The following is a 144179-nucleotide window of genomic DNA, read 5'->3' as shown; positions in this document are numbered from 1 at the left end:
CATGCCAGTAAATTATGAAATAAGTCCAGGACCAGCCTATTGGCTCAGGGTGTCTGACCCTCCAAGGGAGGAGTTGTAAAGTTTGATGGCCACAGGCAAGAATGACTTCCTATGACGCTCTGTGTTGCATCTCGGTGGAATGAGTCTCTGGCTGAATGTACTCCTGTGCCCACCCAGTACATTATGTAGTGGATGGGAGACATTGACGAAGATGGCATGCAACTTAGACAGCATCCTCTTTTCAGACACCACCGTATCCTTCAGGAATAATATACCCTCGGCTCAGTTTGCTTAACCAAAGCAAACCTCCCCTCCCTGTTGTGCACTTAATATTTTAGTAATACTTGAGTAATATTGTAAATATATTTGATTAAGCGTACTTGTTTGTTTGAATAATTCATTAAGCGTTATACAGTGGAATGCAAAAGTTTGGGCATCCTGGTCAAAATTTCTGTTACTGTGAACAGCTAAGCGAGTAAAAGATGAACTGATTTCGAAAAGGCATAAAGTTAAAGATGACACATTTCTTTAATATTTTAAGCAAGAAAACGTTTTTATTTCCATCTTTTACAGTTTCAAACTAACAAAAAAATAAAAGGGCCTAAAGCAAAAGTTTGGGCACCCTGCATGGCAGTAGTTAGTAACACCCCCTTTGGCAAGTATCACAGCTTGTAAACGCTTTTTTGTAGAGTTCTGTTTTAACTTCATCAGTCTACACGACGTGTTTCCAAACTACATCAGGTTTGTTTAGATGTTCCTTTGAACCTTTTGATTAGAACTTCTTGTCTGCAATGAACAAAGGTATGTTTGGAGAAAAAAGGGTGCAGAATTTCATGAAAAGAACACCTCTCCAACTGTTAAGCACGGGGCTGGATCGATCATGCTTTGGGCTTGTGTTGCAGCCAGTGGCACGGGGAACATTTACTGGTAGAGGGAAGAACGAATTCAATTAAATACCAGCAAATTCTGGAAGCAAACATCACACCATCTGTAAAAAAAAGCCGAAGATGAAAAGAGGATGGCTTCTACAACAGGATAATGATTCTAAACACACTTCAAAATCCACAATGGACTACCTCAAGAGGCGCAAGCTGAAGGTTTTGCCATGGCCCTGACAGTCCCCTGACCTAAACATCATCGAGAATCTGTGGATAGACCTCAAGAGAGCAGTGCATGCAAGACGGCCCAAGAATCTCACAGAACTAGAAGCCTTTTGCAAGGAAGAATGGGCAAATCTCCCCCAAACAAGAATTGAAAGACTCTTAGCTGGGTACAAGAAGTGTTTACAAGCTGTGATACTTGCCAAAGGGGGTGTTACTAACTACTGCCATGCAGGGTGCCCAAACTTTTGCTTTAGGCCCTTTTATTTTTTTGTTAGTTTGAAACTGTAAAAGATGGAAATAAAAACGTTTTCTTGCTTAAAATATTAAAGAAATGTGTCATCTTTAACTTTATGCCTTTTGGAAATCAGGTCATCTTTTACTCGCTTAGTTATTCACAGTAACAGAAATTTTGACCGGGGTGCCCAAACTTTTGCATGCCACTGTATGTAAAAATACGTGAATTGCACACGTCATGACATGTGCGCGCCTCGCTAAAATGAAAAAAGCATTCTGGACTCTCCGCATTTTTCTTTTAAATTAGTTTTGAGTTTACAATTAAGTGAGGAAAAAAAATCAGAAGTTGTAAAGGTTAGGATGCTGGAGGCGTTTTTACGGGGTCTCAATTAAAGAAAATAGGGGAAACTGCAACTTCTAATAATGTACAATTGTTATAGAAGGAAGAGTTTCTGAGGCTATCACATCTCTTGGCACATCTCCTGGTTGTTACGGTGGTTATGGTTTTGTAAAGCACTTGGCAAGTATGTTAGCAGATAAAGAGTTGATTTTTTTGACAGTGCCTCTGGTTTGATTGTATACCCCGTCAGTGCCTAACCACAAGCCCGGTGCGTCTGCCAGGGAAACGGAGGAGGGCTTGGCGTGGGTGTTTGTGGAGGGGGGGGGGAGGAGGTGGAATAGTTTGAACTGTCTGCAACCCCACACCTCCCATGGCTTGTATGCAACCTTTGTGAGATATTAATGCCTCCATCCACACAGGAACAGAGGCCAACATCAGCATTTATAAGACATGCCGGCTTGTAAATGAAGAACTCTTCTTCACTGCCTCTTAGTCTAAAGCACATTTATGGAGGACAGAAATGGACCATTCAGCCTAATCCCAACCATGGAACAGTACAACACAGGAAGACCATGATATTGTGCCAAACTAATGAAGCGAATGATGCCTAACCTATTCTGCCTGGGTATAGTCCCTCCATTCCCTGCACAATCATGTGTCTGTGTAGGAGCCTCTTATATGCCTCTATTGTATTTGCCTCCACCACGACCCCAGGCGCACATTCCAGTCACCTGTCGACCTTCATGTAAAAAAAATCTCGCCTCGCACATCTTTGTTGAATTTTCATCCTCTCACCATTAATGCTCACCCTCTATTATTTGACATTTGATTGGAAAAGTACTATCTATTCCTCTCTCAATCTTAGAAACTTCTATCAGCTTCCCTTTCAGCCTCTGCTACAACAGAAATCAAACACGTTTGTCCAGTTTCTCCTTGTAGCACACGCCCTCTAATTCCAGCAGCATCCTGGTAAATCTCTTCTGTACCCTGTACAATGCCTTCATACTTTATACTTTATTGTCGCCAAACAATTGGTACTGGAACATACAATCATCACAGCGATATTTGATTCTGCGCATCACACTCCCTGGATTACAAATATTAAATATTAAAAATAGTTAAAATTAGTAAATATTAAACATTTAAATTATAAATCATAAATAGAAAATAGAAAAATGGGAAGTAAGGTAGTGCAAAGAAACCGAGAGGCAGGTCCAGATATTTGGAGGGTACGGCCCAGATCCGGGTCAGAATCCGTTCAGCAGTCTTATCACAGTTGGAAAGAAGCTGTTCCCAAATCTGGCCGTGCGAGTCTTTAAGCTCCTGAACTTTCTCCTGGAGGGAAGAGGGATGAAAAGTGTGTTGGCTGGGTGGGTTGTGTCCTTGATTATCCCAGCAGCACTGCTCCAACAGCATGCGGTGTAAAGTGAGTCCACGGACGGAAGATTGGTTTGTGTGATGTGCTGTGCCATGTTCACAATCTTCTGCAGCCTCTTCCGGTCTTGGACAGGACAACTTCCATACCAGGTTGTGATGCATCCTCCGCATCCTTCCTGTAATGGGGTGACCAGAAATGAATGCAAAACTGCAGCATTAAAGTAATTAAATCTTTAGAACATAGAACAGTACAGCACAAGAATAGGCCCTTCGGCCCTCAATGTTGTGCTGAACCAGCTAAAAAGTAAATGGAAGAAAAATACGAACACTAATATCTCCTATCTACACCATGTAGGTACACTATCCTTCCACCTTCCTCGTATTCCTGTGCCTATCTAAACATCTCTTAAAAGCTTCTAATGTGTTTGCTTCTACCACCATACAAGGCAACACATTCCAGGCATGCCACGCTCATGAGTAAAAAAACTTACCCCTCATTTCCCCTTTGAATCTACCCCCTCTCACCTTCAATGTATGCCCTCTGGTATAAGACATTTCTACCCTGGGATAAAGACGCTTCCTGACTACTCTATCTGTGCCTCTCATAATCTTATAAATCTCTCTCAGATTTCCCCTCAGCCTCCGCTGCTCCAGAGAAAACAACCCAAGTTAGCCCAGCCTCACGTGATAGCTCATGCCCTCGAAACCAGGCAGCATCCTAGTAAACCTCTTCTACACCCTCTCCGAAGCCTCAACATCATTCCTATAGTGGGGTGACCAGAACTGTTCGCAGTACTCCAGATGTGGCCTAACCAGAGTTTTATATAGTTGCAACATGACCTCCTGACTTTAATCTCATCCCATCGAAAACAGTACCACCCCCTTACTTGAAATGCATGTGCTCAAGTGTTAGACATTTGGACCCTGGGAAAAAGATATCACAAATTCTATTTACGCCTCTCATAATCTCACAAGCTTTTATCAGGTCTCCCCTCAGCCTCCATTGCTGCAGATAAAACAACAGAACTTTGTCCAACATCTCTACATCACGCCTCCTCTCTAATCCAGGCGGAATTCTTAAAAACCTCTTCCGCAGCCTCTCCAGAGCCTCCACATCCCTCCTGTAATGGGAAGACCGAGATGCCCAAATAGCCCGGAGCCATTTGCCTAGGAAACTTTGCAGTGTGACAACGTGAGCAGGAGAAAATCTGCAGATTCTGGAAATCAAAATGCCGGTGGGACACAGCAGGCCAGACAGCATCTTTGAAAAAGAGTAAACTGATGATGTTTTGGGTCGAGACCCTTCATCAGGACTGGGGAAAAAAGAGATGAGGAGTCAGAGTAAGAAGCTGAGTGGAGGGAAAGGTAGAAGGTAGTAGGTGGTAGGTGAAACCGGGAGAGGGGGAGGAAGTGAAGTAAAGACCTAAGAAGTCGATTGGTGAAAGAGATACAGGGCTGGAGAAGGGGGGAATCTGATAGGAGAGGACAGAAGGCCATGGAAGAAAGAGAAGAGGGAGGAGAACCAGAGGGAGATGATGGGCAGGTAAGGAGATAAGGTGAGAGAGAGAAATGGGAATGGGGAATGGTGAAAAGGAGGAGGGGGGCAATAACTGAAAGTTTGAGAAGTCAATGTTCATGCCATCAAGTTGTCGGCTATCCAGGCGAAATATAAGGTGTTCCTCCTCAAACCTGAATGTGGCCTCATCATGGCTGGAGAGAAGGCCATGTTGAAATGGGAAGTAGAATTGAAACAGGTGGCCACCAGAAGATTCCACTTTTTCTGGCAAAGTGGTCTCCCAATCTACGTTGGGTCTCACCGTTGTATAGGAGGCCACACCAGCAGGTCTGGATACAGTAGATGACCCCAACATACCCACAGGTGAAGTGTTGCCTCACCTGGAAGGACTGTTTGCGGTCTGTATGGTTAGTGAGGGAGGTGGTGTAGGGGCAAGTGTACCATTTATGCAGTGATCTTGTGTAGGGGTAACCAAACTTGTTGCTTACATTTTTCAGAATATTTTGTTGGATGTTACCATCTTCCATCATGATTAGGTTATATACTGGTAACTAGTGAACTTTCTCATCCATTCTCTGAAGTCAGTAAGTTCAAAGTAAACTTATTATCAAAGTACATATATGTCATCGTATACAACTCAGAGATTCGTTTTCTTGTGGGCATACCCAACAAATCTATAGAATAGTAACGGCAGCAGAATCAATGTACGACTTTCAAATAGGATGTTAAACCAGAGTGCAGAAGACAACAAACCGTGCAAATGAGAAAAGAAGCAGCAAAAATATAAATAAATAAGCAATAAATACCAGAACGTGAGATGAAGAGTCCTTCAAAGTTAGTCCACTGGTTGTGGGAGCATTTCAATGAAAGGGGCGAGTGAAGTTATCTCCTCTGGTTGAAGAGGCTGATGATTGAGGGGTAATAACTGTTCCTGAACCTGGCGGTGTGAGTCCTGAGACTCTTGTACTTTCTTCCTGATGGTAGCAGCGAGAAGTGAGCACCATCTGGGTGGTCAGGGTTATTGCCCTGGGCTGAACACCAAACCTGGAGGACTGATGGACCACTCTTATTCTGGCCCCTATCCATTGACCTGTTTGGCATGGGTGACCCTAACAAGAGCTAAAGCTTAAAACCCCGACTCCAGCCATCATAGCTCTCTGGGCCATTGTGGCACACAAGCCTCCAGACCCAACAACAAGGTTGTTGTTCTCTTGTTGGGGCCCTTGGAATGTCACTATTTAAATTTGTTCAGGACTTTGGGGAAGAGAGACAACCTTTGCCATTAGGAGAGTGCAGAAGAAAGGGGTAAACAGAATCAGGTTTATAATCACTGACGTGTATTGTGAAATTTATGTGGCAGTAGTACTGTGCAGGCCTTAAACTACTATCATCCGTTACAATAAATAAAAGAGAAATAATGAGGTAGTAACACACATAAAAGTTGCTGGTGAACGCAGCGGGCCAGGCAGCATCTCTAAGAAGAGGTACAGTCCACGTTTCGGGCCGAGACCCTTCGTCAGGACTAACTGAAAGAAGAGCTAGTAAGAGATTTGAAAGTGAGAGGGGGAGGGGGAGATCGGAAATGATAGGAGAAGACAGGAGGAGGAGGGGTGGAGCCAAGAGCTGGACAGGTGATTGGCAAAAAGGGATATGAGGCTGGAGAAGGGAGAGGATCATGAGATGAGAGGCCTAGGGAGAAAGAAAGGAGGATGGGCAAGGAGTTATAGTGAGAGGGATAGAGGGAGAAAAAAGAGAGAAAAAAAAGGGGAAAGAAAGAAAGGAAGAAAGAAAGAAAATAAATAACGGACGGGGTACGAGGTGGAGGTGGGGCATTAATGGAAGTTAGAGAAGTCAATGTTCATGCCATCAGGTTGGAGGCTACCCAGTCGCAATATAAAGTGTTGTTCCTCCAACCTGAGTGTGGCTTCATCTTGACAGTAGAGGAGGCTGTGGGTAGACATATCAGAAAGGGAATGGGACGTGGAATTAAAATGTGTGGCCACTGGGAGATCCTGCTTCCTCTGGTGGACAGAGTGTAGGTGTTCAGCGAAACAGTCTCCCAGCCTGCGTCAGGCCTCACCAATATATAGGAGGCTGCATCAGGAGCACCGGATGCAGTATATCACCCCAGCCGACTCACAGGTGAAGTGTTGCCTCACCTGGAAGGACTGTCTGGGGCCCTGAATGGTAGTGAGGTGCTGTAGAACTATAATATACGAAAACACGAGGAATTCTGCAGATACTGGAAATTCAAGCAACACACATCAAAGTTGCTGGTGAACGCAGCAGGCCAGGCAGCATCTCTAGGAAGAGGTACAGTCGACGTTTCAGGCCGAGACCCTTTGCCAGGACTAACTGAAGGAAAAGTTAGTAAGAGATTTGAAAGTGGGAGGGGGAGGGGGAGATCCAAAATGATAGGAGAAGACAGGAGGGGGAGGGATGGAGCCAAGAGCTGGACAGGTGATTGGCAAAAGGGATATGAGAGGATCATGGAATATGTGGGACCCATAGTAATGTGGAGCATATTAATGGACACTGGATACCCCCTAATTTTCTAATATTATGTTCATATTATTTTTATTGCTTTGGTTTGTTATTTTGTTCATTCCCAAATTGATTAATGTTCAGTTGCACTAGCAACGGTAATATTTTAGTGGGTTGGTTGATGGTTACAAGGGGCAAAGCTTATACAGGCACTTGGGGTAGCTAGGGGTCCTGGGGGCACAGGAGTGCGCACGTGGTGGAGTAGGCGGTGACGGCCCCACAACACGCATGGTAAGCCGATGTGCTTGTGCTCCTGTATTTCCAGAAAGGAAAATAAAGACGTTACTTTAAACTTCTGCACGCCTGGAAGTCCCTTTTGTGTCCAAGTGTGCAACAGATAGGAGGCCTAGGGAGAAAGGAAGGGGAAGGGGGTAAGTCCAGAGGATGGGCAAGGGGTATAGTGAGAGGGACAGAGGGAAAAAAAGGAGAGAGAGAGAAGGTAGTGTTGCACTCCACTGCTGTTCAAAGCACATTTATCATTAAAGTATGTATACATTATACAACCTTGAGATTCACCTCCTTACAGGCAGCCACAAAACAAGAAACCGAAAAGAATCCATTTACAAAAAAAAACGACACATACCCAGTGTACAGCGGGAGAGGGAGAGGATAAAAATAAAATCAATCGTGCGTACAGTAAAAATAACCAAACAGCAAATAGTTTTCTTCCCTTCCTTTCCAGTCCTGCTGAAGGGCCTCAGCCTGAAGCGTCGACTGTTTACTCATTTCCATAGATACTTCCTCCAGCGTTTTTATGTGTGGCTTTGGATTTCCAGCATGAGCAGATTTAACCGTGTTTGAAGTGCATCATTGCGCAGTTGATAGGTTCTTGATTCGTATGACTGTCAAAAGTTACGGGGAGAAGGAAGGAGAATGGGATGAGAGGGAAGATAAATCAGCCACGATCAAGTGATGGAACAGACTCGATGGGCCAACTTCCTAATTCTGTTCTTATGCGTTATGGTCTTATGATCTGCCAGAAGGGAATTAGTACTTGCTTCGTTGATCACATCAAACCTGCAGTTCACAGATTAATGGTGCTGCTTGCGGGTACTATTTTTAAATGTAGTCCTTATTTGGGCTGCGGATGTCACCAGCACAGCCAGCATTTCTGACCTATCTATCATCATCTTTGACGTTGCGTAACTGCTTGAGAGAATCGGCGGTCAGGAGAACAGGCAGGGTTAGATAATGAATCAACTGGGGGGTATTAAACGACAGAAGAGATTCAAGGGGCAGAATGGTCTCCATTTATGATCTAGGAGGCTTGACTTTTCCCCCTCTCGCTGAAGCTGACTAAGTTGGAGGAGGGATAAATATTAGCTTTATTTGTCACGTGTTCATGGAAACATGGAGTGAAGTGTGCTGTTTGCGTCAACGGACAACACAGTCCCAGGACTGCGCTGGGCAGCCTGTGAGTGTTACCATGCTTCTGGTGCCAATAGAGCGTGCCCATAACTCACCAACCCTCACCAGTGCATCCTTGGAATTTGGGAGAAAACCAGAGTACGCAGAGGAAACCCACACGAATACGGGGAGATGTACAAACTCTTACAGACAGCAGTAGGAATGCAGCCCTGACCTTCCACCTAGTGCGCTACCATGCTGCCCTGCGGTCTTTTAGGTCTTGACTGTAGGAAATCTTTCCAGCTGTTTATGTTTAGCACTCTGTCACTTATTAAAAAAAAATAGTGGGTAACTGAAGGAAAACAGGCCCAGGGCAGCCATCGACACGGGCGACGAGGGTTTTGTGTTTACTGGTTACATCAGATCAATCAGTACACAAAGTAGTGAACCCAGGGCGCAGACTATGGGCAGGCCCTGACCTCTCACTTGGCAAGCTCCATCTGGTGCCTGGCATGTGACTGGGTGCAGATCCACAAGCAGTTGAGTGTTTGGCCACACAGGGAGTGGCTTTCACCTTCTGCCCACGTTTTGCTGATCTGTGACATTCCCTGCGATGGCCGCGTGCAGAGATGTTCAGCGATGCTGAGCAGAACTCGCAAAACGCCAGTTCTGTGTGTGTGTGTGTGTGTGTGTGTGTAACTTGTCTGTGCAGATCTGTGTATGTGCGCACGTTTGTGCATCAATGCAGTGTGAGTGTGTGCACGTGTATGTGCGTGTCTGTGGGTGAGCTTGTGTGCCGCTTGCATTAATAATGTGTGGCTGTGTGTAGGTGTGTGTTCAAAGTTCAACTAATTTTATTATCAAGGCACGTATACATCACCATATACTACCCTGAGATTCCATTTCTTGCGGGCATTCACAATAGAGCAAAGAAATACAACAGAATCAATTTTTAAACTACATACAAAGACTGCCGAATAACCAATGTGCAAAAGAAGACAAACTATGGAAATACAAAAAATAAATAAATTATGCTGAGACCATCTGTTGTAGTATGTATGTGTATAATGTGACTGTACTGAAGTGGGTGCATGTCTGTGTGCGTGTGTGTGTGTGTGTGTGTGTGTGTGTGTGTGTGTGTGTGTGTGATTGTGTCCATATGCACTTCTACAAGTTTCATTGTGTGCGTGTATGTCCCTCTGCAAGAGTGTATGCATGCGCCTGTGGGAGATCAGTATGCGTGTGTTTCTGTGTGTGGGTGGGTGGAGACGGGGTCTGCGTGTGTTATGTTTCAAGTGACATCTCTTAAAGGTATAACATCCCTGCCCATGGACTTCTAAAAGGTTTTCTTGGAAGAAAGTGCTGATCTCTATCTGAGCACTCTGCATCTGCTCGACTTTTAGATTCTCATCTTGTAATGTTAACCCCTGAAGCGCAGTCTTTGGTTTATAGCCCTTCGATTTACTTTTAGCACAGTTTATTACTTCCTATTCAAACAGTTATATATACTGCTAGTTAGGCAGCAGGGATCAGGAGTTGCCAGGGTGTTTGCGACAGGCTGTTTGCCCTGGTTGCAGGTTTCAGAACGGGGGTTTTATCCCGGATAAACATTTCAAACAGAGGGCAGTCTCATTCCTTTGAAAGGGTACATCTTCAGCGTTTTCTACACCAGAAGGCTAGAGTCTTTCAGCAGATTTTTGGACTGAAGGAATCTGAGGATTTGAGGAGTGGGATGCCAAGATTTGGATGTAGGAAATGGCTATTGAGGAAGGCAAGTAACTCTTCCAATCTGCTTCATGAGTCTTCGGTTGTGTTACCTAGCTGGGCAGTCTCATAAAAACATAGCATCCAGTCATTACCTAATTGCTGTTCATGGGAGCTTCCTGTGCATCCAGGGATTGCCAGTTTTGTTCCCTGCACTACAGCGGTAACCAGAAGTTGGAAAAAACTCTCCAGGTGACCTGCGCCCCTCCTCCGTCCCTTTCTCTTTCCTCCACACACCCTCTCCCCACCACTACCCTCGCTCCAGCCCCGATCATCTTGTTTCTTCTCCTCCTCCACCTACTCCATCTGCCCTTCACCCACACGCTCCTTCCAATAGGTCCCCTCCCGGCACTGTTCCAATCTTCCTTCCCCACCTCTCTCAGTTGGTTTCAGGCTCCATCTTCCTGTCCTGTCAGATCCCACAATCTACCGCCCTTTGTTGCCTCCACCTATCACTTCCAGTCTCTGTCTCTATCTTCGTTCCTCCGTCTTCCTCTGCCTATCACCCTTCCTCATCTGGATCTATCTACCATTTGCCAGCTCTTTCCCTCACCCCTTCTGGAAGTCCTAAAGAAAGACTTTGGCACATTGAGTACAGGAGATGGTATGTTATTTTCAAGTTGTATAAGACATTGGTGAAGCCTAATTTGGAGTATTGTGCACCTACCTACAGGAAAGATGTAAATAAACTTGAAAGTGTATGATGAAAATTTATAAGGATGTTGCCAGGTCAGGAGTACCTGAGTTACAAGTAAACATAGAACATAGAATAGTACAGCACATTACAGGCCCTTCGGCCCATAATGTTGTGCCGACCCTCAAACCCTGCCTCCCATATAACCCCCCACCTTAAGTTCCTCCATATACCTGTCTAGTAGTCTCTAAACTTCATGAGTGTATCTGCCTCCACCACTGACTCAGGCAGTGCATTCCACGCACCAACCACTCTCTGAGTAAAAAACCTTCCTCTAATATCCCCCTTGAACTTCCCACCCCTTAAAGCCATGTCCTCTTGTATTGAGCAGTGGTGCCCTGGGGAAGAGGCGCTGGCTATCCACTCTATCTATTCCTCTTATTATCTTGTACACCTCTATCATGTCTCCTCTCATCCTCCTCCTCTCCAAAGAGTAAAGCCCTAGCTTCCTTAAAGACTGATTAGGTCAGGACTTTATTCCTTGGAATGTAGAAGATTGAGAGGAGATTTGATAGAGGTATACAAAATTATGAAGGGTATAGATGGGGTAAATGCAAGCAGGCTTTTTCCAAGGTTGGGTGGGACTGCAACCAGAGGCCATGGGTTGAGGGTGAAAGGTGAGAAGTTTAAGGGGAAACTTCTTCACTCAGATGGCTGTGAAAGTGTGGAATGAGCTGCCAGCAAAGTGGTGCACGCAAGCTCAATTTCAATGTTTAAGAGAAGGTTGAGTAGGTACTTGGATGGTAGGGGTATGGAGGGTTATGTTCCCAATGCAGGCCAATAGGAGTAGGGAGTTTAAATGTCTTGGCATGGACTAGATGGCTGAAGGGCCAGTTTCAGTGCTGTACTTTTCCATGACTCTACTCTGTTTCCAGTTAAAGGGCTTCAACCTAAAACTGTCCATTTTCTCTACAGATGGTGCCTAACCATCTGAGTTCCCCCAACGGTTTGTCTCAGCAACGTTTTGAACCTCCCTTTCCTTAGATGCTTAAACTATCCCAATCTTGCAATCATCTGGTTAACCAGGATGACTCAGAACTGGATTTATAACTCAGAATTAAAATCAGATTTACTTATCTAGTAACATAAGTTTCTATCGTGAAATGCTTGAGTATCTTCCAGTGACATATCACACCAGCACTCTGTCCACTCTCTGCACCAGACTTGGGGCAGCATGGTAGTGTGGTGGTTAGCACAACGCTTTACAGTACGGATGACCCAGGTTCAATTCCCGCTGCTGCCTATAAGGAGTTTGTAACCATGTGAGTTTCCTCCGGGTGCTCTGGTTTCCTCCCACAGTCCTGGGACGTACTGGGTGGTAGGTAAATTGGCCATTGTAAATTGTCCCATGATTAGGGTAGGATTAAATTGGGGGTTGCTGGGTGGCAGGCTTTACAGTGCCTATTCTGCACTGTATCTCAATAAATAATATATAGTGTTAAAAATACATGTGGACTAAGATGTTAACTGTCCTGTGCCATCACCAGTGGGATCATCAGTTGATCTGCCACCTGTCTTCAGGAGTTTCGGCCCGCTTATGATCAAGACTCCTTCGAGGTGATGGGCCAGCAGTGCTAAAGCACCACCTCCCACTGGTGAGCTTAAAAACTTGGCATCTGCCTCTATCAGAGTTGTTGGACACTTCCATCCAACAGATAGTCTGCTCTTCATGTGTCTATGCAACTACTGAAGGGTTTGCAAGATATGTATACACTGTCTGACTATCTGCCCCTCTGGACATACTTGGTCCACACCCATGCTGATCCTTTCTCTGCTGCCTCAGCTACAGGCCTGCTGGTTGACTTGATCTCTCTTCTAGTGAAGCCAAGGTCACGCAGCCACTTCTGGAAAGTGAACGCAATAAACCCACGGCAGCCTACTTCAAATGGATAGCATGAGACCTTCCACCCTCTGTCTCTGCACTCTGATTTTAATTCTGCATACTTGGTTAACTTGCACTCATGGGCTTCATCGATGTTGTCTTCCCAGGGGACTGTGAGTTCACCAAGAAAACTCATGTGGAACTTGCATTGGAGAGTTTCAGAGAAGTTATCCCCATTGTCCGGGTCAATATTCATTTTTCAAGTAACAGTTATTGATATGCTATTGATTCACACAGTTTAAATAGGCCCTTCAGCCCATTGAGTTCATTCTGACCAAAAACCACTCATTTTTATTAATCCAACATTAACCCCAGTTTTTATTTATTTTCACTTAACTTTCCCCCAGATTCTCGTACTCACCTACACACTGGGGCAATTAATGTAATGCTGAGGCTTTATAAAGCACTGGTCAGACGGCACCTGGAGTATCGTAATCAATTTTTGGCCACTTATCTAAGAAAGAATATGTTGTCATTGGAGAGGGTCCAGAGAAGATTAACAGGAATGTTCCCAGGAATGAAAAGGCTAACATATGAGGAGAGTTTGATAGCTCTGGGCCTGTGGACACTGGAGTTTAGAAGAATAAGGGGGGATCTCATTGAACTGTGTCAATTATTGAAAAGCCTAGACAGAGTGAATGAAGAGAGGAAGTTTCCTCTGTGGGACAGTCTAGGCTCTCAGGGCACAGGCTCAGAATAGCAGGAACAAAGATGAAAAGTTTGTTTAGCCAGAGTATGGTAAATCTGTGGAATTCATTGCCACAGATAGCTATGGAGGCCAAGTCATTGAATATACAGTGGATTCCAGTTAATTGGGACACATCAGCACCTGTACATTTTGGCCCAATTAAGCGGCTACGCTAACTAGCTGAAGTTTCATGGAAATTGTTAACTGAGTAATAAATGATGTACTTAAATGAAATATAGAACAAATTAAAACACCAACAATACTACCACACTACTATAAAACTGTATTAGTTCTGAATACTTATCAATGGAGGAATTCATCCAGTGTACACTGCTGTAGTCTTTTGATTGACTGAACATAGCAGTGCAAACACCTAGTGCAGACAATGAACTGCCGTCATACAATGCATTACGATTGTATATTCTAAATCTTTGTTTTCATTGTAACATTCAAGATGATTGTCAATATCGTCAAATTCTTCATATTCCCTAACTAGTTGAAGTAGTGAAATCATTCCATTTTCACTCCCAGCCACTTTTGCATCACCAAGCCTGAATGCTTGAAACCGCAGTGAGCAAAACAGTTCTGAATTGTCTTATTGCTTATTTCTTGCCAACTATCAGAGACAAAAATCCATTTTTTGAAAACAGATACACACAAACGAATCTATTTAAAACCTGTTTGTTCTAAGCAGAGTGTAGTGTCTAGCGGCCGCACAAGTGCACGCGACTGACACTAGTTGGAAACTTCAGCAAGTCTCCTGTCCCAATTAAGCGGCATAGTGTCCCAAATAAATTAAAGGAATCCTGACTATTTTGTCAATTAGTTATTGTTCTTTAAGAACGTCCCAAATAAGCGGTTGTCCCGACTAGCCAATGGCCCAATTAACTAGAATCCACTGTATTTAAAGCGGAGGTCAATAGGTTCTTGATTAGAAAGGGCATCAAACGTTACAGGGAGAAGGCAGGAGTATGGGGTTGAGAGAGATAATAAATCAGCCATGATAGAATGGCAGAACAGACTCGGTGGGCCGAATGGCCTATCTCTGCTCCTTTGTCTTAAGGTCTTATTAACCCCTTACAGTTATTGCATTGCTATGTGTGGGCACATAGCCACATGCTCTTCCCACATTACTGCAGACACCGCTGGGTAAAAGGCACTCAATGATCTTCTGAGATCATAAAAGAATCGCTAGATCTTACTTCCTTTTACCAAAGCTCAAGGCTGGGACTCTTGTACTGATAAGCTACCCAGATTCCCTCATGAACGAAACTACATTCTTTTATCTCTGGAACATTTCATTGATTTTTTTTATATATATCTCTCTTTATGTACGTGTGGGATTAGAGCCACACAGACCCTCTTTCTTCAATGCCATCAGCCTGCAGCTGGCAGCAGCCACCGGCCTGGGAGCTCTCCCCTACAGAGCTGGCAGGCAGTGTGGGAAGTCTGCGTGAAATATTACAGAAATGCCGGACTGCCACACTTGCGCTGCCTTGTCACAAGTGTCGAGGCACAGCGTGCTTGGAGCACCTGCCAGAGAAAGAGTGTGTCGGTGCTGTACTTTCACAGGGAAGTGGTCCATTTAAGGTGAAGTGACGATGGGGGAGTTGAGGGGTGTGAAACCACCAGAGAAGATGGTGCAGAAGAGATCGGGAGCACTATAGTTATAATGAGAGACTGGATAAAACCTTAAGATATTGCAGCAGAATTAGTGGCATTTGACCCATCAAGTCTGCTCTGCAATTCAGCTATGACTGATGTTTCTTTCAACCCCATTCTCCCATCATGTCACTACAACTCACGTTCACAATATTATTTATTAGCCATTTATTTATATAATTCTTTTTACATTTGCACAATTTGTTGTTTCTGCACTGTGGTTGATAGCCCTCGCTTGACAGCAGTTCATTGATTCTGTTTTAGTTACTATCCTAGAGATTTGTTGAGTATGCCCACAAAGAAAGGAATCTCAGGGTTGTATATGGTGACATATGTGTATTTAGATAATAACATTTTCTTTGAACTTTGATCTTCTCCCCATAATTCTGAACTCCTTTACCAATCAAGAGCCTATCAATCTCTACCTTAAATACACATTGAAACTTAGAAAATAGGTGCAGGAGTAGGCCATTCGGCCCTTCGAGCCTGCACCGCCATTCAGTATGATCATGGCTGATCATCCAACTCAGAACCGTGTACCTGCTTTCTCTCCATACCTCCTGATCTCTTTAGTCACAAGGGCCATATCTAACTCCCTCTTAAATATAGCCAATGAACTGGCCTCAACTGTTTCCTGTGGCAGAGAATTCCACAGATTCACCACTCTCTGAGTGAAGAAGTTTTTCCTCATCTCGGTCCTAAAAGGCTTCCCCTTTATCCTCAAACTGTGACCCCTCGTTCTGGACCTCCCCAACATCGGGAACAATCTTCCTGCATCTAGCCTGTCCAACCCCTTTAGAATTTTATACGTTTTATACGTTTTATACACCCAGCAACTCGGCCTACACTGCCCCCTCAGCAACATATCCCACAAATTTGCCATCCTATGGCTGAAGAGATCCCTTATTTCTGCTGAAGGGGACTTCCCTTTATTCTGAGGCTGTGCACTTGGATCCTAGACTTCCTGCTCACCATCCACTCTATTCAGGACTTTCAGTACTTGGTAGGTTTCACTGAGAAACCCCCCCTTATCCATCTGAACTCCATCAAGTACAGGCCCAGAGACATCAAATGTTCTTCATGCATTAGGCCTTTCATTTTCGGGATCGTTCTTGTGAACCTCCTCTGGACCCTCTCCTGGGCCACATCCTTCACTGAGGTGACCGAAGAGAGTGGAGGGGCCGAGGTGAATCCATGGCTGAGTGGACTTGTGGGCTCAAGTTTAGAAAGAAAGAAAGAAATATTAGCTTTATTTGTCATATGCATATCGAAGCATTGAAACATACAGAGGAATGTGTCGTTTGTGTCAAAACAGCGAGGATGGTGCTGGGCAAGTTGTGGCAAGTGGCACCACATTATTCGCGTCAACATAGCATACCCACAACTCACTAACCTTAACCATATGTCTTTGTAACGTGGGAAGAAACCGGAGCATCCAAAGAAAACCCACCCAGTCACAGGGAGAACGTACAAATTCCTTTCAAGTGTGAAACATAGAAAACCTACAGCACAATACAGGCCCTTTGGCCCACAAAGCTGTGCCAAACATGTCTTTACCTTAGAACTACCTAGGCTTACCCAGAGCCCTCTTTTTCTAGGCTCCATGTATCCATCCAGGGGTTTCTTAAGAGACCCTATCGTATCCGCTTCCACCACCGCCACCGGCAGCCCATTCCACGCATTCACCACTCTCTGTGTAAAAAAAACTTACCCCTGACATCTCCTCTCTACCTGCTTCCAAGCACCTTAAAACTATGCCCTCTCATGCTAGTCACTTCAGCCCTGGGGAAAAGCCTCTGACTATCCACACGATCAATGCCTCTCATTATCTCGTACACCTCTATCAGGTCACCTCTCATCCTCTGTCGCTCCAAGGAGAAAAGGCCGAGTTCACTCAATCTATTCTCATAGGCATGCTCCCCAATCCAGGCAACATCGTTGTAAATCTCCTCTGCACCCTCTCTATGGCAGGTATTGAACCCCAATCAGTGATTACTGGTGCTGTAAAGCGATGAGTTAACTACTATGCTACTGTATGGAGAGGGGTGTGAATATTTGACATAACAGATTCTGTAGCAAAGGCTTCAAATGAAAACCAGTGTAACCAAACCACTTTGATAAGGAGTGTGAGGGAGGGGTTATAACCCCCACATCCAACCAGCTGTTACTCCCTATGACTGTACTTTTTCCACAACGCTGATTACCGCTGCCCTCGTATCTATTCCTAGGAGGGAAATATATCAGTTTTTGAGAAAAAGTGTGTCAGCCATCCTCTGAAGAGGTAATGAAAGAGCTGGCATTTAGATTTTCCAGATCTTCCTCACCTGGTCTCCCACAGAAGCAGCCAGATCGAAAGAAGACCTGCATTTCTATATCATCCTACTAGAAACTCCCAGAAACTCTACAGGCAATAAGGTGGTTACTGTTGCTCTGAAGAAAAGACTGCAGTCAGTTAACACACGCAGGATCCATGGGCAGCAATGAATAACATGTAGGGAATCAACTTCAGTGATAAATTTTGGCACCATTATTTGCCAAGATAAAACATGTGGTCTTTGACATCATGTATTGGGAAAAGAGGTCCCGAATCCATGCCTCATCTGGAAGGCAGCACCTGAGACAAGGTAGTGCTCTCTCAGTAGGCTTTTGGGCAAGTTTTCCATTGTTAAAGTTCATAGGGCAGGCCTTGTCCCACTAGGCCTTCTCTTTGAAGGTCTTGTCTTATGAGACTGTTGAACCAAACTTGATTTGATGAGCCTCAGTGAGATGTCAAAACAGGAACAAGAAGTTTATCTGTTGTCTGAGGTCCAGCTTGAGGCAAAACTGTGATCAGGCCAAAAGGGGGACCTCTCCGTTCTCTGATTAGAACAGAAGGACTTGCAGGTGTCTCAGAAGGATGGCCAGCTAAGAGCTTAGCAAGTCAGCCACTGTGGTAAATAAAAACACACGAGATTCTGCAGATACGAGGAAATTTGCAGATGCTGGAAATTCAAGCAACACACACAAAATGCTGGTGGAATGCAGCAGGCCAGGCAGCATCCATAGGAAGAAGCACAGTCGACGTTTCAGTCCAAGATTATGCAGATGCTGGAAATCCTGAGTAACCTGTGGAGAATAAAGACACAGACTTGCAGTATCCCAAAAACTACTCGTCCACCCGGTATTCGACATACCACAGGCTCTCTCTCTGCCTAATAAGGGAAAAAGAAATGTCCCCATTTCACAGCGAAAGGGGAGATATAACAAAACAACTCACTGATTTATGGTGTTAAAAGTCTGTCACGTCGCTCCTTCCGAGCGCTGTGCCCAAAGAACCCGGGTCTCCGGGCACACAGCCAGCAGCCAGCTCACTGCTTCTGATCTTCTGTGTACTCCCACGACACATCGGTCGGCGGTGGGAACACCAGTCCTGGATCAGCCCATCTTCAGAGCCACGAAAATCCGGCACCCTGAAGGCGCGCTAGTCTACCAGGCCGCTTCCTTGGCATATTGAAAAGCGGCTGGTCGCGAGGCCCTGAGAGCAGGTCCCATTTCCGCAAAAAACTGAAGTCAGTGCGTGACTCCAGGTTAGGGTCTTCAAAAGAACCTTGAAAGGGGAAAAAAGGAGTTATTAAAGATAGAAGATGCAGGCAAAGGAGTTGTCGTTAGCCGCCATCGTCCTAAGCTCTGCCCCTCCAGTAATTAATGCAATATTTAATTGTTCCAGGACTTGCAATATTCAAAGGTTCATTTATTACCAAATTATACAACTCTGAAATGCTTCAATTCTCCAGGTAGCCATGAAACCAAGAAAGAAAAGAAAGGCAGCACAATCATCAACCCCGCCCCCCCCCCCAAATCCCACCTCCCTACAAAGAAAGAACAAAAATGGAACAGGCACATCAACCCCCAAATCCTTCCTCCTGCACAAAAACATCAAACAGATCAGACACATTGATCCCCAAATCCCTCTTTCCACATAAAAAATTGAACAAAATGGACCAGACACATTGACTCCCAAATCCCCTTCCCTGCACAAAGAATACAGAGAATATCAGGCAAAAAAGCACAGAATATAAAAACTATAAGACTGAAAAAAGAGTCTATAGTCCAAGTCCACGTCCAAAATGCAGAAAAAAAAACCTGGGCAGCACACCAGCAGGGTCTCCCTTTCCGGTACATAGCAAACAATGAAAAAGCGAGCAACCTGCACTGACCCTCTGCACTCGCCTCAATGCTTCAATCGCCCTCATCGTTTTTATCGGCAAACAATGGAAGCTATAGTCGGCAAAATGGAGCCAATCATCGGCTTGCGCCTTGTCCCTGTAGCCTGCCCGCTACGAGGTTCTGGCACGCTGCCTCTGTCTCCTAGAATCCTCTCAGAGACTAGAGTGCCAGACTCAGTTCCAGAGTCACACTCAAGACAAGAAACAAACATAAAAGACATAAAAGAAGTTAAAAAGGTGGTTTCATGATTTATCCAGAAGATGTTGACCAAAGGAGTGTCATACACAGGCACTGACCGGAATGTTAGAACTCCTTAATCTTAATGCAATATTCAATTAAGATTTGTATCTTGAGCAAGGAGGGTGAGGTTCTTTAACCAAAGTTCCAAGTACAGTTATTATTGAAGTATGTACACTATATACAACTTTGAGATTCATGTCCTTTACAGGCAGGCACAAAAAAAGAAACCAAATGGAACTAATTTTTTAAAAAAGACCGTCAAACACCAAATGTGCAGGAAAAAAAAACAAATCATGCAGACAATAGAAGGAAGCAAATGACATTCAGAACTGAAGTTTATGAAAGTGAGTCCACAGCCACAAAGACAATCATCGCTGCAGCCGATCCCGGAGACCATTGGCTGCAGGCCACGGCCTCAGCTCGGCGCAGAGATGAGTAAGCCTCACAGAGCAGCAAGTTGAACTGGCCTCTGGCCCCGACACCCTGACCTTTTCAATTTGGCCTGGCACTTAAGTTGTCCAAACCTTGGGTCATTCCTCCTCCTTAGACCCGGAGTCCAACTGCTTCGGTACATTCTCAGGCCCAGGCCTCACCACCTCGACTCTGCCCATACCCAACCTTTCCAATACATCCCAATGTCAGGATTGCAGAGGTATGGTGGTATAATAGTTCTGTCATTGGATTAGTAACCATGATTCTAGTCCATTGGTCCAGGACCAAAACTTCAAATCCCACCATTGCAGCTGCAGAATTTAAACCCGAGTATTTCTATCCATATTTAATTGCTCCTCTACCCCTGCTAAACTTGCATCTTCCAAGTAGTAACTGGGCTGTCCAATAAAAACCAGAGATGCTGGAAACACTCAACATGTGAAGCAGTGTCTGTGAAGGGAGAAGACTGGTTCCAGGTCATAGAAAATAGAATCATAGAAACAGTTCCTTCGGCCCATCTAATCCATACTAAAACCATTTAAACTGTTTCCTCCCATTAACCTGCACTGGGACCATAGCCCTCCATACCCCTACCCTCCATGTACCTACCCAAACTTCATTTAAACATTGAAATTGAGCTCGCATGTACCACTTGTGCTGGCAGCTCGTTCCACACTCTGATGACCCACTGAGTGAAAAAGTTTCCCCTCACGTTCCCCTTAAACTTTTCACCTTTCATCCTTAACCCATGACATCTAGCTGTAGTCTCGCCCAACCTTAATGGAAAAAGCAGGCTTGCAGTTACCCTATCTATACCCCTCCTAATTTTATATACCCCGATCAAATCTCCCCTCAATATTTTGTGTTCCAAGGAATAAACTAATATACTCAACCTTTCCTTTTAAAAGGACCTGAGTTATGTCCTCCAGACCCGGCAACATCCTTGTAAATTTTCTCTGTACTCTTTCAACCTTATTTACATATTTCCTGTGGATAGGTGACCAAAACTGCACACAACATTCCAAACTAGGCCTCACCAATGTCTTGTACAACTTCAACATAACGTCCCATCTCCCGTACTCGACACTTTGATTAATGAAGGCTAATATGGCAAAAGCTTTCTTTACAACTCTATCTACCTGTCAATGAATAATGGACCTGTGTTCCCAGATCCCTTTGTCCTACCGAACTCCTCTGGAATCCTACCCTGGTTGGTCCTACCGAAGTGCAAAACCTCGCACTTATCTGCATTAAATTCTATCTGCCATTTTTCAGCCCATTTTTCCATCTGGTCCAGATCCCACTGCAAGCCATGATAGCCTTCCTTGCTGTTCACTACACCCCCAATCTTGGCGTTATCCACAAATTTGCTGATCCAGTTAGCCACATTATCATCCAGATCATTAATCTAGATGACAGGCAATGGACACAGCACCAATCCCTACAGCACTCCATTTGTCACAGGCCTTCAGTCAGAGAGGCAACTACCTCCTACCACTCTGTGACTTCTCCCACAAAGCCAGTGGCGAATCTAGTTTACTACCTCATCCTGAATGCCAAGTGACTGAACTTTCTCGACCAACCTCCCATGTGGGTCCTTCTCAAAGTCCATGTAGACAACATCCACTGCCTTGCCTTCATCCACTTTTTATGACTCTATATTCATTGTATCTTTATTACAAAAAAAAATCATTTAAAGTGCCACACAGTTTTCAGGCATGTAAGTATTTCCTGCTCAGAGCAATGGTTGACCCACACAGCTGTAAAAAAAAATTACATGAGTACTATTGGGAGTTTCCTGACCAGCTGCATCGCCGTCTGGTACGTGAATTGCAAGGCATTTGACCACAAGACCCTACAAAGAATTGCAACCACTGCTGAGAGGATCATCAGGGACTCCCTTCCACCCACCTGAGATTAATTATCTGGAGCGTTGCATGTGCAGGGCCCTTAGTATTGTCAAGGATCCGTCCCATCTGTCCAACAATGTCTTTGACCCCTACCGTCAGGCAGGAGGTACCGTAGCATTAGGACAGGGACTGTTAGGTCGGGAAGCAGCTTCTTCCTGCAGGCCATAATGTATTAAACTACCTGTCAGCAACCAGGTCTCATCTCATATGAAGTGCCAGTAGCGTATTTGAAGTTGTGCCATAAATGCACTTTAAGCCTGATGTCAATCTTTTGGAATATATTTTATTGTTTGTTAATTTATTTGTGGTAATATTACTTTTAAGTGTTGTGTGTGAGTAATATGTACTGTGTTGTGCACCTTGGTCCGGAGGAATGTTGTTTTGTTTGGTGGTTTACATGTATACAGTTGAATGACAATAAACTTGAATTTTAACTTGAGACCGTGACAATAACACTATTGTCTTTGTACTTCTTAACCAGCAGGAGGAGCCTGGAGAGGGAGCAGAGGCACCATCAACTTCAGGAGGCAACTGAACACCTCATAGTAATATTCTACCTCATTGGCTGGGCAACTGTTGCCTAGCAAGCCATGAAGATTGCAACAACAAGAAAACATTTTTTCTTTAGTTTCTTTTTTTTTTCTTTTTTTTTCCATTTATAAACCTCCTTCTGCCACAACTGTGCCACTGCCACGTTGGGACAACAGACTCCAGAGACTGGCATGAAACCTTTTTCACAAGGAAAGGTCTTAATGGGTTCCTATTCTTAACAAGCATCAGTTTACAAATTCAGTCACTTGGGCACAGGTTTTTTTTTTAAAAATCTCTTGAAGAAATATATTTAAAAATGGTTACTGGACAACCTGACTTAGTTGTGTTGGCAGGTGTCATTGCGATGAATATTTCTTTGGTGGCTTTTTTTTCTCCCCATTAAGCAAAATATTGGAACTGTTCTCAAAAATTCTGTTCTCCCTTTTATATGGGAATAGGGAATGTCTTAATCAAGGAGGGAAGATGGCAAAACTCAATCACACGAGTAGTTATGTCTGCAGGTGGATTTGGCCCCCAGTTTTGGATCTACATCACTGTTCAATCTGGAATTCTCATCCCAATTAAGACTAATCCCTTCTTTCCCATTCAGGTGGAATTTTAGGTCTTATTCTTTGTCCCTTTGTGAAGTATCCCTGTTTTTAATCTGTTACGATATGCCAAGCAGAGGCAGGAAATGTAGTCACTAGGGTGACCTTCACTGTGAAGCTGACCAGCTAGTTCCCCAGTTCAACTGGAGTGTGATCCGGCACACTCCGATGCTGAGGTGGCGCCAGTGAAGGAGGCTATCCTCCACTGCAGGTGTGGCCCTCCAATCACTTCCAAACTCCACAAAATCCAAAGCTCAGTGTCTTCTGGTTCTTAATTCTTGGAATTTGCCTCCATCGCCTTTTCCTTATCCTGCTCAAAAGTCTTTTTTTTAAAAAAAAAACCCTCAAGGAAATAGCAACTCTCAATTGTAACCATAACCAAAAAGGCCTCCAATTGTAAACAACTTCCCTGTCGGTTGTGCAGTTAAAAAGATGGGAGGTAAGAGCAAACAATTCAACTCTAACCCAGGCAGGACAGAATGATGAGGGGATCTTCAGAGTCAAACTGTTGTTGGCTAGGAGCCTATAGTCATTCAATTAATTGAAGCCCAGGCTTTAAAATCACCAAGGCATCTTGGGCACCAAAATTTTGTAGTTCATCCCCTCAGACAACAAGTGAGATTTTCCAACTGCCATATGTGCCTTAAAGATTTCATTAATATGCACAATTGTACTAAATTCTTGCCATAGGCAAACACAAGTAAGATCACCCATTTGTACTGCTGACCTTTGTGCTCATCAAGATAATGGGCTGCGTCTGTCCCTAAGTAGGTACGCTGTCTAGTGTTCTTATCACTGGTAGGGGCACCTAATATGGAAAACCACTGAGATTATCTGGCATTCTCTATACTGTCTAGAAGACCAACGGGTCAAACTGGACAGAGATTTCATTCACAGAGGGATCTCCACCCTCTTTCCCTCCCAACCTCCATCTTTTTGTCTGTCAGGTCACTGTGTACGCATTGCATCTTCTCATCCTTACCTGTGACTGAGTACTGATGCCACGTCGGCTCATGATACAAACAGGGGAGGTGGGCAGGAGGGTGGAATATATCTGAGAATATCCAGTTAATAAAGATAAAGAAACAGTCGTTAAATTTGGAACCTAACTCAGAGAGAGATAACCTCTTTAAAAAGATTTACCCAAGATGTGTATACATCATTAAGTTACCAATATCTTACATGGGAATGACACCTGACAAGCCAACTGAGAGATATTGGGCTGTAACTAGGTAAGATTTTTTATTTTCGTTTCAATGCTTTTTAAGAGACTAACTAGCCCCTCCCCTCCTCATGTTTTGCTTTCGGGAAAGGGCATTCTGGTATATATAGTTTTTTTTTCTATTTTGTATCGTTTCGCTTTAACCAGTTGTGCGCGACGAAACGTTTGGCGGCCTTGCGTAAGCTGCAGTTTGAAATATGCGCTCAGTCCAGACCATATGTAGGTTCTTGACCATAACCTCTGTTGGGATTGTGCCTGGGTTTGGGATGAGGAAAGCCCCCAGTCAGCCAACACCATCCTTTCAGGTGACCTGCCTGTTGCCTAGATTCGAACCAAACAAAAACAGATAAAATAGTGGAAGAACTCAGCAAGTCGGGCAGCATCTGTGGAGGGAAATAAACAGTTGATACTTTGGGAAGGCTCTTGCCCCAAAGTGTTAGCTATTTATTTAACCCCAGCAATGCTGTCTGACTGGCTGAGTTGCTCCAGTGTTTTGTGTGCATTGTACAAATTTTTCAGCATCTGCAAAATCTCAAGTATCTGTAAACTGAACAAACTCTGTGTGATATTTGCAATCTCATTTACTTGAGGCTTAAAACTAAGGTCACCATTTATTAGGGGAAATATATTGCCTTCTCCACCCTAAATTTTTATGAAGGGAGGGAGCAACAAATATCTCTTTGTTTTGGTGGAGGGTGGGTGGGTGGCCATTTTTGTTACCATGACAACAAATCCTATATGCTATCATGATTGGGATAGCTCCAACTTATTAACATGCTGGCGTGGTCACCTGAAACCAGAGAGAGATGGCATTGCTGAATTGTCCTGTCTTTGCCTCTCTTTGGCAATCACTGAACCACTCGTTAGAGGTTATCGGCAAGATCTGGGGGCTTCCCAAAACTTAGGTGTGGCTTAGCGCATGTGCTAGGCCTGTGTTGTTTTCACTAGGGAGTCTGCTAGCCTTGTGCCCACTGCATATTTCTATCGTGCCACAGAATGCTTTAAAGCTGATGCATTTTGAAATAAGGTTTGTTGTTTTATGGGTGAGTGTCTCTGTGCTTGAGCGTAGGGTACCTTGCTAAAAAGTAGCTAGTGAATAGGCCTCCTCATTCTTTAAAGATATTATAGCTACTGTATACTCACAGCAATCCTAGATAAGTATGTTTGGAAAGCCAAAGATTGAGGTTGAGATGAGGAGGGTTGATAGATGTTTCATTAACTTTGTGTATTTAAATGGTCAACCAGAAGCGTGAATACCACAAATTACTGCATTTTACCACTTGAGGCCTTCAAACTTCAAAGAGAACTGAGATTCCGCAGTAGAAAGGGGATAATTGAACCATTTAAGAGCCACTGATAAATTGTGCAATGCTAAAATGGGTTTCAGAGTCCCTTCGGCCACAGCTGAACCTCATCCTGTTGCTGGTTGGTGTTCAGACCAAGGTGGGTGGTGGGAAGTGGGGTTCAGAGGTGGTGAGTAGGGAATGCTGAAAGCAGGTTCATTTCTGTACCGAGACAGGGCATGAGGTTTCCCTATCAGGAGGCTGTTTGCCAGAGTCTGTTAAGAGATGGTGTGGCTTGCTGAGGCCATTGGCTCTCCTCACAGCACTTTTTTGCCTGAGTGCTGATGACAACATTAGGGGGAAAATATCCTGGTCTCTCCAAACCAGCAGTGTACAAGGAAACCAAATTATAACCAGCATGGCTAACATGGCCTGTATCTTGGACCTCTCCTTCATCATGGTTCTGGCCAGTAAAGAGGCTCAACAGGTGAGGAGAACCAATGAGGTTGAGCTTTGCTCTCCTTGTGATGCCATCAGGAGGTACCACTGAAGCAGTAAACCCTTACATAAATTAAAAAGTCATTTGAAGGTAATTTGGGTTGTCCACAAGAAACAGTTTTATCAAAGCAGAGTCCTGATGGAGAAAGAAGGCCCGGGCCTCACACCACAGGCCCTACGCCAAGCCAGGCTGAGGGGAAAGTGTGACCGAAGGATCTGAGGCTTCGCTGTTCAGTGGGAGGCTGACTGATGCAGGGTAGGGGGGCCGATTCCCTCAAAAGGTGGTGCCAATTAGATAAGAGAGGCGGAGCAGTGAGAGGAGGGGTCAGGGCCCGTACACCTAAGCCTCTCTGCCCCTCACCAGCAGCACCCAGTGAGGGAAGCAGCCCCACCATAGGTGGATAGCAAAGCAGTGTTTAGAGATGGTGAGACGACTTTCTTTTTTTTTGTTTTCTCAGAGAGCTTTTTTCTTTGTTCAAGTAACTCAAGCAATTCAGGAATATCAAACTGTGTTTTATCCTTGGTCAGGTCTTACATACATCACTTTTGCACTTTTTGTTTAATTTTAATGATAGTTAAAATGCTTTTGGTCACAATCCATAACTACCTCAGAGTGTGCATTCAGCATCTGAGACACAAGGAACAAGAAAGTGAGACACACAACCTGTACTGTATTATCAGCATACAAATCTCATCATGGACTTCAGGGTCCCTCTCAGTCCATACTGTTGATATGTGTTTTTCAGTTCTCTCACATCAAATGATGATTTAGGCTCTTGCCTCTTTCCCCTGCTCCTGGTACTGCCCGTAAACCTTCTCTCCCTGCAAGGAAGCAACCCAGAAATCCATTCCTAGTCCGTGAGACAAAACCCACTTACACTATCACCTTGTCTTCTGCCTCCACTGCTCCTTGCACTGGCTACATTGTGATACGATGGCTTGGAAGTTTGCAGTGAATGGTGGCTACTTCTAGTGCCGCTGCCGGTAAAATTTGTCGGCCGTTTGGCTCCCCTGACATTCATTAATGCAACCAGAAAGGACTACTGCTCTTGAATGTTGGTCAGATCTTGGAATAGAGGAGGAAGAGGAATCAGTTAACACCCTCAGAACCATTCCCTCACCCGTTAGATTATTGCTAACCTATATCTCAATGCCTGATTTGTTCCCCTCATTCATGAATATCCTGGGATTCAAATCCCCCTCTGTGTGCCCTCCCAAGCTGTGCCATAGCCATGGCCCTGAGGCGGGTAGGTTAGAAATAGTGAGGTAGTGCTCATGACCTTCTTTAAACTCCCCACCCTCTCCACTTAAAGTTGTGTCCTCTAGAATGTGACTCTTCCGCCCTGGGAAAAATGACTACGATTACCTGTGCTGCGTGTGCCACCCCATTCAGCCTCTGCCCCTCGCTCTCCACCTCCTCTATCATAAACAAATCCTGTCGCTACAATGGCTGTCGGCATCATTGCTCCTCCTCCCTAAGCCACCTAACACAAGAGCAGCAAACGAGATCCTCCAGGAGCAACAAACCAGGCCATTGCCGTCCCTCCGAATGTCAGAGGAGCCCGACTCTCTTTTAGTGCGAGCAGTGGAGGCTGTTTCATGGCCAGAATTAGCCACAGATACATCCGAATTCCCACTCAGGGTCGACTAGCATGAAACCAAACACACCTCTAACCTCAGCCGTTGCATATCAGATATCAGGAAACGACACTTGTCAGTGATCCTCACTCACATGCACCTACCTCAAGAATACAATGGCAGAATATGGCATTTTACAATGGGTTCCACTTTTATACATGCTCATCTTAAGAGGTCCCTGGAATGCAATGTGGAATGTGGAAATGAATGTGGGTCTCATCCCACAAGATACTTGCTTGCAATGTTCTGACCATTCATTGATACTATAAATGCTCTTTGATCTTCAGTTGCCTTCTTCCATTGACCTTGTTGTTGAGGTGGACCTGTCAGATTGAGTTGTATCGCTCCCCTTATTATTCCTGCCAGATTTGGTGCTGTCCTAATCTACTATTCCACCAATGTTCCCTCTATTTTTTTATTTCACCATCCCCACCAACATTCTAATTTTTTTTTACAGCTGCACGCACCAACCTTGCTCTTGAGTAGGAAATTTTTACACAGCCTGAAAACTGCACAGCACTTTTAATTTTGCATGCTATGAATATTTAGAATATAAATTGAAAAAACACAAACCTTTGATTTTATTTTAATTGAAGGGTATAATGAAATACAGTGCAACAAAAATCTTCCTTGTTTTGTAAACTTCTTCTAGCTGTGTCCAATTCCATTTTGCGGCAACAAAGGCTGTGTGCATGGGGGCATTTCTGTTACTGTGTGGCCGCGCACCGTGCAGCATAGAGGGAACAGTGCTCACTATTCACCAATGGTTTGTGGACCCAACTAAAGTACGGTAGTGTAGCACTAGATAACACTATACAGCCAGTGAGCAGCACTCAGTTCCTGCCTCTGTCTGTAAAGATTTTTTTACGTTCTTCCCATGACCATGTGAGCTGTTACTAGGTGCTCTGATTTCCTCCCACATTCCAAGGACATACGGGTTAGTAAGGGTTATAAGTTGAGGGTTTGCTATGCTGGCTCCAGAAGCATGGCAGCAATTGCAGGCTGCCTCCAGCACATCCTCAAACTGTGTTGGTCATTTTTTGCAAACAAAGCATTTCACTGCATGTTTCCACGTTTTAATGTACATGTGACAAATAAAGCTAATCTTTAACAGCCCTGCTAAGAAATTCGAGATTCAAGATCTAAATTAATTTATCACATGTCCATTGAAACAGACAATGAAAAGCATCGTTTGCATTAACAACCAGCAAATGAAGCATGCAGATATTGCGGGGGGGGCGGTGGGTGACAATTTCTGGGAAGGTGTTCGTTTTGGGACAGTTACTTCCTTCATGGAATTAATGTTGTCTTCGTGTCAGGCTAAGTCAGGGGGCTAAATAAGGTTTTTTTTTGCTGTTTCTACGTCAGGAGTATGGAATGTCGGCAGATGGTCAACTGAACCTTTAGTTTTTGGGCATTAAAGACCACTGCAGCATCCGATTAAAGGACAGAAAATAGGCCTGTCAGATCTACTGTTTCCCCACTTGACTGCCTTTTGCCCATAACACAACCTAGGGCTAGTAACCTGGGAGATCCTTGGACACTTCCAGATACAGCACAGAACAGGTCCTCTGGCCTACTGGAAGGACTGCTTCTTTTACACCATCAAATCATACTTAGGTTTCTTAAATGATATTTGATACAGAATTAAACTGGAAGCTTCAAATTCATTAAAAAAAAGATAAGAATGAAGGTCCTTTCTTGCCGGGGAAACTTTGCTAGCTAAAAGACTCTGAAATCTTTCAGATTACAGGTTCCATCCTATCATGCACTGCATAGCAATGGGTCCTTGGAGGGTGGGTCCTTCATCCTGCATTGACCTAGAGTTCACTTTGAAGTCCAGGTAATTTTCACAAATGACATGAAGCTCATCTCGCAATACAGAACATTCCCGAGGTAAGCTGACAAGATTGTGCCCAAAACATCCCAGTCTAATCCAAGCTGAAAGTGGGTTCAAACATCAACTCAATAGCTTTGCTGTCTTCTCTGTCAAAATGGGCACAACTCGCTCAGTCACCCTGTTTATTATGTAGGACTCCTGTCAGGTGCCAAACCCTTCAAGGTCTTTGAAAGAAATCTGATTCTTAGAGCTGATATTACTTGACATATTTCCACGTGCATTCTCTCTGGTCCTTTTAAAGTTAGTTCTTTTTTTGTTTAGAATTTAATTCCTCCATCATCAATGTAACTATGTGAGAGCACACATTAAAAACTCTCTCATATCGAACTGGCTAAGATCAAGGCCGAGACAAACTTGAATCTATCTTTCTGTAGGGACAGTTGAATTAACAAGTTCCTTCTCGCCATTTTAAACTTTTTGTAAGGTTAGAAGTCTTCAGCTATAGTGAGGGTGGGTGTGTCGGGGTGGGTGGGATATGTGCTTGAGGGGCTGTATACCTCTGTTTATGGCTTGTAAAACCTTTTTTTTAATCTTTTGCTATATACTGGACAATTGTGACTGTACATTAACATTGTGAAAACCATGAAGGCCGATAACTCGGTATGATTCACACCCAGGAGAGCACTGCAGGCGTTTCGGGCAGTGGTCGCTGCTGGGTTGTTCATTTTATGCTTGAACGTGGAGATATTTGTAAAATCACGGTTGGACTTTCAGCTGGTGAACCCTCCTTCCTCCCAGCCTATCTTCCCTTCCCCTGCCGCATTTCCTCGTGGTTATATTTGTGTGTGCAGCTAAGATGTGGCTGCCTTTTCAAGGAACTGGGTGTTATAGAAATGGATTTTAGGAGTCGGGGGGGTGGGTTGGGGTGCGAGTGAAAATACACTCAGCGTTTATTGTGTTCAGAGTCCTGATTCCAGTCAACAGCCCCTAGGGGAACAGATTCCAAGTTCCAAGCAGATCTTTCCAAATGATAGAAGATAGAAGAATACAGCACAGTGCAGGCCCTTCAACCCATGATGTTGGTACCTACTCCAAGATCAGTTTAACCCTTCCCGTCTACCTAGCCCTCCGTTTTGTTTCCTTCATCCGCGTGCCTGTCTCTTAAGCACCCCTCATGTATCTGCCTCTACCACCAAAGTTGGCAGTGTGTTCCAGAAACCCACCACTCTCTGTTTAAAAAAAAATCCTCTGACATTCCCCCCACCCCCTCCCCTGTACTTTCCTCCAATCACCTTAGAATAACACAAACAAAATGCTGGAAGAACTCAGCAGGTCAGGCAACATCAATGGAAATCAATAAATAGTCGGTGTTTCAGGCCGAGACCCTTTTCCAAGACTGGAAAAGAAAGGGGGGAAAGATGCCAGAACGAAAAGGAGTTGGGAGGTAAAGCCAGGTGGGTGGGAAAGTTCAAGGGTTGGAGAGGAAGGAATCTGGTAGGAGAGGAGAGAGGATCATAGGAGGACGGGACCCAGTGAAGGTGAGAAGAGGTAAGAGGCCAGAGTGTGGAATAGAAGAAGAGGGAAGGGGGAGGAAATTTTTTTATACCAGAAGGAGAAATTTACATTCATGCTATCAGGTTGAAGGCCACCCAGCATATAATATACAGAATTTATCTTAAAATAACGCCCAGGGAAAAGGTCTCTGGCTATCCTTTCAATCTACACCTCTTATTATCTTGTACAACTCTATCAAGTCGCCTCTCATCTTCCTTTGCTCCTAAGAGAAGTAAGTACCCTAGCTGCTCTGCCAATCCTCATAAGACACGCTCTCTAATTCTGTGCAGTTTGTTCTGTGAAGGTTCTGTGCAGATTATTAATAACCAGCTGTAGGAAGATGAGCGAGTTTATCCCGGCACACAGACCAGGAAGGACAAACAAACTGTTGGTGGGTTGAGCGGTATTGGAGGGAATAATCCCCATTCCATGTCAAACAACATGATGTAAGTTCCTGACGTGGGTATGGACTACAGCACACCAAAAGGCTTTTTGTCCCATCTTTCTTTGTAGAAGGGCTGTTTTGTCCTACCTGACAGCCCCCTCCCATCCACCACTGTCCTCTCCCCATCCCCCTCATGGATTAAAACATTCTTCTGAACGGGTGGAACACACTGTCAGAGGTGGTGGTAGAGGCAGACGAATGAGGGACAATTCTCTCTCCGCTGAATGGGTGCTTAAAGGGAACATTACATTTGGAAGAGGGGATATCTGAACCACTGCCTCCCACCAGTTCCTCTCGCAAACTTAAAGAACGCTGTCAAATGCTGTCCTTGCATGCAGGACAATTTATCGGCCTCTGCAGTCCTTCGCCGTTATCAGTCTGCCTGTTGCACTGGGCCAGCTCATCAAGGGCGTTCCTCTTTGGGGGCGGGGGGGGGTGCGACAAAATCTCCTCACAAACAAATATAACTTATTACTTAATGGGAGGTGGCACACCAGCTTAAAGATTTCAGCTGTGGTTCGTGACTTCTTCTGTCTAACAGTTAAATTGTGTTTTTATTTGCTGGAAACTCTTATTTACCTGGCGCTTTTTATACCACAGAAACTTGAGTCAAACCAAAGCTTCATTGATGGGATACTTGCTTGTCCTTGTTATAACATTACATTTTTTGTTTTGCAGTGACTGTTTGATTTTTTTTATTTGATCAGAACCTAAAGTGGAAAGATCTAAGAAAGCACATTGAAGGCAAAATGCTTACAGGAAGATACCTCTGTACCACTGCTCTCATCTCGTCAGACTTCTGTGTTGGTGTAAATGATGTGAGGAATCCCAGGTACACGCACTATCTGGGCCCAACATTTGTCTGCATGCATGCCGTCAGCCCGTGTGGCGATTGTACTTACCACCACTGCCTTTTATCTACGCTGGGTCATGCTCCCAACTTTCTGTTCTTAGAGATACAGCATGGGTAACTGGCCCTTTCAGCTCAATGAACCTGCGCAGCCCTAAATACACCCATCTGACCAATTAACCTAATAAGCCGTGCATCTTTGGACTGTGGGAGGAAACCAGAGCACCAGGAGGAAACCCACACGGTCACGGGGAGAACGTACAAACTCCTTACAGACAGCAGCGGGAATTGAACCCGGGTCACTGGCATTGTAAACTATTGGGCTAACGGCTGCGGTACTGTGCTGCCCCATTCTCTTGCTGCTCCTCACTTCTGTTTTGATTGGCTCTCCCAAAACTCCAGCTTATTTTTGATGGGCTGAATAGCCACATCTCCTGCTGGTGTGAGGTGGGCTCAGCTAATTGGAAGGTAAACCCTTCCCCCTTGTAAAACATCTTGATTACAATTCGGATCAGAACCAAAGTACCCATCTTATGATTGCTTAGGGACGTTATCAAGTCATCCACTTGCATCCCAGAGCTCATCTTCAGGAACACGAGGAAATCTGCAAATGCTGGAAATCCAAACAATACACATAAAATGCTGGAAGAACTCAGCAGGGTGGACGGCATCTATGGAAAAGAGTACAGTCAAAGTTTTGGGCCAGGTCTCAGCCTGAAATGTCAACTGTACTCTTTTCCATAGATGTTGCCTGGCTTGCTGAGTTCCTCCAGCATTTTGTGTGCGGTGCTCATCTTCAGGAACAGTTTTCCCTTGAAAAGTGGACGAGACACGGCTGCTGACAGAAAACTGATGAGAACTACATTTCACCCTGATTCCTCCCAAAATGCTGGAGGATCCAGCAAGTCAGCCAGCAGGGGAATAAACAGTTGATGTTTTGGGCCAAGACCCTTCAACAGGACTGGAAAGGAGGAGAGCAGTCTCCCCCGTAGATGCAGCCTGACTTGCTGAGTTCCTCCAGCAGTTTGAAAGTTTTACTCAAGATTTCCAGCATCGGCAGAACTCCTTGTGTTCCCCTGATCCCTAAATTACCGAGGTGTTCATGACCCAGTCTCGATACAGCAGAGGTGGTAATTATACTCATTTGTACGTCAAGATGGCAAACTGTCGCATTTATACTAAAGGAAGGGGAAGAAGGACAATGGGCCCAAGGTTAGCTTGAACCCAGTAGAATCTTGTACCTATCAGTGGTCATCCCAACATGATCATTTCTTCCCTCAAACCGCAAGTGGTGGATCCTTGGCTGGGTCGTTCACCAACTGATGACTCCTGGTGATCTCCCTGGGTCGGCAAAGCAGAACAGTCAGTCTCGCTAGCCCCACTGGGGGCTGTGAGACGATGCTGTCTCTCCTGACCACCACCCAACCCAGCGGGCGATCGAGGACCTCCAACCCTCCCCACGCACTCTTGACAGTGCTGACGAGGAGCAGTTGTCAGTCACACACTCCCCCTGTTTTATGTGTGACTAATGGTGTGAAAAAATGGAAATAGCGGCTTGTCATTTTTTTTTAGCCTTCACTTCCTGGGGCTGAGTTTGAGCTTTGGTGCAGGTGCACTGTTCAGTGGTAACCACGGACGGTTAGCCGGTTAACAAAAAAAAATGCTAACTGCTTTCAGACTGTGGGTAGTGCAGAGGATGGGGACCCTACCACTGGTTACCCTAGCCTCTATTATTGTAACAAGTTGTATACTAACTCCATGATTTCATTTAAAAGGGCAATGCTCAACCAGGATGCCAGGATATTGCATTTGTTCTGTTTCACCTGATTGAAATGCACTGGGTACGTTTACCACTTGAAGAACTGTGCGGGGAGAAATTGATATTCACGTACAAAACTACAGGAAGAACTCAGCAGGTCAGGTAGCATCTATGGAGGTGAATGAACAGTCATCTTTTTGGGCCAAGCACAGTAGAGGCTCTCTCGTACTAACCGTTTCCACCCTGTGAAAGAGACTCTGGCACAACTATTTATTGCCCTCCATAAATACTGCCTGGCTTGCGGTATTCCTCCAGCATTTTGTATGTGTTACCCAAGATTTCCATCTTCTGCCAAAATTGGTCATCAATTGCCAGCACAAACCTTGTACACACTAGTGATGGTTAGAGTTGTACTCAGACCACTTTATATTAATGGGATCAAAGGTGACTGACAAATATTTTCTCCCCATGCTGTTTCCTCTCTGCCAGGTTTTCTGAAGGAATTTTCCCAATTTCCTCATGACACAGAAGGAGACCGTTTGGCCCATGGCATTCCCATTCTCCACTAAATTTCTCTCAGAATGTAATTCCCAAAATTTCACTCAAATTCTGCCCCTTGCTTACAGACCAGGGGTGATTTACAGTGGTCATCCTGCACGTCTTTGGGATGTGGTGGGTGGGTGGGAACAGAAACCAGAGCACCCATGGTAAACCCACGCAGTCGCTGGGAGAGCGTGCAAATACCACACAGACAACATTGGAGAGCAGGACTCAACCCAGGCCACTGAGGCTGTGAGGCAATGGTGCCACTTCCTAAGCAGCTTTTCTGCTGGCAACAGTGACCCTAGTTCCCTCCCAACCTCAGGTGCTATCTGTGTGGTGTTTCCATGTTCTTCCTGCCACTGCATGGTATGATGTATGTTATTGGCTGTGTGCAATGGAGATGTTTTACTCCCCCACCCTCCTTCCCATCCAGCACATCCATGTCTCCCTCCCCCCCCGCCATACACTCTTCCCTGGATTTCTCTGGGTCACACCCTAAGCTGGTTCCTGCCACCATGAGGGAGCGTGTCTTAACCTACAGTGATCTGATCTTTTAAACCAGGGAGACCTTTGGCTGGACTGTGTGTGGGTGTCTAGATTCTAGAGGCAGCAAATCAGTGCGGGGGTGGGGAAGACGTGTGTCTTTGAAGCTTCTCTGAGGTTAGAAGGTGGAGGAGAATTATTTAGAGGTTCCCTCCATGAGGACCAGTGTAGATAGAAAAGGAGGAAGCGTCTTACATTTAGAACACAGAACAGTACAGGCCATTTGTCCCAGTGTTGTGCCAACCTTTCTACTTACTCCAACATTAACCTAACCCTTCCCTGCTACATAGCCCTCCATTCTTCTATCATCCATGTGCCTATCTAAGAGTTTTTTTAAATGCCCCTAATGTATCTACCTCTGGTAGATCATTCCACACACCCACCACTCTCTGTGTGTTAAAAACTTACCCTTAAAACTTAAATTTATATGGCCATACATTTGATTCAGTCTGCCAGGTGCTGATATAAGACCATAAAACAAAGGAGCAGAATTAGGCCATTCACCCATCGAGTCTACTCCAAGCCATCATTTTCCTTCCCAACCCCATTTTCCTGCCTTCTCCCTGTAACTTTTAACATCTTTACTAATCAAGAATCTATCACCTTTAAATATACCCATGACTAGGCCTCCACAGCCATTTGTGGTAATGAGTATCACAGATTCACCACTCTCTGGCTAAAGAAATTCCTGGATGATTGGCATTTAGAGAGGGCAGTTTTAACCCAGGTAGCAGGGCGAGAGAACTAGGGGATCAGGTAGAAGGGTAGTTTAAACACCCCACCCAATAGTAGCCTTCCTCCTCTTGAGCCAAGTGTAAAATTGATGGAGTGGCAGCCCCAGCATTCCTTGACAGGGCTTAGCCTGGGCTAGATCTGGAGACCTTTCCACAGTTGTGGATATGTGGCTATCAAACTGTTAGAGGATGAGGTTAAAAGGAGTGGGGGCTTTTAGTCTTTTTAGCAACCCTACCCTGAGCAGGCAGTTTTCTGTACCCTGCTCTTTACTCTTTGAGGGAGGAGAGTGGGCATCAACTGTAGAGGAGCTGGGTTAAGTCACTCAGGAGAACAAGCCGGCAGCCTGCCTACTGAGGGACTCTTAAGCAGATGGATGGGTTGCCAAGTAAACAGCTGGCTCAAACCAAATGGCAACCCTTATGCAATTAACCAAAACGACTTGTAACTTTCTGACAACCGTTCACTTTAATGTCCCGAGTTTATACGATCTGGATGGATTCGTCCAAAAGGGCAGGGGGAACAGATTCATCAGTAACTTTAAATAAGGATTTGGAAAAGTACTTGAAAATAAAGGATTTACAGGCCCATGAGGAGGGAGGGTAGAGGTGCTGAGCTAACAGCTTTCAAAGCTGACGTGATAGACCAAATGGCCTTTTGTACTCCCTGATGCTAGATTTCTAAAGTTTAAAGAGAAAAAGATTAAGAGTAGCCTCATTTGTCACGTGTACATTGAACCATACAGTGAAATATGTCGTTTGCATCAACGACTAACAGTCCAAGGAGGTGCTGCGGGCAGCCTGCAAGTGTTTCCATGGTTCTGGCACCTGTATAGCATGCCCACAATTTACTAAACCTAACTACATTACCTATAAAATTTGATTTTTTTTTGCAAGAACAGTACAGTGCAATACATAAAATTACTCTAGTTTTGTGCAGAAGTAAGGCACCCTAGCTATATACAGTGCCTATAAAAGGTATTCACCCCACTTGGAAGATTTTGTGTTTTGTTGTTTTACGATGTTGAATTACAGTGGATTTAATTTGGCTTTTTGACACTGATCAACAGAAAAAGAATCTTCTTGGTCAAAGTGAAAACAAATTTCTATAAATTGGTCTGAATTTATTACAATTATTAAACACAAAGTAATAAACTGCATAAGTTATCACCCCCTTCAAGTCAGTATTTAGTAGAGGCACCTTTGGCAGCAATTACAGCCTTCAGTCTGTGCGGACAGGTGTCTGTCTGCTTTGTACATCTGGACACTGCAATTTTCCCCATTCTCCTTTACAATCAAGCTCTGTCAGATCACATGGGGATCATAAGCAAACAGCCCTTTTCAAATCCAGCCACAAATTCTCAATTGGATTGAGGTCTAGACTCTGGGACTTGTCCTCTCCAGGACATTAAGTTTGTGTTTTTAAGCTGTTCCTGTGTAGCTTTGGCTTTATGCTTGGGTCATTGTCTTGCTAGAAAACAAATCTTCTCCTGAGTCGCAGTTCTCTTGCAGACAGCATCAGGTTTTCTTCCAGTACTTCCTGGTATTTTGCTGCACTCATTTTACCCTCATCTTCACAAGCCTTCCAGGGCCTGCCTGCAGTGAAGCATCCCCACAGCATGATGCAGCCACCAGCATGCTTCACGTTAGGGATGGTGTGTTTTTAAATGATGTGCGATATTTGGCGTAAGCCAAACATAGCCTTTAGTCTGACAGCCAAAAAGCTCAATTTTAGTTTCATCAGACCATAGAACTTTCTCCCAGTTGACTTCAGAGTCTCCCACATGCCTTCTGGAAAACCCTAGCTGAGATTTCATGTATTTTTTTTCAACAATGGCTTTCTCTTTGCTACTGTCCCATAAAGCTGCAACTGGTGAAGTACCCGGGCAATAGTTGTATGCACAATCTCTCCCATCTCAGCCACTGAAGCTCGTAACTCCTCCAGAGCGGTCATAGATCTCTCGGTGGCTTCCCTCACTGGTCCCCTTCTTGCACAGTCACTCAGTTTTAGAGGACGGCCTGCTGTAGGCAGATTTACAGCTGCGCCATATTCTTTACATTTCTTGATGATTGACATAACTGTACTCCAAGGGATATCCAGCGACTTTGAAATTTTCTTGTATCCATCTCCTGACTTGTGCTTTTCAATAACCTTTTCACAGAGCTGCTTGGAGTGTTCTTTTGTCTTCATGGTGTAGTTTTTGCCAGGATACTGACTCACCAGCAGTTGGATCTGCCAGATACAGGTGTATTTTTACTACAGTCAATTGAAACACCTTGACTGCACACAGGTCTCCGAAAACAGATCTCTATTTAACTAATTATGTGACTTCCAAAACCAATTGGGGGCACCAGTGATGATTGGGTGTGTCGTATTAAATGAGGGGGGGTGAATACTTATGCAATCAATTATTTTGTGTTTTATATTTGTAATTCGTTTAGATTACTTTGTAGAGATCTGTTTTCAATTTGACACGAGTCTTTTTCTGTTAGTCAGTGTCAAAAAAGCCAAATTAAATCCACTATGATCCAATGTTGTAAAACAATAAAATGCAAAACCTCCGGGGGGGGGGGTGATTACTTTTTATAGACACTGTATGTATCTTTGGAATATGAGAGATAACTAACACAGTCACAGGGAGAATGTACAAACTCCTTACAGACAGTGGTAGGAATTGAACTCCAATTACTGGCACTCTAAAATGGTTCACTAGCCAAAATGTAAATGGCTGATTTCATACTGGAAGTCAATTAATGCCCTTTCATTCAAGAGGTACAGTTTTAATTTTGCTTGGACCCATCATTTGATGCATGGAGCAGTGGCTAGAGTTAGTTGTGTTATTTTCCAACACCACCTCTTGCTACTGTTATCAGATGTCTGAGGGTAAACCAGTCACCCAACCAATCATTTCACATAAGTGGGCATTGTCTAGGGAGAAACGACGAGGATGCTAGTGTGAGGCACATTGTAATTGCGGTTGAGGGGAGCAGTCTATCGATTATAGTGGGCTATACAGGTCAGTGTGGCACACCTGGAGTTGAAGTGCTCACAGGTATTGAAGTAAAGTAAGGATTTCAGCAGGTTGTGGTGGGCTCTAAGCCATTGATAATGGAGGAGTTTAGAGACAGAAACTGATGTTAGTGCATGCACGAGAGACTTGCAAATGGCCCAATTTTGTTCCTGCGTCATATGATCTTACCTGAAAAATTATTCATCTAAAAACTAATTTTACATTCCACAATACCAAACGGTTGAGGAAAACCTGGCAAGAGAAGGTTTTAATAAATTAAACGTGCCTCTTCAAAACTTGACATAAACACAATTTTCAGTCAGCCTCTCCAGAACAGGCTCGGACTTGAACTCCCGGCAACCCTGGATGGAGCAATGCCCTTCGCTCTCCTGTGAAAACGGCCTCGTTCACCTCCCTCACTCACGCCGCGTGCAGGATCTGTTTACTACCTCTGAGGTGATGCTGTTGTTATTTTTATATATAAAAAAATAAATGTTGCCAGTCCTCGAATTACCTCAGCAACCACAAAGTGTCGCAAGGAAATGATGAATTAATTACGAAATGCACTGAAAGAGATGGAACAACATTAGAATTGAGATATATATTTTGGGAGATAATTTTGTATGTCTGTTCCTCTACAGTGTATGATTCAGAAATGAAGTTTTTTAAGCCTTTTTTCTGGTTTTTGTCTTTATATCATCTTTAATAAAACTATATTCCTTTGTACTGCAGAGCATTCTCTGTTTTATTTTCACACATGTACTTCACCTTTATTAAAAATGTTAGTGAGTTTTACGAAAGTAGTAGTTCAGATAGTGTGAGAATCATTTCATTTTCCCATTGAATATGTATGTATCTTGCCTCAATGTTTTCATTTACTGTGTTGGTCACAATGCTCCTTCTTTGTTCCTACTGCCATTACACCACTGGCGTTTAGAGCAGCAATGAAGGTCTTCCATCTCTGGTGGTGTTCAGGGCTTCCTTCATCAGGGCAGTAGCCCGGCTTTCACTACTTGTCAGTCATGCAAGTCCTGGGGAAAACTCAGGAATACTGTTGCTCTCAGCTGTAGAAGGATCCTTCATTTCTCTTTCTGGTCCAGTTTTGTTTGACCACTCAGGGTTGTTAGCCCTGAGCTGAGCCCCCTGAACCTGGAGGACCAGTGGACAACTCATAGTCTGGCCTCTACCCTTTCAGCTGTTTGGCATGGGTGACCCTACCAAGAGCCAAAGCCCTGACTCCAGCTAACATAGCTCTCTGGGTCACCAAGGCATGCAAGCCCTCAAATCTTACGACAAGGTTGTGGTCCTCTTGGAGGTCCTTCACTGTTGAGGCATCTAAATCCAGCAACTCCCTACCCAACCGTATTAATTACTCAATCAATTAATTAATTAGTGGTAAAATGTGCAGCAGGCCCTTCCGGCCCAATGAGTCATACTGCCCACAAAACCACCTTTTGTTGGTTGAGGTCATCCATGGATGTTGCATCCTAGCTGTCAACATGACAGGGCAGTACGATATGGAGAGCAAACTGTTGTCCATGCAGCAGGCTCCCCCTCTCCCCAAAGGAACGGCAGAGACCGTAACAGATTGGGGCCGGTGGCATCACAGGAGTTGCCAGTCAAAGTTGAACTTGATTTAGGACTGTCTTAGGGACCCCATCTCCAGGTTTTTCCTCGGGGGTTTACTCCTGAAACCCCATGAGTGGGTATAACTGCAAGGTAGTGGAGGTTTGAGATCAGAGTTTTCTTTCAGGATGCAGCCAAACACAGCTGACAAGCCCCATCTGCCCAGAGCGACTGGGTTAAAGTGCTAGTAACCCACCTTTGTAACCTCACCTGTCAGTAGAAAGGGTTACACTGGGCTTAGTAGCTAAGCCACGTGTGAAAGCCAGGAGTTCGACTTGGTTGTCAGAGGCTAGTTGAAACACATGCCATTGGGAACATTTAATAGGTAGTGGAGCTTATTCCCACTATATCCCCCAGCTATGACAACCTTAAAGAATCAAACCACCTATTTAACCCTAGCCTAAAACAGGACAAATTACAATGTCCAATTAACCTACCAACCAGTACATCTTTGGACTGTGAGAGGAAACAGGAGCACTCAGAGTAAGCCCTTACACTCAGAGAGAGTACAAACTTCATGCAGATGGCGCCTGAAATGAACTCCAAACTCTGACGCCCTGAGTCTAAGAGCATTGCACTAACCACTATACTACCGTTTCACCAGTCTGGCAGCAGTTCTGTTGTGGGCATTAAAGGTTGTGTGGCAGTGCCACATCCACACCCATGATGAAAATGGGATTACCATTGAGACTTACAGCACAGAAACAGGCCCATCTGCCCATTGTGTCCATGCTGACTATTCATACTAACCCTGTATTAATCCTATTTTTCTTTCATCCATGTGCTTATCAGAATCAGGTTTAATGTCACTGGCATAGGTCATAAAATTTGTTTTGCGGCAGCAGTACAATGCAACGTATAATAAAATATAAATTACATTAAGTATATACATCACCATCATCAGGTGCCATACCCAGATTGAGCTTTGACTGCCATGACCCACACACTCATGTTTCGGGTCAAGTGGGTCAATTCATTGGTATTCATTTCCAATTCTCTGGCTGCTGTCTCCATCATCATTTGTCTTTGCCTTCCTCTTGCTTTCTTCCCTTCAATCTTTCCCATAATTACCGTGCATTCTAACTCCTCTTTCCTAATCACATGTCCAATGAAGTTACGTTGTCTTTTCATGATCTCATACATTATTTCTCTTTTTGTGCTTGCTCTATTCATGACATCCTGATTAGATATTCGTTTCATCCATATTCTTTGCATCCTCCTCAAAAACCACATCTCTGCTGCTTCAATTCATTTCCTCATGTTACGAGATATTGTCCAACATTCTGATCCATGTAACATAACTGGATAAATGTAACTTTTCAGTACTCTGAGGCGGGTTGTCATGCCTAGTTGAGTATTGGTCTTTATACTCTTCATTCTCGTAAAGGTGTCTTTTGCCATCCCTATTCTTCTTTTGATGTCCATGTCACACCTGCCATCTGATGTCACCCAGCTTCCTAAGTAGCAAAAATATATATATAAAAACTTTAAAAAGAGAGAAAAAATTATCGGGGTAGTGTTCATGGACACACTGTCCATTCATAAATCTGATGGTGGAGAGGAAGAAGCTGTTCCTGAAACATGTGTATGTGTCTTCAGGCTTCTGTACCTCCTCCTCGATGGTAGCGATGAGAAGACAGCATGTTCTGGTTGATGAGGGGCCTTAATCATGGAAGCCACCTTTTTGAGGCATCACCTTTTGAAGATGTCCTCAGTGTTGGGGTGGTTAGTGCCCATGATGGAGCTGGCTGAATTTACCACTTTCTGCATCTTTTTTCAATCCTGTACAGTGGACCTTCCATAGCAGACGGTGATGCAATCAGTTACACTACTCTCCGTTACATCTGTAGAAATCTGTGAGTGTCATTGGTGACATATCAAGTCTCCTAAAACTCCTCATGAAATATAGCCACTGTTGTGCCTTCTTTGTGATTCCATCAATATCTTGAGCCAGGATAGATCTTCAGAGATGTTGACACACCGAAACATGAAACTGCTCTCCCTTTCCCACTCAGTGAGGAGTGGTGTGTGTTCCCTCAACTTGTCCTTCCTGAAGTCCACAATCAATTCCTTGATCTTACTGTCGTTGAGTGCAAGACTGTTGTTGTGACAACACTCAACCAGCTGATCTATCTCACTCCTCTGTGCCTCCTTGTCATCATCTGAAATTTTGCCAGCAATGGTTGTGTTGTTGGCAAATTTACAGATGCTGTTGGAGCTATGCCCAACCACACAGTCATGGGTGTAAAGTAGAGCAGTGGGCTAAGCACACATCCTTGATGTGCCCTGGTGTTGATAGTCAGCGAGGAGTTTGTGTTGAATGCTGAGCTGAAATCAAGTAGCCTGATGTAGGTATTATTATCATCCAGGTGATTCAAGGCTGCAAGGAAAGCCATTGAGATCGCATCCGCTGTGTACCTATTGTGGTGATAGGCAAATTGCAGTGGGTCCAGGTCCCTACTTACGCAGGAGTTGATTCTAGCCACGACCAACCTCTCAACACACTTTATCACAGTAGATGTGTGTGCCACTGGTTGATAGTCACTGAGGCAGCTCAGCCTGCTCTTCTTGGGTACTAATAATAGTTGCCCTTTTGAAGCAGATGGGAACCTCCGACTGCAGAAGTGAGAGATTGCAAGTGTCCTTGAATATTTCTGCCAGCTGGTTGGCACAGGTTTTCAGAGCCCTACCAGGTGCACCATCAGGGCCTAATGCCTTGCAAGGGTTTACCCTCTTGAAAGATGTTCTGATGCCAGCTTCCAAGACAGAGATCACAGGGTCACCAGATGCTGCAGGGATTCACACAGGTATAGTTTTACTCGCCCTTTCATTTCAGCTGTAGTACTGAAGCCCTGTACTCCAGCACTCACTGCGCTTGCGGGACAAGCTCTTCTGGTAAGGTTGCAACACTGGCATCTCTGCAATAAAGAGGAAAGTGTCGAAGAGTGCCATGTCCTCAAAAGCGGGCATATTGAGTCCACCTAATTACAACCTAATTAGTTTATCCTCAGTCTTCAGTATATCATCAACATTGCTATTACGCAACACTTACCTAATACCTTACTAATCAATGGTCACCTTGGGCTTTGCTCAGAATCAGGTTTATCATCACTGACATCTGCCTTGAAATGTGTTGTTATCTAATAGGAGTACAGATTCAGATTCATTTACTTAACACATGTACATCGAAACATACAGTGAAATGTGTTGCTTACGTTAACAAAGAACACAACCCAAGGATGTACTGGGGGAAGCCCACAAGTGTCGGCACGCATCCCTGCGCCAACATAACATGCCCGCAATGCTCAGCAGAACAACACAGAACACAACAACAACAACAGCAAAGCAAGCCCATTTTCTCCCTCCCACCTACCCACGTACACAGACAGTCCTCCAACCCAACGGCAGACCTCCAGCCTCCAGGCATTGGCCACTGGACTTCAACTTTTAGACTTCTGGTTGACTTTCAGGCTTCAATGTTCAGTACTGATCCCAGACTAGCCAATGACAGAATCCCAGTCCTGTGACCTACTGACCTGAGACAGACCAACATCCACGAATGTCACTTGTCACCCATCCGCATCGCTGGCATTCAGAGGCCTAGACTCCGGCCTGACCTCTAACTCCTTCTTTCCTTGAACTTAACCCTAACCTGATCCCTAACTCCCCATGCTCTTCCAAAGACCATCCTTACGAACTTAGAAAACTACAGGACCTGAACGACAATCTCTATGGAGACCACAGCTTGGCAGCATCTTAACTGGTCACTATATGTTACAATAAAAATAAAAATAAATATAGTGTGAAAGAGGAACAGTGCAGTAGTGTTGAAGGGTTCATGGACCGTTTGGAGATCTGATGGCAGAGGGGAAGAAGCTATTACTAAATCATACATTTCACAATGGACTTCGCTGGAACTTAAGAACCCACTCAGCACATAATTATAACCACACAGTGGGCTGAAGGAGCAGCAACCAATCTGCTGAAGGAACTCAACAGGTTGTGCAGCATCTGCGGGAGAAAAGGAATTGTCAATGCTTCAGGAGCTGTCGATGATTCCTTTACCCCCACAGAAGCTGTTCGATCTGCTGAGCTCCTCCAGCAGATCGTTTGTTTCTCCAGCCTCCTGAAGAGCTAGTTTCATGCTGAATGACCATGAGTAAGGAAAGATTAATTCCTGATAAACCAGATACAGATGTTGCACGGTCCAAAGTACACCAATAACACACTTAAACAAGACAACGTCACAAGATTAACCTTAGATTTATTTAATACTGGAAGATACACTGACTTAAATGTACTGAAGGTAAATGAGTAAAGAGGATTTACAAGAACAAAGCTGAGATATGCAAGTCTAAACCATGTACCACTTTGTCTCTGTGGATACTTGGGCTGTGCTTTGCTGCAATAACACAGTGATTTCCCTCAGGGCTGTGACATAACATGGAGAAGTACAGACAGCCCAGTTTGTAAGGGGGGCATATATAGAGTGTTGCAGCATCTCCCCAGCATTGTCACACATTGGTCCTCTTGTCATCTGCTGCCTCCCCCACCTCTTCTGCTAGCCCACCCTCTGAAATACCCTCCACCCTGGCCAGCACAGGCTTTTCCTACAGGGCTTTGCATCTGGGAAGTGGAGACCAGAACATGGATGCAATTGTAGAGCCAAAAATAAGTTCTTGGCCATGGGTCTTCTGGTTGCTTCTGCTGATCATCAAAGGCTAGCACTAACTACCAGTGAAAGAGCGGCCCTTGAGGCTCAATGTCGATGTTTGTGGATCTCTCCTCTTTTTGGATCTTCAACCCTGGTTTGATGAGCTGCCAGTAACTTCCATCTGGAGATTGGGCCAGTGAGATACCAACAGAGGCCCTGAAGGAAGTGGGCTGATGGGTTTAGGGGCAACTGTGACAGTCAGCAGTCATCAAGGGTGTAAGTCTGATTGAATAAGCCACCAGCTCTCAGCCTTGGTCCTCATGGGAAAAACTGCAGCCAATTTGTATGCGGCAACTGCGTTAACTGCAACTAACAAAGTACAAGAGCTGCGGTGGGTGGAGAGGTGGCTCACCACCATCTTGCTAAGGGCATTTAGGGATGGAGAGTAAATCCTGCCCCTGCCAGCAACCTTAACATTCAACAAGAATAACAAATTTAAAAAGGCAGTGGTATAACAGTGCAAGATAGATCTTGGGAATTGATGTTGTTGTTAGATTGTCTAAAATTACTTCTCAATGTCTTGAATTGATTTCATCAAATGCTATCACATTATGCATTTATGTAGCACCTTTAAGATTTCAACATGTCCCAACTGATGTGCAGTCACTGTTGCAATTTGGGAAATGCATTCACCATGTTACACACACTGAGCTCCAACAAGCAGCAATGTGATAATGAGCAGACTATCTAGTTTAACAAATGAGGAATAAATGTAAATAAATATAGCCCAGGACTGGGGATAACTTGTCATGTGTGGATGGAATCTTGCTTTAAAGTCTCACGCAGCCTGACTGCTGTGCACTCCCTAGCACGTCAGCCTGGGTTTTAACACTCAAGATGCTACAGTCAGTCTTGAACCCATGAACCTCTGACCAGAGGCAGGAGTCCTATTGTAATGTGGCCACAATATATATGCAGCCAGTGAACTATGCACATCACCGATAATAAGCCCCAATAAAACTAGTTATTGGAAATAAAATGACAAATAAGGATTAAGCATTTTTCCCTAATAGAGGAAAGCAGTTTTAAGCTTATATTTTTTTTGATTATTATGAGAGATACAGCACGGTAACAGGCCCTCCCAGCCCAATGGGCCCACACTGTCCAACCACACCCATGTCACCAATTAATCTACAGCCCCATACATCTTTGGAATGTGGGAGGGAACTGGAGAACTAGGAGAATACCAACACGGTCGTGGGGAGAACATGCACACTCCTTACAGACAGAATCAAAACCACTGACGCTGTAATAGAATTATGCTACCATGCCGCCTGCTAAAAGAATTTGATGAAATCAGTTTGGGAAGGATTCTGGCTACATCCACAGAATTCTTGTGTATGGGCTGTTCAAACACCTTTGCTCAGAATTGAATTGGATGGGTCCTGGTGAAATGTGTGCCAATCGGTATGGTACTGTTCTCTCGACTTGGGTGTAGTTGTGTTGTAAATGGTAGCAGAGGGAGTGGTTCCAGATAGAAAGGACAGGGGCAATTGAAGGAAAGAGAGAAGGCAAATGAAACAGCAGCCTGCGCTGTTTTTGTGCTGGCTGGAAGATGCTGCTGTGTTTTTAATCAGCTGGTGTTAGGGAAAGAGGGATATCAGTCAGACCTGGGGAAGCGGGACTAGCTTAGATGGGCATCAGCATGGACAAGTTGGGCTGGAGGGCCTGATTTTGTGCTGTATCACACGATGGTTGGAGTAGTTATGCAGGCTTGCTTTTGCCATATTAGTGGTAGAGTGAATCAACCTTTCATTTCTTGAACCAATCTGCACAACCTTAATCACTGCCTCAGTATAGCAACACCATGACCACTCTGCACTACAATGTCCTAAGTGTGTTCTTTCTTGTATCACTTACATTTAATTTATATTTTTTTGTGAATGTTGTATCTCTAGTTCTGTATCTGTGATGCTGATGCAAGTAAGTTTCTCATTCCACCTGTGCATATACATGACAATAAACTTGACTTTTACTTTGATGGTTGTGCCAGAGTTGGACAGTTTGCTGCTCCTATCAACCACCTGCCGGTCAGGGTAGGTCAAGGGCAAAGGTTCCCAACCTTTTTTATACCAGAGAGCCTTACCATTAACTGAAGGATCCGTGGACCCCAGTTTGGGAACCCCTGGTTTAGGGATTGTCGCAACCGGAAAGCGGGGACGGAGGCGTGGTGGGAGGCGAGCATGCCAGGTAACAATCCAAGGTGGATGAAATGAGATACTAAGCGGAGGAGTGCAGCCCATCTCATCCTCGTTGGAACCAGTCCAATGTGCCCACTTGCCTTCAAAAAACCCTCTCTTGAAATTTAAGTGCACAAAATTAACTCCGAGTGGCCAGGTTTCGACATCCAGAAAAGGGGAGACAAAGCAGGCATCCATAGGAATGTACACATGACTGGAGGTGCACACGTGACCACTGGGGTGTTGTCCATCAGCACTGGAGCTTAAGTATTGTTCAGGCATTAATGGCATTAGCTACATCTGTGAACACCAGTCTGCTGGGCCTCTGCAACAATCCTTGACTTGGCATCAAGATCTGGAAAAAGAAACATAGAAGTGAGTAACCCCCTGGAATTCACCTGTCCTTCTGGATCTTCCAGTGTCAGAGTCACTCGCCAAGTTTCAACGTCTAAGACATAAGAAACCTTTTGCACTGACCTTAGCTTCTTTCAGTTCCTCTCTCACAATGGCAGCACATTTCAATGGAAGCTGCTGGCTCACTCTGTTGTGTCCTTTACTCACCCATTTCCCAAAAGATCCCAAGATATATTGTCAGAATCAGATTCAGTTTTAATATCACCAGCATATGCTATAAAATTTGTTGTTATGCAGTAGCAGTACATTGCAATAATAATAAGCTGTTAATAACAATAAGAGTACATAAAAGGTTAAATTAAATATGTAGTGCAAAAAATTACTGAGATAGTATTCATGGGTTCAATGTCCATTCAGAAATCTGATTACAGAGGGGAAGAAGCTGTTCCTGAATCGCTAAGTGTGTGCCTTCAGGCTCCTGTACCTCCTCCCTGATGGTAGCAATGAGAAGAGGACACATGTTGTATTATACTTGGAGTATTGTGTTCAGTTGTAGTTGCTTCGTTATAGGAAGGATGTGGGAGTTTTAGAGAGGGTGCAGAGGGAATTTACCAGGATGCTGCTTGGGGTAGAGAGAATGTCCTATTAGACCATTAGACCATAAGGCACAGGAGCAGAATTGGGCCATTCAGCCCATTGAGTCTGCTCTGCCATTTCATCATGGCTGATTCCGGATCCCACACAACTCCATACACCTGCCTACTCGCCACATCCTTTGATGCTCTGACCGATCAGGAAATTATCAACTTCCGCCTTATGTATATCCGTGGACTTGGCTTCCACCACAGCCCGTGGCAGAGCATAGGATAATTTGATCGTGCTTGGGCATTTTTCTTTGGAGCAAAGGAGGACGAGAGGTGACTTTATAGAAGTGTATAAGATGACAAGAGTCATAGATATAGTGGACAGTCAGAAACTTTCTCCCAGAACAGAAATTGCTAATACGAAGATGTATAATTTTAAGGTGAGGAAAGTATAGGAGGGATGTTAGTGGTACATGTTTTTTTTTTACACAAAGAGTGGTGGGTCACCTAGGTCATGCTCTCTTCTCGCTGCTGCCATTAGGAAGAAGGTAAAGGGTCCTCAGGACACACACCACCAGGTACAGGAGCAGTTACTACCCTCAACCGTCAGGCTCTTGAACCAAAGAGGATAAACTTCACTCAACTTTACTAGCCCCATCATTGAACTGTTCCTGCACAAACATGCTTTTGGAAATGGCGCTTTCCATAGAGATCTAAACACAGCCCTGATCACAGTTATACCTAAGCCCGGGAAGGACTCCTTGGAGTGTGCCAATTACGGTCCATCTCCTTGATAAATGCCGACCTCGATATTTTCCAAAGTCTTAGCCAGTAGACTTGAGACAGTAGTTGGGAAAATAATTAGCCCAGATCAAACGGGCTTTATCAGGGGGCATCTCACACCTGATAATATTCGCCGGCTCTTACACATACTGAGTGCAACACATAAAATCCCACCTGCCTGTGGATTGCTATTTCTAGATGCTGAAAAAGCGTTTGATCGCCTTGAATAGCCATATCTTTGGAGAGCTCTAAAAGAATTTAAGTTCGGCAATAAATTTATCAATATGATTCAAACACTGTATGCTAATCCTTCAGCCCAGGTATGTGTGGGAGGAAGTTTCTCAGAGTTATTTGACATAGGACGGGGCACACGACAAGGGGACCCTTTGTCTCCTTTAATTTTTACTATATTTATTGAACCACTTGCACATTTAGTTAGCAACCCTCCTCGGATCTTCCTATTCCAATAGGTACAACATCACACTCAATATCACTTTACGTAAACGACACGCTAGTTTATATGGTTAGTTCAACAAACCCTCCCCTATGTTTTAAAAACACTGGAGCAATTTGGGTTTCTTTCAGGATACAAAGTTAATTTGTCAAAATCAGCAATGATGCTGATTAATACGGATAAAAGTAAGGTGTCTCTCCCTCCCCAGATTAAGGTTACAAATGAGGTCCTCTACTTGGGTATTATAGTTAATACTTCCCTATCATCTGTGGGTAAAACAAATTACTCTTTAACTCTGAAAAAAATAGAAGAAGGTATTAATAGATAGAGACAGCTGCCAGCATCAGTCCCGGCCCGTATATCGGTCATTAAAACGAACATCTTACCCCGCATTAATCTGATCAGCTCAATGATCCCACTTGCACCTCCAGCAGGATATTGGCAAAACCTGGACTCCTTACTACGATGCTATGTTTGGAACGGTAAACAACCCAATATAAAACGGTCAGCTCTACAATTCAAAAAGTCGGATGGGGGATTGGCATGTCCAAATTTTAAATTGTATCACTGGGCATTTGTACTAAGAAGTCTCAGCTACTGGATGGAGGAGGATAAAGTTTCGTCCTGGAAAAATATAGAACAAGAGCTAATAGCACCAATAAGGTTGAAGGACTTTCTCCTTATACGTATGTCTACCAAAAAATCTGATTTGTATTATGGTCCAATTTTAACCCATATGCTACAAGTGTTTAGAGCAGCAGAAAAATTCCTAAAATTTAAAAGCGTATGGTGCAAATCATCGCCATTATGGAACAATAATCGTTTTCTGTCTGGCGGGAAACCATTCACTAACAGAATTTGGGAGGATAAAGGTATTACTACCCTTCAAGATATTAATGGGGCAAGTACTATGCTTAGCTTTCAAGAACTGATATCTCGATATAATATTGATAAACACTCTTTTCTTCCACTTTCGAGTAAGATCAGCTTGTAAAGCCTACAGCGTTCCCTGGGGGTCAGGTTTAAAGGACCATCCCATTTTAAGTTGGATACAGAGTGCTCCAGGACAGATAGTGTCATATATCTATGATAAATTAAACTCCCAGAATTATATGCCCACATCGGGAATGAAAGCCTGGGATAGGGACATATCTGAATTGGGCAAGACTTACACTGGGATGTGATTTGGGATAACACTGCCAGTGCTTCGAAAAACCCAAAATCATCGGTATATACACTTGAAATTTTGTCATAGAGCATATTTAACACCGAGAATTGGGCATCAAATGGGACTGGTTCCTGACCCTTATTGCTCATTTTGCCCCCACGGAACCGTAGGCTCTTTTATACATGTTGTATGGGAATATCCAGGGGTTTTTGATTTGTGGGGGAAGGTTATCAGTACTCTTACAGAACTAACAGGGGTACAATTACCAATGGACCCCGCTGTACATCTTCTAAATGATGACTCCCACCTTTCCCTTACGGAAAAAACACGCAAAATCTGGCAGGCCTGACTGCAGCTAAGAAGATTGCAGTCCAGCGTTGGAAACCTCCCCATGATATTTCAAATACTCACTGACTTCGGAGCTTTTTGGACATTTCTTACCTGGAACTTGCATCAGCAAGAGTAAATGATGCACGACCAAACACAATCTTAATGTGGACAAATTTGATACCTAACTTAAAAGATCTTTTGTTAAAATAGGAATGCTTTGTCTGTGTATGTACTACTATTCAGTTGGTTGGTGGAGGGGAGACGGATAGGGGGCAGAGATGAGTGGAGGGGGACAGTGATGAAGGTTGGGGGTGGCTGGGTTAAACAGTCAAAATGTAATTGGCAATTGGTTGTATTGAATGTAACTTGTTGGTGTTGCAATAAAAAATTAATAATAATAAAATAATGTTCCCACACCTTACTCACTTTCATCTCATGTTCTCAAGATTTATTGCTTATTTATTATTGTAATTTCTTCCTTTTTGTATTTTACAGTTTGTTGTCTTTTGCACAGTGGTTGTATACCCAGTTGTTGTAGTCGTTCACCGATTCTATTATGGATTTATTGAGTAAGCCCACAAGAAAATGAATCTCAGGGTTGTATATGGTGACATATGTACTTTGATGATAAATTTACTTTGAACTTTGGTGCATGTCACTCACTGCCAGGGGTCGTGGTAGAGGCAGATGCACTCCGGACATTTAAGAAAATCTTAGATAAGAATAAACATGAGAAATTCTGCGGATGCTGGAATCCAAAGCAACACACACAAAATGCTGGAGGAACTTAGCATGTCAATCAGCATCTATGGAAATTAATAAACAGTCAAAGTTTCAGGCTGAGACCCTTATTCAGGACTACATAGGCACCTGGATGACAGAAAAATGGAAAGCTATGTGGGAAGGAAGGTTTAGATTGATCTTAGCGTAGGTTAAAAGGTTGACAAAGCATCATTGGCTGAAGAGCTGTACTGTGCTAAAATATTCCATGTTCTATGAAATCTGAGTCCATCTTGGTAGAAGAACATTTAGGATGTTCCTAGGGCTGTATTTATGTGCCAATGGTTAACCAGTTATAGAGACACGTCTTTATTTTATGGAAATGAGAACATGGTTAGGCTATTCAGCCTTGTGTTATTGTTCCACCTGCACCTCTGAACCTCTGCACCACTTCTCCCACCTTAGAGATGGACAGCATTTATTTCCCCCACTTGCCTGACTGGTTAGCATAACATTTCCTTCGAGGTGATAGCATGGGATATTCTCTGGTACAGCCCTCTTAGTTTTATATTTCCAGCTGCATCAATCAACATCAGAAGTGTGAAATCAGTCATTAATCCTTTTATAATACTGTGAGAGAGTAAAGTCAACCTTGCTGTTCAAAACAAAGCAGTTGATTCAGATCATCCTATTCAGCTAAATATACCTGTATCCTGCTGCTAATTCACATCTCAACCACACCACATTGTCTCACTGCCGATCAACACCGCAAGCCTACATTAACATCACGCTGGAGGAACTCAGGTCGGGCAGCATCCGTGGAAAAGATCGGTCGACGTTTCCGGCCGGAACCCTTCGTCAGGACTAGGGGGAAGGGGCGGAGGCCCTATAAAGAAGGTGAGGGGAGGGTGGGAAGGAGAAGGCTGGTAGGTTCCAGGTGAAAAACCAGTAAGGGGAAAGATAAAGGGGTGGGGGAGGGGAGGCAGGGAGGGGATAGGCAGGAAAGGTGAAGAAGGAATAGGGGAAAACACAATGGGTAGTAGAAGGAGGCAGAACCATGAGGGAGGTGATAGGCAGCTGGGGGAGGGGGCAGAGTGACATAGGGATAGGGGAAGGGAGGGGGAGGGAATTACCGGAAGTTGGAGAATTCTATGTTCGTACCAAGGGGCTGGAGACTACCTAGATGGTATATGAGGTGTTGCTCCTCCAACCTGAGTTTAGCCTCATCATGGCAGTAGAGGAGGCCATGTATGGACATATCTGAATGGGAGTGGGAAGCAGAGTTGAAGTGGGCGGCTACTGGAAGATCCTGTCCGTTTTAGCGGACGGAGCAGAGGTGCTCGACGTTATCAGCCTACATTATCAGCCCAACTTATAGTGTCAATTACATTCCCAGCTTTCTCTGCAAACCCACACTTTCAATCCTCACTGTCAATCACTGCTTATCACTCTGGCAATTTTCTACATACAGTACCATGCAAAAGTCTCGGCACATATGTATAGCTAAGGTGCTTAAGGCTCTTGCACAGTATTGTATTTGTCAATGTGAAGCATACAGCGATTTGGTAAATCTGACGGGAGCAAGAGATGTTGGGAATGGTGAGGCTGGAGTGCATTGGGAGGGATGTGGAACAGTTGGCAGAGGAGGAGTGCTGGGGGGGTGGGGGGAGAGTTGGCGCAATGCAGACGTACCTGAGACACCAGGCAAGGTCATCTGATTCCAAACAGTTGGCTTATTGATCATTACAGAATGTCTCTATAGTTTTTCTTGCTCCCTCCTCTCTCCCTACCCCTTCCCACTCTCAGTCCACAATAGAGACTCATATCAGAATCAGGTTTATCATCACTCACACATGTCATGAAATTTGTTTTTTTTTGTGGCAGCAGTACATAAAATTACTGCAGTACCGCTTAAAAGTCTTAGGCACCCTAACCAGAGACTTTTGTACAGTGCTGTATGTACAGTGGAGAGCATTCTGACTGGTTGCATTACCACCTCCAATGAACAGGATGAGAAGAGGCTGCAGATGGTTATATACTCAGCTAGTTCCATCCCTCTCCACCATCCAGGACATCTCTAAAAGGCAGCATTCATCATTAAGGACCCTCCCCATGCGAGGTCTGCCTGCTTTTTATTACTACCATAAGGGGCCTGAAGACCCATGCTCAACATTTCTTCCCCTCCACCATCACAATTTTTGAATGCTCCATGAATCTCTTCTGCAATATTTATTTTAGTGACTTATGGCAATTTTTATGTATTGCACTGTACTGCTAGCACAAAACAACTAATTTCACAACTTATGTCAGTGATAATAAACGTGATTCTGATCCCTACTGCCAACTTACATAAATAAATGCACTCACACTGTCCCACCCACACAATGAACCATTACAGTTAATCCTCACTGCCAATTACATTAGCCCTCCACAAAACTTCAGCCAAACCTCAGGGTGCTGATCCTCACTGACAGCTCACACTTTCACATTGTTGATCTTCAAGTCAAAGTCAAAGTTTATTATCAAAGCTCATATATGTCACCATGTACTACCTTAAGATTCATTTTCCTACAGGGATTTACAGGAACTAAAGAAATACAATAGAATTGGTGGGTGTACGGAATGCTCTGCCGGGGTGATGGTAGAGGCAAAGACATTAGGGACATTTAAAAAACTCTTAGACGGCCACAGGGATGATAGAAAAATGGACGGCTATGTAGGAGGGAAGGATTATATTGATGTTAGAATAAGTTAAAAGGCCAGCACAACATTGTGGGCCAAAGGGCCTGTACTGTGCTGTAATGTTTTATGTTCTCTGTTCTAAATATAAGATGCTCACTCCTTTATTATCTACCCATGCTGGACCTCATGGAGGGAATCCCTGGACAAGTCTCTCTCCACCCTCCAACCAAGGGGGAAGTTTAAAGACACAAGCCTACTTCGCCCTCTTCCCCCCCCCCACCCTCGACCTTCACACGGACTTACTGCCTCTAGAAGGCATCCATCTACAGTCCAGCCAAAGGGCTTGTTGGTTGAAAAGATCAGATCATTGTGCATTAAGACACACTCCCTTGCGATTGCATGGACCAGCATAGGGTGTGACCCAGGAAGACCCAAAAGTCCTGTACTATGCTGAACTGTTCTATGTTCTAATTTATGAAAAACTGTACATAAATTAAGCCTGACAAGCAACTAATGTGTATATACCACCATGAGATCCATTTTCTCACAGGCATTCATAGTAGAAAAGTAGAAAAATAATAGAATCAGAACCTGGTTTATTATCACCAGCTTATGTCGTGGAATTTGTTAAATTTGCAGCAGCAGTATATGATAAACATAGGAAAAAACTGAATTACGGTAAGTATATACATGTATATTAAATAGTTGAATTAAAATAAGCAGTGCAAAAACAGAAATAAAGTAAGTAGTGAGGTGGTGTTTATGGGATTCAATGTCCATTTCAAAATTGGATGGCAGAGGGGAAGAAGATATTCCAGAATCTCTTAGTCTGCACCTCCTTCCTGATGATAACAATGAGAAGAGGGCATGTCCTAAGTGGTGGGGCTCCTTAACGATGGACGCTGTCTTTCTGAGACACTGCTCCTTGATCATACCTTGGATACTACGGAGGCTAGTACCCATGATGGAGCTGACTAATTTTACAACTTTCTGCAGTTTACTTCGATTCTGAGCAGTAGCCCCACCCCCAACATCCCCCCATACCAGACAATGATGCAGTCAGTCAGAATGCTCTCCATAGTACATCTGTAGAAGTTTTCGTGCGTTTTAGGTGACAAACCAAATCTCCTCAAACTCCCAATGAAATATAGTCACTGTCTTGCCTTCTTTATAGCTGCATCAATATATTGGGACCAGATTAGATCCTCAGAGATAGATGCCCTGGAACTTGAAGTGGCTCACTCTCTCCACTTGTGATCCCTCTATGAGAATTGGTTTGTGTTCCCTCATCTTATCCTTTCAGAAGTCCACAATCAGCTCTTTGGACTTACTATTGTTGAGTGCAAGGTTGTTGCTATGACACCACTGAACTGATTGATATATTTCGCTCCTGTGTGCTTTCTCATCGCCATCCGGAATTCTGCCAACAATAGTTGTATTGTCAGCAAATTTGTAGATGGCATTTGAGCTATACCTAGCCACACAGTCATGGGTGTAGAGACAGTAGAATATTTGGCTAAGGACACATCCCTGAGGTGTGCCAATGTTAATTGCCAGTGAGGTGGAGGTGTTATTACCAATCCACACTGATTGTGGTCTTCTGGTTAGGAATTCCAGGATCAATGAAAAACTACACACAGAAAAGACCAACAAACAACCAATGAGCAAAAGAATAGAAAGTGTGCAAAAACAAAAAAAAAATGAAGTAAATAAATAATACTGAGAACATGAGTTGTGGAGGTCTTGAACGTGAGACTTTAGGTTGTGAAGTCAGTTTGAAGTTGAGGTGAGTGAAGTTATCCACACTGGTTCAGAAGCCTGATGGAGGATGGGTAACCTCTCTATGAATCCACCCAGCAAGCTGTCACTGTTAGTTCCCCTTTGCCAACTCTTACTGTCAATGCTTACTGTGTTTACCCTCAACGTTAACACACGCATTGCCAGCTCCCTCCAGCAAACTTTACAGACAGTCCTCACACGAGGAACTCTCACTGCTTGAGTGAGCATGCCCTCACAAAAGGCGCCATCTTCAGGTGATGGCTGAAGAGAAGCAAGGACAGTAAAGCCTGGGTTCGACCTCAGATCAAGTAGGTGTTTGAGATGACGTGTCCACTGACCACCGCCTCACCTTGCTCTGTAATCCCTGTGCCGCTGCGTCTCGACCGTGGTCAAGTAGCTCCTGTTCCAGCTCGTCCTGCTCCTCGGCAGGGTCAAAGTTGTACATGGGCATCAGTTGGTGACGTAGCTTCTCAAGCCTAGTGGATGGCAAAATACAACAGAGATTAGCTGCTTTATGACAGCTTTCAGAAATCAGACATTTCCCCCCCGTCCTTCACAGTCCTGATGCAGGATCGTGGCCTGGAACGCTGACTGCTTATTCTTTTCCATAAACAACAGGAATTCTGCAGATGCTGGAAATTCAAGCAACACACATAAAAGTTGCTGGTGAACGCAGCAGACCAGCCAGCATCTCTAGGAAGAGGTACAGTTGACGTTTCGGGCCGAGACCCTTTGTCAGGACTAACTGAAAGAGGAGATAGTAAGAGATTTGAAAGTGGGAGGGGGAGGGGGAGATCCGAAATGATAGGAGAAGACAGGAGGGGGAGGGATGGAGCCAAGAGCTGGACAGTTGATTGGTGAAAGGGATACGAGAGAATCATGGGACGGGAGGCCTAGGAATAAAGAAAGGAGGGGGGGAAGCCCAGAGGATGGGCAAAGAGTCCCAGAGAGAGAGAAAGGAAAGAGAGAAAAAGAATATATATATATGTATGTATTAAATAAATAAATAAGGGATGGAGTACAGGGGGAGGTGGGGCATTAGCGGAAGTTTGAGAAGTCAATGTTCATGCCATCAGGTTGGAGGTTACCCAGACGGAATATAAGGTGTTGTTCCTCCAACCTGAGTGTGGCTTCATCTTTACAGTAGAGGAGGCCGTGGATAGACATATCAGAATGGGAATGGGACGTGGAATAAAAAGGTGTGGCCACTGGGAGATCCTGCTTTCTCTGGCGGACAGAGTGTAGGTATATCTCACGTTCTGATGGCCTTATGAAATGTAAAATGCTCTCTCATAAGAGGCAGCCAATGGGAAAGCAAGAAAGAAATATTCAGTCTCTCCCCACGCCCCCATCACTCCAAATCCACCTCCCTCGCACTCTCTCTCTCGATCTCTCTCATTCACTATCAGTAACTTCATCTCCCTCTCCTCTCTGACCATCCTCCTTCTTCCTCTACCTCTCTCTCCCTTCCGTCTATCCTCACTCTCTCAATCCATCTCTCCTTCCCTCTCCCTTACCATCATTCTCTTATTCCATCCCTCTATCTCATTCCATTTCCCCCTCACTCCATCTCTCTCCCCCTCTCATTCAGTCTTGTTAGATCAAAGGCAGAAGGTTCATAAGTGCTGAGAACAGCAGACAGAAGTTCTTGCCTGCCATTTTAACAAAAGAGTATTTTAATGACCAGCCTATTATTTGGTACTTTATCAGATATCTCTTGGAGGTACAAATATACAACTTCAGTTACTTTTACTGTTATGTTTTGCAATTCCAAAACATAAAGCCAATTGCAAGCAAAAAGACTGAGTTGGGAATGCATATCTTAGTTTTGTTTTCACTTTAAGCAAGCACGCACTTATGACATGCTGGCACGACAAAGAATGCAAAGGTTACATATAACCCACAATGAATTATTTAAAGGAACAAGAATGTTTAATCAAACAATATATTTACAATATTGCTCAAATATTATTGAAATATTAAATACACAACATTTCCATCGTTAATCCTCTACATTACATTATCAAAAGATTCCACCGAGTTAATTGGATGCAGCTTGCCTTTAACAAACCCAAGCTTGTTTCCCCTGAATAATACACACTTCTCCGAGTGATTGGATTGACACCAGGAGGCTGAAAATCAGAGAGAAAAGGGATCATCACAGAGTCTGAACTCCCAGGCTTGGTTGTCCTAGATTGTACACCTTTCCTGGAGAGGGATTTGAACCCACAACCCTCAAGGGAGAAAAACACGTCATATTCCATCAGGGTAGCCACCAACCTGATGGCATGAACATTGATTTCTCTAACTTCCAGTAAATTCTTTCCTCCCTCCTTTCACTCTTTTTCCATTGCCCATTCTGGTTACCCTCCCATCCCTTCTCCTCCCTTCCCCTCACAAACTCCCTATGGAGCCCCTCCTCCTTCCCTTTATTCCATGGTCCACTGTCCACTATTGGATTCCTTCTTCTTCAGCCCTTTATCTCTTCCACCTACCCCCACCCAGCTTTTCCATCACCCCTACTACCACTCCCACCCATCCACCATCCCCTCACCTGGTCTCACTTATCCCCTTCCAGCTTAGTTCATCAACCTCCCTCTTTCCAACTTTTTATTTCCGTGTCTACTCCTTTCAGTTCCAAAACCGATAAAGGGTTTCAGCACAAAATGTCGACTGCTCGTTACCCTCCAAAGATGCTATACGACCTGCTGAGTTCCTCCAGCATTCTGTGCGTGTTGGTCAATGACAAATACTATTCTCTTTTAGGGTAAAAGGAAGACACAGGACCAGTCATGTTCAGATCTGATTTCTTATGGTTTTAACATTTACCATGTCAACACTTAAAGAACATGGAACATAACTTCATAGAGAAAGTGACCAGGGCAGCATTTCTACATTCAAGAAAAATTGCAAAGATATGTTCTTTTCTGTCATGTAATGATGCTGAAAAACTAATTCATGCCTTTATATCAAATAGACTAGATTACTGCAATGCACTTTTTACTGGCCTCCCAAAGCAATTTATTGACAAACTTCAACTCATTCAGAATGTCGCTGCTAGACTATTAACTAAAACCAGGATGACGGAGCAGGTACTTTATACTTTACTTTATACTTGATCATTCCCATCTTAACTACTCTGTATCTTTTAAAATTGATTTTGAAATCTTCTTACTTGTTTTTAAAGCTCTCAGTGGGCTGGGACCAGAGTACGTCATAGAATCACTTTTCTTCTGTAATCTTGCTCAAACTCTCAGTTTTTCCTCCTGCTGGTCTCTTAAACTTAAACAATCTCCCTCAAAAGAAGAATGGCACATCAATTTTTTGAACTAAACTATGGAACTCAATATCTAAAACTATAAGGGATTCAGACTCAGTTGGTACTATTAAATGCCAACTCAAAACTTGCTTATTTAATTTTGCTTCTAACTAACATAATTTTTTCTTTCCTTTTCATATTTGCACTTTATCCCATTATAAAGCACTTTGAACTGTATCATTTGTATAAGTAATTATAGAGCATATTTCATAAATGAAACATCTGAGGCTCAGGCAGAGGCAAGCACACTCATTTATTCTTATCATTAGTACTAGTATTATTATTAGAGAACAGTACAGCCCTTCAGCCAAAGACATTGTGCCAACTTTTTAACCTATCTCTCCTAGATAGCTCTCCATCATTTTTTTCTATCATCCATATGCCTATCTAAAAGATTCTTAAATGCCCCTAATATATCTGCCTCTACCACCACCCTCGAAAGGGTTTTACACACACCCTCCACTCTCTGTGTAAAGAACTTACGTCTGACATCACCCCTGTATTTTCCTCCAATCACCTTAAAAAGATACCAACTTGTACTAGCCATTTCTGCCCTGGGAGAAAAGCTCTGACCATCCTCTCTTGTCACCTTGTACAGGTCTTAACCTCTTTCTCTCCAAAGAGAAAAACCTTAGTCGGCTCAACCTATACTCACCTCTACCACAAGACCATAAAACAAAGGAGCAGAAGCCAGCCATTCGGCCCATCGAGTCTGCTCCGCCATTCTATCATGAGCTGATCCATTCTCCCATTTAGTCCCACTCCCCCGCCTTCTCACCATAACCTTTGATGCCCTGGCTACTCAGATACCTATCAATCTCTGCCTTAAATACACCCAATGACTTGGCCTCCACTGCTGCCTGTGGCAACAAATTCCATAGATCTACCACCCTCTGACTAAAAAAATTTCTTCATATCTCTGTTCTGAATGGGCGCCCTTCAATCCTTAAGTCATGCCCTCTGGTACTAGACTCCACCATCATGGGAAACAACTTTGCCACATCCACTCTGTCTATACCTTTCAACATTCAAAATGTTTCTATGAGGTCCCCCCTCATTCTTCTAAACTCCAAGGTATACAGTCCAAGAGCTGTCAAACGTTCCTCATATGTTAACCCTCTCATTCCCAGAATCACACTAGCTAATCTTCTCTGAACCCTCTAAAACGTCAGCACATCCTTTCTTAAATAAGGATCCTAAATCCTTCCGCCCATAATGGAACCATCCGCCCTGCTCTGCTGGGAGAGAAGCTGACAGCGACGCAGGTGGATGCTTTCCTGGTGTCATGGATTCTTGATTACCTGACTGGTAGACCACAGTGCGTGTGCTTGCAACACTGTGTGTCCAACAGAGTAATCAGCAGCACTGGGGCTCCACAGGGGACTGTCTTGTCTCCCCTTCTCTTCACCATTTACACCTCGGACTTCAGCTACTGCACAGAGTCTTGTCATCTTCGGAAGTTTTCTGATGACTCTGCCATAGTTGGATGCATCAGCAAAGGAGATGAGGCTGAGTACAGGGCTACGGTAGGAAACTTTGTCACATGGTGTGAGCAGAATTGTCTGCAGCTTAATGTGAAAAAGACTAAGGAGCTGGTGGTAGACCTGAGGAGAGCTAAGGTACCGGTGACCCCTGTTTCCATCCAGGGGATCAGTGTGAACATGGTGGAGGATTACAAATACCTGGGGTTACGAATTGACAATAAACTGGACTGGTCAAAGAACACTGAAGCTGTCTACAAGAAGGGTCAGAGCCGTCTCTATTTCCTGAGGAGACTGAGGTCCTTTAACATCTGCTGGACGATGCTGAGGATGTTCTACGCGTCTGTGGTGGCCAGTGCTATCATGTTTGCTACTGTGTGCTGGGGCAGCAGGCTGAGGGTAGCAGACACCAACAGAATCAACAAACTCATTTGTAAGGCCAGTGATGTTGTGGGGATGGAACTAGACTCTCTGACGGTGGTGTCTGAAAAGAGGATGCTGTCCAAGTTGCATGCCATCTTGGACAATGTCTCCCATCCACTACATAATGGACTGGTTGGGCACAGGAGTACATTCAGCCAGGGACTCATTCCACCGAGATGCAACACTGAGCATCACAGGAAGTCATTCCTGCCTGTGGCCATCAAACTTTAGAACTCCTCCCTTGGAGGGTCAGACACCCTGAGCCAATAGGCTGGTCCTGGACTTATTTCCTGGCATAATTTACATATTACTATTTAACTATTTATGGTTTTATTACTATTTAATTATTTATGGTGCAACCGTAACGAAAACCAATTTCCCCCGGGATCAATAAAGTATGACTATGACTAAAACTGCACACAGTACTCTAAGTGAGGTCTTACCAGTGCCTTATAGAGCCTCAACATCACACCCCTGCTCCTATACTCTATTCCTCTAGAAATGAATGCCAGCATGGCATTCGCCTTCTTCACCACCGACTCAACATAGAGGTTAATCTTAAGGGTATCCTGCACGAGGACTCCCAAGTCCTGTTGCATCTCAGAACTTTGAATTCTCTCCCCATTTAAATAATAGTCTGCCCATTTATTTCTTCTACCAAAGTGCAAAACCATACACTTTCCAACATTGTATTTCATTTGCCACTTCTTTGCCCATTCTCCCAATCTATCCAAGTCTCTCTGCAGATTCTCTGTTTCCTCAGCACTACCGGCCCCTCCACCTATCTTTGTATCATCAGCAAACTTAGCCACAAAGCCATCTATTCCATAAAGGTTAATTCCCTGGATGGCGGGACTGTCATATGTCAAAAGATTGGAGCGACTGGGCTTGTATACTCTGGTTTCTGAGAGGGGATCTTATTGAAACATATAAGATTATTAAGGGATTGGACACGCTGGAGGCAAAAAGCATGTGTCCGCTGAGGGGAGAGTCCAGAACCAGAGGCCACAGTTTAAGAATAAGGGGTAGGCCATTTAGAACGGAGTTGAGGAAAAACTTTTTCACCCAGAGGGTAGTGGATATATAGAATGCTCTGCCCCAGAAGGCTGTGGAGGCCAAGTCTCTGGATGCTTTCAAGAAAGAGATGGATAGAGCTCGTAAAGATAGCGGAATCAAAGGTCATGGGGATAAGGCAGGAGCTGGATACTGATTGTGGATGATCAGCCATGATCACAGTGAATGGCGGTGCTGGCTCAAAGGGCCGAATGGCCTACTTCTGCACCTATTGTCTATTGTCTATAATCCAAATCGTTGATGTACAAAGTAAAAAGAAGCGGCCCCAACACGGACCCCTGTGGAACACCATTGGTAACCGGCAGCCAACCAGAATGGGATCCCTTTATTCCCACTCTGTTTCCTGCCAATCAGCCAACGCTTTATCCACGTATGTAATTTTCCCGTAATTCCATGGGGTCCTATCTTGTTTAGCAGCCTCATGTACGGCACCTTGTCAAAGGCCTTCTGAAAATCCAAATATACAACATCCACTGTATCTTCTTTGTCTAGCCTATTTGTAATTTCCTCAAAAAATTGCAATAGGTTTGTCAGGCAGGATTTTCCTTTGAGGAAACCATGCTGAGTTCTGCCTATCTTGTCATATGCCTCCAGGTACTCCGTAACCTCATCCTTGACAATCGACTCCAACAACTTCCCAACCACCGATATCAAGCTAACAGGTCTATAATTTCCTTTTTGCTTCCTTGCCCCCTTCTTAAATAGCGGAGTGACATTTGCAATCTTCCAGTCCTCCAGAACCATGCCAGAATCTATTGACTTTTGAAAGATCATTGCTAATGCCTCTGCAATCTCCACAGCTACTTCCTTCAGAACACGAGGGTGCATTCCATCTGGTCTGGGAGATTTATCTACCCTTAGACTGTTCAGCTTCCTGAATACTTTCTCTGTCGTAATTGTGATTGTGCACACTTCTCTTCCCTTACACCCTTGGGTGTTCGGTATACTGCTGATGTCTTCCTCAGTGAAGACTGACGCAAAATACTCGTTCAGTTCCTCCGTCATCTCCTTATCCCCCATTACAATTTCTCCAGCATCATTTTCTATTGGTCCTATATCTACTCTCACCTGTCCTTTTACTCTTTATATATTTGAAAAAGCTTTTAGTATCCTCTTTGATATTATTTGCTAGCTTCCTTTCATAGTTCATCTTTTCCCTCTTAATGACCTTCTTAGTTTCCTTTTGCAAGCTTTTAAAAACTTCGCAATCATTTTTGCCTCCTCGTACTTTGGCTTTGACTTCTCTTGTCAGCCATGGTTGCATCCTTTTTCCATTAGAAAATTTCTTCTTTTTTGGAATATATCTGTCTTGCACCTTCTTTCTTGTCAAGTAGAGATTCCACTTAACTGGCTTGACATTTTCTCTCTTACTGGTTAATTCCTATTATAATTCTTTCTCCTCCTTCACCCTTCCCTTCTTCTTTTCTGCTTCCTGGTAGTAATCCAGTTACTTGGAGAAGTAGGGACTGGTTAGAGAAAGATTTTTTAAAAACTGGCATGGATTAGAGAAAGCTGGCGTGGATTAGAGAAAACTGGTATGGATTAGAGAAAATTGAAATAGATTAGAGAAAGGTGGCAGGGATTAGAATGGCATAGATCAGAGAAACCTGACGTGTATTACAGAAAGGTGGCATTGATTAGAGAAAGCCAACATGGATTCATTAAAGGCAAACTACATCTAAATGACTTGATAGAATGGTTTGATTAAGTAACAGAGAAGATCTAGGAGAGGAACACAGAGATGGCAGATGCTGGAATTTGGAACTTAAAACAAGCTGATGGCAGAACCCAGAGAGTCAAGCAGCAGCTATAGAGCAAAATGGATAATCAGTGCTTTGGGTCAAGGCCTTTCATCCAGACAGACAGAGGAGGGAGAGATAGTTAGTACAAAGAGGAAAGTGAAGAGCCGGCAAGTGACAGGTGGATCCAAATTGAGAAAGATTGAATGGCAGATGGAGTGAGGTGGGGAGGGGAGGGTGGGGTGCAGATAATGTCAGAAACTAAGAGATGATTGATGGAGGCAACATTCAGCTGATGTTGTCCAAATGAAGTTCCAAAAGACAAAATGCATAGAAATAGGCAAAGTAACAAATAACAAAGAGTAATATTGAAGGATTATTGCTCTGAATGGAAAGCGTTCAGTGATAGTCAATACTGTTTGCCCGCTTTTCCTAATATTAAATAATGATTTGAACGTGGTGTACAGGGCACCATTTTCATATCTGCAGATGATTCAAGATCCAAGTGTATTTATCATATGTACTTTCAAACATACAGAGAAGTGCGTCATTTGTGTTATCAACTAACACACCTGAGGGTGTGCTGGGGGCAGCCCACAAGTATCGGCTTTTGCGCAGTACTGACATAAGAAAGCATTAACAAACAGAAGTGGCTTCAGGCAAATATTTAGACCATAAGACATAACAGCAGAAATAGGCCTTTCGGCCCATTGAGTCTGTTCTGCCATTCCACCATGGCTGATTTATTTAGCCCCTCAACCTCATTCTCCTGCCCCTACCCCATAACTTTTGGCACCCTTACTACTCAAGAACCGATCAAGCTGCACTTCAAATGTGGAGTATAAAAAAAGAGAAATCACCATTTAACTAGTTGCAGGAGGCAAGTAGCTGGGTGAGTGTCAGGAGAAATAGAAATAGGTAGTTAGAGCAGAGCACTCCCGTGAGCCCTCAAAAACAAGTATACCGCTTTGGATACTTTTGTGGGGGATGACCTCCCAGGAGAATGCCACAGCGACCGGGTTACAGGCACTGAGCATGGGTCTATGGTGCAGAAGGGAAAGAGAGAGAAGAAGGGAGGGGTAGTGATAGGGGACTCAATAATGAGGGGAACAGACAGGAGATTCTGTGAACATGAACAGGACACCCGGATGGTATGTTGCCTCCCAGGTGCCAGGGTCAGGGATGTCTCAGATTGCGTCCACAACATTTTGGACATGGTGGAGTAGCAGCCAGATGTCTTGGTACGTAATGGTACAAATGACATAGGAAATAAAAGCAATGAGGTCCTGAAAAGGCAACTGAGAACTAGGTAAAATGAGAAGCAGGACCTCCCGGGTAGTAATTTCTGAATTGCTCCTGTGCCACAGGATGATTTGGCAGACAAATGCGTGGCTGAGAAGCTGGTGCAGAGGGCAGGGCTTCAGGTTCTTGGATCACTGGGATCTCTTCTGGGGGAGGTATGTCCTGTTCAAAAGTGACGGGTTGCACCTGAACCCGAGGGGGACCAATATTCTCGTGGGCAGGTTTGATAGAGCTGCTGGGGAGGGTTTAAACTAATTTGGCAGGGATAGGACAGGTGGTAAAAAAAGTAAAGATAGCATGCAGTCAGACTGTCAGGAAGGGCAGGCAGATGATGGGACATAGTTGCAGCCAACAGGCTAAGTATCAAAACATTAGGGATGCAGAATCAGGAAGAATTGGAAATATGGTACTCAAGGTGTTGTATCTAAATGCATATAGTATAAGAAATAAGGTGGATGATCTCGTTGCACTATTACAGATTGCCAGGTATGATGTGGTGGCCATCACTAAATCGTGGCTGAAGGATAGTTGTACACTTTGTAGTTGGGAGACAAATATCACACGTTATATCGGAGGGATAGGAAGGTAGGCAAAGGGGATGGTGTGGCTCTACTGGTAAAGAATGGCATCAAATCAGCAGAAAGATGTGACATAGGAACAGAAGGTGTTGAATCCTTGTGGGTTGAGTTAAGAAACTGCAAGGGTAAAAGGGTGTTGATGGCAGTTATATACAGACCTCCCAACAGTGGTTGGGAGGTGGAACACAGATTACAACAGGAAATAGAAAAGGGGCAATGGTGTGATAGTCATGGGAGATTTTAACATGCCGGTCAATTGGGAAAATCAGGTTGGTAATGGATCTCAAGAGAGTGAATTTGTTGAATGCCTAAGAGATGGTTTTTTAGAGCAGTTTGTTGTTGAGCCTACAAGGGGATCAGCTATACTGGATTGGGTGTTATGTAATGAACCGGAGGCGATTAGGGAGCTTAAGGTAAAAGAACCCTTAGGAACCAGAGATCACAATATGATTGAATTCAACTTGAGAATTGATAGGGAGAAAGTAAAGTCTGATGTAGCAGTATTTCAGTGGAGTAAGGGAAATTACAGTGGTATGAGAGAGGAGTTGGCCAAAGTAAATCTTCTGAGGTGTATATACTTCAATGCTAGGAGTATTGCGGGGAAGGCGGATGAGTTGACGGCGTGGATTGACACGTGGAATTATGACGTTATAGCAATTAGTGAAACTTGGCTACAGGAGGGGCAGGACTGGCAGCTTAATATTTCAGGGTTCCGATGTTTCAGATGTGATCGAGGCAGAGGAGTGAAAGGTGGGGGAGTAGCATTGCTTGTTAGGGAAAATATTACAGCAGTGCTCAGGCAGGACAGATTAGAGGGCTTGTCTACTGAGTCCTTATGGGTGGAGCTGAGAAACAGGAAAGATATGGCCACATTAGTGGGATTGTATTACAGAGCAAATCTGCAGAGAGATAGCAGGCAACTGCAGGAAACATAAAGTTGTGGTGGTAGGGGATTTTAATTTTCCATACATTGATTGGGAATCCCATACTGTTAGGGGACTAGATGGTTTAGAGTTTGTAAAATGTGTTCAGGAAAGTTTTCTAAATCAATATATAGAGGGACCAACTAGAGGGGATGCAATATTGGATCTCCTGTTAGGAAACGAGTTAGGACAAGTGACAGAAGTCTGTGTAGGGGAGCACTTTGGTTCCAGTGATCATAACACCATTAGTTTCAATTTGATCATGGACAAGGATAGACCTGGTCCTAGGGTTGAGGTTCTGAACTAGAAGGCGGCCAAATTTGAAGAAATGAGAAAGGATCTAAAAAGCGTGGATTGGGACAAGTTGTTCTCTGGCAAAGATGTGATTGGTAGGTGGGAAGCCTTCAAAGAGGAAATTTTGAGAGTGCAGAGTTTGTATGTTCCTGTCAGGATTAAAGGCAAATTGAATAGGAATAAGGAACCTTGGTTCTCAAGGGATATTGCAACTCTGATAAAGAAGAGGGAGTTGTATGAAATGTATAGGAAACAGGGAGTAAATCAGGTGCTTGAGGAGTATAAGAAGTGCAAGAAAATACTTAAGAAAGTAATCAGGAGGGCTAAAAGAAGACATGAGGTTGCCTTGGCAGTCAAAGTGAAGGATAATCCAAAGAGCTTTTACAGGTATATTAAGAGCAAAAGGATTGTAAGGGATAAAATTGGTCCTCTTGAAGATCAGAGTGGTCGGCTATGTGCGGAACCAAAGGAAATGGGGGAGATCTTAAATAGGTTTTTTGCGTCTGTATTTACTAAGGAAACTGGCATGAAGTCTATGGAATTGAGGGAATCAAGTAGTGAGATCATGGAAACTGTACAGATTGAAAAGGAGGAGGTGCTTGCTGTCTTGAGGAAAATTAAAGTGGATAAATCCCCGGGACCTGACAGAGTGTTCCCTCGGACCTTGAAGGAGACTAGTGTTGAAATTGCGGGGGCCCTGGCAGAAATATTTAAAATGTCACTGTCTACGGGTGAGGTGCCGGAGGATTGGAGAGTGGCTCATGTTGTTCCGTTGTTTAAAAAAGGATGAAAAGTAATCCGGGAAATTATAGGCCGGTGAGTTTAACGTCGGTAGTAGGTAAGTTATTGGAGGGAGTACTAAGAGACAGAATCTACAAGCATTTGGATAGACAGGGACTTATTAGGGAGAGTCAACATGGCTTTGTGCGTGGTAGGTCATGTTTGACCAATCTATTGGAGTTTTTCGAGGAGGTTACCAGGAAAGTGGACGAAGGGAAGGCAGTGGATATTGTCTACATGGATTTCAGTAAGGCCTTTGACAAGGTCCCGCATGGGAGGTTAGTTAGGAAAATTCAGTCGCTAGATATACATGGAGAGGTGGTAAATTGGATTAGACATTGGCTCAATGGAAGAAGCCAAAGAGTGGTGGTAGAGAATTGCTTCTCTGAGTGGAGGCCTGTGACTAGTGGTGTGCCACAGGGATCAGTGCTGGGTCCATTGTTACTTGTCATCTATATCAATGATCTGGATGATAATGTGGTAAATTGGATCAGCAAATTTGCTGATGATACAAAGACTGGAGGTGTAGTAGCCAGTGAGGAAGGTTGTCAGAGTCTGCAGAGGGACTTGGACCAGCTGGAAAAATGGGCTGAAAAATGGCAGATGGAGTTTAACACAGACAAGTGTGAGGTATTGCACGTTGGAAGGACAAACCAAGGTAGAACATACAGGGTTAATGGTAAGGCACTGAGGAGTGCAGTAGAACAGAGGGATCTGGGAATACAGATACAAAATTCCCGAAAAGTGGCGTCACAGGTAGATAGGGTCGTAAAGAGAGCTTTTGATACATTGGCCTTTATTAATCAAAGTATTGAGTACAAGAGCTGGAATGTTATGATGAGGTTGTATAAGGCATTGGTGAGGCCGAATCTGGAGTATTGTGTTCAGTTTTGGTCACCAAATTACAGGAAGGATATAAATAAGGTTGGAAGAGTGCAGAGAAGGTTTACAAGGATGTTGCCAGGACTTGAGAAACTCAGTTACAGAGAAAGGTTGAATAGGTTAGGACTTCATTCCCTGGAGCGTAGAAGAATGAGGGGAGATTTGATAGAGGTATATAAAATTATGATGGGTATAGATAGAGTGAATGCAAGCAGGCTTTTTCCACTGAGGCAAGGGGAGAAAAAAAACCAGAGGACACGGGTTAAGGGTGAGGGGGGAAAAGTTTAAAGGGAAAATTAGGGGGGGCTTCTTCACACAGAGAGTCGTGGGAGTATGGAATGAGCTGCCAGATGAGGTGGTAAATGCGGGTTCTTTTTTAACATTTAAGAATAAATTGGACAGATACATGGATGGGAGGTGTATGGAGGGATATGGTCCATGTGCAGGTCAGTGGGACTAGGCAGAAAATGGTTCGGCACAGCCAAGAAGGGCCAAAAGGCCTGTTTCTGTGCTGTAGTTTCTATGGTTTCTATGGAAGAAGCTGCTGGCAGGGAAGTCAGCAGAGCAGTAATGGCATGTGTTTCTGGGAAAACTGAGGAAGGTGCAGGACATACGTATTCCAAAAACGAAGAAATACTCAAATGATAAAATAGTACAACCATGGTTGACTAGGGAATTCAAGGCTATTGTAACAGCAAAAGAAAGGGCATACAACAAAGCAAAAAATTGTGGGAAGATAGAGGATTGGGAAGTTTTTAAAAACCTACAGAAAGGAACTAAATAAATCATTAGAAGGGAAAAGATGAAATATGAAAGCAAGCTACCAAATAATATCAAAGTGGATAGTAAAAGTTTTTTCAAGTATGTTAAAAATAAAAAAGAAATGAGAGTGGATATAGGACTGCTAAAAATGAGGCAAGAGAGATAATAATGGGGACAAGGAGATGGCTGATGAACTAAATGATTATTTTGCATCAGTCTTCACTGTGGAAGACTCTAGCTGTATGCCTGATGTTGTAGTGTGTGAAGGAAAATTAAATGGGTGCAGTTACTATCACAAGTGAGAAAGTGCTCAAAAAGCTGAAAGAGGTGGCATTAGAGATTGTGGCGGCATTAGAAATGATCTTTCAAAAATCATTGAACTCTGGCATGGTGCCAGAGGACTGGAAAATTGCAAACGTTACTCCACTCTGCAAGAAAGGAGGAAGGCAGCAAAAAGGAAATTATAGACCAGTTAGCCTGACCTCCCTGGTTGGGAAGATGGTAGAGTCAATTGATGAGGTGACAGAGTACTTGGTGACACAGGACAAGATGATACAAAGTCATCATGGCTTCTTTCAGGGAAAATCCTGCCTGACAAACCTGTTGGAATTCTTTGAGGAGATTACAAGTAGGATAAAGGGGATGCAGTTTGTATGTTTGGACTTTCAGAAGGCCTTTGACAAGGTACCACATGTGAGGCTGCTTACCAAGTTAAGAGCCCATGGTATTACAGGAAAGTTGCTAACATGATTAGAGCATTGGCTGATTGGAAGAAGACAGAGAGTGGGAATAAAAGGATCCTTTCTGATTAGCTGCCAGTGACTAGTGGTGTTGGGATCGCTTCTTTTTATGCTGTATGTAAATAATTTAGATGACGGAATAGATAGCTTTGTTGCCAAGTTTGCAAATGATACAAAGATTGGTGGAGGGGCAGGTAGTGTTGAGGAAACAGGTAAGATGCAGAAGGACTTAGATTGAGAGAATGGGCAAGAAAGTGCCAAATGAAATACAACGTTGGAAAATGCATGGTCATATACTTTGGTAATAGAAATAAATGTGCGGACTACTTTCTAAATGGGGAGAAAATCCAAAAATCTGAGATGCAAAGGGACTTGGGAGTCCTTGTGCAGAACACCCTAAAGGTTAACTTGAAGGTTGAGTTGGTGGTGAGGAAGGCAAATGCCAAGTTAGCATTCATTTCAAGATATCTAGAGTACAAGAGCAAGGATGTGATGCTGAGGCTTTATAAGACACTGGTGAGGCCTCACAGGTAAGATGCAGAAGGACATTGTGAACAGTTTTGGGCTTGTCATCTTAAAAAAGATGCGCTGGCATTGGAGGCGGTCCAGACGAGGTTCACAAGGAATGAAAGGGTTATCATACAGAAACGTTTGATGGCTCTGGGTCTATACTCACTGGAATTCAGAAGGACAAGAGGGGATCTCTTTGGAATCTTTTGAATATTGAAAGGCCTAGACAGAGTAGATATGGAAAGGATGTTTCCCATGGAGGGAGAGTCTAGGACAAGAGGGCACAGCCTCAGGATAGAGGGACACCCTTTCAAACAGAGATGCAGAGAAATTTCTTTAGCCAAAGGGTAGTGAATTTGTGGAATCTGTTGCCACATGCAGCTGTGGAGGCCAGGTCTTTGGGCGTATTGATAGGTTGATAGGCAGAGATTGATAGGTTCTTGATTGGACATTGCCTCAAAGGTTTCGGGAAGAAGGCCGGGAGGAGGAGAAAAGAAAAAAGGATCAGCCATGATTGAATGGCGGAGCAGACTCAATGGGCAGATGGCCTAATTCTGCTCCTAAGCCTTATAGTCTAAAATTATGTACTTAAATGAAATACAGAACAAATTCGAACACTATCAATATTACTACAGTACTATAAAACTGTGTATTAGTCCTGAACAGTTATCAATGGAGAAACTTATCCACTGTATATTGGTATGTTCTTTTGATTTACAGTAAATGAACAAAATCAGTTCACCTAGTGCAAATAATGGACTGTATGCTTGTAATGGCTGTATTCTCCTAATCCCCATTGTCATTGTAACATTCAAGATGATTCAAGGTAGTTTCAAATTCTTCATAGTTCCTAACTTGTTGAAGTAGTGAAATCATTTCATTGTCACTCCTGGCCGTTTCTGGCATTTCCAAGCCTGAATGCTTGAAACCTCAGTAAGAAAAACGTTTCTGAATTACTGCTTATTACTTGCCAACTACCAGTGACAAACATCACTGCTTTATGAACACAAACACATTAAAAACGATTTGCTCTAAGCATGGTGTAGTATCTAATGACCAAGTGATGTGCATGTGATTGATGCAAGTTAGAAACTTTTCTGCAACCATCTCCTGTCCCAATTAAGCAAAATTGTTGTATCCCAAATAAACAAAAGGAATCCCGGCTACCTTCTTGATTTGTATTTGTTCTTTAAGAGTTGTCCCAAACAAACAGCTGCCTCAATTAACCAATCGCCCTATTAACCAAAATCCATTGTACAGCCAATGACTTGACCTCCACAGCCATCTGTGGAGTGCACACAAAGAGCACTTTGGGATTACAATATACTGCAGGAGATATGGTGAAGGCAGATTCTTTTCAAAATTCAAGGGGAAACTGGATAAGTATTTTAACGGAAACAACTTGCAGGACATTGGGAGAAGGTGAAAAGGTGGCACCAGCTGGATTCACACAAACCAGCCACACCTCCATTGATTCCATCTACACTTCCCACAGCCTTGGGGAAATAGCCAATATAATAAAGGACCCCACCCCCCTTCCAACCAGGTCATTCTCTCTCTTTTCCCTCTCTCATCACGCAGTGATACAAAAACTTGAAAGCCCATACTACCAGCCTCAAGGACATCTACATCCTTTCAAACATTTGGTTCTTGAATCCTAATTGCAGTACAGAAACACCATGACCACTTTGCACTACAATGGGTTTTATTTGCTCTAATTATGTTCTTCCTTGTATAATTTATGTTTGATTTACATTTTTCTTGTGAATGTTGTGTCTCTAATGCTATGTGCCTGTGATGTTGCTGCAAGTCAGTTTTTCATTGCACCTGTGCATATATGCATCAGCAGCACTGGGGCTCCACAGGGGACTGTCTTGTCTCCCTTTCTCTTCACCATTTACACCTCAGACTTCAACTACTGCACAGAGTCTTGTCATCTTCAGAAGTTTACGGATGACTCTGCCATAGTTGGATGCATCAGCAAAGGAGATGAGGCTGAGTACAGGGCTATTGTAGGAAACTTTGTCACATGGTGTGAGCAGAATTATCTGCAGCTTAATGTGAAAAAGAATAAGGAGCTGGTGGTAGACCTGAGGAGAGCTAAGGTACCGGTGACCCCTGTTTCCATCCAGGGGGTCAGTGTGGACATGGTGGAGGATTACAAATACTTGGGGATACAAATTGACAATAAACTGGACTGGTCAAAGAACACTGAAGCTGTCTACAAGAAGGGTCAGAGCCGTCTCTATTTCCTGAGGAGACTGAGGTCCTTTAACATCTGCTGGACGATGCTGAGGATGTTCTACGCGTCTGTGGTGGCCAGTGCTACCATGTTTGCTGTTGTGTGCTGGGGCAGCAGGCTGAGGGTAGCAGACACCAACAGAATCAACAAACTTATTCGTAAGGCCAGTGATGTTGTGGGGATGGAACTGGACTCTCTCACGGTGGTGTCTGAAAAGAGGATGCTGTCCAAGTTGCATGCCATCTTGGTCAATGTCTCCCATTCACTACATAATGTACTGGGTGGGCACAGGAGTACATTCAGCCAGAGACTCATTCCTCCAAGATGCAGCACAGAGCGTCATAGGAAGTCATTCCTGCCTGTGGCCATCAAACTTTACAACTCCTCCCTTGGGGTGTCAGACACCCTGTGCCGATAGGCTGGTCCTGGACTTATTTCATAATTTACTGGCATAATTTACATATTACTATTTAACTATTTATGGTGCAACTGTAACGAAAACCAATTTCCCCCTGGGATCAATAAAGTATGACTATGACTATAACTATGACTAAACGGCAATAAACTTGACTTTGATACTGCTTCCTAAGCCTCTCCAATCCCTCATAACCCTCTGCCCCAGTTTTCTCCACACCCCAACCCCTTGCTATCATTAATAGGCTCAGTGGCCACTTTAAGTACACCTGTACACCTGCTCATCTATACAAATACAGGTTTCCTCCGCCATCCAAAGGTAGAGCATTCCTATGAAACGGTTCGTAAGCCGGAATGTCATAAAGTGAAGAAGCAATTACCATTTATTTATATGGGAAAAATTTGTGAGCGTTCGCAGACCCAAAAAATAACCTACCAAATCATGCCAAATAACACATAAAGCCTAAAATAACAGTAACATATAGTAAAAGCAGGAATGATATGATAAAATACACAGCCTATATAAAGTAGAAATACTTTTCTACAATCATTGCTGAACTGTCCACCGTAGCGAAAATCTCACGTAAGTGCTCTTGGCAGAAACACTCTCTCCAGTAACCTTTAAGCTATGAAGCTGCCAAATCATACCAAATACACATAAAAATACACAGCCTGTATAAAGTAGAAATAATGTATGTACAGTGTAGTATCACTTACTGGAATCAGGAAGACAGCGCCGAGCACACTGATGATGGTGTGTTAGGCTGAGTCATTGGAGGTTGGGGTGGTATAGTGGACCCCAACCTCCAGGCCGCGGACTGATACTGATCCACGAAGCATGCAGTGGCAATCACCTCTGATCTGGGCCGACATTTATGTGCCGGGCGGCACCTAATTAATTAGCTTGTTTATTTCGGCTTTTTTCTTAAAGATGTGCTGGGTGCGTTCCAACTACCGCTGCACCGCTGCATTCATTGCAGCCCCGGTATCGGTCTGCGGCCCAGATGTTGGGGTGATGGGACACTGGGATGTCATCTCATTGTCGTCTGTTTCCATCAAGGCAGGCAGGTCATCTTCTTCTATGTCTGCCTGCCTCAATGTCGAAGGTCGAGGTTCGTCGGCTGCTGTGGAAGGCTTGAAAAACAACAGTATGCTTGACTGCTTAGCCTCACGCATTTTTCTATCATACAGTTCTTTGTAAGCACTCAAACCATCCTGCAAATATGCCCTAAGCCTACATACCCTTTCAAAATTAAAGTCATACTTTTCTGCATTCATTGCAGTGAAAATCTCACAGTTGCTTCACGCTCACTTCCTGGACGACTTCACTTTCGGTCCGTTCGCTACTGCATTTGGTTTCGATTGTTATCCTTTCCTCTTTCAATTGCATCAGCTCTTCATCTATCGGTTCTTGGTCATGGGATGCCAAAACCTCTTCAACATCATCTTTGTCAGCTTCCACAAGCCAAACTCACTTTGTCCTTACTTCGTTCACTACAATCGAAATGCTTAATTATGTCTAGCTTTACGCTAAGTGTAACACCCTTATGAGCCCTTGAGGGCTTTTCCGATACCTTAGAACTCAGCTTGCTAACGGCTGCTCAAAATAAATCGACATAATGCACAGATGCTCACAGGCACGTGTTTAAACAACGCCAGCTAGAATGCAGTTTCGGGGGAGGAGCTTGGCTGCTCGGGGTACACACTGCCTTTTCGTAACAGTGAAAATACCTTCTGTTAGCGAAAACAGGTAACTAATGTAGGTCTTTCGTAACAGCGAGGTTTCGTAAAGCGAACGTTCAAAAAGCGGGGGACACCTGTATCTAATCAGCCAATCATGTGTACAGCAACTTAATGCACGAGAGCATGCAGACATGGTCAAGAGCTTCAATTTTTGTTCAAACCAAACATCAGAATGGGGAAGAGTTTGGATCTAAGTGACTTTGACCGTCGAATGATTGTTGGTGCCGGCCAGACAGGGTGGTGTGAATATCTCAGAAACTTCTGATCTCCTGAGATTTTCACACACAGCAGTTTCTAGAGTTAATAGAGAATGGTGCAAAAAACAAAATATATCCAGTGAGCAGCAGATCTGTGGGCAAAAACGCCTTGTTAATGAGAGTGGTCAGAGGAGAATGGCCAGACTGGTCCAAGCTGACAGGACGGTGACAGTAACCTCAATAACTACGTGTTACAACAGTAGTGTATAGAAGAGCATCTCTGAACACACATCACATCGAACCTTGAAGTGGATGGGCTACAGCAACTCCTGTACCTAATAGAGTGGCCACAGAGTGCACTTCCACTGGGATTTAAAATCTGGGTTTAAAGTGTTAAGTGGAACGATGCAAATTTTAAACTATCCCACATTTGTCTATTTGAATTTGTGTCTTACAGAAGTTGGAAGGTTTGAAGCATTTCCTTTCATCTAGAATGATGTACGTTTATGAATGGGGGAGGAAGGCTCTCTTGGACTCTGGCCAACACGGCCCTTCCCTCCCTTATCTCAGCCAAAGTGTGTCCGCAATTTAATGAATGGGTTCCACCGGCAGGAAGACAGGGTGGAGGGGGGAGGGGGCGGGGAGGAGTTGGCAGAAAAAACATTGGCCAGCCACAAGTGACAGTGGTTTCTGTGGTTGATGTCCTATGGAAGTAAGTGTCACTTTGGCAGAACAAGGCTAGCAAACCACAAAACACCAAGGGTGAGGATGTATTATGCAGCCTGGCTCTGGGTTGTCACGGATTGGTTAGAAAGAAAAGTCCAGCTGCAAGAATTCAGTTGGAAGTGAGTCTGCTCAAGACATGAGGACATCCTGCTTCGTGAGTGAGACCACAAGACGTTAAAAGTGAGGTCCCAGCCAGTGCTAAATCCACCCTAACCACAGAATCAGGGAAATAAATATCTTTAAACAGAGATCTGGTTTTAATAAAGACCACCATTCATTTCAAACCACTCTACAAAAGGCAGTTCTTTTTTTTCATAGTGAAACAGATGGCGAGAATGGAGACTAGGAATGCAACACTGCTGGGAGAATTAGCTGCCCTTCTCTACAAGATATAGGAACAGAATTAGGCCATTTGGGCCATCAAGTCTGCTTTGCATTTCATCATGGCTGATCCATTTCTCTCTCAGCCCCAATTTCCTGCCTTCTCCCATATCCATTCGTACCCTCCCTAATCAAGAATCTACCAACCTCTGCCTTAAATATACCTAATGACTTGGCCTCCACAGTCGCCTGTGGCAACCAATTCCACAGATTCACCACTCTCTGGCTAAAAAAATAACTCATCTCCATTCTAAATGGATATCCCTCTGAGGCTGTGTCCTGTGGTCTTAGACACTCCACCACAAGAAACATCCTCTCCACATCTAATCTATTGATTCCTTTCAACATTCAACAGGTCTTAATGAGACTGTCCCCTCATTCTTCTGAATTCCAGTAAATACAGATCCAGAACAATCAAATGGTACTCATATGATAAGCCTTTCAATCCCAGAATAACCTTTGTGATCCTCATTTGAACCCTTTCCAACGTCAGCAGGTAAGGTGCCGAAAACTGCTCACAATTCTCCAAGTGAGGCCTCACCAGTGCCTTAGAAAGCCTCAACATTACATCCCTTCTTTTTATATTCTAGTCCTCTCAAAACAAATGCTAACATCAATCCCTGCGACTTGCTCAAACAAAGGACTAGAGTATTAATCCCAGCATCTGCTGCCGGATGAACTCAGCTGCCCTCTTCAGGCCCTGTTCTTTGCTTTACAGAGCCAATTTTCCAATGTTTAATTCCCTCTATAAAGGATTTGCAATATCAGGTCAATGTATATCAAGCAGTAGTAAATGAAGGGAACTGGACTTGCTGTGTTGTCTAGAAGACACTTCGCCACTCATCCGAGAGGCTTCTTCATTCTAATCTGTGGTAGGTAGTTTCTGGCTTATAAACTCTGAGTTGTTTAAAGGTATAGCAACCACATGAAGGTTGTTAAGAGTCATAGAAGTAATAAGAGGGTCATTAGTCTTATCTTTGCATGACTGGAGGTGTGAACCGTTGAGGAGACGCTGGGTTAAAGAAGTTAGGACTACATTGTAAGTAGCTGATAGGTGGTATTGTACTTCACCTCCTCTGTTCAGGGATGGGTTTTCCAGTTTGACAAAGATGGCCTCTTTAACCCCTCTTTCAAAGCACCTGTCCTCCCCGTGCAAAATGTGCACATTGTTATCATCAAAGGAGTGCCTCTTGTCCTTTAGGTGTAGATAGACTGTTAAGTCCTGACATGAAGTGTTAGCCCTGTGACGAGAGTACACATAGATTAAGATATTAACTGTCCTGTGCTGGCACCAGTGGGATCAGCAGTTGGTCTGCCACCGGTCTTCAGGAGAAAGAGAGATAAGGAAAACAATGGAGCAGCATTTGGAGATGTTAATTAAGGGACGGAAGGAGAGCTGTCTAGAGCGGCTCCCCCTTTGAACCCTGAACTGTTTGAAGTGATGGACAGGCGATACCCCAGCAGGGGGATAAAAAGGGACAGGTTCGCTAAGGCAAGACACACACGACACCCCGAGGTAAAGAGACCCTGGAAGCAGTGCGTCTCCCACAAGTCGGTGGGAGGTTTTGGAGGGCTGTTCGCAGGACCAAGCCATAGACGCACAGGGTGGAAAGGTACAATCGGCGGGAACCTGGTGTGTGTCCGCCCTTGCCTAGGTGCTAGGTTCACTGCAGAGAAACGATCGTATCTGGAAACGGAGGGGTTACGGTCGGTGACCTCAGAAGACATCACAAAGGGCTCGCCCGAAAGCTGACTGCGAAGAATATTGAAGGTCTGTGTGGAAGCCGTTTGAATATTCATTCGTTTTTGCTCTCTCTCTCCTTCCCCCCACTGTCCATCTCCCACGGCAGTGATTACTGTGAACTAAACTGAACTCAATTGAACTGAACTTTGCGTCACTTTGAAACTGGTCATTTACCCCTAGACGACGATAGAGCTTGATTGATCCTGTTATCCTAATTCTGTGTACATGTGTTTATCATTGCTGAACTGTTGCATTTATTATCCTTTTGATTAGAGTACTGTGTTGCTTGTTTCTTTAATAAGACTTTCTTAGTTCTAGTAATCCAGACTCCAACTGAGTGATCCATTTCCGCTGGTTTGGCAACCCAGTTACGGGGTACGTAACAGCCCGCCTATGTTGGGCCATCCATTTGTGATTACAGTATCGTCCTAGCATCTTTACCCCGCTGTCTCCACAACAGTTCACACCTCCATTTATGCAAAGATAAGATTAATGACCCTCTTATTACCCTCTATGACTCTTAACAACTCTCATGTGATTGCTATACCTTTCAGAGTTTATAAGGCAGAAAATTACCCACCATGGATTGGAACTGAAGCCTCTTGGAAGAGTGGCGAAACATCTTCTAGACAACACAGCAAGTCCAGTTGCCTTGATTTACGGTGACCTGGATGACTGAGAGCCTTCATAGACAAGTATCATTCAACCATCCTTCAGCACAACCAGGTTACCAGTTGTACATAGGCTGAGCCCCAGAAGCTTCATCTCTAAACCTCCTGCCTCCCGTAAACAATCCCCCAGTCATCTGCTATTGGATACCAGCAGCCAATCAGAAATCCAGTTGGCAGTGAGGCACTTCGATAGCCAACTAAAGCATCCTTCAGCCTTCAAAAAGACTCCTATCAATACGTTAGAAATAATGACCTAAAGGTGCTAATAGAAAAGGGAGATCTTTTAAGTCCCAGGTGCTACAGAAATTTCCTGAAGATTTTTTATTTGTTTGGGATTCCACAGAAAACTCTAGGGGAGTAGCAGCCTCCTATTGACCTATGCAAAGGTGGAAAAGTAAACATTATTTTACTTCATCCTTCAGGAAGTATGCCAGAAATTCAAGGCTTTCTCACTACAGAAACTCTTCCAACAACTAAAGTCCTACACAAGCATTTGACAAGGTTCCTCACGGTAGGTTTATTCAGAAAGTCAGGAGGCATGGGATCCAGGGAAGTTTGGCCAGGTGGATTCAGAATTGGCTTGCCTGCAGAAGGCAGAGGGTCGTGGTGGAGGGAGTACATTCCGATTGGAGGGTTGTGACTAGTGGTGTCCCAGAAGGATCGGTTCTGGGACCTCTACTTTTCGTAATCTTTATTAACGACCTGGATGTGGGAATAGAAGGGTGGGTTGGCAAATTTGCAGACGACACAAAAGTTGGTGGTGTTGTGGATAGTGTAGAGGATTGTTGCAGATTGCAGAGAAACGCAGATGGAGTTCAAACCAGAGAAGTGTGAGGCGGTACACTTTGGAAGGACAAACTCCGAGGCAGAGTACAAAGTAAATGGCAGGATACTTGGAAGTGTGGAGGAGCAGAGGGATCTGGGGGTACATGTCCACAGATCCCTGAAAGTTGCCTCACAGGTAGATAGGGTAGTTAAGAAAGCTTATGCGGTGTTAGCTTGCAGAAGTCGAGGGATAGAGTTTAAGAGTCGTGGGGTATTGATGCAGCTCTATAAAACCCTGGTTAGGCCACACTTGGAGTACTGTGTCCAGTTCTGGTCACCTCACTATAGGAAGGATGTGGAAGCATTGGACAGGGTACAGGGGAGATTTACCAGGATGCTGCCTGGTTTAGAGAGTATGGATTATGATCAGAGATTAAGGGAGCTAGGGCTTTACTCTCTGGAGAGAAGGAGGATGAGAGGAGACATGATAGAGGTATACAAGATATTAAGAGGAATAGATAGAATGGACAGCCAGCGCCTCTTCCCCAGGGCACCACTGCTCAATACAAGAGGACATGGCTTTAAGGTAAGGGGTGGGAAATTCAAGGGGGATATTAGAGGAAGGTTTTTTTACTCAGAGAGTGGTTTGTGCGTGGAATACACTGCCTGAGTCAGTGGTGGAGGCAGGTACACTAGTGAAACTTAAGAGACCACTAGACAGGTATATGGAGGCATTTAAGGTGGAGGGTTATAAGGGAGGCAGGGTTTAAGGGTCGGCACAACATTGTGGGCCAAAGGGCCTGTACCGTGCTGTACTGTTCTATATTCTATGTTCTAAACACAAAAGACATGTATTTCTATAGCAAGTGAATGTTTGATAGCCAATTATGTATTTCTGAAATGTCATTGTTGATATGTGGGAAACATAACGGCCAGCTTGGGTTAAGCAAACTCCCACAACAGAAATGTGACCATACAATAAGGGGTGAATGAGGTACACAAATTATGAGGGGTATCATCATAGTTATGTGCGGTGTTATATTGACGTGGGCGACCGTGGTCTTATCTATAACCATGATTGTTCTTACCAAATTTTTCTACAGAAGTGGTTTGCCATTGCCTTCTCCTGGGCCGTGTCTTTACAAGATGGGTGACCCCAGCCATTATCAATACTCTGATATGCACCAACTGCTCAGTCGACCAGCCACCATCTGCTCCCATGGCTTTACGTGACCCCGATTGGGTTGTGGGGGGAGGCTGAGCAAGTGCTACACCTTGCCCCAGGGTGACCTGCAGGCTAGCAGAGGGAAGGAGTGCTTTACATCTCCTTTGGAGAAGTATCTCCACTCTGCCACCCATACGAGGGTAAATACACGCAGGTGTTTCTTTTCTCCTTCTGGTTGGATCATAGGTTTAGAGTGAAAAGCGAAATATTTAAGGGGAACCTGAGGAAGAACCTCTTCACCCAGAGGGTGGTGCGAGGGTGGTGCGAGTGTGGAATGAGCTGTCAGCTGAAGTAGTGGATGTGAGTTCAATAAAACTCAACTTGATCTGACTCACTAACTCCGTAATTTTTCCTCTTGTCTACAGCTCTGTGTCCAATCTGAAGCCCGGCCTACTGGTTTCCAAGAAATAATTTAGAATTAAGTCCAGTGGCACAAAAATAATTGGGCAAAGTCCCTGAGAACAGAACTCCTGGTCAGCATGGCAGCGTAGCAGTCAGCGCACCACTTTACAGTGCTAGCATTCACCAATCGCGGTTCAATTCCCGCCACTGCCTGTAAAGAGTTTGTACACCCTCCCAAGATGCTCTGGTTTCTTCCTACATTCCAAAGACATACGGGTTAGTATAAGGGTTAGTTATTTTATATTGCCTTGGTCTACGTTATCACGCTATGTTGGAGTCCAGAACGTGGTGCACTTGGGGCTGCCCCCAGCACATATTTGTAGTTAGAGACCGAGGTCTGCACAAGTACAGGTACATTGAAAAAATTCCATGCAGCAGCATCACAAGCTTGTAGATTCAGACAGCTACATACAGAATGTTTGGGGGCAGCATGGTAGTGCAGTGGTTAGTGTAACAGGATTACAGCACCAGCAACCGGGTCTCAGGTCTGCTCTTGTCTGTTCGTCCTCCCCATGACAGCGTGGGTTCCTTCCACAGTCCAAAGAGACATTGGTTAGTAAATTAATTGGTCATTGTAAATTGTCCTGTGATTAGGTTAGGGTTAAGTGGGTGGGTTGTTGGGAGGTGTGGCTCTTTAAGCGAGGAGGGCCTGTTCTGCTCTGCATCTCTAAGTAAAACAAGTAACTCTATGGCAGCCCCAGCCACCAGGGATCAGCTCTGCTATTGTCTGCAAGGAGTTTGTTCGTTCTCCCCATAACCGTGTGGGTTTCCTCCAGGTCCTCTGGTTTCCTCCCACATTCCCAAGGCGTACAGTTAGGGTTAGTGAGTTGTGGGGGCAAGCTATGTTGGCATCAAAGTATGGTGACACTTGTGGGCTGTGCAGCACATCCTCACTGATGATGCAAGTAATGCATTTCACTGCACGCTTCTATACAGCAAATAAGATAACCCTCAACCGCCCAGCTAATAAATTTGAGATTCCAGATTTAAATTTATTTATTAAGCATACATCAAAACAGACAGTGAAATGCGTTGTTGCGTTAACAACCAGCAAACGAAGCATGGAGATATTGGAGGGAGGAGGGGAGTGACAACTTTGAGGAAGATGGTTGCTTTGGGGCAGTTACTACATTCATGGCATTAATGTTGTCTTCATGTCAGATTAAGTCAGGGGGGTGTACAGGTTTTTTTACTGTTGTTTTTACGTCAGGAATATGGAATGTCAGCAGATGGTCAACTGAACCTTTAACTTTCAGGATTAAAGCCCACTGCAGCATCCGATTAAAGGACAATAAATAGGCTCGTCAGAGCTACTCTTTCCCCACTTGACTGCCTTTTGCACATAACACAACCTAGGGCTAGTAACATGGGTTGTCCCTAGACACTTAAAAAAAAACTCGTCTTTCCGTAATCTCTCCTTTGTTAAAACTGGAGCGTGAGTTCAACTTCCCCAAGGTAATGTCCTGAGAGCAGCCAGCAGTCCAAAGGTTAATTATGCACGCAGAAAGTACCGATATCTGCAAGGAGCTCTTGCTCCGGAATTAAGAAGTGGCACCAGCACACTCACCTCTTTCTTTTCCTGATGTACAGAACCTGTATGCAAGGAAAAGTAGTCATTAGTGGAAAATGCAGCATGAAAAGGAAAAGAAATCAAAATCGTAAGTCATTGGCGCAGATATGGGCCATTCAGCCCATCATGTCTATTTTTTATTCTCCCTGCCTTCTCCCTGTAACATTTGACACTCTTACTAATTGAAAACCTATCAACCGCCTCTTTAAATATACCCAATGACTTAGCCACCACAGCCATCTATGACAATGAATTCCACAGATTCACCAACCTCTGGATATGGAAATCCCTCCTCATTTTTGTTATAAAGGGACGTCCTTCTATTCTGAGTCTATGCCCTCTGATCCTAGACTCTCCGACTATTTGAAATTTCCTCTCCTTGTTCACTCTATCTAGGCCTTTCAATATTGTTGGGTTTCATTGAGATTTGCCCTCATTCTTCTAAACTCCAGTGAGTAGAGGCCCAGATCCATCAAATGCTCTTCATAGATTAACCTTTTCATTTCCCGGATCATTCTCATGAACCTCCTTTGGACCCTCTCTAATGCTAGCACAACCTTTCTGAGATAAGGGACCCCAAACTGCTCAGAATCAAGGGCAAAATCTAGCACGGAAATAGAGTAGCAGCAATCCAGAATAATGGTGAGACAACACCACAAGCAGTGGGCCAGTACACAACCATAAAATGGCAGCCAGCATCATAGGTAAATGGAGCAAGCTGAGGTCAAAATTCCAGGGCAACAGCTTAATAAATTGGGATATAAAACGGCATAAACCTACACTCAACCACATGAACGGCCCATGAACCCATGAACTTTATCTCACTATTTCTTTTTTGTACTTTCTTTGTAATTTATAGTAATTTTTACATTTTGCACTGTACTGCTGCCACAAAACAACACATTTCATGACATATGTCAGTGATTACAGAGATTCTGCAGATGCTGCAAATCTTGAACAGCACACGCAAAACACTGGAGGAACTCAGTGCAGCATCTGTGGGGGAGTGAACAGTCGACATTTCGGGACTGGTGTAGGGTCTCAGCCCAGAATGCTCCTCCAGCATTTTGTGTGTGTAGTAACAAAGGCAAAACCACATTAATCATTGTGAAGGGGATGTATAGTAACCAGAATAAGAAACATCTAACAAACAAACAATAAAAATGCCGAAAATGCTGGAAACACTCAGCAAGTCAGGGGTGTCTATGGAGAAAGAAACAAGAGGGAGTCGCAGTTGTATAGCCGTTATTACAGCTCAGTGTGTCGGAGTTTAGAGTTCAATTCCAGCATTCTCTGTAAAAGGTTTGAAGTCCTTACTGTGAACGTGTGTGTTTCCTCCAGGTGCTCAGGTTTCATGCCCTGTTCAAAGATGTGCCAGTTAGTAGGTTAACTGGCCATTGTAAGTTGTCCTGTGACTAGGCTAGGGTGAAATGGGAGGGGGGTGACCGGGCAGTGAGGCTTGTTGGGCTGGAAGGGCCTGAACTGTGCACTGTAACTCCAAATTTTCAAAAGTGTCAGAGACCTATTGTCAGAGTGGGGGGGGGGGAGAGGGGGGGAAAGGGAGGAAGAGAGAGGGGGGGGAGGGGGCAGAGGGGAGGAGATGGGGAGGGGGAGGGAGGGAGGGGGAGGGAGGGGGAGAGATGGGGGAGAGAGGGAGAGAGATGGGGGAGGGGGAGAGATGACGGAGGGAGGGAGGGAGATAGAAAATGAGAATGGATTTATTAAGTTTTAGTTCTCTTTGTTAATTCTACAAAGGGTGTCTAACCTTAAAAATTGACTCCAATTCTCTCTCCACAGATGTTGCCTAACCTGCTGAGAGTTTCCAGCATTTTCTGCTTCTGCCTCAGATTTCTAACAAATGCATTTAATTCTGAACTTCATCAGAACAAGTTATCTCCAATGGACCATTTGGCAAACTGTGCCCGAAGTATACAACATGGAAACAGGCCCTTTGGCTCAATATGCCCACACCACTGTGTTGTCCAGCAAGCTAGACCTATCTGCAAGATGTTTTTTGATAAAGCCATACATTCTTCTTGACCTTGGAAACCTTCCTCTTTTAAGTATTCTGAGGTTTAATTAACAAACTGACTTACCATGGCCACAGTTAATGCTATAATGGTGACAACTCCAATGGGAACAAGCACCAGCCCCATTCTTGATCTCCCAGTTTCTACATTAGGCAGGAGAGTGGCAGTTGTGTTGGTGCCATTAGTCACCATGGTGACAGTCTGAAACGTCACCCTGTCTGTGACATTGAAGTGCTCTGTTCCAGGTGCCATGCTGAGGAAGGAAGCTGTCATGTTGGTTATGTTGTAGTTAATGCTGGAGATCAGCAGGGACATCTTCTGAAACTGTTCCAGCCCTTGGCCTCTTGGTGGAGCTCAACCTGACAGATACCCAGGTACATCCTTGGCAAGATCATACTGATGTGGTCTCCAGATGAACATCACACCCCTCCCTGAAACATCAGATTGGAGAAAGTTGGCATCGTTTCCATGACAAAAGCAAACACCTCGCAATCTACCTTGTTGTGATCTTGCATTTTATCGTTTACCTGCCCCATACTTTTACACTTTATTCTGGATTGCAATTGTTGCACCTTATTCTAGCTCAATGTACTGTGTAATGATTTGATGTGTATGAACAGTGTGCAGGACAGGTTTTTCACTTTAGCTTTGAATATGTGACAATAATAAACCAAATCCAATTCCAATACATAGGAACTGTGCAGCTGGGAGACCCAGTGCAGTGAACAGCAGGATATTTGAGACCCAACAAGCTGTGCTACAGATAGAGGGACAGATATTCACTTGCTTTGCATCTCAAATATGCGGGACAGCTGCAGAGAAATGGTTAGCAGCCCTCACACAAATCCCAAAGGATCATCCACTCAACTCCAGCTTCCAAGCACATGTGGATGACAAGTGGAATCCTTGGTGCCTGAGGAGTTAGAACTTAGAACAGTACAGCACAGTACCGACCCTTCAGCCCACAATGTTGTGCCAACATTTTAACCTGCTTTAAGATCAATCCTACATAGCCCTCCATGCTTCTATCATGTTTCTTAATAGCCCCTAATATATCCGTCTCTACCACTACCCGTGGCAGGGCGAATCATGCACCCACCACTCTCTGTGTAAAAAATCCTACCTCTGACATCCCTCTTACGTACTTACTTGCTGCCCATTGTGCCTGCCGGTATTTAGAGCAACAATGAAGATCCTCCATCTCTGTCTGTCCTTGGCCACCTTCTCTGTTGTGCCCCAGCTATGTTTCAGGGTCAGCCATACAGGTGCTGAGTGGAGACTCAGGAATGCCATTGCACACAAATGTAGAAGGATTCTTCATCATTGCTGCTTCTGTAACAATTCTGTTTTTACCAGTCAAGGGTTGTTAGCCCTGAGCTGAATCCCTGAACATGAAGGACCAGTGGACCACAATTTATCTGCTCTCAACCCTTTGACCTATTTGGTGTGGGTAACCCTACCAGGAGCTAAGGCACAAGGCCCTGACTTGAGCCAACGTAGCTCTCCGGGTTATAGAGGCACACAAGCCTTGAAACCCTGGCAAGGTTGTGCTTCTCTTGCAGGATATTCCTTATACTTTCCTCTAATAACCTTAAAATTTTAAGATCTTAAGACACAGGAGCAGAATTAAGCTACTCAGCCATTTCTGCCCTGGGAGAAAAATATTCTCTGCCTCACTCAGTGTATACCTCTTATCATCCTGTAAACCTCAATCAAGCTTCCTCTCATCCTCCTTCACTGCAAAGAGAAAAGGTCTAGCTCACTCAAGAGGACCAGAACTTTGGTGTGGTTCGGAGGCTTGTGTGCAGACTTGGAAAAAGCTGCAGGAGATTGTAAACTCAGCCAGTTCAGTCACTGGCACTTGCCACCCCACCATTGAGGGTATCTTCAAAAAGGAGGCATCCACCATTAAGGACCCCCCCACCAACCAGGACATGCCCTCTTCTACTACTGCTACCATTAGGGAGGAGGTACAGGAGCCTGAAGACACGCGCTCAATGTTTTAGGAACAGCTTCTTCCCCTCCACCATCAGATTTCTGAAAGGACACTGAAATCATGAACATTACCTCACCATTTTTGCACTAATTACTTAATTTGATTTCATTTTTTTTATTGTAATTTAAAATATATTTTATGAATTGCATTGTACTGCTGTCGCAAAGCAACAAATTCCACTTCATATGCCAGTGATAATAAACGTATTATATTCTGGAGAGGAGAAGCAGGTCAACCCTCCCAATCTGATCCTAATTTTATCCCAGCCCAAGTGAACATTCAGGGTGTAACCATGTCACCCAAAACTCTGCTGTGACAGCAGCAGAACTCCTGGCAATGTAACTCTAAACGTGTGAGAAAGTGTTGGCTGTGTTTCTGCTCGCAATTACCTAAGCCCAGCTGCTGTGTGTGTTTGACAACTGTGCTCCTTCAACAGCCCCACATTGTTTCACTTTTGTCACTGTTTTTTTTAATTCCCTCCCCATTCCCTGTGTGCAAATGGAAAGAAATAGCAGCATCCATCGCCAGGAACTGGCACTAGGCAAAAGTTAATTAACCCTTTGTGTCTCAACCCTGTGGTAACATTCCTGCTTCAGTAGAAATATGGTCAGGTTAAAAAGCCTGAAGTTAAAACATACAACATACAGTTAGTGGCCACTTTTTAAAGTGATAAATGGCTACTAAGTGTATGTTCATAGTTCCCTGCTTCAAGATTCGACGTGTTGTGCATTCAGAGATGCTCTTCTTTACACCACTGTTGTGACACATAGTTATTTGAAATACTTTTGCCTTCCAGTCAGCTTGAATCAGTCTGGCCATTCTCCTCTAATCTCTCCTATTGACAAGGCACTTTCGCCCACAGAACTGCTGCTCACTGAGATTTTTTTTCTTAGTTTCTCACGCCATTCTCTGTAAACTCTAGAGACTGTTGTGAAAATCCCAGGAGATCAGCAGTTTCTGAGATAATCAAATCACACTTGCAGACACCAGTAATCATTCTACAGTCAAAGTCACATAGATCACATTTCTTCCTCTTTCTGATACTCGGTCTGAACAACACTGAACCTCTTGACTTGTCTGCATGCTCTTATGCTTTGATTTGCTGCCACAGGATTAGCACCATTTAAGGTGGTGCGTACAATGCTCCCTCAGTCAATGTCTTCCAGATAGTAAACAAAGATAGCTTTTTTACCATTTTTATGTCTGTTTTTCACCTTAAATGTGTTTCTGGGACTGTTCGAGCCTATGATTTACAGCTGGGAGATTGTTTGAGTGATCTAGCGCTTTGCTGGCTTCGAGAAGATTCCGGGAAACAAGTGTGTACTTGGTCAGATGTGAAGAAACTTCGAGACAGGGCACGAGCCAATGTTCAACTATGTTTCGCTGTTTAAAGTGTCCATTAGTCGCCGATTAAAGGATCGAGGAAGACTGAGATATCGGGGCGAATGCAGAAGGCGAGCGAGAGTTTTAATGCTGACTGCCTGCCTTTTGATTGCTGCTAGAGAAGGATTCTGTGAGCAACCTTTTGCTGTGTGTCTCGCTGTGCCAAACGGGTAGGCCTTTCTGCCTCATGTGGTGTCCCTCTCTTTCGATGAATGTCAGTGATATCATAGGATGGTATGGTGGTTCTGTGTTTATGGATTGGACTATTGTGTTATGGACTGTGGACTTTTTCAGGCTTATGGTCTTTATATTGTGTTTTTTTAAAATCACCTGTTCCTTTCCTGTTTTGTAGTGTGAGAGGAGGATGATTGGGGGTTGATGTTCTGTTAGTGTTCTGTTAGTTTTTCCGGGGTTGATGTTCCTGTTCCATTTTTGTGCAGGTGGAGTGTTGGTGTTTCTCTCTCTGAATGACTTTCATGCTCTTTGTTTCATGGCTATCTGGAGAAGACAAATTTCAGAGTTGTATATGGATACATGCTTTGATAATAAATGATTTGTGACAAATATGATTATATGATATATATGTGAAGTATCTGAAATACATCTTATGGAAATGTTTGTTTGATGATGAACTTCAATAAAAAATAAATTACAAAAGAAAGATATTTGCATTAACGAACAGGTGTACCTAATAAAGTGGCCACTGAGTTTATATTATATATGTATATCTAATTTATGTATTATATATAAAGGTGGGAGGAGAGATAGCAGTGCACTGCGCATGCGCAGCCCTCCGGTGAAAATGATATCATATCTGTTAAATAGGGGCCGTGGACAATTTTGATTTGATGAAGACAGATGTGAAAGCAAAGAGGAACATCTGGAGAAATTTCTGAAGCGCAGGTTCGCTGCTGTTGTTACTGCACGAACGAGAATCTTCCGGAGGGAAGACCTCAAAATCCCCGGCTTTGCCTGCTGTTGGCGACCGAGATTGAGGTCGAATTATTCGGATAGAGATGGTGCTCGGTACTCTGTGTCAGAGGGCTGATCGGAGGCTCGAAGTTTTCGGACGACTCAGAGTCAGACTGTGGTCAGGCGTGGCAGGGAGAGTTTTTCTTCCTTCTCTCGGCTGCGTGAGATGTGGGACATTTCAGAGACTTTAAACTTTTTACTGTGCTCATGGACTGTTCTTCATCAAGTTATGGTATTGTTGCACTGTTGTAACAATATGTTATAATTATGTGGTTTTGTTAGTTTTTTCAGTCTTGGTCTGTCCTGTGTTTTGTGATATCACACCGGAGGAAATACTGCATCATTTCTTAATGCATGCATTACTAAATGACAATAAAAGAGGACTGCGTGTCTTCATAATCTAATTATATATAATTATATTTAATTTATAGATAATTTAAGGTATAAATTATATGATTTATAGGGTTATCTGGGCGAAGGTGTCTGATGCTGAGAGACACAAAACACTTAATGACCCCAGGTTACATCAATGATGATGTGTCCCAGCCCATCCAATGATGCATCTCAGCATTGTTTCTTATATAATGCATATTATATATATATATCAGTAAATGTTATCCCAACACCAAATGTTAATCTTAGACAGGAGGCTAACCATCTAGATATTGTCACGATTGCCTGACAGAAAGATCATCATCCTGACAGCTTCCATCCCTCAGAACAAACCTGGCCAGAGCAGACTAAGCCACACTGCCAACAGTTGCTTACATCCCTTCTCTAACCGGGATTTCCCTCTGAGCTTTGAGCCCCGCTTTGTGCCTGGTGAGAAGGTGGGAGTTCTCAATGAAAGCACATATGGCAACTGGCAGACAGCTATTGAGAAAAGGTATAGAAAGCAGATGAAGTGGGTGAGCTACTTAAATGCTCCATTAGAGTGGGAGCAGTGGGATTTTATGTGATAAATCAAAGGAGTCGCTATTTTAAGGAGCTTATAAAATGCTTCTACCATATATCCTTTTTCAGCAAGACTGCATTAATTATTTGCAACTATTCATTGCCACAGATGGCTGTGGAGGCCAGCTCATTGAGTATACTTAAAGCAAAGTTTGATAGGTTCTTGATTAGTAAGGCTGTCAAAGATTACAAGAAAAAAGCAGGAGAATGGGGCTGAGGGAAAATAAATCAGCAAACACAATGGGCTGAATGGCCTAATTTTGCTTCTGTGTCTTACGTTCTTATTCGCTTACTCTCATTCTTGTACGTCCTGTAGAACAATTAGTAATGTAATTTAATCTAATTTATAATAGTTAACATAATCATAATTATTTATTACATTTATTATTCATAATTTATATTTTATAACTATTCAGAAATCTGATGCAGAGGGAAAAAAGCTCTTCCTAAAACGTTGTGTATGTGTGTGACGTCAGGCTCCTATCCCTCCTCGCTGATGGCAGTAATGAGAAGAGGGCATGTCCCATTTGGTAACGGTCCTTAGTAATGGAAGCTGTTTTCTTGAAGCCCTGCCTTATGAAGCTCAATAGAACTGAACAGCAAAATTCTGTTCAAAAAGAGGTAGGGTTTGGGAATGGCCTAAGGGGGGAGGAGGGATAGTACAGTCAAAGAGTTAGCGTCATGACGCATGGATACAGGCCCTTCATCCACTGAAGTCCACAGCAACCATTAAAAAGTTATATTAATCCTACTTTATTATCCCCACATTCCTGTCCACTCCCCTAAATTCTTCCACTCATCTCTACAGCAGGGAATAATTTACAGTGGTCAATTAACCACTGGGATGTGGGAGGAAAACCACACATTTACAAAATGAACATTGCAAATTTCACATTGATAGATAAACTCTTCTTGGGCTTCCAGACAGGTACAGGTTTTGATTATAACCGATGTTTCAATGCCAAACTCTCCCATCTTCTTCAGAGACGATGCCTGGGCAAGTCTGGTCCGGTGGCATTTATACCCCAATAGTCAGTCCCTCCTGATTGGTTAGTCCTCATCCAAATCAGGTTTCTACTCTCCTATCTTGTTCACAATTGAATTCCAGTTCTTACTGAAAGAGAGACCTTCGGCTTTGTTAAGGTTCTTTTCCTCTAGTTTTATTTCAACAGTTTCCTTTACCAGGCAGTCAAAAAAGCCATTGGCACAGTAGTTAAAGTCAGTCCTACGACCATTGTGAATGCAGTGTTCTGATACCACCAATTTCTCCAGGCAACCCAAACACAGGGAGCACAGGAGGTGTATCTATTTGGGCTACTCGGAGAAATCAGCAGTAGCAGAACACTGCATTCGCAATGGCTATAGGATTGACTTTGAAGGCACAAAACTACTGTGTCGCGCCAACGGTTTTTGGGACCGCCTGGAAAAGGAAGCCATTGAACTAAAACTAGAGGGAAAGAATTTTAACAAAGACAAAGGTCACACTCTTAAGTAAGAACTGCAATTTGATTGTAAACAAGGTGCACAGCAGAGACCTGATTGAATGAGGACTAATCAATCAGGAGGGACAAAAGACAGGGGTATAAATACCACCAGATCAGATATGCCAGGCATCATCCCTGAAGAAGATCATAAGACATAGGTGCAGAATTAGGATATTTGGCCCGTCGTGTCTGCTCCACCATTCAATCATGGCTGATCCTTCTTTCCTCTTCTCGGTCCCACTCGCTGGCCTTCTCCCAGTAACTTTTGATGCCGTGTCTAATCAAGAACCTATCAAGCTCTGCCTTACATACACCCAATGACCTGGCCTCCGCAGCTATCAGTGGTAACAAATTCCACAAATTCACCACCCTCTGGCTAAAGAAATTTCTCTGCATCTCTGTTTTAAATGGACACCCCTCTGTCCTGAGGCTGTGCCCTAGGCTCCCCCACCATGGGAAACATCCTTTCCACATCTACTCTGTCTAGGCCTTTCAACATTCGATAGGTTTCAATGAGATCCCCCCCCCATCCTTCTAAATTCCATCAAATAAAGACCAAGAGCCATCAAACATTCCTTGTATGATAACCCTTTAATTCCCAGAATCATCCTTGTGAACATCCTCTGAACACTCTCCAATACCAACACATCTTTTCTTAGATAAGAATCCCCAAACTGTTCACAATACTCAAGGAGAGACCTCACCATTGCCTTATAAAGCCTCAGCATCACATCCCTGCTTTTATGTTCTAGACCTCTTGAAATGAGTGCCAACATGGCATTTGCTTTCCTCACCACTGACTCAACCTGCAAGTTAACCTTTAGGATTTTCTGCACAAGGACTCCTAAGTCCCTTTGCATCTCTAATTTTTGGATTTTCTCTCTGTTTTCTACTACCAAAGTGCATGACCATGCATTTTCCAACAATGTATTTCATTTGCCACTTTCTTGCCCATTCTTCTATTCTGTCTAAGTCCTTCTGCAGCCTCCCTGTTTCCTCAACACTACCTGCCCCTCCACCAGTCTTTGTATCATCTGAAAACTTGGCTAAAAAGCCATCTATTTCATCATCTAAATCATTGATATACACAGCATAAAAAGCAGTCCCACCACCAACCCTTGCAGAACATCACAAGTTACTGGCAGCCACCCAGAAAAGGATCCTTCTATTCCCACTCGCTGCCTCCTACCAATCAGCTAATGCTCTATCCCTGTTAGTAACTTTCCTGTAATACCATGGGCTCTTAACTTGGTAAGCAGCTTCACGAGAGGCACCTTGGCAAAGGCTTTCTGAAAATCCAAATATACAACATCCACTGCATCCCTTTATCTATCTTACTTGTAATCCCCTCAAGGAATTCTAACAGATTGGTCAAGCAAGATGTTCCCTGAAGGAAACCACACTGACTTTGTCCTATCTTTTCTGTGTCACCAGGTACTCCATAACCTCATCCTTAACAAATGACTCCAACATCTTCCTGATCACTGAGGTCAGGCTAACTGGTCTATAATTTCCTTTCTACTGCCTTCCTCTTTTCTTAAAGAGTAGAGTAACATTTGCAATTTTCCAGTCCTCCAGAAACATGCCAGAGTCCAATGATTTTTGAAAGATCATTACTAATGCCACCACAATCTCTACCATTACCTCTTTCAGAACCCTAGGGTGTAGTTCATCTGGTCCAAGTGACTTATATACACTTTGGTCTTTCAGCTTTTTGACCACCTTCCCCCTTGTAATAGTAACTGCACACACTACTCTCCCCTCACACCCTTCAACATCTGGCACACAACAGTGAAGACTGATGCAAAATACTCTTCCAGTTCACCTGCTATCTCCTTGACCCCTGTTATTATTTCTCCAGCCTCATTTTCTAGCAGCCCTATATCTCTCTTTTATTTTTTACATACTTGAAAAACTTTTACTATCCACCTTGATATTGTTTGCTAGCATGCTTACATATTTCATTTTTTCCCTTCTAATGATTCTTTTAGTTGCTCTCCATGGGTTTTTAAAAGCTTCTCAATTCTCTATCTTCCTGCTAATTTTTGCATTAGCTTTGACTTCCCTTGTCAGCCACAGTTGTACTATTTTGCCATTTAAGTAGTTCTTTGTTTTTGTAATACATTAATCATAGTCATACTTTATTGATCCTGGGGGAAATTGGTTTTCGTTACAGTTGCACCATAAATAATAAATTGTAATAGAACCATAATAGTTAAATAGTAATATGTAAATTATGCCAGTAAATTATGAAATAAGTCCAGGACTAGCCTATTGGCTCAGAGTGTCTGACCCTCCAAAGGAGGAGTTGTAAAGTTTGATGGCCACAGGCAGGAATGACTTCCTATGACGCTCTGTGCTGCATCTCGGTGGAATGAGTCCCTGGCTGAATGTACTCCTGTGCCCACCCAGTACATTATCCTGCTTCAGGTTTGATTCGAAGAAGGAGTCTGAGAGTCTGAGTGGGAGTGCCGAGAAAGACATTTTTGAAATTTTCGTTATTTTTTTTTCTCCAACGGCGTTCTGAGAGGCGGGACTGCGCAGGCGTGTGACGTCGGGCTGTGCAGCGCGGCAGATTTAAAAGGAACAGAGCCTCATAGAGCGGGCAGCGTAGTTTGCGGGCTGCGGAGTGAGCCGGGAGCAGAGTGAAGGCTTAAGGGCTTCGGCTCAACGGGCTTAGGCGGAAACAGGCGAGGAAGGTTTGGCATTCATTTTCTGCTGTTATTTGAGGAGAGGGGCAGTATGAGTGTGAGGGCAGTTTGCTGTTCTCGGTGTCGGATGTGGGAGGCCCTGGAGTCTCCAAGCCTCCCGGACGTCTACATCTGCGCCAAGTGCATCGAGATGCAGCTCCTAAGGGACCGCGTTACGGAACTGGAGCTGCAGCTCGATGACCTTCGTCTGGTCAGGGAGAGTGAGGAGGTGATAGAGAGGAGTTGCAGGCAGGTGGTCACGCCGGGGCCACGGGAGGCAGACAAGTGGGTCACGGTTAGGAGGGGGAAGGGGAAAGGTCAGGTAATAGGGAGTACCCCGGTGGCTGTGCCCCTTAACAACAGGTACTCCTGTTTGAGTACTGTTGGGGGGGACAGCTTACCCGGGGGAAGCGACAGTGGCCATGCCTCCGGCACAGAGTCCGGCCCTGTAGCTCAGAAGGGTAGGGCAAGGAAGAGGAGGGCAGTTGTGATAGGGGACTCGATAGTAAGGGGGTCAGATAGGCGATTCTGTGGGTGCAGTCCAGAGACCCGGATGGTAGTTTGCCTCCCTGGTGCCAGGGTCCGGGATATTTCTGATCATGTCCAAGATATCCTGAAGTGGGAGGGTGAGGAGCCAGAGGTCGTGGTACATATAGGTACCAATGACATAGGTAGGAAAAGGGATGAGGTCCTGAAAGGAGAATATAGGGAGCTAGGAAGGGAGTTGAGGAAAAGGACCGCAAAGGTAGTAATCTCGGGATTACTGCCTGTGCCACGCGACAGTGAGAGTAGGAATGCGATGAGGTGGAGGATAAATGCGTGGCTGAGGGATTGGAGCAGGGGGCAGGGATTCAAGTTTTTGGATCATTGGGACCTCTTTTGGCGCAGGCGTGACCTGTACAAAAAGGACGGGTTGCACTTGAATCCTAGGGGGACCAATATCCTGGCAGGGAGATTAGCGGGGGCTACTGAGGTGACTTTAAACTAGAATGGTTGGGGGGTGGGAATCAAATTAAAGAGGCTAGGCGTGAGGAGGTTAGTTCACTACAGGGGGATGGGAACCAGTGCAGAGAGACAGAAGGGTGTAAAGTGAGGGTAGAAACAAAAAGTACTATGGAGAAAAGTAAAAGTGGCAGGCCGACAAATCCAGGGCAAGCATTAAAAAGGGCCATTTTTCAGCATAATTGTATAAGGGCTAAGAGAGTTGTAAAAGTTGTAAAAGTTGGACATGGCTCCAGGGTGACCAGGGATGGGAGCTCAACGTTCAGGGATATTCAATATTCAGGAGGGATAGACATGAAGGAAGGGGAGGTAGGGTGGCGTTGCTGGTTAAAGAAGAGATTAACGCAATAGAAAGGAAGGACATAAGCTGGGAAGATGTGGAATCGATATGGGTAGAGCTGCGTAACACTAAGGGGCAGAAGACGCTGGTGGGAGTTGTGTACAGGCCACTTAACAGTAGTAGTGAGGTCGGAGATGGTATTAAACAGGAAATTAGAAATGTGTGCAATAAAGGAACAGCAGTTATAATGGGTGACTTCAATCTACATGTAGATTGGGTGAACCAAATTGGTAAAGGTGCTGAGGAAGAGGATTTCTTGGAATGTATGCGGGATGGTTTTTTGAACCAACATGTCGAGGAACCAACCAGAGAGCAGGCTATTCTGGACTGAGTTTTGAGCAATGAGGAAGGGTTAATTAGCAATCTTGTCGTGAGAGGCCCCTTGGGTAAGAGTGACCATAATATGGTGGAATTCTTCATTAAGATGGAGAGTGACATAGTTAATTCAGAAACAAAGGTTCTGAACTTAAAGAGGGGTAACTTTGAAGGTATGAGACATGAATTAGCTAAGATAGACTGGCAAATGACACTTAAAGGATTGACGGTGGATATGCAATGGCAAGCACTTAAAGGTTGCATGGATGAACTACAACAATTGTTCATCCCAGTTTGGCAAAAGAATAAATCAAGGAAGGTAGTGCACCCGTGGCTGACAAGAGAAATTAGGGATAGTATCAATTCCAAAGAAGAAGCATACAAATTAGCCAGAGAAAGTGGCTCACCTGAGGACTGGGAGAAATTCAGAGTTCAGCAGAGGAGGACAAAGGGCTTAATTAGAAAGGGGAAAAAAGATTATGAGAGAAAACTGGCAGGAAACATAAAAACGGACTGTAAAAGCTTTTATAGATATGTAAAAAGGAAAAGACTGGTAAAGACAAATGTAGGTCCCCTGCAGACAGAAACAGGTGAATTGATTATGGGGAGCAAGGACATGGCAGACCAATTGAATAATTACTTTGGTTCTGTCTTCACTAAGGAGGACATAAATAATCTTCCAGAAATAGTAGGGGACAGAGGGTCCAGTGAGATGGAGGAACTCAGCGAAATACATGTTAGTAGGGAAGTGGTGTTAGGTAAATTGAAGGGATTGAAGGCAGATAAATCCCCAGGGCCAGATGGTCTGCATCCCAGGGTGCTTAAGGAAGTAGCCCAAGAAATAGTGGATGCATTAGTGATAATTTTTCAAAACTCGTTAGATTCTGGACTAGTTCCTGAGGATTGGAGGGTGGCCAATGTAACTCCACTTTTTAAAAAAGGAGGGAGAGAGAAACCGGGGAATTATAGACCGGTTAGCCTAACGTCGGTGGTGGGGAAACTGCTGGAGTCAGTTATCAAGGATGTGATAACAGCACATTTGGAAAGCGGTGAAATGATCGGACAAAGTCAGCATGGATTTGTGAAAGGAAAATCATGTCTGACGAATCTCATAGAATTTTTTGAAGATGTAACTAGTAGAGTGGATAGGGGAGAACCAGTGGATGTGGTATATTTGGATTTTCAGAAGGCTTTTGACAAGGTCCCACACAGGAGATTAGTGTGCAAACTTAAAGCACACGGTATTGGGGGTAAGGTATTGGTGTGGGTGGAGAGTTGGTTAGCAGACAGGAAGCAAAGAGTGGGAATAAACGGGACCTTTTCAGAATGGCAGGCAGTGACTAGTGGGGTACCGCAAGGCTCAGTGCTGGGACCCCAGTTGTTTACAATATATATTAATGACTTGGATGAGGGAATTAAATGCAGCATCTCCAGGTTTGCAGATGACACGAAGCTGGGTGGCAGTGTTAGCTGTGAGGAGGATGCTAAGAGGATGCAGGGTGACTTGGATAGGTTGGGTGAGTGGGCAAATTCATGGCAGATGCAATTTAATGTGGATAAATGTGAAGTTATCCACTTTGGTGGCAAAAATAGGAAAACAGATTATTATCTGAATGGTGGCCGATTAGGAAAAGGGGAGGTGCAACAAGACCTGGGTGTCATTATACACCAGTCATTGAAAGTGGGCATGCAGGTACAGCAGGCGGTGAAAAAGGCGAATGGTATGCTGGTATTTATAGCAAGAGGATTCGAGTACAGGAGCAGGGAGGTACTACTGCAGTTGTACAAGGCCTTGGTGAGACCACACCTGGAGTATTGTGTGCAGTTTTGGTCCCCTAATCTGAGGAAAGACATCCTTGCCATAGAGAGAGTACAAAGAAGGTTCACCAGATTGATTCCTGGGATGGCAGGACTTTCATATGAAGAAAGACTGGATGAACTGGGCTTGTACTCGTTGGAATTTAGAAGATTGAGGGGGGATCTGATTGAAACGTATAAGATCCTAAAGGGATTGGACAGGCTAGATGCAGGAAGATTGTTCCCGATGTTGGGGAAGTCCAGAACGAGGGGTCACAGTTTGAGGATAGAGGGGAAGCCTTTTAGGACCAAGATTAGGAAAAACTTCTTCACACAGAGAGTGGTGAATCTGTGGAATTCTCTGCCACAGGAAACAGTTGAGGCCAGTTCATTGGCTATATTTAAGAGGGAGTTAGATATGGCCCTTGTGGCTACGGGGGTCAGGGGGTATGGAGGGAAGGCTGGGGCCGGGTTCTGTGTTGGATGATCAGCCATGATCATAATAAATGGCGGTGCAGGCTCGAAGGGCCGAATGGCCTACTCCTGCACCTATTTTCTATGTTTCTATGTTTCTATTATGTAGTGGATAGGAAACATTGACCAAGATGGCATGCAACTTAGACAGCATCCTCTTTTTGGACACCACCGTGAGAGAGTCCAGTTCCATCCCCACAACATCACTGGCCTTACGGATGAGTTTGTTGATTCTGTTGGTGTCTGTTACCCTCAGCCTTCCTAATTTTTCCCAGAAACTCACACCATTGTTGCTCTGCTGTCAGCCCTGCCAGCATCTTCGTCAAATTACTTTGGCCAACTCTTCTCTCATACCACTGTAATTTTGTTTACTCCACTGAAATACTGCTATATCAGACTTTACTTTCCCCCTATCAAATTTCAAGTTGGACTCAATCATATTGTGATCACAGCCTCCTATGGTTCTTTTACCTTAAGCTCCCTAATTCATTACATAACACCCAAACCAGTATAGCCGATCCCTTAGTAGGCTCAATGCCAAACTGCTCTAAAAAGCCATCTTGTAGGGAATTCAACAAACTGGCTCTCTTGAGATCCATTACCAACCTGATTTTCCCCAATCGACCTGCATGTTAAAGTCTCCCATGACTATCATATTCTATTTCCCTTTGAAATCTCTGGTCCACATCCCAGCTACTGTTGGAAGGTCTGTATATAATTGCCATCAGGGTCCTTTTACCCATGCAGTTTCTTAACTCAACCCACAAGGATACAGCAACTTCCGATCCTATGTCATATTGACCAACAAGAAGATGGCAGAGTTTGTCATTGAAACATTGGTTATAATCATTACTTGTACCTGGCTGGAAGCCCAAGAAGAGTTTGTTCATCATACACACCAGGAAAGCACTAGATCCTTTATCCACACTGACAGGGTTGAACCCGGGTTCAATGGAGCAGAGGAGCTGTGCGACTGTGCCTCCCGTGGACATGGGGAGATTTGGACAGGTATTCCAGAAAAGCCTTCAGGGAAGGGGATTTCAAAGAGGCGGTTGGTTTATTAGTCCAACGACAGAAAATGCAAAATTTAGGACTGACATCAAGGCGGTCTTTGATGAAGGAAGAAGAATATCACAAGAGTGTAGCAGTTTGATCCTTGAGTGATGAACCTCATGGGTGCCTATCCGACTCCAAAAATCCTGACCTGTTGCATCACAGCCTGGTATAGAAGAACCAATGCCCAAGAACTGAAAAGCCTACAAAAAAAATAGTGGATACAGTCCAGCTCATTAAAAGACCTCCCTACCATTGAGCACATCTACAAAGAGCGCTGTGACAAAAAAAGCAGCATTCATCGAGAAGGACCTGCACTATCTTTTCTCGCTACTGCTATCAGGAAGGAGGTCTTACACCTCAAGGTTCAGGAACAGTTATTACTCTTCAACCATCAGGCTCCTGAGCCAGCGTGGATAACTTCACTCACCTCAACAATGAATTGACTCTACAATCTATGGGCTTAATTTCAAGGACTCTACAACTCATGTTCTCAGTATGAGTGATTTATTATTATTATTAGTTTTTTCGTTTGTATTTGTACAGTTTGTCTTCATTTGCATATTGGTTGTTCATCACTCTTTGTGTGCAGTCTTTCATTGATTCTATTGTATTTGCTCATTTCGCTGTAAATGCCAACACGAAAATGAACCTTAGGGTAGCATTAGGTGACATATATGTACTTTGATAATAAAATTTTTAAAATTTGAACAGGATCAAAATCAATAGCACTGCACTATTTGCAGAACTAGAGGAAAAGGTGTGGAACTTCTGCTGGGATATTAATCAGGGTCCTCGTCTGCTCCGTTTGATAGAAGCACACAGTCCTACGGAACAGCAGAGTTTTCTCTGAGTTCCTGACCAATAGTTACCCCTCAGCCATCACCACTACCAACAGATTTTCTGTTTGTTTATGCCTCCTGGGTGCCTAGTGGCTGCTATCCTTTTTAAAGGGACGGCACAGTAGTGAAGCAGTTAGAACAATCACTTTACTGCAGCACTGATCACTGATTCAATTTCTGCGGCTGTTTGTAAGGACTTTGTATGATCTCCCAGTGACTGCATGGGTTTCCTCCACGTGCTCCATTTCCCTTGCACATTCCAAAGACGTAGAGTTAGGGTCAATGAGTTGTGGGCATGCTATGTTAGTACTGGAAGTGTGATCCTTGCACAATCCTCACTAATTTGATTTGATACAAATGATGGATTTCAATGTATGTATGATGTTTCGAAGTATATGTGATAAATAAAGCCAATCTTTATAAATTATGACAGTGTCAGGCAGAGGTTAAAGTTCAAGAATGTGCACAAAACCTCCAGAAGAAGGGGAATGGCTCTTCATAACTCTTGGTCCATAACCAAAAAGGAGGAGAATTCAGGATGTCATAGAAATCTTTTGAGTCCAATCATACAGATGCTCTATATGTGCAGAGGAAGGAGCAAGACAAGTTAAAACCTACCAGCAGCCTGCCCTCATCAGCCAGGCCCTGCCCTGTCTGTGGAAATGACAGCAGTTCATAAAACCGGAGAAATCTGGCCACTTAATGATTCTCATCAAGTTTTACAGATGCACCACAGACAGCATCCTATCTGGATACATCACAGATTGGTACTGCAACTTCTGTCTGTGACCACAAGTGCAGAGAATTGTGCACGCAGCTCAGCACATCACAGAAACCAGCCTCCACTCTATTGAAGCAACACACATCAAAGTTGCTGGTGAACGCAACAGGTCAGGCAGCATCTCTAGGAAGAGGTGCTGCCTGGCCTGCTGCGTTCACCAGCAACTTTGATGTGTGTTGCTTGAATTTCCAGCATCTGCAGAATTCCTGTTGTTTCCACTCTATTGACTTGGGAAGGCAGCCAACATAATCAAGGACCCCTCCCACCTCGGTCATTCTCTCTCCTCCCCTCTCCCATCTGTCTGAATTGGTAATCGGTTTATCATCATTACATGTACTGAGGTACAGTGAAAAACATTTTATTTTGGAGCCATCCATACAGATCATTTCAAAACATCAGTACTTTGAAGTAGTAGTACAAAGGAAAAGCAGTAAGAGAATGCAGAATGGAGTGATACAGTTATAGAGAAAGTGCAGGGAAGGTGCTAGGTCCAAAATGAGGTAGACTGAGAGATCAAGAGTTCATTTTTATCATACAAGATGATCAATCAAGAGTTTTAGAACAGCAGGATAGAAGCTCTCCTTCTATCCCAAGGACAGGATAGAAGCTGTTCTTGACCTAGTGCTACATGTTGTCAAGATTTTCAATGGAAGTTGGAGGGAGAAGAGCCAATGTTCTGGTTGGAAGGGGTCCTTAAAAGCTTGGAAGCACTTATCATCAAGCTCAAGGTCAGCTTCTATCCATTGCTGTCAGACTCCTGAATGAATCTCACATACACTCCAGATGAATTCTTGATCTTTCAATCTACCCCGTAAGACCATAAAACATAGAAGCAGAATTCTCTCATTTCGCCTATCAAGTCTGCTCCTCCATTCAATCATGGCTCATTCATTTTCCCTCTCAACACCATTCTCCAGCCTTCACCCCATGATCATCATGGCCCCTGCACTTTGTCTGCAACTGTAACACTATACTCTAGTCCGTTTTCTTTTTATGACCTTGATGCCTTAATGTATGAAATGTTCTGTCTGGATGGCATGCAAGGAAAAGCCTTCAAGTACATCCCAAAACATGACAATAATAAGCAATAACCAATAACAGCTCCCACACTGGCCTCATCAGTCACCTGAAACCAGGGTGGAAGCAAATCACTCTCCGTCCTGAGGGTCAGCCTAAGAAGAAAAATAATAGTGACTACACTCATAAGTACTTAATTGGCTATAAAGCATGATAATGATCATGGCAATGCAATATATTCCTGCAGATTTTATTATGTGTCCACACACTAAAGTTCAAATTACAAATTAAATTTTATTCTCAAAGTACATATATGTCACCATATACATCCCCGAGATTCATTTTCTTGTGGGCATACTCAATAAATCTATAGAGTAATAGCCATAACAGTCATTGAAAGACCACCCAACTAGGGAGTTCAACCAGAGTGCAAAAGACAACAAGCTGTGCAAAGACAAAAGAAAAGAGATAATAACAACTATAAGACCATAAGATATAGGAGCAGAAATAGGCCATTTCGCCCATCGAGTCTGCTCCGCTATTTCATCATGGCTGATCCAATTTTCCACTCAGCTCCAATCTCCTGTCTTCTCCCTGTATTCCCTCATGACCTGACCAATGAAGAATCTATCAACCTCTGCCTTAAATATACATAAAGACTTGGCCTTCACGGCTGCCTGTGGCAAACAATTCCATAGATTCACCACCCCCTGGCTAAAGAAATTGCTCCTCATTTCCATTCTAAAATGACACCCCTCTATTTTGAGGCTGTGTCTTCTGATCTTAGAGTCTCCCATAGGAAACATCTTCTCCACATCCACGCTATCAAGGTCTTTCAGTATTCAATAGGTTTTAATGAAGTCACACTCATACTTTTGAATTCTAATGAATACCAGCCCAGAGCCATCAAGGGCTCTTCAGATGACAAGCTTTTCAATCCTGGAGTGATTTTCGTGAACCTCCTTTGAACCCTCTCCAGTTTCAGCACATCCTTTCTAAGATAAGGGGCCAAAAACTGTCCACAATCCTCCAAGTGAGACCTCACCAGTGCATTATAAAGTCTCAACACTACATCCTCGCTTTTATATTCTAGTCCTCTTGAAATGAATGCTAACATTGCATTTGCCTTCCTCACCTCACCACACACTCAACCTTTAGCGAAACTTGCACAAGGACCCCCAAGTCCCTTTGCACCTCAGTTTTTTGTATTTTTTTCTCCACTCAGAAAATAGTCAACCCTTTCATTTCTTCTACCAAAGTGCAAGACCATTCACTTCCTGAGACTGTATTCCATCTGCCATTTCTTTGTCCATTCCCTAATCTAAGTCTTTCTGTAGCCTCTCCACTTCCTCAAAACTACCTGCCCCTCCACCTTTCTTTATATCGTCTACAAACTTTGCAACAAAGCCACCAATTCCATCATCCAGATTATTCAGTATCAGTCCCAATGCAGATCCCTGTGGAACACCACTAATCACCAGCAGCCAACCAGAAAAGGATCCCTATATTCCCACTCTTTGCTTCCTGTCAATCAACCACTGCTTTATCCATGCCAGAATCTTTCCTGTAATACGACGGGCACGTAGCTTGCTAAGCCGCCGCATCTGTGGCACCTTGTCAAAGGCCTTCTGAAAATCCAAGAACACCACATCAACCAATTCTCCTTTGTCTATCCTGCTTGTTGTTTCTTCAAAGAATTCCAACAGATTTGTCAGACAAGACTTTTCATTAAAGGAACCATGCTGACTACAGCCTATTTTAGAACATAGAATAGCACAGCACAGTACAGGCCCTTCGGCCCACAATGCTGTGCTGACCCTCAAACCCTGCCTCCCATATAAGCCCCCACCTTAAATTTATTATGTGCCTCCAAGTATCACAAAACTACATCCTTAATAATTGACTCCAACATCTTTCCAACCACTGAGGTTAGACTAACTGGCCTATAGTTTCCTTTCTACTGCCTCTCTCCCTTCTTGAAGAATGGAGTTACATCTGCAATTTTCCAGTCTTCCAGAACCATTCCAGAATCTAGTGATTCTTGAAAGATCATTACTAATACCTCCACAATCTCTTCAGCCACTTCTTTCAGAACCCAGGGATGTACACCATCTGGTCCAGGTGACTCATCTACCTTCAGATCTTTCAGTTTCCCAAGCACCTTCTGTATAGTAATAGTAACGTCACACACCTCATGACCCTGCTGACACCTGGAACTTCCACCATACCGCTAGTGCCTTCTGCAGTGAAGATCGATGCAAAATATTTATTCAGTTCATCCGCCATTTCCTTGTCCCCCATTACTACCTCTCTAGCATAGTTTTCCAGCGGTCCAATATCCACGGTCACCTCTCTTTTACATTTTACGTATCTGAAGAAACCTTTTTATATCCTCTTTAATATTATTGGCTAGCTTACTTTCGTATTCCACCTTTATCTTCTTAATGACTTTTCTTAGTTGCCTTCTGCTGGTTTTTAAAAGTTTCCCAATCCTCTAACCTCCCATTAATTTTGCTCTATTATATGCCTTCTCTTTGGCTTTTATGTTGAGTTTGACTTCTCTTGTTAGCCATGGTTGTGTCATCTTTCTTTTAGAATACTTCTTCCTCTTTGGGATCTATATATACTGAGCTTTCCAAATTGCTTCCATAAATTCCAGCCATTGCTGCTCTCCCATCATCCGTGCCAGTGTTCCTTTCCAATCAATTTTGGCCAACTCTTTTCACATGCCTCGGTAGTTCCCTTTACTCCACGTTATACTAATACATCTGACTTTAGCTTCTCCTTTTCAAATTTCAGAGTGAACTTGATCATATTATGATCACTTGCCATAAATGTGTGTATTTTTTTACCTTAAGATCTTTAATCAATTCTGGTTCATTGCACAACAACCCCCTAGTGGGTTCAACCATGAGCTGCTCTAAAAAGCCATCTCGTAGGCACTCAAGAAATTCCCCCTCCCGGAATCCAGCACCAACCTGACTTTCCCAAACTACCTGCATATTGAAATTCCTCATGACTATTGTAACATTGCCCTTTTGACAACCATTTTCCATCTCCTGTTGTAATTTGTAGACCACATCCTTACTACTGTCTGGGGTCTGTATACAACTCCCATCAGGGTCTTTTTACCATTGCAGTTCCCTGGCTCTATCCACAAAGATTCAACATTTTCTGACCCTATATCACCTCTTTCTAATGATATGATTTCATTTTTACCAACAGAGCAACGCCTCCCCCTCTGCCTTCCTACCTGTCCTTTCAATACAATGTGCATCCTTGGATAGTAAGCTCCCAGTTATAATCTTCTTTCAGCCATGATTCAGTGATGCCTACATCACACCTATCAATCTGTAACTGTTCTACATGTTCATCTACTGTATTCCGTATACTGTGTGCATTCAAATACAACACATTCAGTCCTGTACTTCGATTCTGTCCGCCTTTTATGTTGCAACCCTATCAACAGCCTCTCTTCAATACACATTGCCCCTGTTTGTAAACCAGCTACCTCATCTTCAGCACTATCTTCCACCTTTCCTGTGATACTTCTTGCATTGAAATATAGGCAAGTCAGGACACTAGGTGCACCATACTCAACTTTTTCATTCCTAACTTTATCAGGGATCTTACCAACATCTGCCTCCACAACCACCTGCCTCCACAAGCTCTCCACTAACTGTTCTGACACTCTGGTTCCCATTCCCCAGCAACTCTAGTGTAAACCCCACTGTGAAGCATTAACAAGGCTTTCTGCAAGGTTGTTAGTTCCCCCTCCAGTTCCTCTGTACAGGTTCTATCTTCCCTGGAAGAGAGCCCAAAGATCCAAAACTCTTATGCCCTCCCTCCTACACCAACTCCTTAGCCACTTATTAATCTTCTTATGAATAACCTTCCTCACTAGCACATGGCATGGATAGCAGTCCTGAAGTCACAACCCTGGAAGTCCTGCCCTTTAACTTAGCACCTAACTCCCTGAATTCTCTATGCAGAACCTCATCACTCGCCCTACCTATGTTGTTGGTACCTACATGGACCACGACTTTTGGCTGTTCACCCTCCCACTTAAGAATGCTGAGAACTCGATCTGAGATATCCTAGACCCTGGCACCCAGGAGGCAATATACCATCTGGTAATCTCATTCTCACCCACAGAGCCTCCTGTCCATTCCCCTAACTAATGAATCCCCATCGCCACAGCATGCTTCTTCTCCTCCATTCTTTTCTGAGTCACAGAGATAGGTTCGGTGCCAGGGACCTGAACACTGTGACTTTCCTCTGTTAGATCAACCCCTCCAACAGTATCCAAAGTGATAAACCTGTTGTATATAATCTGTTATAACAAATAAATAAGCAATAAGTATCGAGATCATGAGATGAAGAGTTCTTGAAAGTGAGTCCATTGATTGTGGGAACATTTCAATCATGGAGAAAGTGAAATTGAGTGAAGTTATCCCCTTTGGTTCAAGAGCCTGATGGTTAGAACCATAGAACCATAGAAACATTCCGCTAGTCCCATTGACCTGCATCCAGTCCATAACCCACCAGACCTCTCCCATCCATGCACCTATCCAATTTATTCTTAAAACTTAAGAGTGAGCCCGCATTTACCACATCAGATGGCAGCTCGTTCCACACTCCCACCACTCTAACTGAAGAAGTTCCCCCTAAACCTTTCCTCTTTCACACTAAAGCCATGTCCTCTCATATTATTGAGGGGTAATAACTGTTCCTGAATCTGGTAGTGTGAGTCCTGAGACTCCTACAACTTTTCCCTGATGGCAGCAACAAGACGAGAGCATGTCCTGGGTGATGAGGTCCCAGATGATGGATGCTGCTTTCCTGCAATAGTGTTTCATGTAGATATGTGCAATGGCTGGGAGCGCGTCAGCCATGATGGGGTCTGGGTCATATCCACTCTTTTTTGTAGGATTTTTCATTCATAGGCATTGGTGTTTCCATACCAGGCTGTGATGTAACCAGACAATATACTCTCCACCACACATCTATAGATCTACCCCACTCAACGTCCAGCATTGATGACTCAATAAAAGAAGTTGACATAATCAAAGACCCAACCACCCTGAACACTCCCTCTTCTATCGAGCAGAAGATACAAAATCCCGAAAGCACATAACACCAGGCTCAGGGATCGCTTCTATCCTACTTTTGAAAGACTGCAGGATGGTCCCCTAATATGGCAGCAGTACCGCAGTGGTTAGCACAACGCTATACAATACAGGCAACCCGGGTTCAACTTCCACTGCTGTCTGTAAAGAGTTTGCACGTTTTCTCCATCACCGCATAGGTTTCCTCCGGGTTTTCAGGTTTCCTCCCACAGTGCAAAGACATGTTGATTGGGTAGGTTAATTGGTCATTGTAAATTCTCCCGTGATTAGGCGAGGGATAAATTGGGATTGCTGGGAGGCGCGGCTTGAAGTGCTGGAAGGGCCCTTTCTGAGCTGTATCACCAGAAATAAAAGAAATGAACAACATGATAAGATGGACCCTTGACTTCATGTTACCTCATTATGGCCTTGTACCTTATTACATGCCTGTACTGCACTTTCTCTGTATTTGTAACACTTTAGTCTGCATTCCGTTATAAGGCCATAAGACATAGGGAGCCAAATTAGGCCATTTGGCCTATCAGGTCTGCTCCACCATATCGTGGTGGCTGATATATTATTCCTCTGAACCTCATTTTCCTGCTTTCTGTTTGTAGCCTTTGACACCTTTGCTAATCAAGAACCTATCAACATCTGCTTAAAATATACCCAATTAAGTGCCTTCTATAGCTGTCTATGGCAATGAATTCCACAGATATGATCTCACTTTGTACTACCTCAATGCACTGTTGTAATGAAATGATCTCTGGATGGTACACAAGACAAGTTTTATCCTGTACCTCAGTATGTATGACATTACTAAACCAATTTACCAATTATTTACCATTACATCCATTCTGATGCAGTACTGTGTCCTAACCCAAGTGGAAAGTGGACATCCCATTACCTAATTCTTGACTTTCAGTCAAATGCATCTGCAATCCTTTATTCCCAGTTGAGGGAAGGCCAGCAAGCCCCTGGTGGACAAAGGCAATGCTTCAAAGAGAATATCAAAATCAGCCTGAAGAATTCAACATTACATCTAAAAACAGTGAAGACATTACACTCAAAATATACACTGGGAGGAAATATGTTCAAGAAGGAATTGCGATATATGAGAACGACCTCCACTGTGCTGCAGAGAACAAGTGGCAGCTCTGAAAACAGAGACTGAACAACCAAAAGACCTGACCCTGAACCACAGCCAATACTTAATCCTGCCCACGCTGCACCAGAATACCGGATCAGCCTCTACAGCCACCTGAGTACCCACCAATAGACAACCCCTTAGGAGGACACCATACTCGACTCGAGTGATCACACTACATCGCTAATATTTTTAGAACAAACAGACGTGCCCAGAAGAAAAATGGAAGAAAAACACCGATCTTTTTTATTTACGCTCCTGTGGTTCCTCTTCCACGTTTGTTCTCAGGAGCGCCACAGAGGTTGACCTCTCAGTCCTGCAAGGTTGGCGGCCCTAATTGATATACCTCCCACTGCTCACAACACAGAAGGGGGAGAAAACAGACCCACGCTGGACCGGTGGAAGGGAACAACTGGGATGAAATACTATGCCCATGTTCCTAGGGAAAACATAAGCAAGCACGCAGTCTTTGAAAGTCTGGTTCACAGACACAAAAAAATACACTCAACTGTAAAACCAATTAAATGCCATTGCTTGCCTGTGTAATATAACCACAAGACCATAGTCGTTTCATTTAAAGCGTCAATTAGCTGCCTGTTCAGGGAACTATTCTGTTTTTCTTCAAAGGTTCTGGGAAAGTCAGAGACTGCTCTGTGCAGGAGAATGAGAGAAACAGAATTTCAGGCACATGACAATTCACTAATTATTCCCATTTGAAGAGGCACTTTTTCCATGGGTAAGCCTGACACATTATAACTAACAGGGTCAAAAATTTATTTTATAAAATCGTGTCTGAACCAAATTCTGCTTCTCATACTCAGCGATTCAGGAACAGCTTCTTCCCCTCTGCTGTTCGATTTCTAAATGGACACTGAACCCATGAACACTACCTACTTTTTATTTCTGGTTTTGCACTTCTTATTTTAACTTAACTATTTAATATATTTATAAAATTCAGTTTTTTCTATACTTATCATATATTGCATTGTACTGCTGCCACAAAGTTAACAAATTTCACAACATATGCCAGTGATATTAAACATTCTGATTCCAATTCATACTGCCACCATGTTGGATCCTGATGTTTTTGCAATCCAAGGTTTATCGGAAGTCAAGAATAAGGCACAGAATCTGTTACTTCTGATCATTTTATTAAGTGTTATGAGAACAGCGGAAACGAGGGAAGGAAAAGAGCAGAGACCAAAAGACAAAGGGACCGATAAACATGGTCTGGTGTTCTTATACCAGACCACTAATTCCATTGAAATTCCATAGCTAACTGTTAACCAATAAGATGATCCCTATTCAAGTAATGTGATACCTGCCACTGAAACTAAGAAGTTTCCAGAAAAATATAAAGGCCAACTGCAACTACTAGAAATCATGGAGCAATTAAATGCATATAGGTAATCATATTAAAATACAAGTAAGCACAAAAGTTTTACTAGGATGTTGCTGGGTCTTCAGGAGTTGAGTTACAGGGAAAGACTGAACAAGTTAGGACTTTATTCATTAGAGCGTAGAAGAATAAGGGGGGATTTGATAGAGGTTTACAAAATTACGAGGGGTATAAACAGAGTAAATGCGAGTAGGCTCTTTCCACTTAGATTAGGAGAGATAAATATGAGAGGACATGGCTTTAGGGTGAAAGGGGAAAGGTTTGGGGGAACATTAGGGGGAACTACTTCACTCAGAGAGTGGTGGGCATGTGAACGAGCTGCCATCTGATGTGGTAAAAGAATACATTGGATAGATGAATGGGAGAGGTCTGGAGAGTTATGGGCTGGGTGCCGGTCAATGGGACTAGCGGAATAAAGTTTCAGCACAGACTAGAAGGGCCAAATGGCCCGTTTCTGTGCTGTAGTGTTCTATGGTTCAAAAAAAATTAAATTACAAGGAAAACAACAATTATACAGTCCAATCCAACACCAAAACCTTCATAAGACCATAGGACTATAACTCATAGGAGCACAATTAGATCATTCAGCCCAGGGAGTCTGGTCCACCATTCCATCAAGGCTGGTTTATTATCCTTCTCAGCACCATTCTTCTGCCTTCTCCCATAGAAACCATAGAAAGCATAGAAAAACTACAGCACAGAAACAGGCCTTTTGGCCCTTCTTGGCTGTGCCGCACCATTTTCTGCCTAGTCCCACTGACCTGCACACGGACCATATCCCTCCATACACCTCCCGTCCATGCATCTGTCCAATTTATTCTTAAATGTTAAAAAAGAACCCGCATTTACCACCTCATCTGGCAGCTCATTCCACACTCCCAACACTCTCTGTGTGAAGAAGCCCCCCCCTAATGTTCCCTTTAAACTTTTCCCCCTTCACCCTTAACCCATGTCCTCTGTTTTATTTCTCCCCTTGCCTCAGTGGAAAAAGCCTGCTTGCATTCACTCTATCTATACCCATCATAATTTTATATACCTCTATCTCTATCCCCTTAACCTTTGACGCACTTAGTAATCAAGAACCCATCAGTCTGCACTTTGAATATAGCCAATGACTTGGCCATCTGTGGAAATTAATTCCACAGGTTCACTACTCTCTAGCTAAAGATATTCCTCCTCATGTCTGTTCTAAAGGGTGATTCTTCTATTCTGACGTTGTGTGCTCTGGTCCTCCACTCTCCCACTACAGGAAACATCCTCTCCACATCCACTCTATCTAGACCTTTCAATATTTTAATAGGTTTCAAAGCTAATTCTTCTAAACTTTAGTGAGTACAGGTCCAGAGCCATCAAACACTCCTCATATGTTAATGTCTTCACTCAAATTTAAGGCCCAGGACATTGGAATGGGTACATGGGGAGATGTATCACTAGTGGTTCCACACCAGGGTCAGCATGGATGACTTGGACTGTATTACTCAATGCACGTTGAACATGAAGCAATGTCATTTAGTTCCTGGCAAAAACAAACATCACAGAGGGTTGAGGGAGAAACAGAAGAGGCTCTGTAGGTAATGGCCCAAGGTCAATTGTGCATAAACAAAAACATTATCTTCTTCAGAGAGTTTACAACATGTAAATAGCAATGTCCCATAATCAGTATGGTGACATTGACCAGATGATTGTTTGTTATATAGATTGGGTAAAAATGTACCTTCCAGGTCTCGAAAGAGAACAACTTTACACTTTAAAATGGATTCCTCACCTAGAATCTATTTTGTTTTGAACTTGCACCTCATTGTTTACTTGCACTGCACTTTCTCTGTAACTGATACAATGTCTTTAACATCTTTATTTTTCCTCACTCGTCAAGAAGGATCATGACCCGACACATCGACTGTTTATTCATTGCTATAGATGTTGCCTGGTTTGCAGAGTTCCTCCAGCATCTTATGTGTGTTGCTTGTTATTTTTAAAATGGGTACTCATTTCAATTCAACTTCCCATTCCCATTTTGACATGGCAGTCCATGGTCTCCTCAACTGCCATGATGAGGTCAAATTCAGTTTGGAGGAGCCACGCCACATAATCAGTCTATTTAGCCTACAACCTGATGAAATGAACATTAATTTTTCCAACTTCTGTAAATATTTCCCCCTCCTAATTCTATCTTTTTGCATTCCCTTTTAAGATCACCATCTCACCCCTTCTCTTCTCCTCACTGGCCTGTCACCTTCCTCTGGTTCCCCTCCTCCTTCCTTTTCCTCCATGATCCACTGACCTTTCCTTTTTCTTAAACCCTTTACCTCTTCCACTCATTGCCTCCTAGCTTCTCACCACCCCTCTCCAACTCACCTTCCTTCCTCCATCATCTGCCATCTTGTGCACCTCCCACTTTATTCTGGCATCTTTCCTCTTGCTTTCTAGTCCAGATGAAGGGTCTCAACCCAAAAAGTCAACTGTTTGTTCCCTTCCATAGATGCTGCTTGACTTGGCCGAATTCCTCCAGCATTTTGCCTGTGACGTTGCATTAAATTTCCAGCATCTGCACAAGGTTCTGTTCTCATTGCTACTATCAGGTAGGAGGTACAGAAGCCTGGAGGCACACACTCAACAATTCTGGAATAGTTTCTTCCCCTTTGCCATTAAATTTCTGAATGGACATTGAAACCGTGAACACTACCTCACCACTTTTTAATTTTTATTTTATATATATATATATATATATAAATTAAGTTTTTTTCCTATTATTAGGTATTGCATTTTGCTGCTGCCGCAGACAACACATTTCACAATATGTGCTAGAGATATTAAACCCGATTCTGATTCTGTCTTGTTCCACTTCAATGATTTGATCTGTATAAACAGTATGCAAGACAAGCTCTTCACTGTATCTCGGTACATATGACAATAATAAACCAATTCCAATTCTTCAAATGCTAACGTGGGATCCTGTCTGAGAACTGTTCACCTAAGACCATGAGGAGTGCAAGGGATGGCCAGTTAAAGCAACCAGTAATATCACAGCCAATCCTCAACCTTGTCAATTTGTTTTCAAGTGATTGGAGGAAAGTATAGCAGAAATGTCACAAGTAGTTTTATACACAGGAGTGTTAAGTGTGTGGAACACCCTGCTGGGTAGTGGTAGATGCAATTACTTCCAGGGCATTTAAGAGACTCTCAGATAGGCACATGGATGAAAGAATGGAGGGCTATCTGGAAGTGAATGACTAGATGATTGTGGAGTAGGTTAAAAGGTCAGCACAACTTTGAACCATCTGTACTGTGCTGTACCTTTCTATTTTCAATGTTCTAAAAGCCAAACTAAAGTTCTTCAGGGAATGAAACATGCTGGTCTGCATGTGACTCAATGCCTACAGTAATGTTGGTGATGTTTAATGAATGTACACCCAGTGGCCACTTTATTAGGTACCTCCTGTATCTAATGAAGTGGCCACTGAGTGCGTGTTCATGGTCTTCTACTGCTGTAGCCCATCCTCTTCAAGGTTCAAAATACTGTGTGTTCAGAGATGCTACTCTGTACACCACCACTGTAATGAGTAATGGTATTTGAGTTAATGTCACCTTCCTGTCAACATGAGCCAGTCTGGCCATTCTCCTCAGACCTTTCGCAAGGCATTTTCACTCACAGAACTGCCACTCATGGGATATTTTTTTGTTTGTTTTTCCACACATTCTCTATGAATTCTAGAGACTGCTGTTCATGAACATCCCAGGAGATCAGCAGTTTCTGAGATATTCAAACACCCTGTCTGGCACCAACGATCACTCCACGGTCAAATTCACTCAGATCATATTTCTTCCCCATTCCGATGTTTGGTCTGAACAACAACTGAACCTCTTGACCACGTCAGCATGCTTTCATGCATTAAGTTGTTGCCACATGATTAGCTGCTTAGATATTTGCATTAGCGAGCAGGATTACAGGTGTACCTAATAAAGTGGTCACTGAATGCAAGTCTTTCCAGGGTCGACTACATTTTTAAAAAATGCATAATAGAGAAAAAAAAAATCACTCAAAAAAGGTGGCCCAGCAGCAGCCGTGCTTCCTTCCATCACTCATTTCCGCTCTTTCTCACTTCTGCTGATCTCTGACAAGCGAGTACCGTGACTCAGTTAAAAACAGACACAGGTCTTGTAGCCAAATGCTGCTGGTACATAGGTGACAGCCCCGGAAGCAATGTCAAAGTAAATTTATTATTAAAGTACATCCCTTTAGAACAGAGAGGAAGAAGATTTTTTTTTTAGCCAGAGGGTGGTGACTCTAAAGAATTCATTGTCACAAATGGCTGTGAACGGCAAGTCTTTGGGTATATTTAAAGTGAAGGTTGATAAATTTTTGATTAGTAAGGACACCAAAGGTTATGGGGAGAGGACAGGAGAATGGGGTTGAGAGGGATATTAAATCTGCCATGATTGAATGGTGGAGCAGACATAATGGCCCAAATGGCATAACTCTGCTGTTGTGTCTTACTATCTTATATCCTACCTTGAGGTTCATTTTCTTGCGGGCATTTACAGGAAAATAAATACAATTGAATTTACAAAAACTATACCACAACAAAGACTGACAAACAACCAATGTACAAAGGAAAACAAATTGCGCAATAAATAATAAGCAAACACGAGTTTTAGAGTCCTTGAAAGTGAGTCTGTAGGTTGTGGAATGAGTTCAGTGTTGAGGTTAGAATTTATCCACACTCTGGTTCAGGAGCTTGTTGGTTACAGGGTAATAATTCTTCCCGAACCTGGTGATGTGGGATCTAAGGCCCCTGTACCTTTTGGGAGCTCAGGGCTGGCTTCCTACAGCGGGGCAATGTTTGATCTTGCCATGGATTTCATCCGACAACATTCCCTGCTCAAAGCAAATGAGGCAAGCGGGTGACAGAGGAAACAAGGGGTATAGCGTGGCCGGATTGCAGGGTCAATGCGAAGTTCACAGTGCAACCTAGGTCAACTTGATCCGTGACCTCCTCAGGGAGAAGGGTTGGTTGACCTACAGTGGAAGGAATGAATCCAGCAACAGCCACACACAGACTTCCACACTCCCTTAATATTTCCTCTCTGGGGCTGCTTGGTAGTTTGCTAGTCGCAGTCAATCATTTATTTCTGTGTGGGAAGGGGAAACAGACCTTGACTGTGGTGTACCTTTTTGTATCTTGTTAAAATTGAAAGGTTTTTTTTTGCTTCAGAGCTGTAATTATATCCGATGTACTTTATTAACTTTTAGTGGGCTGCTGTTAAAACACTGCAGTTTATTCAGTCAAGGCGCACATAGAAAACAATAAATACAGACCAGCGAACCTCAGGCCTGGGTGAGAACCTGGTCGACAACGCCACCCCCACCCCCACCTACGCTAAACACCTCAGTTCTCCATAATGAACAAAGTAAAAATAGGTTCATCAGTTCACCCAGTTATTTTCAAGTAACCTTTGATCCATTTCGTTTCTTCATAGTGTGGGTATAATATGGGTCGGGGTGTATGGGGTGTCAGGGAGGGGTAGCACCTCTGGTGGGGGAACATGTTGCGTCCTTTTCAAAGCAGTTAGTCCAACTTTTTTTAGACACTCAGCTCTCACCTGTGGTTCCTCGTAGCTATTTGCTACGGGCAACGGCTTCGACAAGCCGGCTAAACCAGGTGAGGGTAGCTGACAGGTCTCAAACCCTCGGTGAGATAGGGAGTTATCTATCCCAGCATGTGAAGACAGACTCGGGCGGATTGAGCAGACGAGACCAATGGAAGGTCCAGCAGTCAAGAAGGCAGTCTCTGCAAGCGTCGTGGAACGTGTAGAGCAGGACAAGACACAGAAGACATCCTGGTCATCCCCTGCGCCTCGTCCCATCTCCAGCCATCTCGATTCGTCTTGCCACTGGATCCAAATGGGAATTGGGAAGAGAGAGTAAGGCTGACGCTGCGCAACTCTCCCTCACTTAAATCCAAATCACGCGCTAGTCTCGACACCATCATAATGGTGTTGAGGTCCTCATCGACATTGACGATGGACGAACACATATGGGTCACAATATTTTGGACTTCTTTTGTTCTAATCGTGTTCATTCTTGTAAATATTAGTATAATTTATTTTTTCTTGTGTTTAATGTGTATTGATCTTTTATGTTTAATTTATATTTTTCTTGTGACTGTTGTGACTGTTGTGTCTGCAATGCTGCTATAATTTTTCTTTGCACCTGTGCATGCATGCATGTAACGATGTGAGTATATTGACTGGCCGCATCACAGCCTGGTATGGAAACATCAATGGCTTGAACAAAAAATCCTACAAAAAGATTAGTAATTTTGGGTAACCCCTCCCCACCATTGAGCACATCTACACAAGAAAGCAGCATCCATCATCAGGGACCCCCTCCACCCAGGACATGCTCTCTTCTTCCTGCTGCAATCAAAAACAAGGTACAGGAGCCTCAACTCACCACCAGGTTCAGGATTAGTTACTACCCCTCAACCATCAGGCTCCTGAACCAAAGGGGATAACTTCACTCAATTTCACTGGCTCTATCGTTGAAATGTTCCCACAACCAATGAACTGACTTTTATGGACTCTTCATCTCATGTTCTCGGTATTTATTGCTTATTTGTTTATCATTATTTATTTCTTTTTGCATATGAACTGTTTGTTGTCTTTTGCACAGTGGTTGAATGCTGAAGTTGCTGCAGTCTTTCATTGATTCTGTTACAGTTATTCTATTATGGATTTATTGAGCATGCCTGCAAGAAAATGAATCTTAGGGTTGTATATGGTGACGTATAAGTGCTTTAATAATCAACTTAGTTTGAACTGGAATATGAATCGGAATTGGTTTATTATTGTCACATGTACCAAGATACAATAAAAACTTGTCTTGCATACAGTTCATACACATCAAATGATGACAGTGCACTGAGGTAGGAGGAAGTAGAACAATAACAATTCAGAATACAGAGCAACCCCTACACATAAAATATGATGTAGGTTCAGCAATAAAGTGCAAGATCATAATGAGATCAAGTGTCCAATTTATTGGTAGTCGTTCGATAGTTATGTGTAATGTCGTACTAGAAAACTACTTCATAGTACACCACAGCAGGATAGAGCCTGGTGGTACGTGCTTTCAGGCCTTTGTATCGTCTGCCTGATGGGAGAGGGACAGAAAAGTATGTACAGGGTGAGTAGAGGCTTTGATTGTGTCGGCTGCTTTATTGAGGCAGCAGGAAGTATAGACAGAGTCCAGAAGCTCCACAAGACATCACACAAATAAGAATTGTTATTGGCAGACTGGAACTCTGCTGTTCAGAGATTGCAACCGGTATTAGTCAGGCCGTACTTGGGAGTATTGTGAGCAGTTTTGGTCCTCGTACCTAAGAAAGGATATTGCTGGCATTGAGGGACTGCTGGGAGAGAGTCCAGTAGAGGGTCATACAAATGGTCCTGGAATGAAAGGATTAATGTATGAGGAACATTTGATGACTTTGGGCTTGTACTCGCTGGAGTTTAGAAGAATGAGGGGGAAACCTATCAAATACTGAAAGGCCTAGAGTGGATGTGGAGAGGTTGTTTCCTATGGTGAGGGAGTCTAGACCCGAGGACACAGGCTCAGAATAGAAGGGCATCCCTTTAGAACAGAGATAATGAGGAATTTCTTTAGCCAAAGGGTGGTGAATCTATGGAAATCTGACGGCTGTGGAGGCTAAATCATTGGGTATACTTAAGGCAGAGGTTGATAGATTCTTGATTAGTCAGGACGTCAAAAATCATGGGGAAAAGCCAGGAGACTGGGGCTGAGAGGGATAATAAATCAGCCATGATGGAATGGCGGAGCAGACTTGATGGGCCGATGGTCTAATTTAGGGGATGCTTTCAGAAAGTCTTAAGCCTTTTGGGGGATTGGTAAAATCAGCTTACTGATAAATAATTACACAGCATGGAAACAGGCTGACCAAGCTGTCTACCTAAGATTTAATGGTGTTCAGCCATATCGCTCTAAACCTTTCCTATTCATATACCTGTCCAGACGTCATACTAATACAACCTACCACCTCCATATAGCCACCCCCCACTGTGTGAAAAGTTGCCCCTCAGATCCCTTGTAAATATTCCCCTCTCACCTCAAACTCCTGCCCTCTAATTTTAGTCTCCTCTACACTGAAGAAAAGGCTGATGGTTAAAGACGGCTGAATTGGCACTTCTGTCGAAAATGCTCATCGTCTGTCACTTGTCTCGCACAAACATAACTTCCCAATTATTAGCTCGCAACAAACTTCACTGCACACAAATTCAAAAAATTTTCCTCAATTCAAACTCTAGACCCCAGACCAAGGGTTAAGCAATGTCAATTATACAATTTAGGTGGTAAATTGGGCTTAACTCACTTCAAATTTCTGCTAAGCAGCTCTGATAAGTGAGTTCCCCAGTGGGAATGAATGGTCAGAAAGTGATCCCACAGTCAGCAAATTAAACATGAGGCCAACCAGACTCAAAAAACTTTCCCCAAGCAGTAAGGCTGATCAACATTTCCACCCGCTAAATCACCCCTCCACACCCCCTACCACCACTACCTCATCTTAGGGCGCTATGGTAGTGCAACACTATTACAACTCAGGGTATGCAAGTTATCTTATGTATTTATATTTAATGTGTTACTTAAATTATTATTAATGTGTTCTTTATCTTACTGTGTTTTTCTATGCTGTATTAGAGCCGGAGTAACATTTATTTCATCTTCCCTTACACTTGTGTACTGGAAATGACATTAAGCAATCGTGACCCATAAACACCGAGACATTGACAACATCTCCAGGCCTCCTTTCCCCATTTTTTTCATACACAGTTCTAATTTCAACCCCAATTCTCCTTTCATGGTTAAATCATTAGCTGGAGAACATATGTGAGAAGATCCATCAGCTACGGGTACATTGGCAAGGGTCATTAATAAGGCATTCTGAGGCCATGGTACAAAGGCAGACAGCTCCATTGCGATGTACGGCAGTTGAAACCAAAGCCTGCTTAGAAACGCAACAGCTTGCTCCTAACAGAAAGATGATGTCAGGCAGGATGGGGAACAGGATCTTTGACTTGTACCAACCCATTTCCTTTAGCGATAAAAGCAGAAAGCTGTTCAGTCTTTTAAGTCTGCTCCAACAATCAATATGATCTTGTCATCAAACACTCTAACAAATTTCTGCGGATGCACTGTTGAAAGTGTCCTGACTGGTTGCAATGCAGTCTGGTACAGTGATTCGAACGTGCTGGAACATAAGGAGCTGCAGAGAGCAGTCGATTCTTCCAGATACATCGCAGGCACATTCTTTAGCACCGTCGGTAGTATCTACAGGACGTTCTGCTTTAAGAAGGCAACATCCATTAAAGATCCCCACCAACACAAAATGCTGGAGGAACTCAGTAGGTCAGGCAGCATCTAAGGAAAGTCTAGGCTCAGACATGCGCGTTGTTCTGGATTTCCAGTATCTGCAGAATATTTTATGTTAAAGATCCCTACCATCTAGGCCATGCTATCAACTCACAGTTATCATTGGCATGAGGTAGAGAAATCTGAAGTTCCTTCGCCTTTCAGTTCTTGAAACAACAGATAAAATCTTAACCACTAAAGTTTTAGTAATTCAATGACCACCTTGCAGTAAAATGGACTTTGTTTTTATCTGCTATAATTGTGCTCTTTCTTGTAACCATTGTGTATAATTTATGTTGATATTTTTTCTTGTGAGGGCTGCTTATATGATGCCATGTTCCTGTGATGATATCCAAGATACCTTCTAGGAGCAGTGCCTCTCAAAGGTGGCATCCATCATTAAGGATCTCCACCACCCAGGACATGCCCTTTTCTCATTGTTACCATTAGGAAGGAGGTACAGAAGTGTGAAGGCACACACTCAATGATTCAGGAACAGCTTCTTCCCCTCTGTCATCCAATTTCTGAATGGACATTGGACCCATGAACACCACCTCACTACTTTTCCATTTTTGTTTTTCATGACAAATGCTGGTGATATTAAACTTGATTCTGATTCTGCTGATGTAAGCTTTTCATTGCATCTGTCATACAGTTGCAAAAAAGTTGGTGAACCCTCTGCAATTATCTAGTTTTCTGCATTAGTTACTCATAAAATATGGTCTGATCTTCACTTAAGTCAAAATAATAGACAAACACAATTTGCCTAAACTAACAATGCAAAACAATTGAACTTTTAATGTCTATATTGAACACATTGTTTAATCATTCACAATCCAGGCTGGAAAAAGCACGTGAATCCTTGTATTTAATAACTGATAGAACCTCCTTTAGCAGCAATAACCTCCACCAAACATTTCCTGTAGCTGCTGATCAGACTTGCACAACAGCAAGGAGGAATTTTAGACCATTCCTCCATATAAAACTGTTTCAGTTCATCAATATTTCTGGGATACCTTGCATGAACAGCCCTCTTCAGGTCATGCCACAACACCTCAATTGAGTTAAGGTCTGGACTCTGACTTGGCCATTCCAAAACATGGATATTCTTTTTAAACCATTCAGTTGTTGATTTACACTTTGTGTTTCAGATCATTGTCTTGTGCATCATCCAACTTCAGGTGAGAAACCGATACTCTGACATTCACCTGTAAAATGTCTTGATAAAAATTTTTAATTCATCGTTCCCTCAATGATTACAAACTGTCCAGGCCCTGAGGCAGCAAAGCAGCCCCAAACTATGATGCCCTTCCACCACGCTTCACAGTTGGGATGACATTTTGGTCTTGGTGTGCAGTATTCTTCTTCCTCCAAACATAGTGGTGTGCATTTCTGCCAGAAAGTTCAACTTTTGTCACATCTATCCACAGAGTATTGTTCCCAGAAGCATTGTTGAAGCATTGCAAATTTGAGATGTGCAGCATTTTTTTTTGGAGAGCAGTGGTTTCCTCCATGGTGTCCTTCCATGAACACCATTCTTGTTCGGTGTCTTTCTTATAGTGGACACATGAACAGAGAACAAGTTCTAGAGGTTTCTGCAGGTCTTTTGCTGTTACCCTCAGTTTCTTTTTCACCTCCTCAGCATTGCACATTGTGCTCTTGGTGTGATCTTTGCAGGACATCCAATCCTAGTGAGAGTAGGAACAGTCCTGAATTTCCTCCATTTGGAGACAATTTCTCTTGCTGAAGCAGCAGAGGTGTGATTTTTGAGGAGGATGCAAAGAATATCATGGACGAAACGAATATCTAACGAGGATGCCATGAACAGAGCAAAGACAAAAAGAGAAATAACGTAAGAGATCATGAAAAGGCAACGTAACTTCATTGGACATGGGATTAGGAAAGAGGAATTAGTATGCACGGTAATTATGGGAAAGATTGAAGGGAAGACAGCAAGAGGAAGGCGAAGACAAATGATGATGGAGACAGCAGCCAGAGAACTGGAAATGAATACCAATGAATCGACCCACTTGCCCCGAAACAGGAGTGTGTGGGCCATGGTAGTCAAAGCTCAAACTGAGCATGGCACCTCATGATGGTGATTCTCTTACTGCAGACTGAAGAACACTCAGGTCTTTAGAAATGCCTTTGTAGTTTTTTCCAGCTTCATGCATCTCTCCAATACTTCTTCTAAGGTCCTCTGAAAGTTGTTTTAATCGAGGCATGGCGCACATAAGCAGATCTTTCTTTAGCAGGGCACCTCTACAACCCACACCTCCAATCTCATCCCATTGACTGGAACACCTGGCTCCAAATAGCTTTTGTAGAAGATATCACCCCAGAGGTTCACTTATTTTTTTTTAAACTTAGACTGAGGTTGTTTAAATGGTGTACACAGTTTTGAAGAGAAGTACAACTGTTTGGTGTAGTATTAGTTTAGGCAGATTGTGTTTGTCTATAATTGTGACCTAGATGACGATCAGACCACATTTTATGAGTAATTAATGCAGAAAGGAAGGTCATTGCAAAGGGTTCACAAACTTTTTCTTGCAACTGTACATGTCCTTGTGCATATGACAATAATCTCGACATTGACCATTGGCAATTCACTTTCAAGCTTCTTCACACACCCACCCTTATGATTGATTGTTTGTCCATCGTATATGACGACAACAGTCAGATTTGAGCAGCTCTTCAGATGACGTGAACTGCATGAAGAAACCTGTCCAGGAGAATGTTTTTAAAGTGGAAAACCCATTGACTGGAACAGTTCCACTCTATTGGCCTTGAAAGACTAGGTCCAGTAGTACGTGTTTTCATCACAACTGGGGTCTTCCTTGGTTGCAGTGGATGACCATGACTTCTTCTGTGCCCTGTCATGCCTTTTGATCTCCATAAGTGTGCCAGAACCACCTTCCTGGCCAGTGTACCTCACTCATCCATGCCACAGGAGCTGACTTCACATGCTAGGACAGACATGTCCCTATCTCAGCGAGATATGAGCCCTGTGGGCTAGCCTCACCTAGTTTAGCCTGAATGTTGAAATGCTGCACCGGAATGTGATCTCTATCATGACCAAACAGCCAACTGGAGCCACAGATGAGAGCTAAGTTATGGGGTATCCAGGGAGGGGTAGTACCTCTGATGAAGAGGCTGCTGGTGTCCATTTCTGGGTAGCTCACTCACCTTTGAACTCCACTGGCAAACAATCTTATACACTGGGTATAAAACTCTAACAATCTTGGCTGTAACACACTCAATGACTGAAGATACACAGATTTAGATGATTTAAATGATTTGAAGATTTGAGAAAATAAATCCCTCCTCATCTCAGCCCTACGTGGCTGACCACATCCAAAGGATGATGCCCTCTTGATCTACACTGAACACTTTGAGGAAGAGCTTGTGAGTATCTACACCTGCTAATCCCTCACTGAAATCCTTTTTGAAGATCTTTTCTCTGATCTGGGAACTTACATTGAGGAAAAATAGAAAAACAAAATAGATACAATAAACGCAAACACGAGGAAAACTGCAGAAGCTGGAAATTCAAGCAACACACATAAAAATTGCTGGTGAACACAGCAGGCCAGGCAGCATCTATAGGAAGAGGTACAGTCGACATTTCGGGCCGAGACCCTTCATCAGGACTAACTGAAAGAAGAGATAGTAAGAGATTTAAAAGTTGGAGGGGGAGATCCGAAATGATATGAGAAGACAGGAGGGGAAGGGATGGAGCTCAGAGCTGGAAAGTTGATTGGCAAAAGGGATACGAGGCTGGAGAAGGGAGAGGATCATGGGACGGGAGGCCTAGGGAGAAAGAAAAGGGGGAAGGAAGTCCAGAGGATGGGCAAAGAGTTATAGTGAGAGGGACAGAGGGAGAAAAAAAGAGAAAGAAAAAAAATAATTAGATAAAAATAAGGGATGGGGTATGAAGGGGAGGTGGGGCATTAACAGAAGTTGGAGAAGTCAATGTTCATGCCATCAGGTTGGAGGCTAACCAGACGGAAAATAAGGTGTTGCTCCTCCAACCTGAGTGTGGCTTCATCTTGACAGTAGAGGAGGCCTGAATAGACATATCAGAATGGGAATGGGACGTGAAATTAAAATGCGTGGCCATTGGGAGATCCTGCTTTCTCTGGCGGACAGAGCGTAGGTGTTCAGCGAAACAGTCTCCCAGCCTGCATCAGGTCTCACCAATATATAGAAGGCCGCATCGGGAGCACCGGACACAGTATATCACCCCAGCCAACTCACAGGAGAAGTGTCGCCTCATCTGGAGCCCTGAATGGTGGTGAGGGAGGAAGTGTAAGGGCATGTGTAGCACTTGTTCTGCTTACACGGATAAGTGCTGGGAGGGAGATCGGTGGGAAGGGATGGGGGGGAAAACGAATGGACAAGGGAGTCACGTAGGAAGAGATCCCTGCGAAAAGCAGAAAGTGGGGAGGTGGGGAGGGAAAGACGTGCTTAGTGGTGGGATTCTTTTGGAGGCGGCGGAAGTTACGGGGAATTATATGTTGGACCTGGAGGCTGGTGGGGTGGTAGGTGAGGACAAGGGGAACCCTATTCCTAGTGGGGTGGCGGGAGGATGGGGTGAGAGCAGACGTGCGTGAGATGGGAGAAATGCATTTGAGAGCAGAGTTGATGGTAGAGGAAGGGAAACCCCTTTCTTTAAAAAAGGAGGACATCTCCTTCATCCTGGAATGAAAAGCCTCTTCCTAAAAGCAGATGCAGTGGAGACGCAGGAATCGCGAGAAGGGGATGGCATTTTTGCAAGAGACAGGGTGAGAAGAAGAATAGTCCAGATAGCTGTGAGAGTCAGTAGGCTTATAGTAAACATCAGTAGATAAGCTATCTCCAGAGATAGACAGAAAGATCAAGAAAGGAGAGGGAGGTGTCGGAAATGGGACCAGGTAAACTTGAGGGCGGGGTGAAAGTTGGAGGCAAAGTTAGTAAAGTCAACGAACTCAGCATGCGTGCAGGAAGCAGCACCAATGCAGTCGTCGATGTAGTGAAGGAAAAGTGGGGGACAGATACCAGTATAGGCTTGGAACATGGATTGTTCCACAAAGCCAACAAAAAGGCAGGCATAGCTAGGACCCATACGGGTGCCCATGGTTACACCTTTAGTTTGAAGGAAGTGGGAGGAGCCAAAGGAGAAATTATTAAGAGTAAGGACTAATTCCGCTAGACGGAGGTGGTAGAGGGGAACTGATTAGGTCTGAAATCCAAAAAGAAGCAGAGAGCTTTGAGACCTTCCTGATGGGGGATGGAAGTATATAGGGGCTGGACATCCATGGTTGAAAATAAAGCAGTGGGGGTCAGGGAACTTAAAATCATTGAAAAAAATCAGAGCGTGAGATGCGTCACGAACATAGGTGGGAAGGGATTGAAAAAGGGGGATGAAGCAGTGTTGAGGTATGCAGAAATGAGTTCAGTGGGGCAGGAGCAAGCTGAGACAATGGGTGTACCTGGACAGGCAGGTTTGTGGATCTTGGGTAGGAGGTAGAAACGGGAAGTGCGGGGTGTGGGAACTATAAGGTTGGTAGCAATGGATGGGAGATCCCCTGAACTGATAAAGTTGGTGATGATCTGGCGTACTGACCTCTACCTTGCCAAGGCACAGTGACAATTCGCGGATACCTCCTCTTAATTAGCCCTCGATCATGACCCCACTAAGGAGCACAATGCCATTGTCTCCCACCTCTTTCTAGATCTTTCTGTCTCTGTCTCTGGAGACAGCTTATCTACTGATGAATACTATAAGCCTACAGACTCTCACAGCTGCCTAGACTATTCCTCTTCCCACAGTGTCTCTTGCAAAAATGCCATCCCCTTCTCACAATTCCTCCGTCTCTGCTGCACCTGCTTTCAGGATGAGGTTTTTCATTCCAGGACGAAGGAGATGTTCTCCTTTTTTAAAGAAAGGGGCTTCCCTTCCTCCACCATCAACTCTGCTCTCAAATGCATCTCTCCCATCTCACGCACATCTGCTCTCACCCCATCTTCCCGCCACCCCACTAGGAAAAGGGTTCCCCTTGTCCTCACCTACCACCCCACCCGCCTCCAGGTCCAACATATAATTCTCCATAACTTCTGCCACATCCAACAGGATCCCACCACTAAGCACATCCTTTCCTCCCCCGTCTCTCTGCTTTCCGCAGGGATCGCTCCCTACACAACTCCCTTGTCCATTCGTCCACCCCATCCCTTCCCACCGATCTCCCTCCTGGCACTTATCCTTGTAAGCGGAACAAGTGCTACACATGCCCTTACACTTCCTCCCTCACCACCATTCAGGGCCCCAGACAGTCCTTCCAGGTGAGGCGACACTTCACCTGTGAGTCAGCTGGGATGATATACTGCGTCCGGTGCTCCGAATGCGGCCTTTTATATATTGGCGAGACCCGACGCAGACTGGGAGACCGTTTCGCTGAACGCCTGCGCTTTGTCCGCCAGAGAAAGCAGGATCTCCCAGTGGCCACACATTTTAATTCCACATCCCATTCCCATTCTGATATGTCTATCCACGGCCTCCTCTACTGTCAAGATGAAACCACACTCAGGTTGGAGGAACAACACCTTATATTCCGTCTGGGTAGCCTCCAACCTGATTTCATGAACATTGACTTCTCTAGCTTCTGTTAATGCCCCACCTCCTCTTCGTACCCCATCCCTTATTTATTTATTTATCTTTCTTTTCCCTTCCCCCCCTCCTCTTTTTTCTCCCTCTGTCCCTCACTATAACTCCTTGCCCATCCTCTGGGCTTTACCCTCTCCCCGTTTTGCCAATCAACTTTCCAGCTCTTAGCTCCATCCCTCCCCCTCCTGTCTTCTCCTAACATTTTGGATCTCCCCCTCCCCCTCTCAAATCTTTTACTATCTCTTCTTTCGGTTAGTCCTGACGAAGGGTCTCGGCCTGAAACGTCAACTGTACCTCTTCCTATAGATGCTGCCTGACCTGCTGCATTCACAGCGTTTTTTATGTGTATTGCTAGATACAATATGCAATTAGTGGTCACTTTATTAGGTACATGAGTAGAACCTGGTGAGGTCTTCTGCTGCTGTAGCCCATCCATTTCAAAGTTTGATATTTTATGCTACATTGGAATGTAGTTTCTCATTCTCAAATTTCAAAGTGAACTCTATCATATTGTGATCACTGTTCCCTAAGGGTTCCTTAAGCTTAAGCTCTCTTATCATCTCTGGATCATTGCACAACACCCAATCCAGCACAGCTGATCCCCTAGTGGGCTCAACAAGCTGTTCTAAAAAGCCATCCCTTAGACATTCTACAATAGTCCTAATAGTTCAAAAATTCTAATAGTTCTACACACCACTATTGTAATGCATGGTTAGCTTTGCTGTCGCTTTCCTGTCGCTTGAACCAGTCTGGCCATTCTTCTCTGACCTCTCATTAACAAGGCATTTTCACCCAAAGGAGCACCACTTACTGGATTTATACTTTTGTTTTCGCACCATCCTCTGTAAACTCTAGAGGATGTTGTGCATGAAAATCCTAGATTAGCAGCTCCTGAGGTACTCAAACCACGGTCTGACCCCAACAATCATTCCACAGTCAAAGTCACTTAGATCACATTTCTTCTCCATTCTGATGTTTAGTCTGAACAACTGAACCTCTTTGACCATATCTGTGTGCTTTTATACATTGAGTGGCTGCAACATGATTGGCTGATTAGATATTTGCATTAAAAGCAGGTGTACAGGCATACCTAATAAAGAGGCCACAGAGTATGTAGCAGGTATCAATGAGGGGCCATCGCAGATAATGCTGATGCTTCAGTGTCGCAGCTACAACAGTTCAATCCTCAAAGTGGAAGAAGCCTGGGTTCAATTCTGACCACCAGTTCACAGAGTTTGCATGCTTTCCCGGTGACCATGCATAGAACATAGACATTACAGCACAATACAGGCCTTCAGCCCACAATGTTGTGCCAATCTTTTAACTTGCCCTAAGATCAATCTAACTCTTCCCTCCTACATAGCCCTTTATTTTTCTAACACAGAAATGGCTATCTAAGATGTTCTTAAATGCTCCTAACGTATCTGCCTCTACCACTATACCTGGCACACACCCGTCACTCTCAATGTAAAAATCTTACCTCTGACATCTCCCTATACTCTCCTCAATTCACCTAAAAATCATGGTACATTGCATTAGCCATTTCGCTCTGGGAAAATCTCTCTCAATATCCACTTGATCTATGGCTCTTATCACATTGCACATCTCTATCCTCCTTTATTCCAAAGAGAAAAATCCTTGCTTGCTCAACCTATCCTTATAAGACATGCTCTCTAGTCCAGGTAGCAACCTGGTAAATCTCCTCTGCACTGTCTCTCGAGTTTCCTCTTGGTTCTCTGGTTATCTCCCATATCCGAGGACTGCTGGTTGGTGGGTTAATCAGCTACCCCCAGTGTGGAGATGAGTGATGGAATTTCAGGATAACTGATGAGCATGTGAGAAAGATTACAGGGAATCTCATAGGGGAATGGGAATGATAGAATTGCTTTGAAAACCAGCATAGGCTTGATAGGACAAATAGCCTCTTTCAGCTGTAAGAAGATAAATTTTCTTATAAAAATAGGTAGGGGGAAGTGGGAGGGTAAAAGCTAGAAGGTGAGGGTGGATCCAGGTGAGGGGGTTGATGAACAATTATGAGGCCAGAAGCTGGGCAGTGACAAAGGGCTGAAGATGATGGAATCTGATAGGAGAGGATGGTGGGGCATAGAATGAAGGGAAGGTGGTAGGGGAGGAGAACCAGTGGGAGGAGAGACTGAGTGACGGGCAGATGGAGAAGAAGAGAAATGTTTCTGCTGCAGGAGGTGGCATTGGATTTATGCCACTACATGAAAAAGGTCTGTAAAACTAAATTATCGTTAATTAAACAAAGAAAAAAAATGCTAGAAATTCAAAGAAAATCAGACAGTAAATATGAAGAAAGAAAACCATTAATGTTTGGACTAAATTATGTTGGTGTTCTAATGAGGTTAGTGAATGGTCATTGAACTAAAAATTAACTCTGTTTATCTCTCACCAGATGCTGCCTGTCCTGGTGAGTAGTTTGAGAATCAAGGAACACACATAAAAGTTGCTGGTGAATGCAGCAGGCCAGGCAGCATCTCTAGGAAGAGGTGCAGTCGATGTTTCAGGCCGAGACCCTTCGTCAGGACGTAGTTTGAGAATGTTAGGTTTTATGTCAAGTTTCCAGCAGCTGCAGTATTTTATATTCATCATACTTTTCAAAATACGCTGAAATATTCTGAAATACTCTGAGACATTCAAAATACTTCAAATCATTGTGTAGCTAAAAGAAAGGGGTTTGCATTTAGAGTAAGAGTTACACAGCGTAAAACTCATCTCTGCTGGCAAAGTTTCCGAACTCAGCTAGTCCAATTCGCCTGCGTTTGGCCCTTATTCCTCTAACTTCTCTGTATAATTAGCCAAATGCCTTTTAAATGTTGCAATTGTATCCATCTCTACCAGGCTTATATAATTTCATGCCTTGAGACAACCAGAAGTCATTTTGGATGAATGAAATACATTTTTGTTTTTCCCTGTGGCTACATAGGATTTCTTTTCCTCTGGTTGATCTAATTAGAGCCGTAGAGCTCTACAGCACAGAGAACATTGCATCAACATCAACACATCATTGGGGTTGAGGTTGAGAGATTTAAGAGCTTCAAGTTTCTATAACTGAGCATCACCAATAGCCTGTCCTAATCCAGCCATGTTGAAGTCACAGTCAAGGAAGTTTACTAAAGTGCTTACTTTCTCCGGAGGCTAAAGAAATTTGGCATACACCCGTCCACCTTTACCAATTTTTTAATCGCTACACTATAGAAAGCATTTTATCTGGATGCATAATGGTCTGGTACGGCAACTGCTCTGCACGTGACCACAAGAAACTGCAAAGAGTTTGTGTACACAACTCAGCACATCGGGGCCTTCTCTTTCTGAACTCTGTCTACACTTCTCACTGCCTCAGCAAAAACAGCCACCATTAATCAAAGACCCCACTCACACCGGACATTCTCACTTCTCTATTGTCCTATTAGACAGAAGATACAAAAGCATAAAAACACATACTGTACAGCTCAAGGACAGCCTCTCTCCCGCTGTCATCAGACTTTTGAACAGACCTCTTGTACGATAAAATGGACTCTAGGCCTCACAATCTACCTCATTGTGATCTTGCAGTTTATCATTTACCCACACTACACTTTCTCTGTAGCTTTAATACTTTATTCTGCATTGTTATTGTTTTACCTTACTCTAACTCAATACATTGTGCAATTATGATCTGTATCAACTGCACGCAAAACAAATTTTTCACTGTATCTTGGCAGATCTTCAAAGTAAACTTTTTGTCAAAGTACGTATGGGTCACCATATACAACCCTGATATTCATTTTCTTGTGGGTATAATCAATAAATCCGATAACCATAATGGAATTAATGAAAGACTGCATCAACAGGCAGAGAATCAGTGTGCAAAAGACAAATGGTGCAAATCCAAAAAGAAAGAAAAATAAATAAATAAATGAACAATATATATTGAGAATGTAAGAGTTCTTGAAATTGAGTCCACAGGTTGTGGGAACAGTTAGTGATGGGGTGAGTAAAGTTTAGTGAAATTATCCCCACTGGTTCAAGAGCCCAATGGTTGAGGGGTAATAACTCTTCCTACAATAACAAACCAATACCTTTCCACCTAATTCTTCCATATTACCAAGTTCCATCTGCCTGCATTTGATCCATACTTCAGTAAACCTTTCCTGTCAAGTACCCATCTAAGTATCTTTTAAAATCTTGTAATTGTGCCTGCCTCTACTATTTCTTCTGGAAGCTTGTTCCACACACACTCCACTCTGTGGTCTCCTTTAAATATTTCCCCTCTCATTTTGAACTTGTGCCCTCCAGGAAAATGATTGTGGCCATTCAGCTTACCTTTGCTGGGAAAAGACACACCTCAAAGATGCGATTCAGCAGGTTAATTGCCCCCCGTAAGTCAGTAGGTTCATTGTGATAGTATGTGAGATTGCAGAGCTGCGTATCAGACTGTGGTTAGCAGTACAGGGGCACCTCTGGGGACTATTCTGTCCCGCTTCCTGTTCACTGTCTGCACCTCAGGCTTCAGATACAACTCACAATCCTGCCACCTGCAGAAGTTTTCAGATGATTCGGCAGTTGTGGGCTGTATCAGCCGGTGTCAAGAGGCTGAGTACAGAAGAGCAGTGGACAACTTTGTTGAGTGGTGTGGGCTGAACCACCTGCACCTCAACATCACTAAGACAAAGGGGGTTGGTGGGGGACTTCAGGAAGGTGAAAGCACTCTGCATTCCCATCTCCATCAAGGAAATGGATGTGGAAGTGGCCCAGGGATACAAATACCTAGGAACTCACCTGGACAATGAACTGGACTGGACTAAAAATACAGGGGCTCTGTACAAGAAGGGACAGAGCTGACTGTGCTCCCATCATTCAAGGTCTGCAGTTCTTTGCAGACTCAGTGGTGGCCAACATTCAGTTCAATGCTGTGGTCTGCTGGGGCAGCAGGGTAAGAGCAGCTGACGCCAAGAAGATCGATAAGCTCGTCAGGAAGGCTGGTTCTGTTCTGGGGGTGGAACTGGATTCCCTGGTGATTGTGTCCGAGAGGAGGATGCTGCAGAAGCTACGGAGCATTATGGACAATCCCTCTCACCCCCTCTATGACATACTGGACGAACAGAGGAGCAGCTTTAGTAACAAATCGATTCCACCGAGGTGCACCACTGAACCCCACAGGTAATCCTTTCTCCCCGTGGGCTACAAGACTCTACAACTCCTCCTCAAGTTTACAAGTATATGGTTTCGTTGCACATCTGTATTTTGCACTATCACTTTTTAATGCATATTTTGTGTTCTTTTTTGTACCTCAGTGCTTACACTTTGTATTTTAAAGCACTGTATTTTTTTTTGACTGAGCAACCTTGCAACAGTAATTTCCTTCAGGATAAATAAGGTTTTATCTTATCTCATCTTAAACTGCCCCTAGCATTTGAGCGGTAGAATCTAGGGAAATTATAGGGATAATGGGAGCGGGGGTGAAGAACAAAATATGGGATTGGTGTAATTGCCACTTGCTGGTCTGTCACAAACATGAGAAAACCTGCAGATGCTGAAAATCCAAGCAACACACTCAAAGTGGTGGAGGAACTCAGCAGACCAGGCAGTATCTATAGAAAAGAGTGAACAGTTGATGTTTCGGGCCAAGACCCTTCATCAGGACTGGAGAAGAAAGATGAGAAGTCAGAGTAAGAAGGTGCTGGGAGGGGAGGAAGAAATACAAGGTAGTAGGTGATAGGGTGAGGAGTGAAGTGAAGAGCTGGGAAGTCCATTGGTGAAAAAGAGGTCTGTGCAGACTCAGTGATTGATAGGTTTTTACATTGCTGTGTAACACTATGACTCCAAGACTAATTTTCAATGACTAGATCGTCCTGTCTTTCATAGGCACAGTTCTCCCGACTATCAACAGCATCTAATGGAGGCACTGCCAGAAGAAGGTGCTATGTACCATTAAGGATCCTCACCACCTGATCATGTGCTTTTCTCACTGCTACCATCAGGTAAGAAGTACAGAAGCCTGAAGTCCATAAGTTTCAGGATGAGCTAAGTTTCTATAGCCATCAAGTTCTTAAACCAACCAATCTTCACAGAACAAAACACTATGGACCATGTCTTGTACTTGTTTCTCAGAAAATGCTGGAGGAACTCAGCAGGGCAAGCAGCATCTATGGAGAAGAATAAACTTTGACTATTCCTCTCCATAGATACGGCCTGACCTGCTGAGCTCCTCCAGCATTTTGTTCCTGCATTTTCAGCATCTGTAGAATCTCTCGTGTTCATGGACTTCTCTGTGCTTCATTTTCACTAACATCTTGTTTGACACAATCTCTCTTTCTCACCCTTGTTTTACTTATGTATAATTTATAGTCTGTGTGAAGTCTGGATCCACCTGCCTGTAATGCTGATGCAAGCAAATTTTTCCATTGTATCTGCGTGTTGGATTAGGATCCAAATTGTCTTTTTTCCTTGTAGTTTTCTTTTTGTTCTTTTTCCTTGTTTATATGCTTCTGGAATCACCTATTTGTCCATAAATGTGCAGCGGAATTTCCATAATTTGTAGTGTAGTGTAGCTGGTTCTGTATCTTTAAGTAGTTTCTTTACTTGTGACCCTGTGTTATGGCAGCATATGTAAATTGCAGACTCTCCTATGTTATAAGCTGCCCTTATCAAAATAACTCCCTTTTCGATCCAGTCTGAGCGAGCTTTCAATAGAAAGATTGACCACGACGTGAGGTTCTTTGTTCTCTTGTTTCTCCTTACTCATAATAGAGTGAGTTGGTTACATGTAGAGTTAGTTACCTGCTGCTGTGCTTTACTGCTCTTTCTGAAGAATTAAAGATTAGCTTTGTTTGTCACATGTACATGTAAGAGTGGGGGAGTGGAGATACATTTCTCTTAAAGGAGGTGTAAGGAGCTCCTTCCCTCCACCAGCCTACAGGTCACTCTTGGGAAAGGTGTAGTAGCTGCTCAGGTCTCCCTTCCCCCCCCACCCCCTCCCCGCGGAGCAGGGTCATGTAAAGTCACGGGAGCAGGCGGTGGATGGTCGTATGAGCAGCTGGTGCATATCACAAGTCCTGGTTGTGTGACCACTGACACCAGGCAGACAATCTCTGAAGAGTATTGATAATAGCTGGGGTCACCCGTCTTGTAAAGACGCTGCCCAGAAGAAGGAAAGCCACTTCTGAAGAAAAATTTACCAAGCACAATCATGGCCATGGAAAGACCAGGATAATCCACATGGCACATAATCGAACACTGAAACAGAGTGAAATGCATAGTTTGTATCAAGGATATGCTAGAGAGCCCACTAGTGTCACCATGCTTCGGGTACCAACACAGCATGCCCACTGCTCGCTAACCCTAACCCATACATCTTTAGACTGTGAGAGGAAACAGGAACACCCAGATGAAACCCATGCAGCCATGGTGAGAACGTACAAACACTTTACAGATAGCAGTGAGAATTGAACACTGATCGCCGGCCGACACAATATGCTTCCTAAAGAGTCCTGACGAAGGGTCTCGGCCTGAAACGTCGACTGTACCTCTTCCTAGAGATGTTGCCTGGCCTGCTGCGTTCACCAGCAACTTTGATGTGGGTTGCATGCTTCCTAAAGGACATCTTTAGGAAGTGGTGTCTCTGAAAGGCAGCATCCATTATTAAAGACCTCCAGCACCCAGGGCATGCACTTTTCTCACTGTTACCATCAGGTAGGAGATACAGAAGCCTGAAGGCACACACTCAGCAATTCAGGAACAGCTTCTTCCCCTCTGTCATCCGATTCCTAAATGGACTTTGAAGCTTTGGACACTACCTCACATTTTTAATATACACTATTTCTGTTTTTGCATATTTTTAATAATCTATTCAATATATGTAATTGATTTACTTATTTATCATTATGTTTTTTTTTCTCTCTCTCTGCTACATTATGTATTGCATTGAACTGCTGCTGCTAAGTTAACAAATTTCACGTCACATGCCGGTGATAATAAACCTGATTCTGATTCTGATGCATGCCACTGCACTGCAATGCTATGAACACAAGATTTGTGCCTCATCCTTGACTTCTAAAGTACCTTCTGGCAAATATAATCTCCAGATCCGATGTGGACTCATACGTGCACAGGACAGCAAACTCCATATGACATGATGATCATTGCAATGTACTCACTGGAGTTTAGAAGAATGGGGGGGTGGGGGTTGGATTTCATTGAAACCTACCAAATACTCAAAGGTCCAGGTAGAGTGGATGAGCAGACGTTGTTTCCAATACTGAGGGAGTCTAGGACAAGAAGGGACACCTCACAATAGAAAGGCATCCCTTTAGAACAGGGATGAGAAGGAATCTCTTTAGCCAGAGGATTGTGTATCTGTGGAACTCGTTGGTACAGACAGCTGTGGAGGCCAAGTCATTGGCTATATTTAATGCAGAGGTTGATAGATTCTTGGTTAGTAAGGGTCTCAAAGGTTATGGAGAGAAGGCAGGAGAATGAGGTTGAGAGGAAAAATCAATCAGCCATGATCGAATGCTGGAGCAGCCTCGATGAGCTGAATTCTGCTCTTACATTTTATAGCCTTATTAAATGTTGGCCAGCACACTTGCTCATGCAAGTGGGATCTTACTCTGTGAGGCAGATGCCCCTTCCACAAAAATCACAACTCCTGTGCCTCCCCCAGTAATGCCCTGGGAGTGGCCAAGGTTTTTGTGCTGAACTCTCTAGAGTGGGACTCGAAGTTGAGACTTCCCCAACTCAGGGGTGAGAGGGTTAGCCACTGAGCCAGGGCCCACACTACACTACTGTACTCACTTGTCACCAGATTTTAATTTAGCAGTGTGGTACTATAACAGCTGAAAAATGAGCTGCTCTTTAACGGTTTGCGTTCTATAAATATACGAGGCACAATTTATAAATCAGAAGAGAAAACGGCAATAGTTCATTTGAGGCTTAAAAGTACAACCGTGACCCAGTAACTGAGGGGTGAAAAATACTCTCAGGGTTTTATGTTCTTGGAGACTGTAGCGTTCAATGTGCCATTTTAATTGGGAGTTTGCTGTACAAAAACTGGTGGGATTGTCTAGTAAAGAGACAGCCAGTTTGGAAATTGTGGTGGAACCCATAGCTTCATTCCCCCATGTTCACCCCAAAATGGGATTTAAGCTTTAGGGATAAAAGCTTCAAGGAAACTTGGAGCAAAGGAGGATGAGAGATTGATCGATAGAGGTGTACAAGATGGTAAGAAGCATAGTCTGAACAGACAGCCAGAGGCTTTTTCCCAGAGCTGAAATGGCTAATATGTGGGGGCACAATTTTAAGTTGATTGGAAGAATGTATGGGGGGGATGGGGAGGATATCAGAGGTAAGTTTTGTTACACAGAGTGGTGGGTGCGTGGAACCCCGCTGCCAGAGGTACTGGTAGAGGCAGATACATTAGGGATATTTAAGAGATTCTAGATAGGCACATGAATGTAGAAAAATGAAGAGCTACATAGGAAGGAATTGGGCAGACGCTGGTGTAGTGGCATCTGCAACAGACTTCGAGGCGAGTGGTCCCGGCCTAAATCCGGCCGGCTCCTTGTGCACTTTCTATCCTTGCTGGTTTGAGCGTCGAGCTAGCAACTTGGCCTCGTTAAAGAAAAACAGACAAATGCTAAAGCAGCAGCAATGTTGCTGCTTGATGCCCCACAAGGCGTGCAAAGGAATGGCATATAGGAGGGAAGGATTAGATTGATCTTAGAGTAGGTTAAAATGTCAGATCAACATCATGGGCTGAAGGGCCTGTACTGTGCTGTAATGTTCTATGTTCTATGTTCTAATCTACACCCCTTCAGCAGTTTGCACAGTTGAGCTAAAACAAAATACGGCTGGAGAACTTTGGCCCCCTCCAATGCAAAACTGAAAATCCACATGAGAATAACACTGTTGAAAATTATTGCTCCATGTCCCAGAAGTGCTGAGTGACTCAGGAAACGGTGCAAGAAGACAGCGGCAAAGATAGCAATTACCACATTGCATAACAGATCCCGGAGGCACAGATGTGAGGATCTTCACTGGTTATCTATAGCATGTGTAGTTGTTGTCTCAAGCCAATAAAATTCAAAATTAAATCCTGAGGCTCAAATTGGGTTGATAGTCCCATGCACTCTGTGTTGCAAACCCTTCCCAACAGTGCCCTCTAGTGGTAGTGCCAGCAAGCACATTGTAAAATGCATTTTGGTCGAGGGACTCTGGACGTGATGTTTACAAATTCCATCAGAATCAAAATCAGGTGTATTATCATTCACACATAATAAGTCATAAAATTTGATGTGTTGTGGCAGCAGTACAATGCAATACAAATATACTATAAATGGCGATAAGAAATACATGCATATATAAAAAATTACATAAATAGTGCAAAAAGGGAAGAAAAATAGTGAATGTTCATGGGTCCTGGACCTTTCAGAAATCTAATGGTGGAGGGGAGTAAGCTCTTCCTAAAACATTGAGTATGGGTCTTCAGGGTCACGTACCTCCTCTCTGATGGTAGTAGCAAGAAAAGAGCTTGTTCTGGGTGATGGGGGTCCTGAAGATGGATGTCACCTTTTTGAGGTATCCCCTTTTGAAGATGTCCTCGATGGTGGGGAGGGTCGTGTCCAGGATGGACCTGGCTGAGCTTACAAGCCTCTGCAGCGTTTCCCGATCCTGTGCACTGGCCCCTCCATACCAAATTGTGATGTAGTCATTTAGAATATTCTTTACGGTACATCAGTACAAATTTGCAAGAGTCTTTGGTGACATCCGAAATCTCCTCAAACTCCTAATGAAATATAACTACTGATGTGCCTTCTTCGAAATTGCATCAATAGGTTGGACTCGGGATAGATTATCAGAGATGTTGACACCGAGGTTCACTACCATGGGCATACATACCCAGCAAGTAAATGGCATGAAAAGTATTTGTTCACAGCAACAGCACAGTATATTCCAGACGCAGGCAGGAGATACATAAATTTGGCCTTAACTTTGATGACAAAGAATGGGGAGAGGTTGTTGTTGAACCTTGAGGTCCGGTTCTTCTGGCTCCTGTACCTCCTGCCTGACGGAAAAGGCCATGGCCCTAATGGTGGACGCCAGCTTCCTGGGACATCACCCTCTGTAGATGGAGGGGAGAGATGTACTCGTGAAGGAACTGGCTGACTTCATTACTTTTTGTAGCTAATAATCCAGGAAAAAAATCTACCACACCAAAATCCAGAAAAGTGCTGGGAGCACCTTTCCCAGCCCCACAAAGGCTCTGGCTTTGTCAAATGAACAGGAAATTGGACTTTAAACAAAGATTAATAGTGGACAAAATGCTGGAGGAATTCAGCAGTTCAGGCATCATCTGTGGAGGGGAATAAATAGTCAATGCTTCAGTCTGAGATCCCTCTTCAGGACAGGAAACTAAGGGGGGAAAGTGACCAAAATTAAAAGATTGGGGGTGGGGGGAAGAGAGGTTGAGGTGGGGGGACTAGGCCTAAGGATTGGGAGCATTCAAATCTCAGGAGTGGAGAACTAAGAAGCTAATAAATCCAAGATAGAACATGAATGGATGAAGGTAAGAATTATTAAAAACAGACTTTAGAAACTTTTATGGAGGCATGAAAAGGAAAAGGCACGTGAGAATAAATGTGGCCCCTCACAGAGAGTGGCAGGATAATTTATAATGGGGAACAAGAAAATGGTAGAGGAAGTAAACAATTACTTCGTGGACGAAGGCGGCAAAACGGGCCAGATACATTCGATAATCCAGGGTCCGGTGACAATTGGAAACAGAAGGGACTGCGCATTAGCCAACAGTCGTACTAGAGAGGTTGGTGAGTTATAGAATCATAGAGTCATACAACTTGGCAAAAGGCCCCTCAGCCCAACTGGCCCTTGCCAACCAAAAATGCTGATTCAAGCTGCAGTAGTTCCATTTGCCCATGTTTGGTCCATATCTCTCTAAACCAACCTCCTTTGTGGCATGGACCCCTACCATTAATCGAGGGTTTCCAGAACCTCAAGTTGTGACCCCCCCCACTCTAAACCTTTTCATTCCACGCACCCATTAAAGTGTCTTTTAAAGATGGTTGTTGTACCTGTTTCAACGAATTATTAATGGCTCCTACTACGTACGCACCACCCTCAGTGTGAAGATGTTGCCCCACAGGTTCCTTTTAACTTTCTCTCACCTTAAACCTTACCCTCCAGTTTTTTATTCCCTCTCCCTGGAAAAAAGACCGTCAGGAGACACAAGAACCTGAAGACGCCCGGACAGGCACACAAAATGCTGGAGGAACTCAGTGAGTTAGGCAGCATCTATGGAGGGAAACGAGCAGTCGATGTTTTGGCCCATAACCTTTCATCTTCACCGCATGCATTTCTTTAACTGCTGGTAATTTCTTCCTTCTCTCTTTTTACCCTTCCCCATTCTGACTCCCCTCTAACCTCTCCTCTTCCTCACCTGCCTATCACTCCGCCCCCCGCCCTCCGGTTCCCCTCCGCCTTCCCATTCTGCCATGCTCCTCTCTCCTCTCTAGTCAGATGCGTTCTCCTTCAGCCCTTCACCTCCCAGCTCCTCACATCATTCCCTTTCTCCGTCAAAGGCCCTCCATTGGTCAGGGTCGACCACGGATGTGACAGTACATGAGCCAGGACAGTATGAGATGGAGAGCAAGCTGTTGCCCATGCAGCAAGTACCCCCTCTCCATGCATCTGATGAACCCAAAGGAAAGGGAGAGACTGATATAGTTTGGCACCGACAGCATCACAGGAGTTGCCAATCAGTGTTGGATTCAACATAAAACTGTCTTCGAGACTCAGCTCCAGATTTTTCCTTGGGGTTTACTCCCGAAGTATTCCCCATGAGTGTGTATCGCCACAAGGCAGCACAGGTTTGAGATCAAAGCGTTCCTTCTCCTAGATGAGCTGCCAACCAAGACTGATGAGCCCCAACTGCCCAGAGTGATTGGTTTTAAATCGCCAGTAACCCGCCTTTCCCTCTTCTCCTGTCTGTAAAAACAGTTCCACCAGGCTTTGTGCTAAGCCACATGTGAAGGCCAGGAACTAAACTTGGTTGTCAGAGGCTATTTGAGATGCATGCTAGCATCTAATAGGTCGTGGGAACTCGTCCCTAACTACCATGCCCCCCCCCCAGCTATAACCTTCCTCTCCCTATCTACCTGTCTTCCCCCTCTCACCTGGGCTCACCTATCACCTGTCCCTTCCCCTACCTTCTTATTCTGGCTTCTGCCCCCTTTCCTGATCTGATGTTGTTCTCAGATTTCTCTTAAATATTTTACCTTTCACCCTAAACTTATGACCTCTAGTTCCAGTATCATCCAAGCTAAGAGGAAAAAACCTGCACACATTCGTCCTATCTATACCCCTCACAATTTTGTACACCTCTATAAGAATCTCCTGCACTCAGGCCGGCTGGTGATGCAATGACGTTTGGCGACGGACCCGGGAGCGGAGGTTCCCGGGTTCGAAACCAGTCGGGTCCGCTCCCAAGTACGCTTTCCAACCGTGCCGGGTTGAGTGTCGAGATCACAACTCGACCTCGTGAAATAAAGGGGAAAAAATACTGCGAAAATGTCCATGTGGGGAGTGGCGTGCTGCACAGTGTCTCTCTCTCGTTCAGCGCCTTGTAAAATGCCATGAAAAAGACATCATCGCAGACACACGCACACACGCAGACGCACAGACTCACACGCACGCAAGCACACGCAACAAAAAAGAATCTCCTGCACTCGAGGGAATAAGGTCCTAACCTATTCAACCTTTCCCTATTCCAGCAATGGTGCTCTCTGGTATCTCCAGATAGACAGACAAAAGGGAGGACAACCATATCATTGTTTCCATTAGGTAGCGCAGTGTTAGTACTGCTGCATCACAGCTCCAGCAGCCCAAGTTCAATCCTGACCTCCAGTGCTGTCTCTGTGGAGTCTTCCTGTGACCGCATGGATTTCCCCCCCACATCCCAAGTTGATGTTTAAGAGACCAGTGTCAGTTGTCCTTAGTGTGTTGGTTGGTGTTTAAGTTGATACTGTGGTTAAGAAGACGTGCAGTGTCCAAGCCAACATTAGTCGGGGTATTGAGTTCAAGAGCCATGAGGTAACGTTGCAACTCTGAAAAACCCTGGTTAGACCACATTTGGAGTATTGTCTTCAGTTCTGGTTGCCTCATTATAGGAAGGATAAGGAAGCTTTAGAGGGGGTGCAGAGAAAACGTACCAGGATGCTGCCTGGATTAGAGAGCATGTTTTATGAGGAGAGGGTGAGTGAGCTAGGATTTTCCTCTTTTGAGCAAAAGAGGATGAGAGGTGACTTGATAGTTGTGTGCCAGATGATAACAAGCCTAGATAGAATGGACAGCCCGCACTTTTTTCTCAGAGTAACAATGACTAATATGAGAGGGCATAATTTTACGGTGTTTGGAAGAAAGAATTTGGTGGGGGGGGGTATGTCAGAGGTAGTTATTATTGTGGTGTTTTGTTTTTACATGGACAGTGCTGAATGTCTAGAACATGCTTACAGGGATGGTGGTTGAGACAAACACATCAGGGACATTTAAGAGACTCCTAGATAGGCATATAGATGAAAGAGAAATGGAGGGCTATGTGGGAGAGAATGGTTAGATTGATTGTTGAGTTGGTTAAAAGATCACAGAACATTATGGGCCAAAGGACTTGTACTGTGCTGCAATGTTCTATACTCTATGCAGAAGTGGGTGGTAGAATCTGGGGACAGTTAATGGGAATATGGAAAGATTAAAATGAAGTTCCTGTAGGATTGGTGTAGATGGGAGCTTGGTGGTCAGCCTGAACTGACTATGTTCTGAATTCCTTTACAACATTACAGTAAGGATGCAGTCTGTCAATCCTATCCATGATGTAGAAGCTGGAGAAAGGTACAATAGTTGAACACTGCAAGGCCTCACTAAGACCATTCTGCCCTGACAATTGAGTGGTGGGATGGAGATACGTATCTACCAAAGGAGGTACGAGGTGCTCCTTCCCTCCACTAGCCTGCAAGACGCCCTTGGGCAAGGTGTAGCACTTGCTTAGCCCCCCCCCCCCCCATCAGAGTCACATGAAACCATGGGAGTAGGTGGTGCACATCACAAGTCCTGATTATGCAACCACTGACAACAGGCAGACAATCTCTGAAGAGTATTGATAATGGCCGGGGTCACTTGTCTTCTAAAGACACTTTTGCTCAGAAGGAGGCAATGGCAAATCACTTCTGTAAAAAAAAATTTGGCAAGAACAATCATGGCCACAGAAAGATTATGATCGTATACGTCATACAACACTGCAAATAACAAAAGAGCCCTTACTGTAGTATGAGGGCAATAGCTGAGCCTGTGTATAGTAAGCAAGTGAATCTATATGTGGGAATTAGTCTCACAATAAGCGGGGAAAAACATACCATTTCAAGGAAATAATATGTATCTTTTTTATTTAAAGATACAGCATGGTAACAAGACCTTCCCACACAAACAAGCCGCACTGCCCAATTACACCCATGTGACCAATCAAGATTTTATGCATTTTTAAATCAGTACTCTAGAAATGTTTTAATTCTGTCTCCTGCAGGTACAGTTCTACAATGTGCAAATGTAGTTTCATAAATATAGAGGCCTAGCAACAAGGGATTTTGCTTGTAGATGAACAGACAGAGGGGTGCTGTATTTCATATTCAGAGATAATAAGTAAGGCTGTTTTTTTTACTCACCGTTGCTACGGTTTAAGGTGATCAATCATCCTCTTCAAGATTATCCATGAAAAAATATCCTACATCTTTGGGAAGGCCAGGGACAAAACTGCTATGTGTGCCCTTTAAATATATAAATCCCAATTGATTTAAAAAAATAACAAAAAAAATTAAAACGGGGAACAGCACGATTTTAAACCATCATAGGGTGGGTGAAACTAAAAGAGTTGCTTTCAATAAAGGCAGTTTAATAAAGAGTAGCAGGCTCATTAAACGAAATGTCGGGATTATTTTATAGGCAAGGTCTCTGTCTCCAAACACTGTTTAACACAGCTCGGCTCCATGCAGCAGCTCCTTCCCACCATATACGCGATGATTGGCCGGTCGAGACAAACGGCTCCCAACAAGCTCATCCATCATTGGGTAATCTTGCCGTCAATCACCGGATTGGGTCGGTCCGGGACCGCTGCAGAAGTCTGACGGTATTAGCAGCAGGCTGCGTGTGGGGGGCTGTAGCCTGCCGTGTCTGACTAATGGCAACATGTCATCAGCCTTTACTTACATCTAACCGCTAAACTCCATCCCATTCCACCACCCCCCAACACTCACAGAGTACTAACAAAATCCTCCCCCCTCACCTGGTCCTTATCCTTCCCCCTCCCCTTCTTATTCTGACTTCCCCCCTTTTCAATTCCAGTCCTGCTGAAGGGTCTTGGCACGAAATATCGACTGTTTATTCCCCTCCACAGATGCTGCACGGCCTGCTGATATCATCCGGTAATTTGTGTGTGTTGCTCCAGATTTCCAGCATCTGCAGAATGCAGTGTTAACAAAACACATTAAAAAAAAAAGTCATGTTCTTTCTTGCTCTGTTGCTAAAACTGGCACAGGTGCCATCTGCCTCCAGGCTCTCATAGGTTGTTGGCAATCAAACCAGAAAGGTAACAGCAGACTGCTTAACAGGCAGGATGTCACATAGGGAGAGGCACCTGAGATCCCCAAGTGTGAGCATCTAGCAACAGTTGCTGAACAGTTGCCGGAATTTGATCTATCATTATCATCTGGTATGGGGTTGGGGGGACTACTACATGGGATTGAAGTAAGCTTCAGGGAGTGTAAACTCAGTCAGCTCCATCATGGGTACTAGCTTCCATAGACTCCAGGGCATCTTCAAGGAGTGGTTCCTGAAAAGGCGGCATCCATCATTAAGGACCCCCATCACCCAGGACAAGCCCTCTTCTCATTGCTACCATCAGGGAGGAGGTACAGCAGTCTGAAGGCACACACTCTGTGATTCAGGAACAGCTTCTTCCCTTCTGCCATCCGATTTCTGAATGGACATTGAACCCGTGAACACTACCTCACCACTTTTTAATTTTTTTTTGTACTACTTACTTAATTTAACTAATATATATATATTTACAGTAATTCTGTTTTTTTTTTGTTATTATGTATTGCATTGTACTGCTGTTGCAAAGTTAACAGATTCCATGGCATATGCTAGTGATATTAAACCTGATTCTGATGTTTTAGCTGGAGGTGCAGGAGTTACAGGAGCCTTAGGTCCTACACCTGGTTCAGGAACGGTCGTTAGCCTATAGCCATGAGGCTCCTGAAACAGCGTGGATAACTTCACTCACCTCAATGCTAAACTGACTTCATAATCTATAGACTCACTTTCAAGGACTCTCAAGTTCATGTTACATAGAAACATAGAAAACCTACAGCATGATACAGGCCCTTCAGCCACAAAGCTGAGCTGAACATGTCCCTACCTCAGAAGTACCTAGGCTTTACCCATAGCCCTCTGTTTTTCTAAGCTCCATGTAGCCATCCAGGAGTCTCTTAAAAGACCCTATCGTTTCCACCTCCACCACTACCGCCGGCAGCCCATTCCATGCACTCACCATTCTCTGCGTGAAAACGTACCCCTGACACCTCCCCTGCACCTACTTCCAAGCACCTTAAAACTATGCCCTCTCGTGTTAGCCATTTCAGCCCTGGGGAAAAGCCTCTGACTATCCACACGATCAATGCCTCTCATTATCTTGTACACCTCTATCAGGTCACCTCTCATCCTCTGTTGCTTCAAGGAGAAAAGGCCAAGTTCACTGAACCTATTCTCATAAGGCATGCTCCCCAATCCAGGCAACATCCTTGTAAATCTCCTCTGCACCCTTCCGGTGGTTTCCACGTCCTTCCTGTAGTGAGGCTACCAGAACTGAGCACAGTACTCCAAGTGGGGTCTGATCAGGCTCCTATATAGCTGCAACATTACCTCTCAGCTCTTAAACTCGATCCCACAATTGAAGGCCAATGGACCCTATGCCTTCTTAACCACAGAGTCAACCTGTGCAGCAGC

At 43.9% G+C, this 144179-nt stretch overlaps 1 protein-coding gene across 2 annotated transcripts; it reads right to left on the bottom strand.

Annotated features, from left to right (window-relative positions):
- Window positions 1-44900: 44900 nt before the first annotated feature.
- On the bottom strand, window positions 44901-142170 carry c16h3orf18 (chromosome 16 C3orf18 homolog). 2 transcript variants are annotated; one of them, XM_072280094.1, is made up of 5 exons: window positions 141839-142170; window positions 85353-85717; window positions 83254-83279; window positions 56719-56845; window positions 44901-47870 (listed from the first exon to the last, which is right to left on the bottom strand). In XM_072280094.1, the coding sequence occupies exons 2-5, from the start codon at window positions 85599-85601 to the stop codon at window positions 47790-47792; spliced, it is 483 nt and encodes a 160-aa protein (XP_072136195.1). In that variant the 5' UTR covers window positions 85602-85717; window positions 141839-142170; the 3' UTR covers window positions 44901-47789. The 2 variants fall into 2 exon arrangements, with proteins under 2 accessions (XP_072136195.1, XP_072136196.1); XM_072280095.1 differs by lacking the exon at window positions 141839-142170 and adding an exon at window positions 130437-130504.
- Between the last annotated feature and the right edge of the window lie 2009 nt (window positions 142171-144179).

Source organism: Mobula birostris, chromosome 16 (genome assembly GCF_030028105.1).
Source record: "Mobula birostris isolate sMobBir1 chromosome 16, sMobBir1.hap1, whole genome shotgun sequence".
Lineage (NCBI taxonomy): Eukaryota > Metazoa > Chordata > Chondrichthyes > Myliobatiformes > Myliobatidae > Mobula > Mobula birostris.
The sequence above is the reverse complement of the archived record's forward strand: the minus strand, read 5'-3'. Positions and strand labels throughout refer to the sequence as shown.

What these genes read in the sequence shown, in the direction of transcription:
- c16h3orf18 (XM_072280094.1), bottom strand. Translation starts at nt 85,601, where the DNA reads ATGTCCCTGCTGATCTCCAGCATTAACTACAACATAACCAACATGACA. An exon ending in TAGCATTAACTGTGGCCATG is followed by an intron (nt 83,280 to 85,352) that starts GTAAGTCAGTTT and finishes CCTTGCATACAG; the next exon opens with GTTCTGTACATCAGGAAAAG. An exon ending in CACAGGGATTACAGAGCAAG is followed by an intron (nt 47,871 to 56,718) that starts GTGAGGCGGTGG and finishes TTCTTTTTCCAG; the next exon opens with ATCTTGATGCCAAGTCAAGG.